General features: G+C 39.5%; 2 protein-coding genes across 5 annotated transcripts; one reads left to right on the top strand and one right to left on the bottom strand.

Moving 5' to 3' along the window:
- The first annotated feature begins 34,050 nt into the window (after positions 1–34,050).
- LOC131255483 (WAT1-related protein At5g40210) lies at positions 34,051–57,631 on the top strand. 4 transcript variants are annotated; one of them, XM_058256220.1, is made up of 7 exons: positions 34,051–34,307; positions 34,391–34,453; positions 37,872–37,988; positions 42,497–42,698; positions 42,848–43,006; positions 43,106–43,257; positions 57,197–57,631. In XM_058256220.1, the coding sequence occupies exons 1-7, from the start codon at positions 34,117–34,119 to the stop codon at positions 57,423–57,425; spliced, it is 1,113 nt and encodes a 370-aa protein (XP_058112203.1). In that variant the 5' UTR covers positions 34,051–34,116; the 3' UTR covers positions 57,426–57,631. The 4 variants fall into 4 exon arrangements, with proteins under 4 accessions (XP_058112203.1, XP_058112204.1, XP_058112202.1 ...); XM_058256221.1 differs by having other exon boundaries at positions 42,497–42,761; positions 57,272–57,631; XM_058256219.1 differs by having other exon boundaries at positions 42,497–42,761.
- Positions 57,632–63,576: 5,945 nt separating this feature from the next.
- On the bottom strand, positions 63,577–98,629 carry LOC131255482 (protease Do-like 9). The gene is made up of 9 exons (XM_058256218.1): positions 97,820–98,629; positions 94,062–94,261; positions 93,667–93,847; positions 93,205–93,396; positions 73,497–73,729; positions 64,649–64,750; positions 64,481–64,531; positions 64,279–64,383; positions 63,577–64,094 (listed from the first exon to the last, which is right to left on the bottom strand). The coding sequence occupies exons 1-9, from the start codon at positions 98,412–98,414 to the stop codon at positions 63,996–63,998; spliced, it is 1,758 nt and encodes a 585-aa protein (XP_058112201.1). The 5' UTR covers positions 98,415–98,629; the 3' UTR covers positions 63,577–63,995.
- Between the last annotated feature and the right edge of the window lie 45,550 nt (positions 98,630–144,179).

Genomic DNA, 144,179 nt, shown 5'->3' with positions numbered 1-144,179 from the left:
GTGGCCATTAACGTTAACTGTAATCTGAGTCTATACTCATACATTGGATTCAATTTGAGTATTAAGCAAAGTTCTCCATATAGAGAGGCGTTCTACAGCTGTTCTCCACGCTCGACTATAAGAATTTCCTTTTTGTTTTATGTGTATTAAAGAGAAAAAGTCATTTTATAAAGAAGACAAAGATGTGACATATTTTCAAAGGATGAACCCACCTTCTAAGTATGGCCTAATTATCTTAACCAATGTTGTGCAAGTGGTTGAATAGGAAATCGATCTTATTAGAACTCATACATGATCAATTTCCGATGTATGTGCCTATCTTGGTGCTTGGCACCAAATTTGAAATCAAACTACAATAGTCTCTAGCCACGGCTTAGCAGGTTTGGGCCTACTGCGATTATCTATTATCCACGCTCATCCAAGAAATAAGCAAATCCACGCAACAAATGACTCTCGCATTTAATGTTTTGTGCATTAATGCAAGACCAAAGCTTACCACCTAGTGTGGAGTAACACCCCGTACTTTCCAGTACTTAAGTGTTACCATGTAATCTAATACAAGCCTAGCTTAAGCAAATGTTCACGTACATTCCAGCCTAAATCCAACAGTTGAAAATGACCCTCACCCATACATCAAGCTGTCCATCTGTTATTCTTCAAAATGCACCTCCACATTGATATAGGAATCTATTTTCAAGATCTCCATCTCTTGGATAGATCAATCCAATCATTCACCGTGGATTTGAAAATCTAAGTCGCGGGATCCACCATTCAATCGCCCTAACACTTGATTCGCCTAATCCAACTACCGGGTTGTAAATTGAATTTTTAGGTTACAATTGGACAATCCTAGAAACTATTAAATCCAATTTATACCATACCTATTTGGAATTCACGTTAAGACAATTATTTGGTTTTAGATTAGGTAAATCAATTCCATCTAGACGCCTCTAAAAAAAATCCTAAGACCATGAGTTGGTTTCTTTGAAACAATCTAATCGTAGGTTACATGTACTGATTGTCGATCTGAGGACCTACCCATGTATTTATAAGTGTTATGTTTTCTAGCTCCTATTATTGTCAAATTTTGTAGTGCCAAAAGCTCTTGGAATATATGTCTTGTGTAGCTCATCTACAAATTCAAGACATTGCATCTCATGTACAAGATCAAATGTCTTTACATCAAGAACTTCAAATGCAAGATTAAGAGATATAGAAGTTCAAGTACACAGTTCACTCCTTCAAGCTTTAAAGTTCAAGGTTTCAAAGCTTCATCTAAAGTCAAGACAAAGTTCTTTACTTTGAACCTCAAGCTCAAGCTTCAATGTTAGTCATATTCAAGCTTCAAAAGTCTCAAGTTTAAGCTTCATCATCTCAAGCTTCGTGAATTTCAAAGAATGACTATCAACTGAAGCAAAAGAAGATTCAATGTTCATATATCACTTCCAAGGTATGAATGACCCTAGATTAACCATAGGATATGTAATTTTGAATACATAATTTAATTGGGTCATTTTTTAAGTGAATAGTCTATTTTTCGACTAGTTTTAGACTAAGTTCGACTAGTCCTAGTACTGGCTTGACTAGTCCAAGAAATCCTCGACCAGTCCTAAGGTTGTTACTTATTTTCAGAAAAAAAAAATTTGAAGCCTTGACCAATCCTGGAAACTATTCGACCAGTCCTGCAGGCTCGACTCAAAGTCCAACAACTAATTTGAGTTTCACACGACCAGTCGTGGACAGGACTCGACCAGTTGTGGAGGCCACTTGACCGGTCGAGCAGGTCCTTCGACCAGTCGTGGAACGGTCTGATCTTATCGCACCTAAATTTTCAAAAGTTTGTTGGTCCTTTGACCAGTCGAACCGACCTTAGGACCAGTCGAAGATACAATTTCTGCACTTATAAATATAGCACGATTTTCAGAGTTTGATATACAATTCAAGCAAAATCAATACGCCACTCTGAGAGATAAGTTAGTGATATTCTTAAGCTATTTAGTGCTCATTCTATATTCTCTTTAATTAGATTTCTTTGTATTTAATTTTGAGTTTCTACATTCCAATCTTATTTGAAAGAGGGATTGATGTATTCCCATTTCTTAGAATCAAAATCAAATCAAGCTAGCCCAAGATGATTTAATTTAAAATCAATTTAGAACTTAGAACCATTTCACAAGTGAGTATGAATATTAAACTTTTACGTTGAACTTCTACTCCGAATTGGTTCTTCCGAGTTGTATCAAAAGGAGAATATTCAGATAAGTATTTGACAATTTTGTGAATTCATTCTTTTGGTTTCATTGAGATTGTGCTAGAAAAATCTCTTTGTTTTGGTTTGTCTGAGGTGATCCAGAAAACTCAAAGTGTGGGGTTTTTGAATTGTGTAAGCCCACTTGCAAGACACAATTGTGAGGGTTTTAGGTGAACCTTGAAAAACCTATTTTTACAGTAAACGCTAATATACATTGTGTGAGGATATTAGGAGTGAAGTAGTTGTGTGGCGGTTTTTCTAAACAGTTGATGTACACACAAGCGAACCACTATAATTTCTAGTCTTGTGGTGATTGATTGAATATTTCATTTTGTGGATGTTGTAATTTTTCTTTATACATTTGTGGAGAATGTTGTAATTTCTTTTATGCAAGTGTGGGAATGTTGTAATAGCTTAGTTATTTCATTTGCTATTTATTTCTTTATTCCTCTGTATCGGTTTAAGATTTTGATACACAGACCGTTCTAGGTATAAGGTTATCCTTAGAACAACATCTGTATCAACCTCTCAATACTTATACACTTGAGGTTGTTTTACGTTTCTACATTGTGGATTATTTAAGTGCTATCTTTATTTATATTTGTTTAAATTTTACATCTAATTTTTAATTTGGCAAAGTCCTATTCACCCCCCTCTAGGACTCTTAGCTCAGCCTTTTCAAGTGGTATCAGAGCCTAATAACTCACTTTAATTATTATTTCTTTTGGATTAATTTCCTGAGCTAATCGATCTGAGCTTTGTAAGATGTCAAATTTTGATAGCCTTTCGGTCACTAGCCCTCCACCATTTGATGGCTGCAATTATGCCTATTTAAAAGCCAGGATGAGAATTTTCTTAAAATCCATAGATGAGAGCGTGTGGCAAGCTACAGTGACTAATTGGACTCCTCCTACCACTGAAGTGACTGGTACCGATGGATCTATAACTGTAAAAGTAATACCTTATTTCACTTATACCAATCTTCAGAAAAGTGAGAGTAGTGTCAATGCAAAGGCTCTAAATGCAATCACTTACGCACTATCACCGGATGAATTTAAGAGAATTATATCCTATGATACTGCAAAGTAAGCCTAGGATGTTTTAGAAATGACACACGAGGGAACAACAATTGTCAAGAAATCTAAAGTCTGAATCCTCACAACCAAATTTGAGAAAGTTCATATGGAAGAAAGTGAAACTTTTATGGACTTTTATACAAGATTAAATGACATTGTCAACTCTATGTGGGGTCTTGGTGATAGAATCCTAGAAAGTAAAGTCTGTACAAAGATAATATGCTCACTACCTGAACGGTTCAATACAAAGGTGACTGTGATCCAAGAACTTTGTGGTATGGATAATATGAGGGTAGAAGAATTAGTTGGCTCATTACAAACCTATCAGTTAAACTTTAAAACTCCTAAAGGTAAATTCATCGCTCTTAAATCTTCTAAAAGTATTTCTCAAGAAAATAGTAGTAATTCTGATTTGAAAAATTCTGAAGATGATATGACCCTTTTAGCTAAAAAGTTTTATAAGATTTTCAAAATTAAAAAAGAGGGTTGATTTTCAAAAACCTAATGAAAAGAAAATATCTAATTCTAAAACTCAAAAATCTTTAAAAGACAGTCAATATTACAACTACCATGAATATGGACATCTAACAAACAAATATCCTAAAAAGGACAAGCCTAAAAGAAGGAATGTTGGCTACTTGGGATGAATCTTCTTACTCTGAAGCCTCTTCTGAGTCAGAAGATTCTGAAACCGAGTCGGGTAATGAAGTTAAGCCCTTATGACTCTAGCCAAGTTCACTTTTTCAGATTATGATGATTCAACAAGTGAAGAAAATCTGAATAGTGATCATGAAAATGAAGAAGATCTTCAAGATGCTTATAATGCTCTACTCAAGGAAAGTTGTAAAATTACAGTAAAACTAAAACTTCAAAAAGAAAAATTTTCAAAACTTAAAGAAAATTTTGATAATCTTGTTTTAGAAAAATCTCACATTTTAGATTGTTTTGAAAAAACTAAGTGCGACTTAGATTTCAAAAACTCCCAAGTTGAAAACTTAAAATCTGAAAATGAAAAACTAAAACTTGAAGTTTCTTCACTTTTGAGTGTAAAAAAATATAGAGGTATGCCCAAGGTGATCCGAAGTTAGAAAAACTTTTATCCGGATCTAGAAAATGTGGCGATCGATCTGGATTGGATTACGATAAAAGTATTCCTCCCAAACATAAGAATACTTCACCTAAATTTGTGAAAGGGGAGTCTCCAAACTCAAAAGAAAAAAGTCTGAGTCAAAATTATTCTAAAAAGGCTAAGACTTTTCAAACCTTAAAACCTAAAAGCAACCATATCAAGTATAAAAATCAAAATCATAATCCTTTAGCTGAGAAAATTGTTGATTTACTTAAGGAGCTCTTAAAATCTAACTCAATGGGTCAGTCTTTTATCAACTACAAATATAAGAAGTCCAACTATACTCCTAAACCCAAGACTGTAATGAAATGGGTTCTTAAGGTTACTTGCTTAGTTGCCCACACTGCTTTCAAAGCTACAAGCCATTCAAAGTGGTACCTAAACAGTAGATGCTCCAGATACATGACTGGCGACAGAGGTTTGTTAACCAATCTTAAAGATATGACTGATGGTTCAGTCACATTCGGTGATGGTAACAATTACAAAATAGTTGGCCAAGGTACGGTTCAACTCTTTAACCTCTCTCTATTTGAAAATGTTTTATATGTAAAAGGGTTAAAACACAACTTATTAAGCATCTCTCAAATATGCGATAATAATCATAGTGTAAAATTTACTAACATAGGATGCGAAATTTTAAATAAAAATGGTTCTCTAATATTAACTGGTCGTAGAACTTCTGAAAACTGCTACATTGTAAGTGATTCAAGTTCATCTAATCTATCGTGCTACACGGTCCATACCGATGAAACTGAGTTATAGCATAAATGCCTTGATGGCATAAACGCCCTGGACATGTTCACTACCGCAACTTGTATAGATTGAGCAAAAGAGAATTGGTAAGAGGCTTATCCAAAATACAGAAAATAGACAAAATATGTGGTGAATGTCAAATCGGCAAACAAATCAGGAGTATTCACAAAAAGCTGAACTCCAATACCACATCTAAACCGCTGGAACTTCTCCACATGGATCTTATTAGACCAACCAGAACGGAAAGTCGAGGAGGCAAGAAGTACATACTGATAATTGTTGATGACTTTACCAGATATACGTGGGTAGTCTTCTTAAGGGACAAATCAGAAACTCTCGATGAAGTAAAAAGGATACTTAAACGTATCTAAACGAAAAAAGGATCTCTAGTCTATGGGATCCATAGTGATCATTGATCAGAATTTGAGAATAGCAATTTTAAGAAGTTTTGCAGTGATAAGGAAATATCATATGAATTTTCTGTGCCCAAAATACCACAAAAAAATGGTATAGTAGATAGAAAAAATAGAATGCTTCAAGAAATGGCTAATGTAATGTTAAATAGTATGAAGCTCCCTAAAAATCTTTGGGCTAAAGCCGTAAATACTGCTTGTTATATAATTAATCGCGTCTATACTAGAAAATCAAATGGTAAAATGGTATATAAAATATGGTTTGATAAAAAGTCTACTGTCAAATACTTTCGAATTTTTGGTAGCAAGTGCTACATTTTACGTGATCGAGAAAATCTGGGTAAGTTTGACACCAAAAGTGATGAAGAGATATTTTTAAGGTATATTCTGAATGCATATCGTGTTCTTAACAAGAGAACTGGTGTAATTCAAGAGTCCATAAATATGGTTATTAACGATCACTTGAATACACCTGTCTCAAGTTCAGAAAATGATGAAATTCTTCTAATTGATAAACCAGATACTTCATCAAATCAAAATAACTCTGAGCTAAGGACTGTTAAAGACCATCCAACTAATCAGATTCTTAGAAACTCTCTTACTGATGTGCGCACTCATAAATAATTGGAAGATATGTGTAATTACATGTGTTTTACATCTCAGATAGAACCGGCTAACGTAAAAGAAGCTCTTACTGACGAAAACTGGATAGTTGCGATACAAGAAGAGCTCAATCAATTTGTTTGATATGATGTTTGGTACTTAGTTCCTAGACCTAAAAATAAATACATTATCGAAATAAAATGGATTTTAAAAATAAGTTTGATGAACTTGGTAATATTATTAGAAACAAGGCTAGGCTGGTTGTACAAGGGTACACTCAAATTGAAGGCATCGATTATGATGAAACCTTTGCCCCAATAGCTCATCTTGAATTAATCAGACTATTTAAATCCATTGCATACTTTAGAAAGTTCAAAATATACCAAATTGATGTAAAGAGTGCTTTTTTAAATGGCGATTTGCATGAAAAAGTGTATGTTGAACAACCAACGGGTTTTGAAGACCCTAAGAATGTTGATCATGTATACCTACTAAAAAAGGCCCTTTACGGTTTAAAATAAGCTCGCAGGGCATGGTACGAAAAGTTGACTAAGTTTCTACTAAGTCATAACTTTATAATGGGAAGTGTTGATAAGACATTGTTTGTAAAGAAACATAATGATCACATTTTAATAGTGTAAATTTATGTTGATGATATTATTTATGGATCTACCTGTGTTAACATGACTGCAGAGTTTGCAGATCTTATTAAATCTAAGTTCGAAATGAGCATGGTTGGATAATTGAATTATTTTCTAAGGTTGTAAGTTAAACAGCAACCTGATGGTTTCTTTATTTCTCAAACTAAGTATGCTCTGAATTTAGTTAAAAAGTTCAGATTTGATAATTGAAAAAATTTTGATACTCCTATGAGTACTATTTTAAAACTCTCAAAAGACTCTACAGATAAGAGTGTGGATCCTAAGCTATATCACAGTATAATAGGAAATTTACTTTATTTAACTGCAAGCTAACCTGATATTGCATTTAGCATAGGAATTTGCGATAGATATCGATTTGACCCTAAAGAGTTACATCTAATTGCTGTTAAGCGCATTTTGCAATATGTCGCTAGTTCAGCTAATCTTGGTCTCTGGTATCCACATGATACTAGTGTGCAATTAGCTAGTTACACGAATGTTGATTGGCCGGGTAACATTGATGACTGAAATTCAACCAGAGGTGGTTATTTTTATGTAGGGACCTGTTTAGTTTCTTGGCAAAGTAAGAAACAAAGTTCTGTATCGCTTTCAACTGTTGAGACTGAATACATTACAGCAGGTAATGCATGTACTCAACTTGTGTGGATGAAAAGAATGTTAAGCGATTACGGAATTACGCAAGATACTATGGTTTTATATTGTGATAATTCAAGCACAATTAATATCTCAAAAAATTCAATCCAACATTCACGAACCAAGCACATTGACATTAGATATCACTATATTCGTGAATTAATGGAAGACAAGACAATTGCTTTGGAATATATTTCGACCGAGAATCAACTAGCTGACATATTCACAAAATCGCTCGACAAAAGCAAGTTTGCTAAATTGAAATTTGATCTTGGTATGTGCAATATGAATTGATTATTCAAGCATTTATGTATCATAATGTATATATTTGTTATTTTAAATGTTTAAAATTTCAAATTTTATGAAAATTGCATATTTTGAGCTGTGCACGACCAGTCAAGTACATACTCGACGAGTCGTGGCACGACCGGTCGAGAATGTACTCGACCGGCCGTGTAGCGCAGGTTTGGTGCTTTATTTGAGGGGAAAATCACTTTTTCCTCATTTTGGGTGTCTTCTCCAATGCTCTTAGGTCGACCGGTCGAACCCATCTCCTATTTCTTCAACGTTAGTTCATGGTCTTCATTTTCCTTGTAGAATCAAGTTCTTTGCACTCTCTTTTCATCATCTGTGAGGTTTATTCTTGATTTATAGTAGTTTTTGGAATTTTCTTCTAAAAAATCTGATCCAGTGAAAACCCTCTCTACTTCTTTTATAATCTCTTTGTTCCTTGATATCTTTGGTGCAAATGGAAGGTAGAACTAAGAAGAAATGATCTCGTGGTCCTTCTACTTCTCAATCAACTCCTATAACAGTGCGCCACCTTCAGTCACCCGAAGATGATCCCTCTTATGTACGGGATATTAGGTTGCGCAATGTTATAGTTGAACGACCTGTTAATGTTGATCATCTAGCTCCGTTTGATATCCTTCATTTCCTTCAATCTGTAGGATGGGATAACATACTGCATTGAGGTGGGCCGGCATACCACTCCATTGCATAAGTTATATATGCTTATATGACTGATTTTTCTACTGAAAATCTGACATTCACTATCTCAACCAGAGAAGGTCCAATTGATGTGGACCGTCACCTTATCTCTGGGTTAATGGATTTACCTGTCAATGATGAAGGTATTCCCATTAGCACTCTAGTGGCAAAACTATCTCAAACTGAGAAGTAAATGCTTATTAGAGATTTCGCAATATAGATGCGGAATGAAATACTGCTGGAAATACGCTTGTCTCAAAGTATTTGTTACCCAGATAAAGAGTCCTTTACAGGATATTCATTTCGAATGTCTATCCTCGTTCTGGTAACAAAACCGAACTCACTACATTCATTGTTCATATTCTTCATTCCATCATCTCTGGTACATCTATATGTCTTCCTTCTTTGATTTGTCATGGCATCATTCAATTCCGTCTCCATCCAGGACACAGTGATATTCCCTTTACATATCTTATGATTGTGTTGGGCACACATAGCTTAGTAGCTATGCATGTAGGAGAAGCTCTCATTTACCACCTACCATTCAACAACTCCAATATTAATAAGATGAATTTGAAGTTGGCCCCAGGCCAAGTCAATGTGGGTGCTGGTGGAGCTAATCCCGCAAATGAAGAAGAAGGTGATTTGCCTCTAGATGACATTAATATGGATGATATTTTTTAGGAGATCGAATCTGATTCAGCAGATGATCCTGATTATCAGCCATCTGACTTTGATGCGCATTTACACTCGCTTGAGGAGAAGGTAGAATACATGAATGTGTCCCATGATTTGCAATTCAAATATATGCGCAAATATCTTAGGTGCCTTAACAAGGGACTTCATCAACTTGATCCTACCATACATGCTCTTTCATCGGGTTCTGATTAGTCTTTGAATATCTGGTTTATATTAACTTTTATGATACTTGGATTTCTTTTGTATTATGGGGTTGAACATGGTTGTTTATGCTTGAACTATGCTTATTTATGGATTTATTTATCTACTTCCACTATTATTTATTGGTTCCTTCCTTTGTCATGTTGTGGTAAAAGGGGGGAGAATTTTATCATGCTTATGATATGTGTGAATTGTGGATTGTGGATAGGTAGCCATCCATTATTTTTTTTGTACGGGGGAGTAAGTAAGGGGGAGTAGATGTGAATTATTCTGACTTGTTAATAACTGGTGCATGATTCTTTAACCAGGTTGTAACTGGTATATATTGATAACTAGTGCATGATTCTTTATTGTGCGTATAATGCTTAAGTTATTTTAATAAAGTGTGTTTTGTCACAAATTTGACAAAGGGGGAGATTGTAAGTGCTATGTTTTCTAGCTCCTATTATTGTCAAGTTTTGTAGTGCCAAAACCTCTTAAAATCTATATCTTGTATAGCTCATCTACAAATTCAAGACATTGCATCTCATGTACAAGATCAAATGTCTTTACTTCAAGAACTTCAAATGCAAGATCAAGAGATATGGAAGTTCAAGTACATATTTCACTCCTTCAAACTTCAAAGTTCAAGGTTTCAAAGCTTCATCTAAAGTTAAGACAAAGTTCTTTACTTTGAACCTCAAGCTCAAGCTTCAATGTTAGTCATATTCAAGCTTCAAAAGTCTCAAGTTCAAGCTTCATCATCTCAAGCTTCGTGAACTTCAAAGAACGACTATCAACTGAAGCAAAAGAAGATTCAATGTTCATATATCGCGTACAAGGTATGAATGACCCTAGATTGACTATAGGATATGTCATTTTGAATACATAATTTAATTGGGTCATTTTATAAGTGCATAATCTATTTTTCGACTAGTCTTAGTATTGGCTTGACCAGTCCAAGAAATCCTCGACCAGTCGTAAGGTTGTTACTTATTTTCGAAATTTTTTTTGAAGCCTCAACCAGTCCTGGAGACTACACGACCGGTCATTTAAACAGTGCTCGACTAGTCCTGCAGGCTCGACTCAAAGTCCAACAACTAATTTGAGTTTCACACGACCAGTCGTGGATAGGACTCGACCAGTCGTGGAGGCCACTCGACCGGTCGAGTAGGTCCTTCGACCAGTCGTGAAACGGTCTGATCTTATCGCACCCAAATTTTCAAAAGTTTGTTGGTCCTTTGACCAGTCGAACCGACCTCAGGACCAGTGGAAGATGCGATTTTTGCACTTATAAATAGAGCACGATTTTCAAAGTTTGATATACAATTCAAGCAAAATCAATATGCCACTCTGAGAGATAAGTTAGTGATATTCTTAAGCTATTTAGTGCTTATTTTATATTCTCTTTAATTAGGTTACTTTGCATTTGATTTTGAGTTTCTACATTCCAATCTTATTTGAAAGAGGGATTGAAGTATTCCCATTTCTTGGAATCAAAATCAAATCAAGCTAGCCCAAGGTGATTTAATTTAAAATCAATTTAGAACTTAGAACAATTTCACCAGTGAGTGTGAACATTAAACTTCTACTCCGAATTAGTTCTTCTGATCTGCATCAAAAGGTAAATATCCAGATAAGTACTTTACAGTTTTGTAAATTCATTCTTTTAATTTCATTGAGATTGTACAAGAAAAATCTCTTTGTTTTGGTTTGTCTGAGGTGATCCAAAAAACTCAGAGTGTGGGGTTTTTGAATTGTGTAAGCCTACTTGAAAAACACAATTGTCAGGGTTTTAGGTGAACCTTGAAAAACCTATTTTCATAGTGAACGCTAATATCTACTGTGTGAGGATATTAGGAGTGGAGTAGTTGTGTAGCTGTTTTTTTAAACGGTTGATATACACACAAGCGAACCACTATAATTTCTGGTCGTGTGGTGATTGATTGAATATTTCATTTTGTGGATGTTGTAATTTCTCTTTATACATTTGTGGAGAATGTTGTAATTTCTTTTATGCAAGTGTGGGAATGTTGTAATAGCTTAGTTATTTCCTTTGCTATTTATTTCTTTATTCCTATGTATCGGTTTGAGATTTTGATACACAGACCGTTCTAAGAATCAGGTTGTCATACCATAAGCCAATTATTTTTGGTGTAAGGTTATCCTTAGAACAACATCTGTATCAACCTCTCAATACTTGTACACTTGAGGTTGTTTTACATTTTTGCATTGTGGATTGTTTAAGTGTTATCTTTATTCATATTTGTTTAAATTTTGCATTTAATTTTTAATTTGGCATAGTCCTAATATGACCCGTAGAATCATTTGAATGGAGCAGATTTGGAAAATACATCCTGGTGGTCCCCACATTAGTGCGCGTGTGCACGTGGAAGGCGTGCACCCACTGAGCCCCCAACCTCCAATGCGGTCAGACGAGCGCAGACCCGCGCTCGTCCGAAAATGGGAATTTTTCCCCTTGCAGCCGTTTAAAATGTTGTGTTTTCCTCCCTTCTTTGATCGAGACGTGGCCCACTGTCTGGCCCCATACCAATGATCCAAACCACCCATTTGATAGATCATCCATGACTAACCAAAACGATGGCTTTCCACCCAATGAAGTGAGCACGTGTGCTCACAAATACCATCACAAGAAGGCTGTTTGCGCTGTCATTTTTACAAAAACAGTAAGTTCTGTTTTTCTTCCAGCTCAGCGATCCATGTGAGGGAGATCTGTGTGATCTCCGCCCTCCCTGTTATGAGATCTCAGCCGTCCAATACTAGCAGATTTCCAGGTGGGTGGATTTTTTTAAAAAAAAAAACAAAGAAAGAAGGAAAGAAAGAAAACGCCGTTTCCTCCTACCAGCGAACCCACCATCCAAACCAGTTCAAGACTTCGAAAACAGTGGCTGGGAAGCATGATGGGATCAAGAAAAATCGATCCTACAACGCAGATCGGAGGAAGGTTCATCGATTTTGGGTTCGCCATTAACGGCCAGCCTGTCTTCTCCGCCAAGATGCGCTGACTCGATCTGAGTTGGGTGCGAGCCTGGGCAAGACCGGGCCTTGTGGAAGCCTAAGGAGAGGGAGGAGAAATAAGAAAAGAGATGAGAGGTAGGGCGAAGGAGAGGAAAAGAAATGGAAGAAGAAGCAGAGGAAGAAAGAAAATGAGAAGGAGAGTGTGGGTTTGAGCGTGGCTCGACTCACTATCAAGTCCGTCCCAACTCGCCCGCGTCCATTGATGGACCTCCAGCAGGAGAATGAATGAGGAGATAGGGAGAAAGAAAAGGAGAAGGAGAAGAAAGAAAAGAAGAGAAACTAGAAAGAGAGAGAGAACCGGGTCAACCCGGTTTCAAACCGAGTCAACTCACCGAGTTGACAAGGATCAGTCTATATTTTCTTTCCAAATTTAAATTACTTTAATTATCATTGTTAACATTATTTTAGAATTTTTAAGTTAGATGTGATTAACCATTAGTAATTGTCCACACTTATATTAATTAATATACGTACATATATATATTATTATTATCATTAAAATATTAGTATTTTATTCCTCATTCTTAAGACATTATTATTGACATGAGAGTATACTATTTTTATTCATCACAATGATTATCAAGGCCACGTTAACTAATATTAAGTACATTGTTAATGTTAATAATTGTTTTGAAAATTATAAGTATCATTATTCATCGTGGGCGTCGTTAGATAAATTGATATAATATTAGCCATTGTAATATTCCTAAAATTAATAACTAATTCATTTTATAAATTTTATTTATCAATGATTCTCATTAACAATATCATTAATGGCCATGCAAATTAGAGTTCAAACCTTAAATCTAGCCTAAACCTAAGTAATTTAAAGCATAAGCTATGATCCTAACCGTTAGTAGGTTGTCCATGCTAATAGTTGTTAGTACAAATAAAGATCACTATTACTAAATACTAGTAGTTTATTTATCAATCTTATGTACAATCATTAATAGTAGATCATACTACTTACTACATCATGAAGATTATTAACGTCGCATAGGTAATCTTAATCACATAATTAAGGATAATGGTGATGTTGTGATTATACTTGAATTAACATTCAAATCTTAGAATCTAAGCATTTAAACTAAACTCTAGGACGAAAATCCTAATTCTACATTAAAACCCTAAGACAAATAACTCAAACCCTATGCTGTGATCTTAAATCTAAGTAGTGCGTAGAACTTGGACCTAATTATACAAATTCATGATTTGTGGTAGGATATAAATTCTAAGGGTGCAAGCACTTAACAACACTAGAAGTCAATTCAAAGTATAAGGTGATGATTTCTTTCCCTTTAGTTTTCCATCTCCAAATTAGTTTAAGTTATAGTCTTTACGAAGAATCAAAATTATTAATTCATAGCATGCGATCTCTTACATGATTTATATTTGATTGCGGTTGATAATTGTGAAACATGATTGCATGCGTACATGATAGCTCTCATTTTAATTTATAGTTCACATCATGACCTGTTGTGATTATTATGCTTAACATATGCCTGTCATGCTATAGCAGTATATTTTCACATGAATTGTTGTAAGTCACTATGGACCTATATTTACTACACTTATTAGTGAGTAAGCTCTCTTGTGTATGTGAACCCATACTTAAGATGTAACATGATGGAGTGTGGAATGGAATGGACCCTCGATTGGAGATTATGTGAGACATGAAATATTAATGCGGGATTTACCATCCATAAGTCATACGGCTTGAGTGGCCTAGAAACGATCTCTTTAATCGTCCTGGTTTAATCTTATCTGACCCCTTTGCCGTTTCGATTTAATGTATTGAGCACCCTTTTTCCGTTGCAATTTAACATCTGTCCCACGTTTTAATGATTTCCTTACGTGGCCTATACCATGCAATGGAAATTCCTACTCAATTAATTTGATTGGTCACTGATCGATGGGCTTCATTAAGCATCCTAAGGTGGAAAAATCTCATAGTCGGAGATGGTGGTCATGGGACATTATGCTCGAGTTGTCGGCCTATGCTAGGTGACGAGCCCCCCATAGTGACCATTGAGTTACTTAAATTGGCTGATTGTAATTGGATTAATAATGATTGGCTAATCATACATTCATAGCATATTTGCGATGGCAGGTGGCTAATTCTGCATGCTGTAGCACGTGCCCTAAAGTTGTTGGGGTATCATTTCGCTAACTCCCAGACCACTAACTATCGACCCATTGTTCTGACTGGATGATCATTCCCAGGTCGATGATTGCATGCGTTACGAGCCCAAATCCGACTGGATGTGCATCCCCAGGTCGATGTGCATTCACGCATCCATGCATATAAAAAGTCTGCATTATGTTTTGCTTTGATTTTCTTATCGTTTTAACTATGCTCAGCTAAGGCGACAATGTGTAATCTTGATTGGAATTCACACTGAGTTGGCCACTTATCCATCAAATATATAACCATACAGGTAGTACAGGTGACTTAAGTGATATGCAGGTTCAAACAGACGAGGAGCCGTTGTGGTGGTCAAGGATGTGTGGTTGCACCTGTCAAGGAAGCTGTGCGACCTTACGGCTTTCGTTTATATGTTTTATATGCTTTAAATTTCTCACATATGTAATCTTGTAATTGACAGTGTAAAGATATTGGTTTGTATAAGTTATTATAGGCAAACTCTTGTATACTCTAAATGTAAATGAAAATTTTCCTTTTTGCTAACTTGTCCATTCGACACTCATTCAACACTCGAATTTTTGGAAAACGGGTCATATACTTGGGTCCTGAAAACACGGGGCGTTACATGTGGTCCACTAGACCTATCTTATTTTTGAACTCTTGCCTAAAATGATAGGAGAAAAGGGATGAGCCGCGTGGATAAACAGATAAATTTAAGTGGGCCCTACAGAAACGAGCGGGGTAGGGCTCAATCTGCGTCCAACTCTTTTCTAGCAAATTTTAATCCGTGAATGCAGTAATCATTGAAGCATTAAGTGGACGTAGGACTCAATCTAAGTCCAACTCTTTTCTAGCAAATTTTAATCCATAAATTTAGTATCCATTGAAGCATTAAGTAGATGCGGATGGCCTGCTGACGTTGCCAGTAACAAGGTAGCTATTATACATTGCACTATGGGCCCATGATATATGTGTTTTATCCTCGATGTTCATCTATTTTTTCAAGATCATTCGAGGGGAAGCGGATTGGCTACTCCCCCCGCCACTAGCCAATGGCAAGTGGTCAATGCCCACATAGACGGTGCCCCCTGGGCCCCCCATGGTGTATGTGTTTCATACATGCTATCCATCTATTTTTCCAGTTAATTTTATAGTATGAGACCAAAAATTAGGTATATCCCAATATCAAGTGGACTACATCATAGGAAATAGTGTTGAATGAGTGTCGATCATTAAAAACTTTCTGGGGGCCATAAAAGTTTTGGATCATGTTGATTTTTGTTTTTGACCTTCATATGGGCCTATATGATCTAATCAACATATTGGATGTCAAATAAATGGTACAGTGGGCCTTAGGAGTATTTTAATGGTGGATATCCAATCACTATTGTTTTCCTATGGTGTGGTCCACCTGAGATTTATATTTCTAATTTTTGGGATAAAGTTGTAAAATGATCTTTAAAAATGGATGAACACAATGGATGAAACATATACATATGTTGGGGCCACTGAGCACCAAGCACTGGCCACGGCCGGTGGCAGGGGACGAGGATTGCGTCCTACCCCCGCTTGGACGGTAATCCGTCCGAGCAGGGCTCTGTGGGGCCCAAAGTAATTAATTTAAGTGTTTTATCCATGCTGTTCATCACTTTTCAAAGAGAAATTTGCGACTGTACGACCTATTTATGGCCCATTTAGGAAAGTACGCCCACCTCATTTTCCTTTGCGAGAATACGCCCGAGCTGTACGGAAGGCTTGCCAAAGGTCGAAAATGCCCCTGCTTGTTCCTTCAAGCGGATATGTGGCGCTCGAAGACAAGCGCTGACACTCCTCGAATTCCGAGTTGTACAAACGGCTCAAAAGGGAAACGGATTGGCTACTCCCCGTGCAACCAGCCCCGTGGCTGGTGGTCGGTGCTCTGTGGGCCCTACGATGATGTATGTTTTTCATCCATTCCGTTCATCCTTTTTAAAAAATCATTTTACTGGTTGATCTAAAAAATTAGCGGTATATAAGTCTTATGTGATCCACACCATATGAAAACAATAGCAATTGGATATCTACCATTAAAATCCTCCTAAGGCCCACTGTACTTTTTATTTGATATCCAATCTATTGATTAGGTCATGCGGGCCCAGATGAAGGGAAAAAAACAAAAATCAGCTTGATCCAAAGCTTTTATGGCCCCCAAAATGTTTTTAATGGTCGAAAATCATTCAACACTGTTTCCTGTAATGTGGTCCAGTTGAGACTGGGATATACCTCATTTTTGGTCTCATGCTATAAAATGATCTGTAAAAATAGATGGACAGCATGGATGAAACACATACATCATGGTGGGGCCCACAAAGCACCGACCACCAGCCATTGGCTGGTGTCAGGGGGAGTAGCCAATCCGTTTCCCTCATTTAGGACGTGAGCACAAGTAGCAGGCAAATTTATATCCACAACGTTCATCCATAGTTCGAGATCATTTCGGAGCATTATCAAAAAAAAAAATCCTATCCAAAGATCAACTGGACCACACCACAAAGAGCAACGGGAAAATTGATTTTAACCGTTAAAAATTTTATAAGGCCCACCATAACATTTATTTTCCATCCAATATATTCATAATGTCACAAAGACCTGGATGAAGAGGAAAAACAAATTTTGTAATGGTCCAAAACTTCTGGGACCCCTAAAAGGGTTTCAATGGTAGACGTTCAATCTTCCACTGCCTTTTACAGTGTGGTCCACTTGATAGCTAAATCTGTCTTATTTTTCTTTCCAAGCGTTAGTACGAGTTCGCCAAATAGATGGACGGTTTGGATATAACACATACCTCATAAAAGGACCCACAAAGGCGGTGGGGATTACAATAGGGAAAAAAAAAGGCCTTCTATCTATGGCTACGGATTATAACCGTAGCGATAACCGCAGCCAATGCTTTTTCAATATGTCCTCTACTATACATCGAAGGTCTTTCGATATATACTTCGATATATCGAATGTCTTTCGATTAATCGGAAAAGGTCCAAAACTGTCCAGCAACTTTGCATTAAAAATCCTGCAATTTTCGATTAATCGAAGTGTATTCGATATGTATTGAAGATATAGCTACAGATTATAGCTGTAGCCATAACTGTAGTCCGTAAAAGTCTATGCAAATTTTTTTATTTTTTATTTTTTATTTTTTATTTTTTACATGGAGAACTTTATTCTACCTACAATTTTCTCTAATACATATTTATATAAATATGTATATATAAGCATATAAAAAAAAAATTCTCTCTTTTTTTCATTTATTTCTCTATTCATTCAACAAAAATATCTTATAAACCAAAATTAGTTACTTGATATACCCTATATGATTTTGGGGTAGGAGAAGATACTTTAGCCAACTAACCTAGTTATTTTCTAAGATTCCATCAGGTCGATGGTCGAAAATCCATTTCATTCACTTTGCGGTCAATTTCAATCAGTTCGTGGTCATTTCCATGCATTTCACCGTCAATTCCCTCCACTTCACGGACAATTCCATGCATTTCACGGTCATCCCAAACTATTTCGTGTTGATTCACGGTCGTTTCGAGGCAATTTTCCTTCACTTCACGATCATTTGCATGCATTTCGCGCTCAAAATTGCTTCAAACCATGATCATTCCCATGCACTTCACGGTCATCCCAAACAATTCCGTGTTGATTCACGGTCGTTTCGAAGCATTTCGAGGTCAATTCCCTTCACTTCACAGTCAGTTGCATGCAACTGACTGTTGATCATGAATTGATGCGATTTGAGCGCGAAATGCATGCAAATGACCGTGAAGTGAAGGGAATTGACCGCGAAATGACTCGAAACGACCGTGAATCAACACGAAATTATTTGGGACGACCGTGAAATGCATGGGAATGATCATGGTTTAAAGTGATTTGAGCGCGAAATGCATGCAACTGACCGTGAAGTGAAGGGAATTGACCGCGAAATGTCTCGAAACGACCGTGAATCAACACGGAATTGTTTGGGATGACTGCCAAATGCATAGAAATGATCATGGTTTGAAGCGATTTGACCGCGAAATGCATGCAAATGACCATGGAGTGAAGGGAATTGACTGCGAAATGCCTCGAAACGACCGTGAATCAACACGGAATTGTTTGGGACGACCGTGAAATGCATGGGAATGATCATGGTTTGAAGCGAATTGATCGCGAAATGCATGCAAATGACCGTGAAGTGAAGCGAATTGACTGCGAAATGCCTCGAAACGACCGTGAATCAACACGGAATTGTTTGGGACGACCGTGAAGTACATGGAAATGATCATGGTTTGAAGCGATTTGAGCGCGAAATGCATGCAACCGACCGTGCAGTGAAGGGAATTGACCGTGAAATGCCTCGAAACGACAGTGAATCAACACGGAATTGTTTGAGATGACAGGGAAATGCATGGGAATGATCATGGTTTGAAGCGAATTGACCGCGAAATGCATGCAACTGACCATGGAGTGAAGGGAATTGACCGCGAAATGCCTCGAAACGACCGTGAATCAACACGGAATTGTTTGGAATGACCACGAAATGCATGGGAATGATCATGGTTTGAAGCGAATTGACCGCGAAATGCATGTAAATGACCGTGGAGTGAAGCGAATTGACCGCGAAATGCCTCAAAACGACCGTGAATCAACACGGAATTGTTTGGGACGACCGTGAAGTGCATGGGAATGATCATGGTCTGAAGCGAATTGACCGCGAAATGCATGCAACTAACCGTGAAGTGAGGCAAATTGACCGCGAAATGCCTCGAAACGACCGTGAATCAACACGGAATTGTTTAGGAAGACAGTGAAATGCATGGGAATGATCATGGTTTGAAGCGAATTGGCCGCGAAATGCATGCAACTGACCGTGGAGTGAAGCAAATTGACCACGAAATGCCTCGAAACGACCGTGAATCAACAGGGAATTATTTGGGATAACAGGGAAATGCATGGGAATGATCATGGTTTGAAGCGAATTGACCGCGAAATGCATGCAACTGACCGTGGAGTGAAGGGAATTGACCGCAAAATGCCTCGAAATGACCGTGAATCAACACGAAATTGTTTGGAATGACCGCGAAATGCATGGGAATGATCATGGTTTGAAGCGAATTGACCGCGAAATGCATGTAAATGACCGTGGAGTGAAGCGAATTGACCGCGAAATGCCTCGAAACGACCGTGAATCAACACGGAATTGTTTGGGATGACCACGAAATGCATGGGAATGATCATGGTTTGAAGCGATTTGACCGTGAAATGCATGCAAATGACCGTGGAGTGAAGGGAATTGACCGCGAAATGCATCGAAACGACCGTGATTCAACACGGAATTGTTTGGGACGACCGTGAAGTGCATGGGAATGATCATGGTTTGAAGCAAAATGACCGCGAAATGCATGCAAATGACCGTGAAGTGAAGGGAATTAACCGCGAAATGCCTCGAAATGACCGTGAATCAACACGGAATTGTTTGGGATGACCGCGAAATGCATAGGAATGATCATGGTTTGAGCGATTTGACCGCGAAATGCATGCAAATGACCATGGAGTGAAAGGAATTGACCGCGAAATGCCTCGAAACGACCGTGAATCAACAAGGAATTGTTTGGAATGACCACGAAATGCATGGGAATGATCATGGTTTGAAGCGAATTGACCGCGAAATGCATGTAAATGACCGTGGAGTGAAGCGAATTGACCGCGAAATGCCTCGAAACGACCGTGAATCAACACGGAATTGTTTGGGATGACCGCGAAATGCATGAGAATGATCATGGTTTGAAGCGATTTGACCGCGAAATGCATGCAAATGACCGTGGAGTGAAGGGAATTGACCGCGAAATGCCTCGAAACGACCGTGAATCAACACGGAATTGTTTGGGACGACCGTGAAGTGCATGGGAATGATCATGGTTTGAAGCGAAATGACTGCGAAAAGCATGCAAATGACCATGAAGTGAAGGAAATTGACCGCGAAATGCCTCGAAACGACCGTGAATCAACACGGAATTGTTTGGGATGACCGCGAAATGCATAGGAATAATCATGGTTTTGAAGCGATTTGACCGCGAAATGCATGCAAATGACCATGGAGTGAAGGGAATTATCCGCGAAATGCCTCAAAACGACCGTGAATCAACACGAAATTGTTTGGAATGACCGCGAAATGCACGGGAATGATCATGGTTTGAAGCGAATTGACCGCAAAATGCATGTAAATGACCGTGGAGTGAAGCGAATTGACCACGAAATGCTTCGAAACGACCGTGAATCAACACGGAATTGTTTGGGACGACTGTGAAGTGCATGGGAATGATCATGGTTTGAAGCGAATTGATCGCGAAATGCATGCAACTGACCGTGGAGTGAAGGGAATTGACCGCGAAATGCATCGAAACGACCGTGAATCAACACGGAATTGTTTGGGATGACCGCGAAATGCATGGGAATGATCATCGTTTGAAGCGATTTGACCGCGAAATGCATGTAAATGACCGTGAAGTGAAGGGAATTGACCGCGAAATGCCTCGAAACGACTGTGAATCAACACGGAATTGTTTGGGATGACCACGAAATACATGAGAATGATCATGGTTTGAAGCGAATTGACCGTGAAATGCATGTAAATGACCGTGAAGTGAAGCGAATTGACCGCGAAATGCCTCGAAACGACCGTGAATCAACACGGAATTGTTTGGGACGACCGTGAAGTGCATGGGAATGATCATGGTTTGAAGCGAATTGACCGCAAAATGCATGCAACTTGTCACGCCCCAAACCCGGAAATCGGATTCACAGGAATCCGATTCACCGAATCCAGTGCCGACAGCCTCCGTAGTACCTCATTCTCGGCTCCTAACATTCATACGACAGATTCCGATCCTGGGATTCTACAAGGAGGATTTTTTTTTTCTTTGTGTACATTTAACTCGCAATAAGCATAACCACAAGATTACCTGAATCACAAAGGCAACATCATCATCACATGTCCACTAATATAATCATTGAGTACAATGCTGAAAAGGAAATACATATAAAAAAAATCAAGCTCCAAAAGACTGCTGCACGCTCCAAGCTCAACGTTGCTGCGACCAAATGCCACCTGCACGCATCTATCGTGCATAAGCTTATAGAAAGCTTAGTGGGTGGTGAAAGTGTGTGCATAAGGTAAGTGTCAAGTATTCAATACAATGCCATAATCATACAATACCGAAAATACTGGTAATCCATAATTCGTATAATATTGGAATAAGTAGAATACTGACTAGATCAGGAATTATCAGAGTAAACAGAAATATTAACAAGATCATGAATCATACGATATCAGAGTAAGCGGGAATATTAACAAGATTATGAATCATACGATATCAGAGTAAGCGGGAATATTAATAAGATTATGAATCATACGATATCAGAGTAATGCAAAAACATGCTGATAGGCCCATAAATACCATCGGCCTTATCTAGGCTATGCGATGCAAAAATATAATGAAAACAATATCATGTACTGATGAAGTAATGCAGATCAGCTGTGCAATGCGGAGACACTAAGCCGAATATCAGATGTCGATGAAGCAATGCAATATGCAAATCCTGATGAGTCCACGAATACCGTCAATCGTATCTAGGCCGTATAATGCAGAAGCATAGCAACCTAAAATGCTAAGTACTGTGGATGCAATGTGATATGCGATGCGAATGAGATGACCATGCTGGAGTGTGAAGTCGGGATGATAGTACGTAGTATCGCAGGCTACAGGGTCCAACACAAGGGACTTCTATCCAAACCAGTCCCATAACTAAATTTGGATAGTCAGACTCAATGTGGTAGACTCCTGATCTCAGGTTAGTCACGCGCTCCAACAGAAACTTGGCCATTGCGAAGGTATACAACAATTAGTTGCGCACCACCAGCCTGAGTGGATAGTGAATGAATGAATGAATGAATATGCAATTCCTGCTCAATAAGTCCACATATCAGTACGGTTACTCTCTGGGAAATCACCGGGGTCTATTACACTCCAAACTAGGTTGCCACCCCATCGCGCGCAACAAGGTGAGTGAAAGAGACCTCACTATCCGCCTGCCAATATCGGGCCCAGCTCGTCGATAGCGGACCCATTCCTCGAGCTGGTCAGACTCAGCCTAGCATCGCCCCCTCCTCTCGGGCAGGTAAGGCCGTACCCCCTTCCAACCGACCACGACACAGTGGGAGACGCGGCCTAACGGTATACGGCCCTCATGCGCTCGTGCATCCAATCGGTCTAGACGTTGGAACAACCTCTGGAACCAAGAGGGTTTAGGGACTTTCACCCAGGGATATCTATAGCACCCCATGTAGAACAGATTTCCGGTGTCCCATCTCGCCATCCACGAAATACCTGTGGAGGCTACGACCCTGATGTCGCTAGGGCGTGCAGTGATCACAATGCAAGATGCATGAGTCATACAATCCAATCATGCCTCACTCCTACGCATACCATGCGCTCAGGTGAGATAATCTCTGCCTATCAAGGAGTCTCATAACAACCTACCCAATGACATATGCAATGATCAACCACATCTCATAACAAACATACAGATGATGCGTATGAGCATGTATCATGATGCTATGCTGTCACATACTCATAATCAGTATCAATAACCGGCATCGACAATCGACCTCTACAGTGTGGGCATTTAACCAACATCGCCCCCAAGGAATGACCCACATAGGGCCTAAAATATAGTGGACCTATGACCTCTCACAGGGGTTAAATATACAACACCATGGGCCTCGCTCAAGAGCCACATATACACAACAGGTGGGCCCTGCTCATGGGCTTTAAATACATGACATGTGGGCCCTACACATGGGTCTCGAATACATTAAATGGGTCATGCATCATGAGCCTAATACATATCACAATGGGCCTTGCCCATATGCCACAAATACATCACAATGGACCTTGTCCTTGGGCCATGAATACATCACAATGGGCCTTATCCATGGGCCATGAATACATCACAATGGCCTTGCCCATGGGCCTCAAATTCATCACAATGGGCCTCAACTACGGGTCGCATATACATCATATAGGTCTCAACAATCGGCCTTGCCAATCGAAATCGGTCTCGATAATCGAAATCAGCCTCAACAATCGGAATCAGCTTCGATACTCGGCCTCGATAATCGGGATCGATCGATAATTAGAATCGGTAAATCGGTCACGATAATCAGCCTCGATCGCTAATCAGAATCGGCAAATCGGTCACGACATTCGAATCGATCAATAATTAGAATCGGTAAATTGGTCACGACAATCGGATCGATCGATAGTCAGAGTCGGTAAATTGGTCGCGACAATCGGATCGATCGATAATCAGAATCGGCAAATCGGTCACGACAATCGGATCGATCGATAATCAAAGTCGGTAAACTGGTCACGACAATCGGATCGATTGATAATCAGAGCCAGCAAATCGATCACAATAATCATCATATAAATAAGGCGGGGTCCATATGTGAACAACCGATCAACCATAACATAAAGATCGGCCCTCAGCCGTGGTTATACCAAATTCAATAACACGAAACCATCGGTTTATGGCGAATGGGGCCCACCTAATTGGGTTAACCTACTAAGAGAATGATGAGAATGGGCCTAACAAGGCCCACGGGAAGGTCACAATGAGGACATCTAACCATCATTGCCCATCAATGTGGACATCTAACCAACATTGTGCCCAAGGAGTAGCCCACATAAGGGATTCATACGCAACGTATCGGCCACACATACATCCCAATGGGCCCCATTATGCGCCCCTCATTTATCATGTTGGGCTTCATACAAGGGCCTCAAACGAATCACAATGGGCCACGCCCATTGGTCTCGAATACATCACAATGGGCTTCACCCATGAGCCTTGAATACATCACATTGGGCCTTATCACATAGGCTGGAAGTTTATCACAATAAGTCGTATTACATCAAGCGGGCCGCATCCACGGGCTGCACCAATGGGCCTCAATAGGCCTCGGCACATGGGCTATAAACACAACAAGTGGGCTGCATCAATGGACCGCACTAATGGGCCTCGTGGACGGGCACAAATACATCAAGGCGGGCCTCTTGGACGACCTTAAATACATAAAGTGGGCCTCATGGACGGCCACAAATATATATATCAAGGTGGGCCTCATGGACAGCCACAAATACATCAAAGTGGGCCTCATGGACAGCCACAAATATATATCAAGGCGGGCCTCATGGATGGTCACAAATACACCAAAGTGGGCCTCATGGACGGCCACAAATATATATCAAGGTGGGCCTCATGGATGGTCACAAATACACCAAAGTGGGCCTCATGGACGGCCACAAATATATATCAAGGTGGGCCTCATGGATGGTCACAAATACATCAAAGTGGGCCTCATGGACGGCCACAAATATATATCAAGGTGGGCCTCATGGATGGTCATAAATACACCAAAGTGGGCCTCATGGATGGCCACAAATACACCAAAGTGGGCCTCATGGACGGCCACAAATATATATCAAGGTGGGCCTCATGGATGGTCACAAATACATCAAAGTGGGGTGTAACATGTGTATCACTGCACACATGGCCCACGTATGATAATCAGCACTAACCAAACATTGTCTAAGTGAATCAATACCACCCAAACATTATCTATGTAAATTTGTACCATCAAACATACCCATGTAAATCGGCACCGTCCAAACGTTGTCTAGCAAAACAAACAAATGGCATGGATTTAAAACACATACATCTCGGTGGTCCCCTCATGTGTACACTGTGGATCTAAAACATACATCACTTGGGCCATGAACGGCCTGGATATAACACCCATATCATATCATGCTGGGGTCCACGTCCAGCACTGTCTGGATGGTGGACGGCCAGGATAAAACACATATATCATGGTGAGGTGCCACGTGGGTGGCTCACCAGCGTCCATCCCACGTCCAGCAGGTCTGAACGGTTAGGCAAGAACACATCTAGCATGGTGGGCCACGTAGATGGACAGGGTGGATACAACGCATACCTCTAGGTGGGCCCCACTCTAAAGAAAAACAGGTGTACGGCATGGTACGTAGACACATACATTCCGGGGGGGGTCCACTAATAGAGACGGATGGACGGCGTGGGAGAAAATTTATACATCAAGGGGTGGATTTCCACCGTCCAGAGGCTCTGGACGGTGTGAATAAAGTATATACATCTGGTGGGTCCACTGTTGTTGATGGTGTGGACCACCTGATTATGGTGAACGGTTGATTTTTGGGAAATCCCCATGCCTAAAGGGGACCCATCAATTGCACGATGTAGATGCCCCAAATGCATCAGGGTGAGGCCTGAGGTGGGGTCCACTCTCCCTGCCCGTTGCCAGCGCCAGGACGCTGCTCGCTGCTAGCATCAGCAGCAGCAGCAGCGTTGACGTATTTAGGTTTTTTTTTTTTTTTTTTAAAGAATCTCATAGGTGGGGTCCACATCAGGAGGATCTACTCCACTGGTTGGGTCCCTAGGTGCGTGACGGGTCTAACAAGCCCAATATTAGGTGTGTTTCGATGCACAGAACACCACAGCAGGTCCTAACAATTGAATTCACTCCAAACCATTGTTTTTCTTACAATATGGCCCACCAGGGATTCAGACTGACTTCATTTTCTGGCTCAACGCCTAAAATGATCTAGGGAATAGTATGGACGGTGTAGATTAGAGACATACATCAAGGTGGGGCCTGTATGAGTGGCCCACCCAAAAGTTTAAAATCCAACGACCTTTTGGCGGTGAGTACACCTCACAGTGGATCAATCTTCACACAACGTCCAGCGCGTCCAGGGACGCTGGACGTGAATATATTTATCATGGTGGGTCCCACGTGTGGGGACCACAACTGGTGGGTCCCACGTGAACGTGGCCCACTTGATTTGTATCAATATGATATTTATGTTTTTCCATCATCCAGAGGATAAGGCTCACATGGCTTTGATGGACAGTTGGACATCACGTACACTCATTCAGTGGGCCACAAAATCAAGGAAGGAGAGAGAGAGAGAGAGAGAGAGAGAGACCCACCTTTAGATCAACTCCTTCCGCCCATGCAATCTAGAGCTCGAAGGGAACAATTTTGACGGTTGAGATGATGATCCAAGGGTTGGATTGGGTGGTAGGAAGGTGGGCCACACCTAGTTTTTTTCATGGAGCCATGGACGTCCACCTCTCATGGGGGTTGCTTGGAATGAGAGAGAAAAGAGAGAGAGAGGTGTAAGAGAGAGAGAGAGGTGATGGATGGGGTGATAGGATGAGGGAGCATGGTACTTGTTGACTTTTGGGTGAAAAATGAATGGGTGCCATGCCTTGTTGGTGAAAAAGGGATGGTTAGGTAAGGTTATGTACTTAAACTTTGATTGATGGATTGATGTGACGTTTAGGGTAGAGATTCTCTTGAAAATTACAACGCGCGGTGTTATCATCGAACTGAACGCGGGCCCACATCTCCTTGTTAGGGTACCGCATCAGCGTGCAAGACGCGGCATCGAGACCGCGGCGACGGCGCGGTCGCACTGGTACAAGTCTCAGATCAATCCGACTCAGATAGACGGGACACATCTTAGGGTCGCACGCAAACACCGATAACCGATCGCGAGTCGCCAGAATTTGACCGGGATGACCACGGGAGCCTACAGAATCGTACGGGTTAAGATACGGGTCTTACACAACTAACCGTGAAGTGAGGCAAATTGACCGCGAAATGCCTGGAAACGACCGTGAATCAACACGGAATTGTTTGGGATGACAGTGAAATGCATGGGAATGATCATGGTTTGAAGCGAATTGACCGCGAAATGCATGCAACTGACCATGGAGTGAAGCAAATTGACCGCGAAATGCCTCGAAACGACCGTGAATCAACAGGGAATTATTTGGGATGACAGGGAAATGCATGGGAATGATCATGGTTTGAAGCGAATTGACCGCGAAATGCATGCAACTGACCATGGAGTGAAGGGAATTGACCGCGAAATGCCTCGAAATGACCGTGAATCAACACGGAATTGTTTGGAATGACCACGAAATGCATGGGAATGATCATGGTTTGAAGCGAATTGACCGCGAAATGCATGTAAGAGTGAAGCGAATTGACCGCGAAATGCCTCGAAACGACCGTGAATCAACACGGAATTGTTTGGGATGACCGCGAAATGCATGGGAATGATCATGGTTTGAAGCGATTTGACCGCGAAATGCATGCAAATGACCGTGGAGTGAAGGGAATTGACCGCGAAATGCATCGAAACGACCGTGATTCAACACGGAATTGTTTGGGACGACCGTGAAGTGCATGGGAATGATCATGGTTTGAAGCGAAATGACCGCGAAATGCATGCAAATGACCGTGAAGTGAAGGGAATTGACTGCGAAATGCCTCGAAATGACCGTGAATCAACACGGAATTGTTTGGGATGACCGCGAAATGCATGAGAATGATCATGGTTTGAAGCGATTTGACCGCGAAATGCATGCAAATGACCGTGGAGTGAAGGGAATTGACCGCGAAATGCCTCGAAACGACCGTGAATCAACACGAAATTGTTTGGGACGACCGTGAAGTGCATGGGAATGATCATGGTTTGAAGCGAAATGACTGCGAAATGCATGCAAATGACCATGAAGTGAAGGAAATTGACCGCGAAATGCCTCGAAACGACCGTGAATCAACACGGAATTGTTTGGGATGACCGCGAAATGCATAAGAATAATCATGGTTTTGAAGCGATTTGACCGCGAAATGCATGCAAATGACCGTGGAGTGAAGGGAATTGTCCGCGAAATGCCTCAAAACGACCGTGAATCAACACGGAATTGTTTGGAATGACCGCGAAATGCACGGGAATGATCATGGTTTGAAGCGAATTGACCGCAAAATGCATGTAAATGACCGTGGAGTGAAGCGAATTGACCGCGAAATGCCTCAAAACGACCGTGAATCAACACGGAATTGTTTGGGACGACTGTGAAGTGCATGGGAATGATCATGGTTTGAAGCGAATTGATCGCGAAATGCATGCAACTGACCGTGGAGTGAAGGGACTTGACCGCGAAATGCCTCGAAACGACCGTGAATCAACACGGAATTGTTTGGGATGACCGCAAAATGCATGGGAATGATCATCATTTGAAGCGATTTGACCGCGAAATGCATGCAAATGACCGTGAAGTGAAGGGAATTGACCGCGAAATGCCTCGAAACGACTGTGAATCAACACGGAATTGTTTGGGATGACCACGAAATGCATGAGAATGATCATGGTTTGAGCGAATTGACCGCAAAATGCATGCAAATGACCGTGAAGTGAAGGGTATTGACCGCGAAATGCCTCAAAACGACCATGAATCAACACGGAATTGTTTGAGATGACTGTGAAATGCATGGGAATGATGATGGTTTGAAGCGAATTGAACGAAAAATGCATGCAAATGACCATGCAAGTTAAGAGACTAGAAGAAGCACACTATGAACGCAACTTGGAAAACATGGAGTGTGTACCGACATGGGTGTGTACTAACAAGCTAACCTAAAAAAGTAAAACAAAAAATATATATAAAAAAAAACACTTTAGAAAAAAAACAGAAAAATTGAACTAAAAAAGCAGTTCGACGCTGGACATTTTCTGACAATTTTCGATATATCGAAATCTAGTCGATATATCGATACCTCGATATATCGACATCTACTCGATTATATCGATAATACAATTTAAAAATTATTTTGTCGCTGGACAGTGTGTGACTATTTTCGATCAATCGAATAGTAGTCGATATATCGGTCGGTTGTAAGGATGACTTACTAATATTATATCGACTAGATTTCGATATAATCGACAACTTACTCTACCATTAATCGATTAGGTTTCGATTATATCGAAGAGTTTCGATATATCGTGTTCTATTCGATATATCAAAGTGTAATTTTTCTATTTTTTTTCTAATGTGTTTTTTTTTATTTTTTTTATATATTTTTTTTGTTTTACTTTTTTAAGTTAGCTTGTTAGTACACACCCATGTTGGTACACAATCCATGTTTTCCAAGTTGTGTTCATAATGTGCTTCTTCTAGTCTCTTAAGTTGTATGGTCATTTACATGCATTTTGCGGTCAAATCGCTTCAAACCATCATCATTCCCATGCATTTAACAGTCATCCCAAACAATTCCGTGTTGATTCACGGTCGTTTCGAGGCATTTCGCGGTCAATTCCCTTCACTTCACGGTCATTTGCATGCATTTCGCGGTCAATTCGCTTCAAACCATGATCATTCCCATGCATTTCACAATCATCCCAAACAATTCCGTGTTGATTCACGGTCGTTTCGAGGCATTTCGCGGTCAATACCCTTCACTTCACGGTCATTTACATGCATTTCGCGGTCAATTCGCTTCAAACCATGATCATTCCCATGCATTTCGTGGTCATCCCAAACAATTCCGTGTTGATTCACAGTCGTTTCGAGGCATTTCGCGGTCAATTCCCTTCACTTCATGGTCATTTGCATGCATTTCGCGGTCAAATCGCTTCAAACCATGATCATTCCCATGCATTTCGCGGTCATCCCAAACAATTCCGTGTTAATTCACTATCATTTCCTGCATTTGCCATCAATTCCCTTCACTCCACTGTGCATGCATTTCGCGATCAATTCGCTTCAAACCATGATCATTCCCATGCACTTCACCCGTCCCAAACAATTCCGTGTTGATTCACTGTCATTTAGGATTTCGCGGTCAATTCGCTTCACTCCACGGTCATTTACATGCATTTCACGGTCAATTCGCTTCAAACCATGATCATTCCCATGCATTTCGCGGTCATTCCAAACAATTTCGTGTTGATTCACGGTCGTTTCGAGGCATTTCGCGGTCAATTCCCTTTACTCCACGGTCAGTTGCATGCATTTCGCGGTCAATTCGCTTTAAACCAAGATCATTCCCATGCATTTCCCTGTCATCCCAAACAATTCCGTGTTGATTCACGGTCGTTTCAAGGCATTTCGCGGTCAATTCGCTTCACTCCACGGTCAATTGCATGCATTTCGCGGTTAATTCGCTTCAAACCATGATCATTCCCATGCATTTCACTGTCATCCCAAACAATTGTGTTGATTCACGGTCGTTTCGAGGCATTTCACGGTCAATTCGCCTCACTTCACGGTTAGTTGCATGCATTTCGCGGTCAATTCGCTTCAAACCATGATCATTCCCATGCACTTCACGGTCGTCCCAAACAATTTCGTGTTGATTCACGGTCGTTTCGAGGCATTTCGTGGTCAATTCGCTTCACTCCACGGTCATTTACATGCATTTCGCGGTCAATTCGCTTCAAACTATGATCATTCCCATGCATTTCGCGGTCATTCCAAACAATTTCGTGTTGATTCACAGTCATTTCGAGGCATTTCGCGGTCAATTCCCTTCACTCCACGGTCAGTTGCATGCATTTCGCAGTCAATTCGCTTCAAACCATGATCTTCCCATGCATTTCCCTGTCATCCCAAACAATTCCGTGTTGATTCACGGTCGTTTCGAGGCATTTCACGGTCAATTCGCTTCACTCCACGATCAGTTGCATGCATTTCGCGGTGAATTCGCTTCAAACCATGATCATTCCCATGCATTTCACTGTCATCCCAAACAATTCCGTGTTGATTCACGGTCGTTTCGAGGCATTTCGCGGTCAATTCCCCTCACTTCACGGTCAGTTGCATGCATTTCGCGGTCAATTCGCTTCAAACCATGATCATTCCCATGCACTTCACGGTCGTCCCAAACAATTCCGTGTTGATTCACGGTCGTTTCGAGGCATTTCGCGGTCAATTCGCTTCACTCCACGGTCATTTCATGCATTTCGCGGTCAATTCGCTTCAAACCATGATCATTCCTATGCATTTCGCGGTCATTCCAAACAATTCCGTGTTGATTCACGGTCGTTTTGAGGCATTTCGCGGTCAATTCCCTTCACTCCACGGTCAGTTGCATGCATTTCGTGGTCAATTCGCTTCAAACCATGATCATTCCCATGCATTTCCCTGTCATCCCAAACAATTCCATGTTGATTCACGGTCGTTTCGAGGCATTTCACGGTCAATTCCCTTCACTGCACGGTCAGTTGCATGCATTTCGCGGTCAAATCGCTTCAAACCATGATCATTCCCATGCATTTCGCGGTCGTCCCAAACAATTCTGTGTTGATTCACCGTCATTTCGAGGCATTTCGCAGTCAATTCGCTTCACTTCACGGTCATTTGCATGCATTTCGCGATCAATTCGCTTCAAACCATGATCATTCCCATGCATTTCGCGATCAATTCGCTTCAAACCATGATCATTCCCATGCATTTCACGGTCGTCCCAAACAATTCCGTGTTGATTCACGGTCGTTTCGAGGCATTTTGCGGTTAATTCCCTTCACTTGACGATCATTTGCATGCATTTTACGGTCAAATCACTTCAAACCATGATCATTCCTATGCATTTCACGGTCGTCCCAAACAATTCCGTGTTGATTCACGGTCATTTCGAGGCATTTCACAGTCAATTCCCTTCACTTCACGGTCAGTTGCATGCATTTCGCGCTCAAATCGCTTCAAACCATGATCATTCGCATGCGTTTCACGGTCGTCCCAAACAATTTCGTGTTGATTCACGGTCGTTTCGAGGCATTTCGCGGTCAATTCCCTTCACTTCACGGTCATTTGCATGCATTTCGCGCTCAAATCGCATCAATTCATGATCAGCGGTCAGTTGCATGCAACTGACCGTGAAGTGAAGGGAATTGACCGCGAAATGCCTCGAAACAACCGTGAATCAACACGGAATTGTTTGGGATGACCGTGAAGTGCATGGGAATGATCATGGTTTGAAGCAATTTGAGCGCGAAATGCATGCAAATGATCGTGAAGTGAAGGGAATTGACCGCGAAATGCCTCGAAACGACCGTGAATCAACACGAAATAGTTTGGGATGACCGTGAAATGCATGGAATTGTCCGTGAAGTGGAGGGAATTGACGGTGAAATGCATGGAAATGACCATGAACTGATTGAAATTGACCGCAAAGTGAATGAAATGGAATTTCAACCATCGACCTGATGGAATCTTAGAAAATAACTAGGTTAGTTGGCTAAAATATCATCTCCTACCCCAAAATCATATAGGGTACATCAAGTAACTAATTTTGGTTTATAAGATATTCTTGTTGAATGAATAGAGAAATAAATGAAAAAAAGAGAGAATTCTTTTTTTATATGCTTATATATACATATTTATATAAATATGTATTAGAGAAAATTGTAGGTAGAATAAAGTTCTCCATGTAAAAAATAAAAACTAAAAACTAAAAAATAAAAAAATAAAAAAATTTGCATAGACTTTTACGGACTACAGTTATGGCTACAGCTATAATCTGTAGCTATATCTTCGATACATATCGAATACACTTCGATTAATCGAAAATTGTAAGATTTTTTATACAAAGTTGCTGGACAGTTTTGGACCTTTTCTGATTAATCGAAAGACATTCGATATATCGAAGTATATATCGAAAGACCTTCGATGTATAGTAGAGGACATATTGAAAAAGCATTGGCTGCGGTTATCGCTACGGTTATAATCCGTAGCCAAAGATCCCAGCTTTTTTTTCCCTTGTTGTAATCCCCACCGCCTTTGTGGGTCCTTTTATGAGGTATGTGTTATATCCAAACCGTCCATCTATTTGGCGAACTCGTACTAACGCTTGGGAAGAAAAATAAGACAGATTTAGCTATCAAGTGGACCACACTGTAAAAGGCAGTGGAAGATTGAACGTCTACCATTGAAACCCTTTTAGGGGTCCCAGAAGTTTTGGACCATTACAAAATTTGTTTTTCCTCTTCATCCATGTCTTTGTGACATTATGAATATATTGGATGGAAAATAAATGTTATGGTGGGCCATATAAAATTTTTAACGGTTAAAATCAATTTTCCCGTTGCTCTTTGTGGTGTGGTCCAGTTGATCTTTGGATAGGATTTTTTTTTTGATAATGCTCCGAAATGATCTCGAACTATGGATGAACGTTGTGGATATAATAAATACGTAACTGTGGGGCCCATGTAACTCTGATATCTTTTGAACCGTTCGTACAATTCGGAGTTCGAGGAGTGTCACCGCTTGTCTTCGAGCGCCGCATATCCGCTTGAAGGAACAAGCAGGGGTATTTTCGACCTTTGGCAAGCCTTCCGTACAGCTCGGGCGTATTCTCGCAAAGGAAAATGAGGTGGGTGTAGTTTCCTAAATGGGCCATAAATGGGTCGTACAGTCGCAAATTTCTCATAAAAAAATTAAAAATTAAAAATTTTAAAAAAAAAAAATTTTTAAAGGGAGATAACTTATGAGAGAGAGTGGTGCCCAAAGCGTGGTAGCCGGCTATCACAACTTTTCAGAGAGAGAGAGAGAGAGAGAGAGAGAGAGATGATGGTACATGACTGGTTTTGGGAAGTATTGCCATATTGCGCTATGGTTGTGGTGGAATTGCTGGACGTGGGCATGACTACTCTCAGCAAAGAAGCCATGTCAAGAGGAATGAGTCATTTCATCTTTGTCCTTTACTCAAATGCCTTTGCCTCTATCCTCCTCCTCCCTTCTTCCTTCTTCCTCCAAAGGTCTACTTCCCTCTCCTTCCCTATTGCCATTGAAGTACTCGCAAATTACATAAATGTCACTTAAATTATCATTTCTTTTGCAGGATGCAGCGTCCGCCCCTCACCTTCCGTCTCCTCTGCAGATTCTTCTTGCTTGCGTTAACTGGGTATGTTAGAATTCTGCCCCTCTTCATCCTCTATTTTACGCACTCTGCACGGTAGACGCCTCTTACCGTCATTTTGCAGGGCCTTTTTTGAATGGCTCTGATCATCTGATGAGGGTGATTTTGGGGCCGTATGCAATCCACAGTCTACACCTATCCAGAGACGCGGATTTATGTGGGGCCCACCGTGATGTTTGTGAGAAATCCACCCCGTCCATCCGTTTTGCCCTCTCATTTTAGGACATGAGACCGGATCAAAACTCAAGTGGGACACATGAGAGGAAACACTGGGCATTGAATAACCACAGTTGAAACATTTGTAGGGCGACAGAAGTAATTTTTTATCAGGCTAAGTTTTTTGTGTTTTCGGTTCAGTTGGAATGACTTTATCAGGCGTTGGATGGCATATAAACATCAAAGTATATTCCTGTAAGGTTTCAACGTTAAGCATTTCCTTCTTCACTTTCTTCTCGTATGGTGCACTTGAGTTTTTGGATCTGGCTTATCTTTTGTTCAACAAATGGACGGTTGGATTTCTCACAAACATAACGGTGGCCCCCACCTAGCTTCCCAAGAACAGCAATCATTGATTATTGCTGTACATGTCTTTAAACATCGGTACTGGTTAGGCATTGTCGGCCACTTCCTCTATTAAAATATAAGAAAGTTGAGTAATGCTCACATGCGCACCTTCTTAGGTGTGCATCTTACCACACATGTCATGTCATGGGCAGAAAATCTGAACGGTCTATGTGATGTAAGCATCCCATGAAACCCAAGGGCTCAACTTTCAACCTGATTCAAAAATCTTGTGGGCCATTGCAAAGAGAGGTAAATCAAGGGAGGAAACTGTTTCCTTTTGTCATGGCTCACCAAAGTTTTGGATTAGGGTAAAAGCTTAGCCTTCTAGGTTTTATGGCGTTCTGCATCATGTAGACCGTTTAGATTTTGTGCATATATCACGGGAGATGAGTTCTAAAAAAGTTCTCACCAGCCTTTTACTGCAAGTTTCCCTTTATGTCTTTGTTACTTACATAAATTGCCTCTACTCACCCGCTTATTAACATTTCCGTAATAAACTAGGGGTCTTTGCAGATTACCTCCTCGATAATAGAGTATTTGCAAATACTCAGACTTTAAAATATATAATTTGCAAATCATTACATTGTTAATTTGTAATTATTGCAAATACTAACATTCCGTTAGTTTCCATAACTTTTGTTCGCAGCCTTAAGAAAATGACAAAAATGCCTATATGGAACATGCCACAAAATTCTTATATATGAGAATATAAATTCTATAATTTTCTTCCTTGTGGAATATACTACAAAATAATTTTAATTTGGATTTTGTTTTTTAGTTGAAAAGAGAAAAAAAGATTTTACGGTAGAGATAGTTTCATCATTTTTTAAGAATATATCAAAATAATTAACAACCGTTAGAATAAACTAAAGGAGTGTCAGTATTTGCAATAACCACAAATTAATGATGTGGTTATCTGCATATATATTATTTTTATGTGGGTATTTGCAAATATATAATTATTTACATAAACCCTAATAAATTAATGAACAAGTTTTATTTTATTTTTATTTTTTTTTGGTTGAATAAATTACCCCTATTCGTCAACTTATTTCCAATTCTGCCATCACTACAACGCACCATGGCAAGGTTTTATCGCCCGCTGCCGCACTTGTTCCATGTTGGAAAGAGTATGGAAAATGCAAATTGCTTCAGGGTGTGTTTGGGCAGTGGGATTAGAAGGGATTAGGTGGGATGGGATTCATATGGTCGTGTGCCTATTCCACTTCATGTTTGGGAAGAATGGAAACGCTTGGAATTAGATTAGATGGAATTGCATTGGGTTCCGTGCCAATCTCACTTAAAGTTAGCAAGTTGTGTAGGTCCCACCATGATGTATGGGCTATATCCACACCGTCCATCCATTTTTTGAGATTATTTTAGAGCATGGGTCAAAAACTCAGGTAAATCTAAAGCTCAAGTGGACCCCACCATAGAAAGCAACGGGGATTGAATACTTACCGTGGAAAACTTCTTTGGGGCCACATAAGTTTTGGATCTACCTCATTTTTAGGCACATGCCATAAAATGAGGTTACAAAACAAATGAACAGTTTAGATATAACGCGTGTGTTATTCTCAGTAATTTCAAATGAGGGTGAGTATATCCATTTAATGTACCACCATATTACAAACAAAGCATGGAATTAATCTTATCTCATGGCAACACGAGGCAATCCCTGCCATAATCCCTGCCATGGATAATAATTATGTTTTTTGAATCCCATCTCACCTAATCCCTTCTAATCCCACCGCCCAAACACGCCCTTATGGCCTAAGCTCTGTGGGGCCTACCATGATGTATGTGGTCTATACATTCCATCCATCCGTTTCGCCGGCTGGGGGATAAAGACACAATTGAAACATTCCGAGCACCATTCACAAGGTAACTCCAACCTGGATGAAAGGAAAACACAAAATCAACTTAATCTATAACTTTTATGGCCCCCAAGAATATTTCAACAATGGCCGTTCAAAATTTACAACTGTGGTCAGTCAATCCCCACTATTTGGTGTGGTCCACTTGAGGTTTAGATCTGCCTCATGTTTGAGTTCATGCCCTAAGCTGGCAAAACAGATGAACAGATTGGATATAACACATACATTACAGTGGCTGCAGGAATCCCTTGCAGTCAGGCTGTTGGCAATCCACATCTACGTGTGGTCCTGTGATTAGGATGCCAGCATGCAAAAATCAGGTTAATCCATTTATTAGCCATCGGTGTACCAAAAAAATCAATGAGTTCAAGAACTTGTTGACAAGGCACATACAATGTACATCTGTGGTCTAGTTGCTGGGTGGATCGGCCTGATTTTTTGTGTATGAACATCTTCATCATGGTGGGGCACGTAGATGTCCCATACACTTGCTAGGTTGAGACATGTGCTATGCGTATGGATTGGAGATGGATGCTTTTTAGGCGCTACGAAACCTGGGTCCTTGCTCTTACTCCGGTGGTAGACTCACAGGAGTTTCAACACCTGGTTGAGGGTTCGAGTACCCATAGGTGGTGAAATCCCACTATGGCGTGAGTGTGTAGGGGTGTGTGTGCATGTGTTAAAAAAAAAAAAAAAAAAAAGACGGTACGAAACCTGCATTGCTATATTGGATCCTGCTCCTTGTTATGCTCCTTGTTATGTATTGTTTCTTCACCTCAATAAATTATTAAATGTGCATTGTATTTGTTTGCCAAAGGATTCTCAGTCTTGTACTTATTTAGCACAAAATCTCATTTTGGGTGCGGTGCATTTGTTTACACCAAATATCATGAAATTTCATGATATTTAGTGCAACCAAACACTCCCTTTATTATTTATTTAATTATTGGATTTTTTTACAGGATTACTATCATGCAGAATTGTGTATTCACTGGTGTTAGTTATAGCTCTCCCACTCTTGCTTCTGCAATGGGCAACTTGATCCCGGCTTTCACCTTCATTCTTGCTATTATTTTCAGGTTCTGCCCTCCCCTTTTCCCCTACCAAAAAGCAAACAATTGTGGGTTTTTTCCTGTTCTAGCAAATTTTGTACCTAGAAATTAATTTAGTATATTCTTGTGGGTCTAATGAATTTGAGGTTATTACTTATTTGAAGGGTGAGACTTTGACCAAACATATAAATTGTTCTTTTTAAATTATTTTTTTAAATGAATTTATAATACTTCTTGCCAACTAAAGAGAAAACAACTGGTGTTTTTTTAGTATTAGTATATATGGATGGAGAAAGGAAGTGGTTTGCAAGATGTGGGAAAGAGGGGAGTAGCTATTATATAGATGTAGGTCTCTTTGATGGAGAGCTTCCCTTGACAAACAGCTTCACCTCATAAATTACCTAAATACCCTTTACTTTGGTTTGAAGCATTTTCCAGGTCCTTTAATAATGCATGCTTTTAATAATTGGAAAACTAATTGCATGCAATTTTCTCCATTGGTTTATCTTGTTATGTCCATATGGTTTACCTCTAGCTTACTAATGAACAAAGAGAAATATTCACATATAGGCACCTGGATACTATCTTGTCAAGTAAACCCATTTTTTCCCATTAAGATACTGGTTGTTAGGGCATCTCTACCATTCAAATGGTTGGCTGCACAATGAAAACCTCTCTTTCCAAAAATCAGTCTAGTAGGCTCCACCTGTGGGCCACAATGTTGGAATTAAAGGAAAATCAATGGTCTGACTCAACATGCAGGTGGCCCTAATGAGCGGATTAGCTTGACTTCCAAGATGTGATCTCTTGTGGTGGGCATGTTCATAACAAAAATAGCCTCTTTTTCTTTAGCATTTAATGTTGAAATGCAAATTATTTCATTAGGGCTCGTTTGGGAGCTTGTAATTGGAGGTAAATGGAAAATAGAATTGGAGGTAAATGAATTGGAAGTAAATGGCTTACATAGTTGTGTTTAGATGCGAGTAAATGAAATGCATTTGAAATCCAAATATTCTGTTTGGATGGGAATAAATGAGAAGAATTAGAATGCATTTGAATTTTTCAATATATTTACAGGAATATATGTGACATTCCAAATTAGCTTTAATATCCCAACTTAGTGTATATATGTGATATTTAATTGTAATAAACCCATTGAAATATATACTTTAGCAAAAAATGAGGAAGTTCCAAGCCTCAGGTAAGCCACAAATGTAAGAATCACAAACAAGCAAGTTGTCGACTTTTTTAACCATCCATTTTTATGGCCATCCTTTAGATGGTTTGGATCATTCTTTTGGTGTGATTTTAGTGATGTAGTTGATCATTGGATTATTTCGAATTATCATTAACATGACACAAGTGTGGCAAACATGTGCATTGCGGCACCTTTGTTTACACGTGCAACTCTCCAAGGAGCTCAAAAAGGCATTTCACCCCATTTACTTCCAACTTCTCTCTCATAGGGAGGATTTCATTTACATGCACCTTTACTCCCATTTCATTCCATTTACATGCATTTACTCCCTTCCAAACACACCTCAATTACCATTTACCTTCATTTACTCCCAATTACACCTACTTACCTCCATTTACTCGTATCCAAACGGTCCCTTGCAGTAATGATGGTTATAAAGGCAATTGTTGTTACAAATACTAGCCATATTGACTTCTTCTTTTTTTGAAAATACCTATTTCAGCCCATAATGAACCATTACAAGCCATTATAAGCTGTTACTGGTCAATTTTTTTTTTGATGGCCGTTACAACCCCGTAACGCATGATGATTACAATCATTACCAGTACGTAACGGCTATAACCATTTTGGAATACCTTTTTAGAATAGCATTAAGGATTATGATTCCATTTACAAGTATCTGCAAGCTATGTAGCCAAAATAATGCTATGCCAATTGACTTCCGTTAGTATCTGGGAATAGGGCGTCAGGCTGCCAGGTTGGGAGAGAGTTTGGTCTCGAGTTGTTGCGCCCGTGGTCCTTAGACAAAGGGTTGAGGAAGTGCTCCGTACCTTAGCGTAGATGTTATAATAGGTCTGTGCCTAGGTGCAAAACCTTATCCTTTGGGAGCTTGGTGCATGCCACTATGGCTTTCCCTGGTAGGCTTAGCACATAGCACAAGATCCTCCTAGTAGAGAGTGGGACTGTTTAGGCAAGTGAGGCTCACCTTGATGAGCGTCTACACATAAATTCTTGAAGTTTGAGTGTTGTGAATTCAATAAGAATGAATCCGAATCACCTCTTCTCGAAATGAGTGGAGGGGGTTATTTATAAGCCTTTGGGGCTCAGATTTCTCACCCAAGAGGTAGTAGACATATGTTACCTAGTGATTGTTTGAGGAAGTAGGAAAGATGTTAGCCCTAGTGCCTACCCTGGCAGTTCGGTGCTAGGGGCTCTGTGCTTGGCGCAGAGGCTCTGTTGAGGAGCGTGCCCCTTAGTCGTAGAGACTCAAAGTAGGCTGTTTGGCACAAACAAATAGTGATGAATTAGATAGGTGAAATGGTGCCATCAGATGCATGAAGACTCATTTTATAGAGTGCAAAACTATATGACAACAAGGTCTGTTGTTTGCATGATATGATGGGCTTCACAAGTGAAAGGTTGGTGGGAAAGATAAACCTGCATGACAAGTCAGCTTATAGATGCTTGTATAGGTAATCACTTCTCATGAATAATGTGTGGGGTTTTCTAGTTTTTGAGTTTTATTTAGGAGTAATGATCCCATACATCATTGTATGTGAACCTTCAAGTACAACACTTTCTTTCCTTCCATTTTGCTTGCACATAACTTCTGACAAGTTCACATGCTTGTAGGTGATCACTTCTCATGAATAATGTGTGGGTTTTTCTAGTTTTTGAGATATATTTGGGAGATGATCCCATGCAAGATTGTATGTGAAGTTTCAAGTACAACACTTTCTTGATATTGTGTCACTCACATATCACATTTGAGCCATTAAAAAGGGGGCTGCATAATAAAAGAGTAACTAGGGTGAAAACTTCGATGGTTCATTCATCTTGCGTGCTACATTGCTGACATCAATGGATAACTGATGCTTTGACCATAGTCGCACAAAACATGAAATGAAGTTGCAATGAGTTCAGGTGTTGGCATGGTATTAAAAAAACGGTTAGTTATGGTCGTTATGTAACTGTAAAGTGGGAGCCGTTTCGCGATAAAAGGTATAATGCTTGTTTTGGGAAAAAAAAAATGGACCATAGCACCTGTTACGGACTAATAACAGTTTGATACAGGGTCAATATATTTTCTTTGTTTATTATTATTATTTAAACTTTTACAGGTCTGAAACAGCTGTTACATCTGGTATTGTAAGCCATAAGGCTGGTCGTTATGATCACTGTTACTGTTATTAAATACCTTGGGTGCTGGAGTGGGAGCGGGGAAGTGCCTTTCAAAAGGTTAGCAAGTGTAAATGGCTAGGAAGCAGGAGCGGGAGTAATGCAGGGGCGTTTTCACACCGGACTCGAGTGGGGTTGCTTGTGGGATGCAGGGGCACGCTCGGGGTGAGCGGCCCGTGTGAGGCGGGCCCCACCCCTGTGAGGCAGGCGGCTCGTGTGAGGTAGTACCCATGTGATTTAGGGCCAACAAGGGGGGTTTGGCTGAGGTCTTTACCCATGAGATGTGGGGCCTGGGCTATGAGATAAAGGGATTGATTCGTCATGCTCTAACAGTTACAGCTTTTAGAGCAAGTGGTTAATTGTCCTGCATCAGGGAGCACAAGTTCAAAGTGGGAGTAGCATCTAATTATAAGAATCATGGAACTAAAACTTGTTGTCAACGTACTTGTGCCCCACCTTATGAGTGGATCCTCCCACATTTAGCTCCATGTTTTCTTCATGGTACGGCTAGCCTTTTTCATGACTTGGTTTTTCTGCCAAAATGTCACATTTGCAGTAAATACAAAGGCTGCATGTGAAAGTTAAAATGGAGTGTTGTATGCGAATATTTCTCTTTAGCTATTCCCTTCCCTGCCAATAAGAAAAGAGATATAGGCTTTGCTTAGTTTCCAGTTCTGACAAATGGGGCCCATTGATTCTTTTAAAGTGTAGGATATCTATGTATGACTGGACATACCATACATAAGTATATAGAGGGATACAAATATATCTGTCAAGATCTGTTATAGATCTCTACAGATCTCCCACCTCTTTTATATATTCTTTTCATTCTACACTCTGCGCTCTACAAATATCCTATACTCTAACAGTTTGCATTTGGTGTTGCTCCCCACCACATATGGATCATGCCCAAAATTCTCCTCAGCAGGGAAGTTCTAACGTTTCAATTCAAATTAGATGGTTAAGAAAATAAATATAACTAATATGAAATATCCACATTCGACTGAAAAGAGTTTTAAGATTGATGACTATGATAGTAGGATATTAGAACATGGGCCCATTTTGGTGTACTATGATCCACCAAGTAGGATATCATGGCCCTTCGTAAATGGTCAACCTGTCAGTGACTAGTTTGTTTCTGTTGAATGAATGGTTTCAGGCTGGAAATGGTAGATATAAGAAGTGCAAGCAGCCAGGCCAAACTCATAGGCACTCTGGTCTCAATCTCAGGAGCATTAATAGTCACTCTCTACAAGGGCCCATCAATCAAGGCTTCATCACCTTCCACCCACGCCGGTCATGATCATTCTGTCCTTCTCTTTCACAAACCTCCTTCCAATTCCTTGGCAAAAGATAACTGGGTACTCGGTGGCCTTTTCCTTGGAACTGCTTCTTTATCTGCCTCAATATGGATTACTCTCCAAGTAAAAGTCCATAAAACCCACATAAAGCACTTATCATTCCATTCAACTCATGAGGACTTACCCATCTGCATTCATGTGTTTTTCAGGCAGCAACTGTTAAGAGATATCCATCAGAGATTACTATAGTAGCTTTTAATTGCTTCTTTGGGGCTATTCAATGTGCAATAGTCTCTCTTTTTGCAGAAAGAGACCCAAAAGCATGGATACTAAGACCTGATATTGAACTCATCTCCATTGTATATTCTGTAAGCAAATGACTAACTTCACTAATATTTATTGGCTTTGGCTAATATGCACCACTGGGGGACTAGAGCTTAATGTGCACTAGCATGGCTTCTCTGTAGGCAGTTTTTGGGAGTGTGCTTACGTACAATGTTCAAACATGGTGCATGCAAAAGAAGGGGCCTGTTTTTGTAGCTATGTTCAAGCCCTTGGGAATTGCAATTGCGGCCATCATGGGTGCTATGTTCCTTGGGGATACTCTTCATCTTGGAAGGTATAGTTTCTCTCACTCTCTCCTTTTGTTTTTGTTCCGACAATGGAGAAGGTTGGGCTCAGCATCAAGTGCTCTGTCCTACAAGTTGGGCTGGCACTACATGGAATATACACAATTTGGTGCTTTTCTTTGTAACTGTACATTTTCCTCATGTGTGTGGCCCACCTGATGAGTGGACTAGCCTTATTAATGGGTCAATGTGTGTTCAAGGTCAGTCTTTTGATTGGCCTGAATCTCGCACACATGTCATGTTGGCATGTATGCCATGATTCACCTCAATCGCTCGTATGTGGAATCCCCAATTCCATGTACCATTTCTCATCCTTGGAACATGGATAAAATTGTTGGCGACGAGTTCCCAACATTGCTTTGTCGCAGTTTTCATGAGTTTATATGGTGGCCAACACCATTGTTCATAAAGTGATTGTTGATTCAAGCAAACCCACAAACACCTTATATGCACAACTAAGAACCACAAACTCCACCAAGAATTGTGTGCAACAAAAAGAAGGAAAATAAATAGAAGAAAAATGCACCAACACACAATTACAAACGACAAGAGACAAGATATACATGGTTCAACATGATGAGGTACATCCACGGGAGAAATGGCAATCAAATTAATCATAATCATCCATTAAAAAAAAAAGAGGTATTACAATGATACCAACGGTTACCTCTTCTTCTCAATGACAAACCCTATGCAACTTTCGTACCGCACTTTTCAGCATTGAAAGGTGCCTTTGGAGATCACTTTGTGTCCCTCACACTCTCAAATGAGAACGTCTCAAATTTGTTTTCCTCCATTACAAATACATAGGCTTGGCAATGGGCCGAGCTTGGGCCCGGATTTTGACCTGGTCGTGCTGGGTTTTCGGATTGGGCATATTCAAAATTTTGATTTTGCTAGAACTACGTCCAGCCCATTGCAACCTTGTGCACACATAGATCTTTACTCTATGACTATATTTTAAGTGTAATAATGATTTTGTTGTCAAATACTAACAATCTTCACACTAGATAGCAAAATCATTTTTCATGCTTTGCCAAAACACCACGATCACATCATCCTAAAGCTTTAGAGAAGTTGGGCTTTGCTCCAACTTCTCTACATGAACCATTTTCATAAACACATTTTTATAAACATATCTGGCACGATCTTCTCAGTTCCTACCTTTATCAACTGAATCTTTCATTGCCGAATGGAGTGTATCAGACCAAAATATGCTTGGTTCTTTTGATATTTAATCATAGGATTCTTTGACAAATAAGTGGTACTCATGTTTGTCACAAAATAAATTCAAACGTTTACATTAAGAACCTACTCACCCATCAAGCTCTCGAGCAAAATTGTTTCCTTGCAAGTCTTTGTTGCCACCTTGTAGACAACCTCAGTCATTCCCAATGTTTTAAATATCAACAATATCAGTTTATATATCCCACGATATATCTTGTATCCCACCTGTGCAATATGAAATGCACATGTAGTACCGATATATCCCACATGTTCAATCCGATGAGCATTTTCAATTTTTGATCCCTATTTTTGTTGAAATTATATTAAATTAGTATCAAATGGTTATAAATCTATTGGCTTTTAATGTTTTGCATGAAAAATAATGAAATTGAAGTTTTGATTTCAATATCCATTGGTTCTTCACGTTTTCTATGTTTTTTTTTTTTCAAAATTTTCCTTCAACTAGCTGGCAATTAAGACTAATTTCAAAGTATTTAGGAGTATTTGATGAAATGATCATCATATAAACTCTAATTTTGAAACTTGAGTGTAGGTGGTTTGATTTTGGGAAAATTTAAAATTTCCACAATTTCTCCCAAATTGTTTGCAATTTTACACTTCAAACATTAAAGCAAGCATGTATGAGGACTGATCTACTGATTTGTTAAGTCTTTGTCAATTATCGGAAAATAAAATTCATTTTTAAATTAAAAACTAATATTAAAAATATTAAAATATTTTTTTTCAAAATTTCCCTTCAACTAACCACTAATTTTGAAGTATTTAGGAGTATTTGATGAAATGATCATCACATACACTCTAAATGTTATGCAATGAATTTGAATATTGTTACATTAGTTCAATTAGACAACGCATAGCTTAAGACCTTATACAAAAGGAAAACTTATGTATTAAGGTTTTTTTTAATAATCCCTAAAGTTTCATTGAAAAATTCAACCATTTTTCCATGTTTTCTCATGTTTCTCAAAAAGTACGATAAATTACTTGATACAAACAATATATCCCGTGCAATAACTAATACGCATCTATATCGCAAGGATGCAATACCTAACGTGATATGATACCAATATTTTAAACATTAATGTCAACTTTGCTTGTAGCTTTGACATTCAACTCACCTACCCACTGGGAAAAAGGAATACATATAGTGTAGTTTACCTTCCTTTATAGATATCTTGGGCACAATTTGCATCCACAAAATCATGCATACTTTTAGATCCTTTGTTGAGGTGGAGAAATTACTTCTGCCTCTCAAATATCCGAGCACCCATTTAGTGGTGTCTTATGTGTCCAGATCTGCCATAACCTGACTTAGCACTCTTACCAAATGTTCAATGTTGTTGATTGGTTTCTTGCACAACATAACAAACATCAAGCTTCCAACCATACTCATATAAGTTACTTGTGCCATCAACCTATCTTCTCCTTTTGGCTTTGATACTTGCTTTGAAGACAACTTGAACCAAGTGTTAGCATAATGGGCCACTCATGGCATCGGTTGATTGGGCATTGGATTCGATGGTTTGGATCACCCAAATTGATTTCAGTTGGGGCCCAAACTAGTGTGGTGTGTAAAATCTGCACGTACACCTAGAGTACCATATATATGTTGATAAAGAGGGGCCAAGGTTTCTCTCTCCCTTGTGTGGGAGAGAGGTGTGGACAAAAACATGTCGGCAGCAAATTCATTGATGGGAAGGATGGAACAGCCGACCAACACCCTATAAATCGACACATGGGTCCCCAAATCTTCCAGCACGAAGGAACCCTTCCCATTGGCATTATGCGGGGAAGAACTGAATGTGTACCTTCTTGTTACGCGATTTCTGTTGACTGGTGTTAATGGTGGGAGGCGCCAGCACGGGTTACAGGTATTCCTTGTTCGTGATTCAATATATGAGATTTGTGAGATCTGGAGTATTGGTGTAATATATGGTATCAGAGCTCACATACATCTGGTTCATGGAGCAAGAGCAACTTGACGGTTGGAGTTTCTGATTGATAATGCAAACCCATCACTCATCCCATCAGAACTCATCTATCATGAAAATCATTTATGATGGCTTCGGATTGCTCAAATCCCCCTTTTTTCTTTCTTGTTTCTCACTGATCCAATGATGGGATTTCCATGCATTTGGGTTAATGGCTGAGATCACATCTCCCTTATTTTCTCTATGGTTTTGATTGTGGTCAGTTGGGGAAACAATGTAGTAACATAAATTCCACTGCACTTATTGAGATAGTTTTCTTTTGTGCATGGTGGAGAATATGGCTGTCATCGTTTTATTTTCTTTTTATAATTGATCTAATAGCAGTGACTGTCATTCATCACTGTAATGGGCCTCTAGTGCAGATTCTGAAAGCACCACAGTGCAATCCTGCTGTATTGGACTGTAGCTCATAGCATTAACCAATTGTCATTGAGCTCAGGAAACAGAATTCGGTTAATCCAATGGTTGTAATTGATCGAACGATTGTAATCGATCCAAAGGATGTAATCTCCGTACTCTTGCCTCATGTTTTGTTGATTAATTACAGTCATAGTGCATCCTTCATACCTAATTTTGCGCATGTTTTAAGTACGGTGAATTGTCCCTGTTTGCATCAATGCACACTTGTAATTTTAAGATGACATCAAACTAGTGGATTGCCCAGATTTAAATTGCACAACTGTACAGGTGGTCCACCTAGATCTAATGTTTCTCCCAGGACACATCATGTTCTATAATGATATATGTGCCAGTCAAGGACCTCTTCTAGGACCATATAGTTTATGCACATGATGCTTAGTATTTTCACCATGCCCATTCACTAAAGATTCATTTTCCCACAACAAGATTATGTGTATCAAGATTGTCATGATGGTCACTAGGCTCAAACAAGCCATCCTAGTCTAGGGCCTTGAATATAATTCTTGGGCATCATGCCCATCCATATTCTAAGGGTCTAACCTAATAAAGTGGCTAGACAAGATTACAGATCAGTGGCCTACATAGCCCTGTTACTTGTCTCTTTGTTTATAGGCAATGAGAATCTCCATTAGGGGCAATGGATTGGGTGGATTCTAGTTTCTAGGGATTGATAGGTAGCACTAGTTGCATGCTCCACTAAAGTGGTAGTGGTTGATGGTGCCCATCAACTCTTAGAATCAAAGGGCATAATGACGTACGCGTCATGCAATAACAATCAATAAGATGGTATTTGTCTCCAAACGGAATAGTGTTCGACATAAATAAGTTACCTATTTGGTGAGACTCAAATGGGATGGGGTGGGCAAGGTGTTCTACAATGGTAACGGTGGCCGTAACGGTGACCACCGTTACCTTTACGATACGGGGCATAACGGCAATTATGGCCCCGTAACGGCCATTACGGTCTCTCTTTTTTATTTTTTATCTATTGAAAAAACCCCTGAAAAACTTGTATCTGCCCTATAATGTTGATTAAAAAGTATGAAAAACTTATATATGTCCTGTAATAGACCATTAAGGGACTATTGTGGCCTTTATAGGGGATGTAACGTGCCGTTAACGGCAATTACTGGTCATTTTTTTCCATAACGGTTGTTACGGCTGTTACGACCTCGTAACGTATAACGGTTGCCACCATTACCTTTACATAACGGCCTTTATGGCACACCATGGGGGTGGGTAATGTTAATGACATGAGATCAAATTTCCTATCTTGTCATAAAGACGTCAGACTATTTGGGATGGGGTGGGTGATGTTAGTGACATGAGATCAAATTGTCCATCTTGTCATAAAGGCGTTGGACTATATGGGCTTGCGTTATTGGCATTCAACCAGCTTCATGTTGTGATAACCATTCTCATGTTGTGATCTTGGCCCAAAGGGATCACAATGATGCACTAGTCAATTGGATAAGGTTTAGCAAAATTTTATGCTTAAAATGATGGGAATTTTCCAATGTGAATCTAAATCATTCTTGTAACAGTTATGCTTATCTCACTCATTATCTTCTAAAATTAATTAAGCACTGGTTCTTTATACCATTGAAAATGTGATGCATTCCACTTCTAAAGGTGTCTTTAGGGTCACATCCTTGAAAGAGAACTACTAGTGAAATAAGAAAAATTATTCTTGTATGCTTTGAATCAAGTTTAATTGATGCATCTGAAAATTCATGGTGGATTAATTTAGGAGCCACCATTCACGCTTCGAATTCCATGCAAGATTTAGAAGGAGCCATCTGATCAGCTTAATGATGCAGAGCACTACATTGTCATGGACAATAGCGCTCAGGCGGTAGTTTAGGCTATAGGGGTCCATAAGTTAAAGTTATAGTTAGGATATTATGGACCTTGATAGCACCTTTTATATGCCTTCTATTAGGCACAATTTGATTTCTTTATTGCGTCTAGACGCTAAAGGATATACTTTTTTTATATATATATGGAAAGTTTGTATTGTCGTGTGGTCTAGATATGATTAATCTTGTCTCATTAGTGGATAACCTATATCAGTTAGACCTTGATAACTTGTACCTCCAATTAGTAAAATAAACGCATGTGAATGAGAATATGAATGTTGGGGTAAAGAGAAACTTGATTAAGGAGAACTCCATCCAGTCTATTTAACCATCCAACCTTCCATCTACACATCCATTGATATTACAAAATATCAACAACACATTATATTTCACCAAGAAATCATCGACAATTGGAAAGGAAACAAAAGATAGTGGTCTCAATATCGCGCATGTTGCGATATCAATAAGATCGAGATATTATCAATATTATCAATGACAAATTGAACACTACATATAACCATGTGCCCATGAAAAAAATAAAAAATAAAAAATTTTCTAATAAACAAAAACTTGACGATATCAATACATTGGTGATATTATTGAAATATCGTCAATGCACTTATGATACAAGCATTACTTAGAATTTACATAGTAAAAAATATTGGTGATACATTGGCAGTATTGATGCATTGGCAATACAAGCAACACCTAGAATTTACATAGTTGAATATATTGGCGATTATATTAGCAATATTGATACGTTGGCAATACTTAGTGATACATTGCTAATACCTTAAATTTCTGATACTACCAGCATTATTAGTATTGTTGAGCTAGAGATAAGGATGATATCGGAGATAACTCGAACACTGATGTTGATGATATGCTACTAGCTAGCAATGATAAAGGGTTGATGTGTGATGTCAAAATGTTTTTATCAAAGAACTTCAAGATGATGGATCTTAGCAACACCATTTGTCATTGGTATATAAATATATTGTGACAGTTTAATAGGTATTTTGGGATTGTCTTAGAAACCTACGTTGAAAGGATTTTTAGTAGATACAGCTTGTAGAATTGTGCAATAGGCAAGGCTTTTGTCATCAAAGGCAACAAGTTTAGTCCCCTACAAAGTCCGAAGAATGATTTTGGAAAGAAAAGGATGTTGGATATCCTTATGCATCTATAGTGGCGAGCATTATGTATGCACTAGTTTGCACTTGACTTGACATAGCCTTTGTAGTTTGAATGTTTGGGAGATACTTGATGAATATAGAGACGGACTGTTAGAGAGCGGCAAAGAAAGTAATGCAGTATTCGCAATGGATAGAAGACTTTGTGCCCACATATAGACAAACTAATCGGTTGGATTTGATTTTGTATATAGATTCAGACCATGCTAGGTGCCTCGATAATAAGAAGTCTACATCTGGATATGATTTCATAATGGTTGGTGGAGCTATTTCGTAGAAGCGTTGAAAGCAGAAGCTTATAGCTTCATCCATCATGGAAGTGGAATTTATCACCTGCTATAAAGCCACGTGTTAGGCGATATGGCTACATAACTTTATCTCAGGGCTTCAAATTGTGAATTCAATTGTAAAGCCGTTGAGAATATGTTGTAATAATTCTACAACGATGTTCTTCTCTAACAATAATAAAAGTTTGTCAAAGTCAAAACACAGGCATAAAGTTTTTTGTTGTAAAGGAAATGATTTAGGATCGTCTAGTGTTTATGGAACACATTAGCATGGAGCTGATGGTTGCAGGCCCACTAACTAAAAGTTTACTTACTAAGTCATTCAAGGGATTGGTGATGGTGAGCAATATGGGAATTGTTAGCATTGAGCAATATGGGAATTGTTAGCATTAAAGATGTGTTTCATCGGTGGGAGTATACAGATATTCTAGCTATATGCACATTTCAGTTTATCTAGTTCAATTAACAACTTCGTTTATGGCATTAAGGATTTTGTTCTTCTTATCGTTTGATGTGCAGTGTTGAAGTAATTGAATGAAATAATTTGGTTTTTTCATTTGAGGCATAAGGCATCTCTTGATAGAGATTGCAGGACCGCTTGAAAATATGCATGCCTGATACATTTAACATGAGATTTTCATATCATGCACCTACGCATGAGGATCCATTATCGCTGAGAGTGCTCATATTTTTAATAATACTTGGTCCCCAATTTGATAAATGTGGTGACGATTGCCTTGGTCCCATATCGTTGGCTTCAATAAACCAATTATTTTGGGTACCATCCATGATCCATTATAAGATATCTGAAGGTTTCGAGCTTTTAAAGTACGTACTAGATATATAAAATCTATTTAATATAAAACAATACCATGAGTAGTCCAAGTGGGAGAATGTTGGCATTATAGGCCCACTTATGGCATCAAGTAATGGGGCATTGGATTGGATGGTTAGGTTCATCCAAATGGGCTTCAAGTGGGGCCCACAGTAGTGTGGCATATACAATCTGCATATACACCCTAGAGCACCTGTTTACACCTGGCCGATCACAGCCAGATTGAACGATCTAGAAGATGCCACATGGCAACCATGCTACACTTGGTGGAGGTGAACTTTAAAAGAATGAGTTAGAGACGTGTACATGTGAGAATATTAAATGTTACAGTTCTATTAAAAGCAACTCTTTATAAAGCAAATCCCATCATAACAAATCTTTATCTAGCATTTAATGCTAGAGTCCTATCAAAAGCAACTCTCTCAGATGCTAAAGCCAAGTGACGTGAAGACTCCAACAAGTTTATTATGCGGGAGTCCAAACTTTGGTGAACTCTCCTATTCACGACCGAAATACCAAGAGACGTGATCTCTTGTATACTTGATATGATACGATTGGCTACGCTTATGATATTTGCGTGGCTAACCGACCAAATTTTTCACGATGCTAAAGATTGCGCACGACCACTGCCTCTCTAAGCTTATAAAAGCAGTATTCGACATGGAGATTTAAGCCTTCACCATACAACAGATCAATCTCTACATCGCAATCCTGCCTATCATAGTTTTAGCTTCTTAGCTTAGATATTCCACTTATGTCCAACCATATTGCAACAAATCTGGAATCCTTAGTTTTAGTTTGGATCCACTTTGATGTTTAATTCAAATGTGTGGCCACACGTGTGTGATTAGGAATACTGTCAAGCATGTTAGGGTCTCAAATCGATTGAACGCATGTGACCCCAGACGTCAAACTAGCCGGATAAGGATCAGACATGTGAAGGTTGATTTGATGCATGGCCACACATGTTACGAACGGCTCAAATTTAGTCAATGTGTGCAATTATAAATGGTGTCGGGTGTGCTAGAGTTGTACTCGACTCGAATCAATTGAATGCTTATGACCCTAGGCACCAAACTGGCCGGATTAGGATCAGACCTGTGAAGGTTGATCTGATTGTTCAGCCATCAATGTTATAGCGATCAGGTGACTTAGAAGGGGAAGGTTAGTCCTTCAAAATGGGATTTATTTGCCTTGCGCTAAGGACTTTTCTTTCAACAGTGATAGCGTATCGTGTTTCTTAATGAATTGATAATGGATGGAAAAGATTTAAAATAAGGTTGATCACCAATTTTATTGATTTGCAAGTAAGAATAGTACAATCAGCGAAAGAAAACTAAAATAATCAGAGAAATAAAAATAATTACCTACAACTACCTGTGTGGACAGAACAACCAAGGTGTGCAGTTTGCAAGACATGACTGGTGTGATCTACCTAGTAAGAACTCGGTGATCGGTGGGATCCAACGAAGGAGTCGTGGATATTTAATGTACTCCTAAAGCATACTGCAACGATAGTGCTAGATAATAGTGGATATAAGCTAAACTAAGGATTCTAGACTTGTTGCAACATGGCTAGACAAAAGTTGAATATCTAAGCTAAGAAGCTAAAACTAGGAGAGACAACATTATGTTGTACAGATTTATTGGTTGTGTGCGGCAAAGGCTTAGAGCTCTTCGTCGAATGCTAGTTTTATAGGCTTGGAGAGGCGTTAGTCGTGCATAATCTTCGGCATTGTGAAAGATTTTGTCGGTCGAACATGCAAATCTCATTGATTCTCCACATAAGCATAATCAATTGTATGATGCCACGTGTATAAGAGATGATGTACGCCTCTTATTATTCCGGTCGTGCATAAGAGAGTTTATTGGAGTCTTTATGTCATTGGATTCCTACATAGGAAACTTGTTGGAGTCCTCACGTCACTTAGCTTTGGCATATGAATGAGTTGCTTTTAGTATGACTCTAGCATTAAATGTTGGATAGAGATTTTCTTTGTAGAGAGTTGCTTTTGATAGAACTCTAACATTTAGTACCCCCACATGTACACGTTTCTAAGTCGTTGTGAAGTTCACCTCCACGTGTGGCATGACAACCACATGGCATCTTCTGGACTGTTCGATCTGACCATGATCGGCCAAGTGTAAACAATGCCCCCACATCTCTCTGCATTCGAAGAATGTGAAGAGACGTTGAATGGGTGTTTGACAATTCTTCGTCTAATTGCCCATTAGGTAGAGCTGTACACGAATCGAGTTAGCTCGGTTAGCTCGCTCGACTCGACTCGAAAAAGCTCAATTCGACTCGATTCGAAACTTAGCTCGAGCCGAGTCGAGCTGATTTTTTTAGCTCGAAAAAATTTCGAACCGAGTTCGAGCTTGACTCGACTCAACTCAAATCGAACTTGGATCGAACTAGTTCGGTGACTCAGTTATTTTTATATTGATGTTGCTCAGCAAGTATTTGATGAAATGACTCAACGAAGTGTCGATTGGTGGCGAGGAAGGTATGGATATAAAACAAATACCCTTGTATGTTGTTTTTTATGTTGCCTACTGAGTGTTTGATGAAATACTTGTAAACTGAAGCTACTGTTTTACAATCCGTGAGAAATTGAAGGTGCACTCCATGTGTTTGAGAAAATGTCGCAAAGGCTCGATCTTGGCTCGAACTCAACTCGAACTAGCCGGAGCTGCTTACTAAATCGAGCCAAGCTGGCCAATTAGGCTCAAGGACCGAGCCGAGCCGAGTTCAAGCTGGGTTCAACTAGTGGCCGAGTTGAGCCGAGCTATGCCAAGGTCGACTCAGTTCGACTCGTGTACACCTCTACCGTTGGGAGGACCATTTTAGTTGTTAAATCTTCTCGTCGGCTATTAATTTGGCTGTTTTGGTTGAATCGGCCGTGAAATCGGACATTCTGCCTGTTAATTTGACAATTCTAGTCGAAGTGGCCATTAGGTTTGTCATTTTGGCCATTAATTTAACAATAATGGTCGAATCAGCCATTAGGTTGGTCGCTTAGACCGTCATTTGGAAAAACATCACGGCCGTTAATTTGGCAATTCTGGTCGAATTGGCTGTTAGGTTGGTCATTTCGGTTGTCATTGGCTGTTTGAATTTTCTTTTCAGTCACTGTGATCGTGATGTGATGTTTTTCCATGCAGCCGTTGTAGTCTTGGGAACTTTCTTGTGTTTGGCCATGGTGGCCTTGATGATTCTTCATGCGGCCGTTATAGTTTGCTTAGGCCGTTGCGTCGGTCTATTGCATAAATCTTGTGACAACATCGTTCATATAGCACATGCTTTGGTGGTATATCTTTTGGCGGATTGTCTTCGGAGGAATTGGCTTTTGATGCGGACAATGTGGCCAAGGCGGTTCATCATTGGGCTTATCTGGAGCACTATGCCAGTCAGTCGCATAGACTTTTTAGCAGCATTATTCACATAATACATGTCTTTTTTTTTTTCTTTTTCTTTTTTTTCCTTTACTTTTTTTGGCAGCAAGTTCCGAAGTAAGGGAAAGAACCATTGTTCCATCTTACATATTTCTTTTGACTTCTATTCCAATAATTTGACGTGCTAAACCAAAATCCTTTATCTCAAAAGCTTCATGTAAACAACTTTGCAATTACCTAATCTTGTTCATGTCCTTGCAAACCTTGCATATCATCAACATATAATACCAAGATTAGAAATTTATCATCATGAAAGAACTTGATGTAAACATTCATGATCATAATTGTTTCTTTGATACCCATGGTGTCTAACATGATTGAGTTAAACTTCTTGTACCATTGCTTCGATGCTTGTTTAAGCCCTTAACAAAATGTTTTTAACTTAAAAACATGGCGTTCTTCTTATTTGGCTAGAAGTTCCACCTGTTGCATACACACCTCTTTCTTCAAGCAATACAAAGAAAAAATTTATTAAAAGAAAAGGCCAAGCCAGAAAATAAGGAGAAAGCCATTTTCATATCCATATAAGAAAGCTGTCTTCTCATCCATTTGCTAAATTCTAGATCAAACACAACAAGATACACATGCACTAACTGAATTGAAATCAACTTCACCATCAGAGAAAAAAATTCAATGAAGCCAATACCTTTTGTACAAATACCATGCTATTAGCCTATCCAATGTTTCAAGCTTGCCATTGCCACTCTTCTTGATTTTGTATATACTATACCCATTTGCATCCAACTACCTTCACCCCTTCTGTAACTTCACTAAATCCAAGTATGGTTTCTTTAAAGACAAAATATTTCCTCTTCCATAGCCATCTCTAATTTCAGCATCATTTCCTTTGATAGATTCGTGGAATAAACTTGGTTCTTCACCTTTGGTTATCAAATTTCTTCATTTCAAATCAATTACTAGCCATCTTTCCCCAATTTATCATGCAAAAACCTTGGAGCATTGATACACTTGATATCACACACTAACAATATACTTTTTGAAAGGCAGAATGCAAGACCTGATGATGTAACACTTCGTATGTTTGCAACAACCAAACCCAACACTTACTTCCTCAGGAGAGTTGATTGATATCTGATTCTACTGGACAAAATTGGATTAGAGAGAGAACAAGGTAAAGTCTCAATGAAGATACACAACAATTGAAAATTATGGGTGTGTTTGGATGAACTATCTAATTATAATAAATTGTCTATACATTGTGGTGGAGGGTTCTCCAACTGCTTAAAATGTGCAGTCCCTCAATGCGAATGCCGATGGAAGGAAATTACAATAAGGTTACTCACATCACCATCATCATCTTGTTTCACCTATTTGGCATCAGCTACATCCCCTACTGGTAGTGGTGGTGCAACCATATTATAATTCCTTGTCATTCATATTAATGAGGATCTAGCCTTGCAGTCAAGTTACTGTCTTTTTGGGAGTTAGCTTTTCACTATTAATGCTTGAAAAGATTATTAACTCTGATCAATTCCTCTTGATAAAACTGATCACTTGCAATTTGCAAGAATATATAGGCGATGTGAGAGATCTATAGCAATCTATAAGAGATATATATATATATATATATATATTTTAAATGGATCCATCCATATATCTATCTATAATATGTACAGTTGTACATAGATATCCTATACTCAGTTCAATTCACTTTTACATCTAAAGACAGACAAAAAGTTTGTTTCACTCCATTGTTAATTAACAATAACAATTGACACTGAAACAAGCTTTTTAGGATCGCTTTGAAGGACGAGAGGGACCCGAGATCAATGTCCCTAAGATTGCTACACTCTCACACCTTTCATGTCTATAGCCTCTGTTTTCATGGTTCCATATACTGTTTTTCCTGCTCCATCCTACTCATTGTCCATATCAGTGCCTCAACAAATGTACAGTTCCTTGAGTCTCCCAATTCCCAAATGTTTGGCCCACCATTAATCTGATGGCCCCCACTGTGCATGGGAGAGGCCCCAAAATTTTCACATGCTAGAACAAACTAAGGGTGGATTGGTTTCTACAATTATCAACCTAACATTGGAATTTTGGCCCTTCTTCCATTGATTTTGGAACATATTTGCATTTTTTAATTCTCTACCACCCCTTACTAGGCCATCCACTGGAGGGTCAGGATCATGTCTGGGCAACCCAAATCCATGGTGGGGCCTATCAGATTCAAATTGACATTCTGGATCATGAACCATCATTGCAGGCTTGCAGCGTAACTGTATGATTTGTTATAGGGTCCTACATTCAATTTCAGTTTCCCTCTCTAAAATTGCGTCCTTGTATATGTTCATGTACAAATGGAAATGCACAGATGGATATATTATGAAATCTCCAATTAGAAATACCTGCAGCTGTATTCTTATTGTATGTTAGGCAATCTTCATATTTTCCTTGTTGCATTTTCTTTTTCTGTCATTGAGATTAGGTATTTGATTCCCTCTCTCCTCTATTTGTTCCAATCATTGTAAAGGATGAATACATAGAAAAAAAAAAAAAAAAAAAACTTTCTCCAAAATTGGTTTATTGGTTTTATCATGGTATCAGAGTAACTGATCTGAGGCCTTTGATTTTTATTTTTATTTTTTCAATCACGCCATTTTTTCATCGTCTCAGGCATCATCTCTTACCGTCGCTGATTGGAGGTTTCCTGATAGGATATAAATCTTTCTTCTTCTTCTTTTTTACCAGTGTGATTGGTGCTGTGATAATAGCCATTGGATTTTATGCTGTAATGTGGGGACAAAGAAAAGAAGAAAAAAAGGACGACGACAAGAGAGTTGGTGGATTGGAAACATCATCGACACAGAAGGTCCCCCTCTTGCCAAATTACTTTGAAAATTAGATTTTTATTTTTTTTATTTTTGTATAAAAAAGGGAAGAAAATATCTACACAGATCAGCATGAGCCCGTTTCAACACCGAGGTCTTGGTATCGATTCCCTAATGGGGGTGGCTAACAGTGAAGTGTGAACTGACAGTGGGTGTACTAACAAGCTAACCAAAAAAAAAAAAAGAAAAAAAGATCAGCAGGAGCCTGGTAATTGTATGAAATAAGCATTGATTTAGACAGATTTTAACATTAATGAATAGTCATTGACCACGATGCTTGAGAAAAAAGTGGCTACCAGACTGACTATTTATTCCTCATGATTTCAAAAGGGTAGGAACTGAGGAGAGGAATACATTGAAATCTAGCCATGATATAAGAATCCAGCCACAACCCAACCAACGTACTAAACAATACAGCTCAGTGTGGTGGGCCTGCTAGTGAAATACTTAGGGGTTTAATAGCAATTATTGGCCTCGAAAATTCCACCCTACTGTAACACAACCATTAATTGTTGGATACTGCTGAGTCTCTACTTGTCAGTGCTATGTGGACCCTACGGTAATGTATATGTTTTATCCACTCCATCCATCTATCATTTTATCACATGAGCCCAAAATTGTGGCAGATTCAAATCTCAGGTGGACCATACTACAGGAAACGGTAGTGATTGAATGCCAACCATTAAAAATTCTTGGGGGCCACAAGTTTTGGATCAAGCTTATATTTGTGTTTTCCCTTCATCCAGGTCTATGCGACCTTATCAACAGGTTTGGATTGCAAATAAACATTAGAGTGGACCTTAGATTTTAATGGTGAGCGTTCAGTCACCACTATTTTCTTGTGGTGTGGTCCACGTGAGATTTGGATCTGTTTCATCTATGGGTTCATGCCCTATTCAGACCTGACCTGGTTCTTTGAGGGAGTGGATTAGGTGAGACCCCGGCCTCACTCAAGATGGTCCATTCCTTACGCTGGAGCCCACCTTGATCTGTGTATTATGTATCCACTACATCCGTTTTGCCACATCACTTCAGGGTGTTGTCTAAAAAATGAAGTAGATCGAATCATCAAGTGGACCATACCATAGGAAACAGTGGTGATTGACTATTAATGGGCTGCAAAAGTTTCCGATCTAGCTGATATTTGTTGTTTCCATTCATCAATGCTTATGTGATCTTATCAATAGATTGGATGGCAAATAAACACCACTTAAACATTAAAGTGCGCCCTATGATGTTTTCAATGGTAGGGTATTCAATCATCATTGTTTTCTAGAGTATGATCCACCTGATAATTTGGATCTTCTTCATTTTTGAGATCATGCCCTAAAATGACGGAAAAGCGGATGGACGGGGTGGATACAGAATACATACACCAAGGGGTGCCTAATCCCCTTCCTTCTGCAGCCCAGGTGCACCCTTGTAATAATGAATTGCTGACAAGGGTAGATGATACCGTTCTAGAATTTCATAGGTTCGGAGCTGCGCCCAGCGCCTTTTCAACTGACGCCTATTTCCTGCCAAAGCCTTTCGTGAGAAGTTCTTATCCAAGAATGATAGGTAGGATCCAATGACATGTTTGTGAGAAATCTACCCTGTTCATCTGTTTCGCGTGTTAATTTTAAGACTTTCGGAGAAAAATGAGGTGTTAATTTTAGGACATTCGACCAAATAATGTGGTGGATTCAAAACTAAGTGGGTCACACAAGAGGAAACAATAGAGATTCAATGAGCACCCTTGAAACATTCTTTTCATAAAAGTTTTGTATGGGGCCATTTGTTTTTTCAGTTTTCACTTCATCCCAATGGGAAATTGGGAATGACCTTACAAACGATTTGGATGGCATATAAACATCAAGGTGGAGCCTAAGGAAGGTTTCAATGGTATCCATTTCTTTCCCCAATTTTTTCCTCTGTATGACCCACTTGAGTTTTGAATCCACCTCACATTTTTTATGACAGAATCTAAAATGAGCCAGCAAAATAGATAGACGGAGTGGATTTCTCACAAACATCATAGTGGGCCCCACTCAACATCCTTTTTCAGGAACTTCCGATCCAAAGTGGCAGGAAATCCGCGTCCCTTTTCAACATGTTTACAAGTAGTTCCTGTGCTGGGACGCTTGGTCGAGAGCCCATCATGAATAATCATGACTTTTTCTGAAAATTCCTTCTTTTTTTTTTTTCCAGATTATTTTAAGATATGAGACGAAAAAATCAGTTGAATCCAAAACAAGTTTCCTACCGATAAACCTTCTCGGCTCCACCTTGATGTTTATATGCCATGTAAACCGTTTACAAGGTCATTCCCACTGAATGTCCTGTTTCTTCTCGTGCAGCGCACTTGAGTCTTGGATCCACTTGTTTTATTGTTTCATGTCCTAAAATGATATGGGAAAACAGATGGATGGGGTGGATTTTTCAGAAACATCATGATGGTCCCCACCTAGCATCTCAGCGCAGGAACTTCCTGCGAAAATCCACGCAGTCCAATAGACAATCTGGACCACGCACTAGGTACTAACAACTCTTCATTGGCCACCATGGAAAAATTACATGGATCAGAGGATCTCAACCATCTAACGCTTGCCTTCTTTCTCAGAACTGTCAGAGTCCAATCCATCAAGTGGGATGGTTATGAGCGTAAAACCGAAATAATACGTTGAACATGGTATCCATGGTGTTCCCGCCAAAATCGACGGTTCATATTAGTGATTAGACCTTCTGTTGTGAGTTATCCAAATCATCTATTGTTAGGGCATGGATCAGATGCAATAGATGATCCAATTGGTGTGATTTTTTTATTTTTAAGACACATGTACAACGGACTCGGATTGTAGTGCAGAACACAGCACGGACGTTGGTACTGTGTATATGTGGTGAAACTCTGTGGGCTCCACAATTATGTATGTGTTTTATCCATGCCATCCATTCATTTTTCCACATCATTCTAAGGTCATGAGCCCAAAACTAAGACAGATTCATAGCTCAAAGTGGACCACACCACAGGAAACAGGGGATTGAACTCTTACCATTGAAAACTTCTTGTGGGCCACAGAAGTTTTGGATCAAGCTGGTATTTGTGTTTTCCTTTGGTCCATCTCTGCATGACCTCATGAACATGTTGGATGGCAAATAAACATCATGGTGGGCCCTAGGAAAGTTTCAACGGTGGGCATTGGTATGTCACCAAATACTAGGATGCATTTAAAGCCAGATAAGCATGGCTGCACCCAAGCATTCCTGAATTTCATAATACATTGGAATTTTAGACCATCGCAGAGGACTCACATGGCCCACAGCTTCCTTCTGACTGCGCCTTGATCTCACAAACACATGAAATACACATTTAGAGAATGAAAATGGATTAAAAGGTAAGAAAGTTAAAGGTATGTTGGCTACCCAAATTGTCTTGTGTGAGCCCCAATACACAAGACAACCATCTATGATTGACCAACTGTTTATCTCAGCCTCACTTTAGATGGGCCATGATGCATGCACCGCGTTAATCTAAGACTGCTAACCATCCAGTAGCTAAACCTGCCAAGCAGCAGGTGGAAATGGCTACAGATTTTTTTTTTTGAAATTTTATTTATTATTTTTTTAATGAAATATGAATAAATAAATCTAGATTGCTAGATATATAAATAATCTCCATTCACAATTTTCCATGTAGCTTCATAAGTATGAGATCTCAGGAAATTATAACCACCCATGAGGAAGAACCTCTTACCCTGCCAGCACCCAAGTCACCTAATCTAAGCCTTTACTGGCAAAGCTGGCAGAACTCGTACCCACCCCATCCATGCAAGAATTAACACAAAGCGTGAAGGTAATGCAAGAAATGATGCACCGTCTCTTGTAAGACAAAGTTGTGTAGAGCACACATGCTCTTATGCCTAATGCTTAAGTCAGTTCTTCTGTGCCTTGGCACCTTCCAATTTTCACTCTTCCCCTAACATCCAATCCCATTCTTCCTCTACAATCAGGATCCGTACAAAACTCCTTACATACCCACAAGGTGGGAGCTTTCTCCCTGCCCAACTTCCCACAGCTAGTAGCTCTTTCGAGCAAGCAGGAGTCATTTCTAGCAGCAGTTTCTCACAACCAGGAATCCCTGACAAAATTCAATATATTATACTCCTTTCACCTCACCTAGGAACTGGCTTCGACGAGAAACAAATTCCCTAATTGGGAAGCTCCGGGACCAAGGACCTCCCATGAGAATGGCATGGCACGCCAGAAGGTTCCTGCTATTGTCTCTTTCTTCTTCTCGATTATGGTCCCTCAGAGGACCATGAGCTGAATCTGTAGCTACTCTGGAGTTGTCTCCAGGAGGCTCTCTCAAATAACTTCTCCTAGAAGCCCACGAGAGCTAAATCCATAGCTACTCTAGAGTTGTCTCAAGGAGGCTCTCTTGAACTTCTGCTACAAACCCTTGAGACATTCCTCCTTTACTCTTGCAAATCAGTATGGGACAAGTCTCTCCCCTTTTCATCTTTATAAACTTCTAATTCCTCTCATAAAGAATCACCTCGCAAAACTACTCTCGCCAACAATTTTTGCCTGAGCCATCACAACTCATGAAACCCCTCTCGCATGGCTTGTTTACATTTTTATTTTATTTATTTTTACATAGAATTTCAATATTGTTAATATTTTTCAAATCAGCTTGATGTTTGCATGGTAGCCCATGAATGTGTTGGACCTAATACACGACTAATCTATCTTTGCTTTATTATTTAACAATAACTAAATATATAGAAAAACCTAAGATTTGGATATCTAAAATCTAGGATATATCCAAAAGACAACAATTAACACAAAATATCATCCACTCTAATCTAATCCCTCCCACTGATCTTATCTATCTGGCAATTTATCTCTGTTTTAATTTGTTTTATTTTCAAACCCTGCAAGCTTTTTTTTAAAAAGTAAAAATAAATAAATCAAATACTACACACAGGTATGTTATGGAGAGAAGAGAACAATATGCAACTCATTCACATTATTTCCCTTGTTATGGTCCATTCGAGCCCCCCAGTCAAGCTAAGTCATTCACATCGACGTAATAGGTGTTACCTGGTCATTAAGGTTGGCCTCAAAGATATAATAAATGTGTATTATATGCTCTGCCATCAGATAATCTCCAATGCACCTTATCTATACACCAGTATATATAGCCAGCAAAGTATTTTGTCTACTATATATACATATAACGCACATTTTTTGCCCATGCAATTAATTTTAAGTTCGTTGTGACCTTTGAAATTCTACAAGGGGGCCCAAGGATACCACCAAATAAGTTACTTTTTTCTACTTATGGCAGTAGATAAGTTAACTAATTTGGGATAAGTTTGGTTTATGTCAATGATAAGTAGCTTTTTTTAAAATTTAAAATTACTTAATCACTTCAGTTTGATAAGTAGAAATCAGGGTAAGCTACTTGAGGCATAAGTAGCTTATCTTAAGTAACTTACTATCCAAATGGCCCCTAAATGAGATTTTTTTCTCTTTCTTTTCAATATAGATCAATGGCATTTGCAAATCATCGTGTTTATTAACAAACAGATGGCTTGGATTTAGTGAAATTCTACAGGACATTAAATATAGATTTTATTTTTTATTTTTTCTTTTCAATATAGATCAATGGTAATCGCAAATCAGCGTGCTTATTAACAGATGGCTTGGATTTCACCTGCTCCCACCAGTCTTTGCGTTTGCTTGTGTAGGCCCATTTTATCCATTCCTATACTGCTCCCACCTGTCTTTGGGTTTGCTTGTGCAGGCTGCTGCTTCCTCCAACTCTCCCTACCCCATGCTTAAGTTTCCTAAGTAAAGCTGGTCCCTATGGAGCAGCAATCCGAACAATGATATGGGCCCCCACTGCAATGGTCCATGCCATGCCATCTTGGACATCATTTGCATTCATGGATTGAGATCCCTTGCTCACATTACTGGGTTGCAATTTCTGTGAAGTTCATCTTTATCCTAAGAAGCACGCTGCAAAAATCTCTACCCCAAGTTACCACCAAACCAAGTGGACCTCGTGCATCTCCAACAAGAAACAATCAAATAATAAAGCAATAGACTGCATGAGGTTTAATGTCTAATTGATCATTTTCCACAACAACAACAACAACAACAACAACAACAAAAAAAAAAAAAACCAGATCCAATGGATCTCTTCATTACAGTATGCTCACCTAAAAACTGTGGCTTTGCATAATTCGATCACATTCATCAAAAAAAAGAACTTTATGCCAAAAATTCCTAACAAAAATCATAGCCAAACTTCAATTTAGCGTGAGCATTCCATACCTATGCTAAATGTCAGATGTAGGTTTGCATGATTGAACCAGCAGTTCTCTTAGAGGTTCAGAAAATATATTAAAAAATGCCAATGCAACCTCTGAATGGCTTCTTTTCTCATTGGGGCCCATATTAATGGGATTGAGAAACAACTTACCCCCCTGCGCAGCTCCAACCAACCAATTTCCAAGTTACCAAAAGACCTGCAAAAAGAAACCTAAGTAGTTTGGCTGCTTAGATATATGCATATGCATCCACAGAGCAGCTGAACTTCAAGTCCTTAGATCTTCGGACATAGCTGAAGGTATGCAATGTGTTGTAAGGATATCTAGCGTCGCAGCCTTCGCAGTTTCTGTCTGGAGGACAACTATCTGCGGATGAGCAAAGGGAACTCTACCAGTTAGCTTACAAGTGTCCTGTGTTACGTAGAAACTTCAAACTGGTTACTGTCTTCACATTCCTCACTCATCTTTAAGATGGTGTACACACACACACACACACACACACACAGAGACAGTAAGAGAGAGAGAGAGAGAGAGAGAGAGAGAGAGAGACCTGTTGATACTCCAGATCAAACTGTAAAAACTCATCGCTACAGCTCTCTACCATGCTTGCCAATCCCTTCAAATTCTTGACAGGTTTGCTGTTGAAAGCAAGAACCTACACACAAGAATGAGACGGTTCTCAGGAACTGAAATGCTATGAATGTCAAAGTAAGAAGTTTATCACCATACAGCTTCAAAGGGCTGCTCCTGACCTGAGTGTTGACAATGTCTTCATAACCAATATTAATATCTGCAACGAGAACCTACAAAGCGACAAAGAAAAGACTTCTAAGTTCCGAGGATCCACTGGATGCTTACTACCATACCAAGCCACATCTAAATGAAGACTACGTCGTCAGTAATGTCATGGAAAAAGGAACCTGAGAAACCACCACAAGTTGCTCATCAACGGATTGTGCCATGGAGTGCAAATGCTTGTCCAACAGCTTCACAGGTGCCTCATATTCATATTCCTTTCCGTACTGTGTTTGAAATGAAAGGTAAGAAACTCAGGTCACACCAAGCAACAACAACACATGAATTTTACACATCTGACAATTATAATACATTTTGGTAAGCAAAAACAATGACGAAAAGGCAAACAATTTGCAAGGACACATGTGACAGCCATGACTGCCTAATACGATTGACATTCAGCTCATGCCTGGTATGATAACCATGCTCATCAATATATGAGTCACAATTTGTTTCCCTCAAATTTTATTCATCGCCTTTTTTAGGAAATCAGTGTCAACTGTATAGAAAGTTCAATTATGAAACCACAGAACTGCATTTAAAAAAGATTTTTTTAATTTAAAATAAAAAAGAAGAGGAAGAGGTTGATTTATCAGACAAGCAAACACCAAAATCAACAGTACTAGGTTTTTTTTTTTGTTTTATTTTTTTAAAAAGCAATTTACACAAGGAAAAGCATGAATGCAATCACACCCACAAGTGCAACTGCGTTGCCTACATATACTGAAGGTGGAAAGGTGGCAGCTAACGGGCTCAGAATTTGTTATCAATTTAACTTATTGCAATGATACTGTTTTAACCCAGCACACCCCAAATTGTTCATGTGCCATTTAGGGACATCCCGACATTTTTTCTTTTCTTGTGTACACAACACATGGAACCCTAAGACCCGATTGGCTGAACCACAGGCCCACCGGTGATTTGCGTGGCCCCAATTGTTTTGTCCCTTGAGGCTTGGAAGATCACACACCAACAGATCAGTTTCTAGTGCCCCATGGTCATCATCATCCATAGTGTTGTCCTCCTTATTTGGGGTCAGCTTTACAAAACCTACTCCACTCATTTCCATGTAAGGCCTCACACTAGGTAACTGGGCAAGCCTTCATATCCCTTCTCACTGCCTCGATCCAAATCCTTTTAGGTCTTCCTCTTATTCAATTTTGAAGCCAACCCTAATCAATGTTCCTCTCCTCACCGGTGCCATTTTGGTCCTTGCCGCACATGAATGAACCATAACAGTTTGCTTGCCATCATTTTTAGGCTGCTCCAATGACCTCACATGACCATACCAACATCCAAATTTCTAAAACACTCAAGCTCTACTGATGTTGACTTCTAAAAGTCCAAGACCACCATACATAACATAACCAGTTTGATGAAGGTTTATAAAATTGTCCCCTAAGTTTCATAAGGATATGCAGCTATCACACAACACCGCAAAGGTGCATATATACTTCATTGACCCAGCTCCAATTCTATTCAAAACATCCTCATCAACCTTCCCATTCTTAGCGAGAAAGCGACTGAAGATAACGAAATAAATCGCTTTGAAAAATCTCTTGACCATCATTTTTAACTGAAAAGCTCTCCCCAGAAACCATAAATAATTACTTTCACGTATAGCAATGGATATGTTTAAATCCGCCTCATAGAAACACAAGCCAGTCCCAAACACAGGTAAAGGATGGGTTTGTTGCCAGGAGGGTAACCAGTAATCAATACTCCCAAGAGATCATGGAAATTCATATTCCAAATCTCTTGGCAAAATGAGACAGAACCAAACCCAAAAAGCTGGGACAAAGTTATGATTATGACGAGGATGATTATCAAAAGACCAATGAATCATTTATGAAATAAAAGGCTCAGGTGAAATCATGAATGCTTGAAAATATTCTATCATAAAGTGAAATGGAGTGTCCAGTTCCTGGTTAGCTCTAAGAACCATGAATTGTCAGGTTTCAGCTAATCACCTGTGAATGGCATGTTGGCAAGGGTACTTATGGTCGGAAATGGTTGATTTAACCATTTTAAAGTTTTTTATGTTGTATGTCTCTTGCCAGATTGTGGCGCTGACAAGAGCATGGACCACAATCAACCTTCTACTTGACATGAACAACATTGCACAAACACATTGCATTTTTGCACTGACTTGTTAGCTTGTCTCTGCATTATCTCAGGGTATCTTGTGACTAGCCCTTCTAGTGTACCCCAAAGGTTATTTTAATCTTTTAACTATAGATAAAACTCAATAGGAAGTTAACTTTCCAATATCTAAATCTAAGATTCATTAAAGCTACTATGAGGACCCAAGTTTTTGTTCCGCTTTGTTACATATAAAATTGATGGAAGGCAATTTTCACTGTGTCCATGTTTTAACATTACATTAGAATTACAGTAAGGACTGAAGCTTCTTTTCTTTCCCGAGTTCGCCACAGACGTAAGATTATTGATGGGTAGTGATTTCTCTGTTCTCTAAATCTAGGAATACAACACAATATTAGGACAGCTACAATAACACTTCATTCTGCAGCAGCACCCTAAGACTTGTCCCCTGGGTACTTCGACTCTGGATACTTTAAGAGATCATCCAATGTATCAAAGACCTTCAGTTACCACTCATGTGTATTTCATATATCCCACACTAGGCATGAAAGTAAGTGTAACACCCCATACTTTTCAGTACTCTGGTATTACCATTTAAATCAAGTTTATCATGAGCATGTGCGAGAAGAGAACACATATAACCTATAACTTACACATTGCTTGATTAATCACGATTCACCATCTTAACAACCTAATGTTGACCACACAACTACCTATCTGATTTGATATCAATAAGCCCTTGATTGATCATTGACTTCTCAATGTAGGATTACATCATCAATGATTATTCAACCCATGATCTAAATTTACCCTGTCGAGACTTGTAAGATCACACCTAAACACTTCAAAGCGATCAAATCCCAAAGACGAGCCAATCCCTCAACTTTGCCCTAAATTGGTGTGTACAATCATTCAACGTAATCATGAAGTTAGACCAATTGTATAATCGATTCCATATCAATTCATATACTCAATCATATATTGATCCAACTGTAAAAAGAGACTCCTTGTAGACATTTAAAGGTGATCTAACCATTAACTTTCATCTGAACATCCTTGAGGAACCCTAGGTCTTTTATTCATGAACTTAAGCTAATTCAACCATTGAATTAGGAGAGCAACTATCAAAAATTGAGATCAGTCATGCACTTTCTATTAAGAATACCTTCACAATCCGACTGTTTGTCAGAAGATTTGATCATACATATATGCAAGGACAACCTCAAAGAACCCTACAAATCCTTAATTTAAGATTTCAATATCAATCAACCATTGATCTCGAAACCCAGCTCCTTGTGACCATTCGATCAAGATAACTAGTTCGAATTCAATGCTAGTTAATCCGAACTGCACACCGAGATGGTGGCTAGATAGTGAGACTACCGGATAAGCCACAACTCAACCCTAGATGGCCACCCACTGAGCCAAACCGCTCATCAGATCAAACTACAAGGAGGTTTCAACTGTATGCAATTTCAAACGCATCTAATGATTTTGCAAACCACCTAAGTTTTAGATCAACCTCATTCTCATACCCATGGGCCAAATCAGGCAGGAAAAACAGATGGACAGAAGGGATTTCATTAAACATCAATGTCGGCCCCACACCACTGTGTATACACCAGAGGCGGTGCACCAGCATTACACTGAACCACACAACCGGGTCAACTAGATGTTGACCCGATGAATTCCGAAAGAGGAAGGAATTCTTCCTCCTTTTGTTTTACTGTCGTGGTAATGTTTTAAACAGACAGCATCCGCTTGGGATTTTTGTGGCCCACCATCATGGACAAACTCGGATGATCAGAACCATCCATCATTTAGTCCATGAAATTTCGTCAAAACCCAAAACTTCTGCACGTTGTTGCACACGTATGAGCGCACAATGTTGAGAGCAAGTGGCTGGCACGTGAGCGAGGATGCGAACAGGAAGCGTGCATTCGATCTAGATTTGGCCCACCATTTCAGCTTGTATCAGTGATCTGAACCGTCCATCATTCAGAGAAGTTGATTTTGACCTACACCCAATAGATCACGCACATTGGAACTCACATGCATGCGAACTATCTTAGGTGCAATTGCAAATGGAGTAGCGCATAGTTGAAAATTTTCGAAAACGGAATTTTCCGCTTCTCCTTGCCACTCTGGCAATCTGTGTGAGTCTAGCTCTCAAAACCTCGGCCCTCCGTTTTGAAAGATCCTAGCCACTCATTCCATTCTCTCAGATTAGGGTTTCTTGTGGAAAACTGATGCAAAGAGCTCCTTGCTACTGACTGTTTTTAGAAACAACACACAAATATCAAATCCCGGCCATTATCCATCCACCAGTTCTAAGAGGTTAGGGTACAATATAGAAGACAAGAGAATTAGATGGCAGCAAATTTCTTCTCTTGTTATTGCGGCAGCTCAAGAAAACCGGCTGAAACCTTCAAGCTTCAAACCCACTAAGGAAATGCATCTAGAGCTTCGAAATCAACGATCTGGAAGCACCGTGGGATCAATCAGAGTCGTCCACATGAAGCAGAACAAGGAAACATTCGTCGGGTTTTGATCTGCCATTGAAGCTCGGTCGTCTTCCCCAACGAACTGCACCTCAGCCACTGATCTTTTGTTGGTCATGTTCTTGGTGTAGCTGGGATGAAAGGAATGGAAGGGAAAAGAAGAGGAAGGTGAGGAGGAGAGTCTTCTTGGCGAGTCTATTTAATCAGGACATGGCTGGGTTGAGTTCCGACTCAACTTGGGTCTTTCCAGAGAGAGAGAGAGGAGGAGGAGGAGGAAGAAGAAGAGAAAGAAGATCGGGACCTGTTGGCGAGTTCGGGTTTGATACCCACCGAGTATAACCCAATTGAGTCAAGCGTTCGAGGGTAGCAAACTAGCTAAGTTGGCCGACATTCTGACCTGGTGTAGGTTTAGTTCTTATACTATCTTGTAGGAGGAAGAAAGAAGAGAAAGGGAAGGAAGAGATCTATTGACCGGGTTCTTCTTCATCCAACTGAGTTAACTCGGTTAGCTGCTAACCTTGTCGAGTTGATCCGAGTCTAGGTCAAGTCCAGACCCTGTTTGGTCGTGAGAAAGAGAAAGAAGGAAAGAAAGCATAAGGGAAGAGAGGGCACTATTCGGCGAATACCACATTGCAACCAAGTTGTTGCCGAGTTGACTCAGTTGGCGGTCCAACACACCAATTTATGAGGGTGAGTTGGGGCGCTGCTAACCAGGTCAGTAGATGAATAGGCGCGGTTATGCATTGCAGCTGCTGCAGGCTACGAGGGCGCTTGGTTTTGGACGAGTTGAGTAAAGATGAGGCAAGATGTTTGAGGTGAGTTGACTCAGTGAGTTTTATTGAGTTTGCACTTGATTTGAAATCTAATTTTGAGAATTTTATTTCAGTAAGTGGGTGCTAGTCCGGAATGTCGAATTTTCTCACCAGATTGCATTCGAGTTGAGGCTAAATAGGGGTTGCTACGGTCAAGTTGCCGCTGAGTTAACTCGGTGAGTTTCATTGAGTGCAGCCCAATTCGAACCTAGTTTGGTTCAGTTCAGTTTTAACGATTTCAGGGGAACTTAAGTGGGTAATTCGCTGAGTTTGGTTTGAGTGGAGAGCCAAGTTTCAACACCAAGTGAAGTTAACTTAGTCTGGACAAGGTTAGTTAGTCTTGAGAATTTTAGGGTTTCACTTATAATTATATATGTCATTTGATTCCTAATGAATATACATAAATTCCATGTGTAGGAATCTTTCGTTTGAACTGAGTTGAAGTTAAGTTCGGGTGGAGTCGGTTCAGTTAATAGGGGTGAGTTATCTCTAATTTGTGTAATGTGTATTAGATTCACCTTGTCTATAGATTTTGATGTTAAAACCTAAATGTATACCCTAGGTTAAAAACCCTAGATCTACACCATTAAACCATATTTTTTACCTAACCATACAAATGATGTATTGTGGCGATCTAACCACACCATATGTGCTAACTTTGTTAAAGGTTGGATCTTAAAGTGTGTATGCGAGTATCTAACAACATTGGAAGCCAATTCGACTCTTGAAAGGTGAGGATCACCTCTCAGGCTTTTCTACATCATGATAGTTAGCTTAGTTCATTTATCTTATTGATTGCTTAATATAGTATTCAGTAGAAATGATGATAAATGTAGTTTCTATTTGAGTAATTGTTCATAAATGATAGATGATTGGATTTAAAATTCAAGTATTTGTACATGTTATAGATCTCAAATATCTCAAATATCCCAGCCATACCTAGCACGATAGACCATAAGGGTTGCAACGTGTCACTCGATCGGGCAATCGTCTGAGATAGGCGACCTAGACTCTCTCCCTCTCTCTCCGACATTAAGGATAGAGACATCTTGTCTCGATTCGATATATGTGGGATCATTATCCCTCTAACGGTCATAACAAACCATTACAGTCCAAAACTTTTGACACGGGCCGTACAACCCCGTATTGCATAATGACCCATGCCATTACCATTACAGCCATTATGTAACCATTTTTTAATGACTTGCACTATAGCCAAGGTGGGGGTTTCCCGTGATTCTTTGATGGTTGGAGGTATGAGGCAATAACTTCTTTAAGTGTGCATATTGGTGTAGTTCATTTCTTGGGCCCCTTTTTCAGTGCTCAGGCTCTATATTTTGCTCTTCTTTTTATACAATTTTTATATTCATGAAATGAAAACTGTGTGCAGACTAAAGATTTGGATCTAGGTTTCTGCCACATGAAGCTTCTGTGAATACAGTTTCCATATTCAATTTTGCAGTTCTTGTGGCATCACCTGTCCTTCCCATTTATTATCTTGTTAGGGACATAGGACGTGTGTTGTACACTTTCAGGACATACAGATCCCAAAGACTGGGGAAAGGAAGGGGAACAAACAGTCCTTGATGATGTTCTTATTGCAGTCATATTGAAATCAACACAAAAATAACTGAACATTCCATTGATCAAAAAATAATGCTATCAATCAATTATCATTACCATAGAGCCTATTGAAAACAAGATCCCTAATCTGAGATTTCACAATACATATATAGGCAAAGAAATTCAGGTAGTTCTGTATGCTTAGTTACTTGAAACCGCCAGACATGTCTGATTTTTGAAACATTCCATGCCAATGTCTCTTGCTTTGGAGACTAAGCTTTTTATTCAAGATTGACAGTTAGGTTTCTTTCAAAGATGGAGACTGGATTAATTAATGATCCAGATTGAATAGGAACTTTCATTAGGATTGAAGAGTGTGGAACAAGGATAATCGAAACAGGATTCTCGAAGCCAATCAAATAACTAGGGCATGAAAGCATGTTTATTTACCAACAACAGGGACAGGCAGGATTTTTTATTTTTTATTTTTTGCAGGCAGGAAATTGGAGAAACAGGATTCACAAAGCCAATCAAATAACTAGGGCAAGGTAACGATGACTACTACAAGGATGATGGTGGTAACTTATTACTGAAAGCTACAGCAAGGACATTAGCATTAGGGTTGAACATGAAAGTTGTAGATAATTATTTCAATTCAAAATTGTGAAGAAAATCAAGTCACTGAAGCACAACAAATTTTGAATAAGTCAAGGATGCATTTAACTATTCAATGACCAAACCAAATCCCTATGAATTTGAATGCAAATGCCCTCTACTAATATTTTACAAGAAGAACAAGCAGATCTAAAATTTACTTTCAACAGATTCAAAATGTGTGCATGCATGAGAAAACATCCCATGGTGTTGACCATCCAGTACACACGTGTGGGGGTGCACTATGATGTGTGGGGAGCATCTAAACCATGCATCAGATCCAGCTCACAATGAAAACTGGACACCCAGAAAATCAGCCCAATCCAAAACTCAGGTGGACCACACCACAGGTAACACTGCAAAAATCATGCCTAAAACATATGGCCTAGCTGATCTGGAATGGCCAGATATTTGGTTTGTCCCTTCATCCAGGTGGGGCAAACATGACAAATGGGTTGGATGTTATATAAAAATCATGATGGGCCCCACACACAAACCTATAGTGGGCATCCCCTTTTTGTCAAGATGTGGGCCTAAGATTAAGGTATGTAACAGGTGGACAAGTTGGATGTCTGACACGTCATGATGGGGCCCATTTTGCTTGACAACTATGGGATCTTTCCACTATATATTATGCATAATGTGTGTGTGTGTGTGTGTGTGTGGAAATTTTCAGGCAAGGCCATTCAAATGGGTGTAGGAATCCATTTTTTTTTTAAGTGTGGGGCCCACTGTGATGTATTCAAACCTCCAAACCATGTATTAGGTGGGCCAAAATCAGCCAGATCCAGAACTCAGGTGGACCATACCATCTGGAACCATAGTTGCACAAAGCATGAAATGAAGCGCCAACAAATTCAGGCAGGAGCAGGGAAGCATCTCTTTCAGAATGTAAACAAGTATAGGTAGGAAGCCAGAGCAAGAGCGAGAGAACCTAGTCAGAAGGATCCTGCAACTAAATCTGGATCAGTGGGAAACATGCCCAAAACCTCTAAAAGAAGTTAGTCAGACCACTGGAGTTTCAGAATGGCCCGAATATTGAGCAGTCCATCCAAGGGGGGCACACAAAGAACAAGTTGTGTCTGAACCACATCATCGTGGGCCCAACACAGACCCCTATGGTAGGCATCCAATCCCAAATTTTTCTTGTGTAGTGGACTATTTAAGTCATGGATCAAGCTGATTTTACAGCTTTGGGCCTAAAAGCAAGAGGTGCAACCGACAGTTGAATTAGATGTCTGAAACACGTCACAGTGGGCCCCACTTTGCTCAACCCTATGTGTGCGTGTGTGTCAGCAACAGAAGAAAGAGTAACAATGACATCAAAGTTAATTGCCCACCTCAGAACGAAGGTATGGAACAGATATGGCTGTAAAGACAAATCCAGCAATAATGTAATATGAAGGAGGCTTTCCCTTAATGTGTGCTGGAATAAGCCGCTTGTGGGTTGTAAGTTTTATATTGAATTCAAGAATTTGTGACTTTCGGAGAACCTTAACAACAGCATTTTCACCAGTATACTTCTGAGAAACAAGGTAACTAAAACCAATGCGTTCTCCATGCCTGAAAGGAACTAAAGGATCAACAAGAAATCAAGTGAGTATTTGTTTACCTAAACAGCTATAAATAAAAGTAATGAGAAGAATAGAACATATTGGTAGAAATGCAAGGCTTGAACATATCACTCTCCTTTAATTGGAAAAATAAAAATAAAAAATCATATTCCCAAATTCTAGAGGACTTTATAGCTAATAGCTACCAAGAAGTTTCAGTTAATATATCCAGATCTTTCAATCTGCTTGTAAAAACATAAAATTTCTCTCAATCCCTATGTTAGTGCAATTGGTATCAAACTTATAGACCAGTAGTACCAACTAAAAAACAATCATTGGAAGGTAGCAGACTTGCAGGTATCAAATTTGAAATTATTCTGAATCTGCCAGTCTCCATTTAAAGGATAAGATAACTACCGACTATAACCATGACTGCATGAAGAGACATGGACAATTTAACAAAAGAAACTATATTCACACAAAAAAACAAAAAAAAAAAATGGTCTCTACCTAGGTTTCCTGTGCAAGTAGTATTCCATACAACATACAACCATAATAGCATTTTGAGAATGCATAAAATCTACTAGGGGCTCCCCAAGGGAAATTTCAGTTGTTACAAAAATTGTTTAAGAACTTGGTAATATTGTGAGCTTAAAAGGGCAGAAGAAGAGGCAGGAGGCCTGACGGAGCAGCAGCTAGAAGAGAGGAGTATGGAGCAGCCATAGTGGAACTGCTCAGAAGAGGAGACCTATTGGAAGCAGAGATCTAGAGAGAAATGATTAAGAGAAGGGGACGACAACACCGCATTCTTTCATAAGGCAGCAAGCTCTCGTGGGCACAGTAATCGTACAGTAAGCATTAAAGTTGGTGATGCTGTGCTCTGCTCCGAAGGGAAGTTTGCTGCAGCTTTATAGATCACTTGCAGACAGCATTTGCTGAAAGCTCTCCATCCCGTTCCAGGCTAAGCAGGCTAGTCTTCAATCAGATCTTACCAGCTCAATTTGAGGAGCTTGAAGCCAGGTTTGGAGTCAAGTCAGGGATACAACTTTCCAAGCCTCTGGTGACCATGCTCCAGGCCCTGATGGGCTCACTTCCCAATGCCTTCTTCCAAAGGTGCTGGGACATTATTGTTGAGGATCTTATTAAGTTATTCGACGAATTCCACGAATGTGCAATTATATGTTGAGTCGCCTGGGGCTTCTTTTATTGCTTTAGTTCCTAAAAAAGAAGGGGCAGAATGCATATCTAATTATCGACCTATCAGCCTAATCAGCAGTGCTTACAAGATTTGCCAAGGTAGCTAATAGTCTGAAGATAGTGGTCAGGATCATATCCTCCTTTCAAAGTGCTTTTGTCCCAGAAAGATCTATCCTTGATGGGCCTTTCATACCTAACAGCTCTTGGACCACTATCACTGAAGCAGGAAACCGGGATTCCTCAATTTACATATTGAAAGAGCACTTGACAGTAATAACTGGGCATTTCTCCTGTTCCTTCTTAAAAGAATGGAATTCAAAGATAGATGACAAAAATGGGTCAGATCATGCATCTCCTCTGCTTGGTTTTCAATTCTGATTAATGAATCTCTAAAGGTTTTTTCATGGGAGAGAGGGCTGCAGCAGGGGGACCCTCTCTCTCCACTGTTATTTGCAATTGCTGGGGAAGGCTTTCTAGAATGATCTCCAAAGCAGAGAGAGAGAGAGAGAGAGAGAGAGAGAAGGGCCGGGGGGGAAAGGGAGAGAGATCTCCAAAACAGTCTTTGGGCATCAAAAAGGGAATGTGCTCAGATAACACAGTCGTAGCTATCTTGCACTGTTTGCAAGCAGACGGCAATATCCTATTTGGCAATGGTATGCTCAAGGAAGCTCTTACATTCCAGGACATTCTTACTTGTTTCGAGATCATTTCAGGCCTTCATATCAACCTGGCAAAGCACTGCATCTCCAGGATAAATCTAGACATTGAGTACTTGCAACAGATTGATCAGGAGTTTGGGTGTTCAGACTCAGTTCTCCCTCCCTATCAGTGTGGACAGACCGGGTGGGAATGCCTGGGACTCCTCGATTGAAAAGATCAGCAGAAGAATGGCTTCATGGAAAAGGCGCCTGCTGTCATCAGTAGAATAATTGTTTTGTTCAAAGTAGCTTTGGTGAGTATTCCAGTGTATATGCTATCCTTATTGCAGTGTCCAATGGAGGTTGCTAAAAAGATTGAATCTCTACAGAAGAATTTTCTTTGGAAGGCTGAGGCTGAAGCCCATAAAGTTCACCCGGTGTCCTGGGACATTATCTGCAAGCCTGTTGAGGCAAGTGGTCGGGGATGAAATATTGCAAGTGGTGGTGGTGCATAGGAATAGGGAAGCTCCAAGCATTAGGTATCTTCTAACAGCTAAATACAGGGAAGCCAGCAATAGGTGGGATGTCGAGATTGCTTCTTGCAGATCAGAATCATATATCTGGAGGGGCATATCCTGGGCGCAACACTTTTGCAATGGTTACCTTCATTTCCCTGGGGTAAGGGAATCAGGTGAGATTCTGGAAAGACCTTTGGGTTGGGGATATCCCTCTATGTGAGAATTTTGCAGATTTGTTTCTCATTGCAGTGGAGCAGGAAATATCAGCAGTTCGCATGTTTTGCAGAAGGGGCAGAGGGGTGGCGTGGTGTCCCACGGTTAGAAGGAATCTAAAAGACTTGTAAATCTGTAGCTTAGCAAACATATTGGAGATTCTGCTGGCTGTGTACATCCCTTGCAATGGCAAGAGGAGGCGGATCTAAAGCCCAGATGCCAACGGGCGATTCTCAGTGAAATCCTGCTCCAATGTCTTAGTCAATTCCTCCTCGAGCTCCCCACCCTCTTCATCAGACTCTGTTTTAAAAGTGCTGCTGAAAATTAGAGCCTTTTTTGTGGCTGGCCTGTTTGGGGAAAATCCTAATGGTGGACCAACTCCAAAGAAGGTGGCGCCTGCCTAATAGGTGTGTGATATGCTGCAATGCGGAGGAGGACGTTAATCACAAATTTATCCACTGCGCCATTGTCAGGGAAATCTGGTATGGGGTGCTAAGAAAGGTTGATATGTTCTGGGTTTTCATGCATTCATTGACACAGCTGTTTAGCAGCTTGATTTATATAGCGTGGGGGAAATGTGGGGAAAAGGATCTGGTTTGGCGCATTTTATGCGGCAATTGGGGAAATCTGGTGGGAATGGAACAACATCTGTTAAGCCCAACATCTGGTTGGTTCGAAATTAATGTAGATGGCTGCTCTCAGGGAGACTGGGTCTGCCAGTATTGGTGGTGCCATTCACGATGGCGGCGGCACCCTTCCAGATTTCTCTGGTCCTATCGGTATCTTAGATTCGAAATGTGGCAGAAGTGGCTGTTAACCCTGGTCCTTGGAGGATGGCCAGACTAACTGGGGAAATTTCCAACCTCGCTGGTGCTCATGAGGCAGTGTTGTCTAGAGTTAACAGCGAGGCAAATACCATGGCTGATTCTTTCACAAAAGCAAGAGCAAATTGATCATCTATCCATCATTGACAGAAGATAGCTTGCGTATTCTCTTTGTAGCTCTGTTTCATTTTTGTCCTATTGTATTCTCTCTTTTTTCTAATAATTTTTTTTTCAAGTTAACGATTTTATTGAGAAGGCACCAAAAAACGGAAAAGAATACAAAAGGATTTTCTAATAAATTTATTTTAACCATTCAAAAAAATATATAATGGTACTATAGTTGCACAGAATGTTAAGGTATGTGAAAGCAAATTTGGGTGTGGGTGTGGGGAATTGTCTGATTGAAAATGTTAAAAAGTATGCAAAATAGGACACGGGAGCAGAGCTGTGTGTTCTAAGCGTGATTTGAAGTAGGAGCTCAGGTCTTAAGCTTGACACTTGGCCACTTTAAACAGTTCTTCTAGGAACCAAGTACAAAATCCTGAAAGTTCTATGGTTTCAAGTGTTCTTGAGAAACTTATGGCAAGGATGACAACTTGGTGACTATTAGAAGACTTGGAATGTTCTGATTGTTTCCATGGTAGTCTATTTCCAGGTCTCCACATGATTTATTTTATTCCTTTCGTTGTGAGGGTGCTATGGAAGTTTCCACCAACCCATAGGAAACCCACCATCTTCCAGAAAATAAATCTTATCTATCCAAAAATACATGTATGCTCAGCCCTTCTGTAATGTATTGATACTATTGTTTTTTTTTGAAAGGTAACTGCAATTTTATTAAAGAAAGGAAAAAACAAAACAAAGATGGGGAACTGCGTATGTCTGCTGAGAGGGCAAACACACTAGGCCATAAGAAAACAAAAATCATAATCCTTTAACATAGGAACACTGACTGCCCAATCGATGATAAAACCCTCAGCCCTAGCTGATATAGACTCCGCTGAGTTTGAGGAGTTCACAAAACACCTCTCATTTCTTTCCCCCCAAACAGACCACCAGATAGCAAGGATGGACATTCTCCATAAACACTTTCTCCTTTTTTCCAAGCTGACCCCATGCCACACTGAAAGAAGACTTTCCACCAAGCCAGCAAAACACCAAGAGATACTGAAACACAGACAGAAATCTGCCCAGATTCTGGAAATGAATGGGCAGTGAACCAGTAGTGATCAATCGATTCTTCTTCTTTCATACAACACAAGCAGATGTTCACGATCTGCATTCCCCTTTTTTTTCAGATTATCAACAGTGAGAATTCTCTTTTTACCAACCAACCAGCCAAAACAAGCTATCCTGGGGGGAGCCACATATTTCCAAAGGAATTTGGTCACCTGGGCTTCCTCTGGGACTGAAATGGATTGAGAATGGTTATACAAAGATTTGACTGAAAATCGACTAGAATTGTCCAGTCTCCAAACCAGAGAATCTGCTACCAAATGGTTGGGAGAAGCTCCGTAAATGCATTCGAGAAGGCCCACGTATTCAGATATTTCCCAATCTTGGAGACTTCTTCTACAGGCCGCGTTCCAAACAATCTTGCCAAAAGATGACGAGAAACAGTTTGAGACAGAAGCAGATTTGTTAGGGGCCAGCCTGAAAATATTCGGGAATCAATATCTAAAAGGAACGTCTCCCTCCCAAGGATCTTCCCAAAATCTGATAATGGCGCCATTACCTACTTCGAAATTGATGCCTCTTAGAACCTCATTTTTTGTACTTAAGATGCCCCTCCAAATATGAGAAGCCCTGTAAAGAGACGAATCTCTGGTCCACCAACCGCCCTCCAATGCCCCATATTTACTTTTAATAATAATGTTCTAGAGATTGGCACTCTCTGTCCCCAGTCTCCATATCCATTTACCTAGGAGAGCATGATTCATCAACTTGAGATCTTTTACACGTGCGCCACCTCCATGGAAGGGCTTGCAAACCTCTTTCCGCTCCATGAGGTGGAATTTCTTTTTGTCTTCTTTACCGCTCCAGAGGAAATTGCGTCTGAGCTTGTCAATGGAGGACAAGACTGTCGATGGGCATCTGAAAATGGACATGAAGAAAAGAGGCAAGTTAGAGAGGGCCGCCTTGATAAGGGTCAGACGACCTCCCAAGGAGAGATAGTGACACTTCCACCTAGCCAGATAATGCTCGAACCTGGCAATGATCTTGTCCCATGGGAACTTGGGAGGTTTGCCAATACATAGGGGGAGACCAACAAAAGAGAGCAGGAGAGAAGCTGGAGTAGAGTGGAGGGATTCCGCATATGTGTCGATCTCACCATCTTCCAAGTTAACCCCAATCATCTTGGATTTTTCCAGGTTCACCCTCAGCCCTGACACAACCTCGAAGCATCTGATAGTACTACGCAAATTTTCAATCTTATCAAAGGCAGCTTCTGAAAAGATGAGGGTGTCATTGGCAAACTGAATGTGAGAAATCGGGCCAGACATACCTGGAATGCTGATACCACGAAAGATACCTTCGGCCTGACCTTTATGGAGCATTCTAGATAGAGCCACTCCCACAATTAGGAAAAGAAATGGAGAAAGTAGGTCACCTTGCCAGAGACATCTGGAGCTTTTGAAGAAACCTTTAGGAGACCCGTTGAGAAGAATTGAGAAGTGGGTCAATCCTATACATTTGTCAATCCATCCTCTCCACTTCGGCCTAATCCCAACCTCCTAAGCATGTACTGGAGGAAACCCTAATCCACATGGTCGTAGGCCTTCTCAATGTCTAGATTGCAGAATATACTCTTCGAGCTCAATCGATGATAAGAGTCCAGGAACTCATTGGCAATAAGCGCGCAATCAATGATCTGCCTGCCCGGGATGAAGGCGTTCTGGTTAGTTGAAATGATTTTTCCAATCACTTACTTAAAACGGGAGGCTAGAACTTTGGCTAGAATTTTATATGGAGCCCCAATCAGGCTGATGGGTCTGAATTCTTTGAAGGAGGCCGCGCCCTTTACTTTGGGGATAAGCGCGATGAAAGAGGCACCCAGGCTAGCAGACAGTCTACCTCTTTCGAAAAATTTGTGGAAAAACTGCATGATATCTGGATGAATAATGTCCCACAGGCTATGAAAGAACGACACAGGAAAACCATCTAGACCAGGGGACTTATCTTCACCCAGCGCCTTCAACTGCTTTCCTCACTTCTTCAACAGAGAAAGGAGCTTCAAAAGATCTGGAGTCAGCTTCTGTGATGTTATCCATTTGAAGGATCCATTTGAAGGAGGTCCAATTGCAGTCTGACCCAATCTTCGGCCAATAAGAGAGATCTGAAATAGTGGATCGCATGCTCTGCAATTTTACTTTTGTCTTCTAGGCGAACCCCATCGACTATAATACTGCTGATCTTGTTGCATCTGGCCCTCATACTAGCGATACTGTGGAAATAACTCGTATTTTTGTCGTCCTCCCTAATCCATTTCTCCCTGGATTTTTGTTTCCAGGAGATCTCCTTTTCAAGGACCCTAGCTGAGATGGATTGGATTAGCTCAATTCTGCTAATCTGTGCAGCGGAAGGCATGGGAGCATTTTCTGCAGAAGCATCTATCTTTTGAAGATCTGCAATCATGCCTTCCAATTCTGAATCTCTTTTATGAAACTCAGCTGATTTCCATTGCTTTAGCTTACCTTTGAGGAGTCTAAGTTTAGATAGAAGTCTGAAGCCAGCAAAGCCTTCCACCTGAAAGTTAGACCACCAGTCAGAGATCAGCCTTTTAAACCCATCAATCTTCAACCAAGAAGAGTCAAACCAGAAGGGTTTAGGACCCCAATTTTCCTCTTCTAATGATAGAAGAATCGGGCAATGGTCTGAAGTTGTCCTCGGAAGAGCAGATTGATGAACCGAGGGGAAATTTTCCATCCAATCCGAGGAGACTAAGAATCTATCCAGCCTGGATAGGATTGGGCTAGCTCTTCCATTCGTCCACGTGAAGTTGGCCCCTAAGAGAGGCAAGTCCACAAGCTCTTGATCTTCGATCCAGTCTGAGAATACTTTCATAGCTAGGCTGACCTTTCTGGTTCTTGAGTGTTCGCCAGCGTATCTGCATATGTTAAAATCTCCCACTATACAGCACGGGCCTGAGAAAGAACGTTTAGAAGTGGCTAGTTCCTCCCAAAAGTCAGCTCTACAGGAGTCAAGGATGAGACCATACGCAGAGATGATGAGATACTGATTGCCATTTGATGTCCTATAGCATAACCGACACTGAAAATCTGCCTAACCAAGAGCTCTTGAGATCCCATAGAGATGATCTCCAGGCCACCAGAATACCTCCAACATTGCCGTGCGAATCGAGGGAAATCCATTTTGCGTCAGACGCCTTCCATAGAGTGGTCATCAGCCCATCTTTAAACTGGGAGATCTTAGTTTCCTGAAGACACATGACGTCTGGATTCTTTCTGGAAATGGAATCTTTAATGAGCCTTCTTTTTTGCTTAAGACCCCGCACCTCTGATATTCCAGGATATGATCTTCATTGGGGAACCGAACTACCTCGAGTATCTTGCATGTCTAGGATTTCAATGCTACCATACATTAAGCAAGGAGAGGACGCCAACCTACGTAACTCCCTATTGTTGATCGATCTAGGCATTCGCTTTGAAGGGGATCTGGATGCTGAAAGAGGTCTTCCTCTATTCTCGATACATTGGAAGAGCACAGTTTAGTCCTCCGAGCGATCACCAAACGACAGCCCTAATGATCTCCCAACATGACCAACTGCATCTCTGATCCTTCCTCTAGATGGTTTGAATGAGGTTGGCTCTGATAGGATCTTCCTCACGATTCTTAAGAGGGGCTTCACCGTGGGACTGGGGGATGTCAGCTCGCATCTGCAAGGGAGCTGCCTCTATGATTTCTTCCTCCAGACCTTCTTGAAAGAGAGTAATAGGACCTATTTGGGTCCAATCGCGAGGGTGGAGGCGTGTGAAGAACTGGGGGAGTCAGGGAGCGATTGACGGTCCACCGAGGAGGAGACGTACTCAAATTCATCTATCACAGAATCCCGATCAGCGAGGTTTAAATCTATATCGCTCCTCGCCACTAAATATAGCGAAGGTGGTTCTCGCTGCTACTTTGGAAAGAAAGATGATGGGATCCGCCAAACCCTCATGGGAGATTTTGGGTAATGGGGAGGTTCAGGAATGGTGGGGTTTGATTTGGTTACCATGATTAGATTTCGTTCGGTTTGGATCTTGAGATCTGAGGGGTTGGTATGGTTTAGGTCGATTGAGGTTGACAGACCCAGGTCCGGGTCCGAATATAGTGCTGGGATAGAACCGAGGGGTGGTTGCGATAGAAGGGATGGGGCCACGTGTATACCCGCGGCACTACCTCTGTTCTCCTTAAATGCAAGAAGAGACTGCTTGGGAGACGGAGTCACAAGCTGATGACGTGGCTCAATCTGCGACCCTCCAGGAGTGATTCCAGCGTCTCGAGGTAAGCAGCTATCAAGGCGCTGCATTTGGGGTTCAACAGGAACGACGCGTGTCCCACAGAATGACTGAAGCGACAAGGAAACTACTGGACTAAGAGGAATCAGGCTCTGTGATCCTCAAGCTATCAACTATTTGCAAGTTCCCCTTTGTGGGTAGCACCAACGAGTTGTGCTAAGGTGTACTGGAGCCTGTTGAACCATGTTGGCATATAAGTCATGTTGATGTAGGCCACCCCACAATAGGTTAGCCCCAGATCAATGATTAAAATCAAATTAATGAAACATGGAGAACTTCGATGAGTTGTGGTGGTGTATGGTCCCCAAAGATCCTCTGGGTGGCCCCCCTTATGATTGTTTGATGGACACACCTAGTGGGCAATTTGGTCTAGACAACCTGCTACAGATATGTTCGAGTGCAAAGCCCCTGTCCAGTGATCCAAAAATTGCCTCGCCCAAACCGCTTGACCTAGAATCCTATACAGGAGAGGCGATTAGCATTTTGGAAGAATCCACCCTGTGAATTTGTGATCTTTGAGGTTCAATTTTTCCATCAGTTTGAAACCGATTTTGATGATTCTAGGGTCCGTTGTTTTTTACTTTGAAAGGTCTACACATGGAGTGAGATCTTTGGAATCAGATCTATGGATTTTGAATGTTTGCTCTACAATTGAAAGGTGTCACAAATTCAACCTGACTTTTACCCTGATCCTGGTTTTGGGGCCTGATTTCTCTGTGATTTGTTCATGTTTGGTTTGATCTCTAGTACCGTTTGTATGCTTTGAATAAGCTTGCTAATTGTCTTACAATCATTTGATTTGGATCTATGTGTGATGAATCATGTGGTCCACAAGATGGATGGCTTGAAACAGTTCAGCAGGCACTTTTTTAGCAAAATGCCATTCCAAATTTTAAATTAATTAAATCTGATTCCCCTCCATTTTGTTGACCCCATTTCCATCAAAGTGAGATCATTAATGCAGGTTAAGACATTATTTTTATCAGAGATCTACTAAATTGCAATTATTAGAGATGAACTTACCAAATTAACCCCATTTGTTTCTGAACCGGAAATTTTGAAAAGATTCTCCTATAATTTATAACTAAATTCCCTCCAAAATTTATGCAATTACAATCGTCTCCTGGCAATCAAGGATGAGGATGTAGCCATCTCAATTTGATATGCTTACTAATGCCCATTTTATTCACTGATTTTTGTAGATCTACCCCTGGAGAGTCTATACATAGCCCTCTCTTATATGAGAGAGGCCTTTTTATCTCCAATCATTGGTTCTTTGCCTTGAGAAAGAGAGAAAAGATAAAGAGTTATTGAGACAAAGAGAAGGAAATTTGAAGAAAAAAAGAAGAAGATGGAAGGAGAATTTAACAGAGAGTAGGGGAAAAAAGGTGGCTTGGCTTTTGGCCTGAGATTCTGCTTTGATTTGGAAATCACGCAGCTGAGAAGATCAAACTAAGCTTCATGAAGATCAAGGTCAATTCAGCAAATTCGGTTACTAACAAGAAGAATAAAACGGAGACAGACTAAAGATTTTTTGGGTTGCAAAGGGGAAAAAAGAGGGGAGAGGACTTAGAAGGGCTACATTTGATTCTCTTTGGGAAAGGGGAGTTTCTTCGTCATTTTAAAAAATGAATTAACACAGGCACTAAGCAACATTAGCAAAAAAATTCAGAACAGTCCCTTTTTGCAATAACAGAGAATTAATGATGTGGGTATTTGTAAACTTCAATTTTTTTCATGTGGGCATTTGCAAATACCCTATTATTAATGTGGTATTGTGCCAAAAATAAATTTAGAAAACAAAAAGAACCTTTTCTAGAACGACTAAGATGATGATGATGATGATGATGATGATCTATTCAAAATACCAAAATATGACTTTTTCAGAGATAACAAAGTTTTTCTGAGATAAGACAAGAAATGGATGCAGTCCAAAGGTGGGCCATGATCAATAGTGAATCATCAGGTCCATCTGATGGGAACTGCTTAAATTGCCTTTATTTTAATGGTCTTAACTTGTTTATGTATCTAGATCCAATCATGTTTAGAGTTTTGAGGGTTTTAGTGTCATTGTTAATGATCATGTGTTACATCTATGCATAAAGACATTGCATGTGGGAGTAGAGGGTTACATGTTATGCTTTATTTTGGGGGATCATCGAGTTACTTTTTTGAGGGATCATAGAAAGTTCATTGCAAATATGACTTCTGCATTAGTAACTTGCCCTTGCAATATGGGAGGTTATGCTTTTGTGCATGCTTTATAGGGATCTACAACAAGTAGTGCTAAAGGCCCTTCTTGTGTTCACATTGGTTATGTGGCATCGAGTTACTTTTTTGAGGAATCACATAAAGTTCATTGCAAATGTGACTTCTGCATCAACAATTTGCCCTTGCAATATGGGAGGTTATGCTTGTGTGCATAATTTATAGGGATCTACAACAAGTAGTGCTAAATGCCCTTCTTGTGTTCTCATTGGTTAAGTGGGGTCCATAATATATTGCATCTAGGTCTCAGTTATTGGTTACCCTAGAAACATAGGTTGGATGAGAAAGAAGAAGAGGAGACGAACAAATCTCTTTATGGTTTGGCTAAGGAAAAAGGCAATACTAGGCAATACCACTTTGGAACATAACGCAAAGTTGGGCGGTTGTGTGCTCAGAGATAAAGAGGAGATTAATAATGCAATTGTTAACTTCTTCAAAAGTCTATATATTGTGGAATTTCCTTAGCAGACCTATCCTCGACATTAGATTTTGATTGTCTTCCTGTCAAAATGGTTTCGCATCGCAAGCACAATTCAGCATTGTATTTGGCCTTAAAGGGGAATAGGCCTTTGGTCCTAACAGTTTGCTGGGATTTTCTTAAAGTTGAACCATGGAAGTGCTTGAGTCCTTTGAGAGAGACATCATTCCTTCAATGCCTCGATCCCTAGAAGATGGACACTAAAGGAAGTTTGATACTTTAGACCTATTAGCCTTAGAGCTGTACACGAGGTGAGTTAGCTCGGTCAGCTCGCTCGACTCACCTCGGCTTGAAATTGGATTCGGACTAAGTCGAGCTGGTTTTTGGATCTCGAAAAAAATTCAAGCCGAGTTTGAGCTTGCTCGAGCTTGACTCGACTCGAATCGAACCTCAACTCGAATCGGCTCGGATCGAATCGGCTCGGTGACTCAATTATTTTGATATTGATGCTAGTAGCTGAGTGTTTGATGAAATGACTCAACGAAGTGTTGTTTTGGGTGCATACATTCTCTGCGGGATCTGCTGGTGGCGAGGAAGGAATGGATACAAAACAAATCACTGCAAAAAAAAAAACATTATAAAATTGCCCTCATATCTTTGATTTTGATGCTGCCCGCCGGGTGTTTGATGAAATACCTATAAACTGCTGTTATTGTTTTGTATTCTGTGAGAAATTGAAGATGCACTTTATATGTTTGAGAAAATGTCGCATAGGATTGAACTCGGCTCGAATTGGCCCGAGATGTTGACCAAACGAGTCGAGCTGGCTAGTAAGGCTTAAGGACCGAGCCGAGACGAGTTCGAGCTGGGGTTAGCTACTGGCCGAGCCAAGCCGAGTTGTGCCAAGCTCAACTCGGTTCGACTCGTATACAACACTAATTAGCCTTGTGGGTAGTCTAGAAAAAAATTATCACCAAGGAACTTGCCGGGAGAATCAGACGAATTTTAAGCCTCATTATATCCCCATCCCAAATGGTGCTTGTAGAGGGGAGAATCATTGGAGATGGTCCATTTGTTTTGCACGAGATGTTGGACAAGTACCAGAAATAACATAAAAGGGGCTTTATTCTTGAAGTCAAGATGAAGAGAGCATATGATAGACAGGAACTTCTCTTATACCTATTTGGTACAATGGGCTTCAGGAAGAGATGGTTTCACTGAGTGAGGACAGGCATTTCATCCACTTGGTTTTCAATGATCAACAACAGCTGCTTGGTTTTGTTTTTTTTTTTTAAATCCAAAGGGGATTTTAAATCCCACAACAGCCTCTTCGAAGAGGTCTCTGGTTTAAAAATCGACACACTTAAGAGTGAAATGTTGGGGATAGGGCTATCCAAAGAAGAGGTAACAACCCTCGCAACTATTTTCGGATGTGGTTCGGGCTCCTTTCCATCCTCGTGCCTGGACCTTCCACTTTGTTTGGGAAAACCTCCAAAATAGTTGCAGAGCAAAGTGATAAAGAGATTTGAATGGAAATTGCCTAGATGGAAAGGAAAGAATTTATCTTTAGCCGGGCGCATCATTCTTATCAAAGCGGCCCTATCCAACCTCCCGCTTTAGTTCATGTCACTCTATAAGTGCATGAAATCAGTGCTAGCTAAACTCGAAAAACTGAGAAGAGACTTCTGGATTGACCCCCAAATTTAGACTTAGCTCTAGAATTATACACGAGTCGAACCGAGTCAAGCTTGGCTCAGGTCGGCTCGGCCAATACTTAACCCTAGCTCGAACTCAGCTCAACTCGGTCCCCGAGCCTGGCTAGCCAGCTCAGCTCGATTCGGTCAGCATCTCAAGCTAGTTTGAGCCGAGTTCGAGCATGTGCGACACTTTCTCAAACACTTAGAGTGCATCTTCAATTTCTCACAAAATGCAAAACAGCAGCAGCAGTTTACAGGTATTTCATCAAACACTTGATGGGCAGCATCAAAATCAACATATTAGCGTAGTTTTATAATATAAAGTTATTTTTGTAGTGATTTGTTTCGTATCCATTCCTTCCTCACCACCAGCCGATCCCGCAGAGAATATATGCACCCGAAACAACACTTCGTTGAGTCATTTCATCAAACACTTGGCGAGCAATGTCGATATCAAAATAAACGAGTCACTGAGTTGATTCGATCCGAGTCGATTCGAGTAGAGGTTCAATTCGAGTCGAGTCGAGCTCGAGCAAGCTCGAACCCAGCTCGAAATTTTTTTGAGCCCTAAAATCCAGCTCGACTTAGTCCGAATCCAATTTCAAGCAAAGGCGAGTCAAGTTTTTCCGAGTCGAGTCGAGCGAGCTGATCGAGCTAACTCTACTCGTGTACAGCTCTACTTAGCTCCCTGAGGAGAAGTCTTAACATTGGAATCTCGAGAGTTAAATCGCCTCCCAAATTGCGGCTTGAGGTACTGCTCAATGTCTGGCACCACTTGGTGCATGTGTTCTAGGGTGTTGACATCGCGAGTGAGAAGTTCTCGTTAAATGTCAACCCGGAGGCCCATTTTAAATCTAGAAAGAGTGATCATCGAGTCCTCCTTAATATTACATTGCATCATGTATTCTTCAAACTTAGCAATGTAATCTGACACAAGCATGGTCCCCTGGCGAAAGGATTGCCACTAATCCATAAGCTTTTGACGGTAGGAGAAGGGAAGATATTTTTCTTTCAACATTTTTTTTCATCTCTTCCAAGTGCACTACTTGGGCACCTTCAGACCTCGCAATCTTTCGCTCAATGTTGGTCCAAAACAATTTGGCCTAGCCCACCAATTTCATCTTGGCGAACCTCACACGACAGGCATCAGACATGTCATACCACTCAAAATAGTGGCCGTTTATGTCCGCCATCTAGACAAGGAATGCTTTGAGATCCAGGTGACCATCAAAATTCAACATATCTACCTTCACGCTCTTCATGACTCGCTCATCTGGATCATAGCGGTCATAGAACTCTCTCTAGGGTTCTTGAAAACGAGCACCACCACGGCCGCCAACTCAGCCACAGCCTCGTCCATGTCCTCCAGCAAGACCTCCTACATCAATATGCACTGGGCCTCCCACTTGGGATTGGCCATCCTCCTCGGTGTTGGGGTTGGCTTGTAAAGAGGTCTCTATCTGCTCTAAATGTTTATTTTGGGCTGCCAGTTGATTACTGTTGGCTCTACATTGCACCTTTATGGTTATCAGACGGATGCTCATAGTTTGAATGAGCTTGGTGAGTTGTTCTAGATTCATCGTGGGGTGAAGACCAAATCCACGTCCAGATCGCATGGGCATGGACAGGGAAAACCTAATGTGAAGACTCTATACAACCCTATATGATCCTAGACAACTCTAGATGACCCTATATGACTCTATATGACCAAAGAAACAATTTTCCCTAAAATTCCAACAATGAAACTAATGAAATATCCTAGTACCAAAATTCAACAATGTGGTAAGAAGAATTAATGTGTTAGGAAAATTCAGCAAAGGGAAAAGGGAATTAATAGTGCTAAATTTCCAGCAATAGGTCAAAAGAAACACTAGCACTAAAATTCAGCATTGTACCTCGAGATATGAGTAACACTCAAAAATTGCAGGAATGCAGTATGTGAATTCACTAGTACCAAAAATTTCAGCAGTGTACTAGGAATAACTACTTCTAGATTACCACAAAATGATGAATGACATTACGTATGATGAAGGACTCAATCTGATGTGATAACAATTAATTTCATATGACGCCAACTTTAAAGGTGTGCTGAAAATCAGCCCACTGAAATTCAGCCTGCTGAAAATCAGATTTTCTGATTACTGACTATCAAACTGCTGACAATCAGTTTCACAGAAACTGTTATGAAGAAAATCAGATTTTCAGTGACTGTTTGTGCAGAAATGCAGATATATGTGGTGATGTAGTCATGGAGAAATTTGATCAAACACCTACAATGCAGGAATTTCTACAAACATGTAAGATGCAAAATCAAACCTATGCTAAAAGTTATGATGAACACCCTAAGCTAAGCCTAAGATGAACCTACCCTATGTTAACCTCCCTCTGATACCAAAATTTGATGCAGGACAGTACTTTTCTACCCTAGGATGATAATAAAAATCAGATTCTAGTTGATGTGAGCAAGAACAATTAAACTTTAGCCACTACATGCAAATCCAAATAATAACAAATAGAAATTATGCTAAATCCTAGGCTACATGCACGCCGTTAGGAACTAATAAGAGATTGGAGAATTAGGTCCCAATGGATTTGAGAAACTCCACATTAACATAGGGTTATGTCATAAATCAAGGCACTCACTAGTTCCCTAAAGGAATTAGGTGTAGATTAAAAGTATAGGTTGAAGTAGGTTTAGGGATTTGAAGGAAAAGAGGGGAAACTGAAATTAGGGTTAGGGATTTTGGGTTTAAAGGGGAATTTCAGGTTTTAGGATTAATGTTTTCGATTTGGGGTGAAAAATAGGGTTCTGGGGTTAGGGATTTTGGGGGGTTTGGCCTAAGAGGGATGGGGAAACAAAGGGGAACAAGGGGGATTCAATGGGGCAGCCACACATGGCTGGTTGTGCATGTGCACATGCGCACGTGTGCATGGGAATGGGTGAAGGAGATGGGTGCATGGGTTAGTGGGGAATGAGAGAGAGAGATGGGTTAAGGTAGATGGATTGAAAAAGAAAGAAAGATAGAAGAAGAAAATATTAGGGATTATGGAGAATACCTTGTAATGAATGAAGAGAGAGAGAGAGAGAGAGAGAGAGAGAGAGAGAGAGAGAAGATTGTGGATTCAAACCACGTAGTGGCCTTGGATTCACCAATGAAAGCTTCACACCTATAGCAATCTAATAGAGAATTCAAAGAGAACTATTGTTTTTTTTATCCAACATGCTTCATAGAAAAAATAGAAAAAAGAGGGGGGAAGGGGGGGGGGCAGCATGTGAGGCTTTATAGCCTTTTTGGGCCACAATGACTAAAATGCCCTCTCAACTTTTTTTGTTTCCAACCACATCTCATCTCTCAAATAATGTAATAAAACCCAAAATAAAAGAAAATAACCACAATATATGTAATCCAAACTACTAAAATAACAAAATAATGCAAAATCCTAAAATCTATGATGGCCCACAATCAACGGTCTGATCAAGTCATCCACGCCATCCGATGGTCCAATCGCCGTGTCCATCAAATCCAATGGTCCAAAATGTCCTCCTCTAGCAGCCCACATGCATCTTCCCATTGTGGTGACTTCTAGATGCGCGTACATGCCATGTGGGGTCTTCAAAACGGGTACTCACCAAGCCATAGAGAGACTGGGGCCTGCCTCCTCCTTTGATACGTGCGTAGAGGCGCACGTGATGTGGTGTCCCCCATTGAGAAATTATAAAGAGAATTCATAGCTAACAAGTACGGGGGGGAAGAAAGAGGATGGGAGCAAGATTTCATCGTTGTATCGGCCTTCGACCATTTGGAAAGCCATCCATTTCGTGTCTCCTTCAGTCATCACCACATCATCCTTCTCTCTTGGGAATGGCACTCGCATTAGATTTTGGGAGGATTTGTGGTGTGGCCCTAGACCTTTTGACGGGGACTTCTCATCACTTGCGTCTCTCTCTCTCTCTCTCTCTCTCTCTCTAGAGAAGAATATCAAGGTCGATCATTGTTTTTCTTGAGAAGGGATGGATGTTTGGTGCCCTCCTCGTAGAAGGGGTCTATTGGACATGAAGTGTGAAGATCACGTCAGATTATTACTCCATCTTCAGCATTTCTATACCAGTCCAAATCTGAGAGATTCGTTGGTATGGTCGACATCGCCCTCTAGTTCTTTTTCGGTAAGATTTTTTTATAACATAATCTGGCCTCATGGTGCCTCCTCCAAAATCTCCACTCCTTTTGCATTTTGGTCCTATGGGGGATTTTATTTTTTTATCCAAAGGGGAATTTGACAAGGAGATCTAAAGGTATCCATTCCTATTCTCCCTTGTTGGCAAAGCCCTTGATAAGTTACTGGAGAGAATTGTGAAAGTGGGTGCAGTCTAGAGGATGGAAATCAGTAGCATGTCATCCTCAATGACTCACATCTAGTATGATGACAACATAGCATTCTTCGAGCTTGCAGAAGTGTCAGCTACCAAGGGGTTTAGAGACACCCTTCACCCTTCGGTATTAAGAGGTGGTGGTGTCTACTTCGAAGATTAATGTGGAAAAGTAGCATCTCCAACATAAATCCCCTTCGATGTAAAGAGGTGGTGTCTAGTTTGAAGATTAATATGTTGAAAAGTAGCATCTCCAACATAAATCTAGAGTGTTCCAAAGTGAACTGCGAGGGCTTGGGACTGGGTGGTAGAACAGCCTCTCGAAGCCTCTATGTGTGTGTGTGCGGCCGTGCGCGCTGAGGATGTCGTCTAGAAGCCATTGAAGGTGGAAAATACAACCCTACTAAAAGGTGGTGACGTATCAGTAAAGAGGAATCTCCTTTACAACCAATACACTAGCTACGAAGCATGGTGTTTCAGCTAATGGGTGGGATGTTAATGTCTCGACTGGGAGAAAGGCTCCGAGACCTAGAGGGTCATCTTTCCAGTGTTCCTGATCTTTTTACGCTTCTCCCCATCTAAAGTTGTGTGTGGGGTCAGAGTTCAATTCCGGGAGGATAGGCTGTGTTTGGTTGCATCAAATATCATGAATTTCACTAAATTTCATTATTAATCATTAATTCGGTGCAAAATATCATGAAATTTCATGATAATTGGTGCAAGTTCAACCAAGGTCAACCTTAATTAAAGATCTAGAAGTAGCAATGTAGCTATGTAGCTTTCACCTCACGCTTTAGAGGCTGGATGTATCACATATGTTGAACGCTGTTTGCTAATTAAAACACTGGGCACAGCAAGACAAACAGTGAGCTGAAGACCAGTATCATTTTCTTATTCCATTCAAAGGGATAAGGTGATTCAGGGTGGCAGTTTCCCCTCCTAAAGTAGTGGAAAAATGGCACCTCCCCCTTCAGGTCATTTTAAGCTTAACTTTAACAGTTGCCTCCTGGTAACCAAGGGCCTGCAGGAATTAGGGGTTCCTTTTGCAATGACAAGGGGTGCGCCGGTAATGGAATACTTGGGCCCACTGGGAGTTAGGGACTACAACTTTGCTGAGGCTGCCTCCTTGCTTCAAGGCCAAAGGTTAGCAGTTCTCCATAATTTTATTTTTTAACCGATGGACGTTAGAGGTGACTCCAAAAATTCGATCAAATCAAAGTATAAAGTATCATCTGAAACCTCTGTACATATCGCCTGATACGTACTGGTGTTGTCCATGGATGATACAACTGTATTGGCCCAATACAGGGCAATACAACACCATATTGTGGTGAATAGTAAGATACCCAACACTGATATTAAACATTGGACCAAATGGATCAAATCTGGCCACTCCTTGGAAATTAGCAAGTGTATTACATGAATCTGCCTAGCTGTGTACCAATCTCTCGGCTTCCTTTTCTCACATCCTTCAACTGGGAAATTTGAGGCAGATGCAATTGGGAAGGAGTGAATCAGGGTGCTATTTTGGTCTCAATAAGAGGCAATTATTGTCTTCTGTTTTTCTTTGTTGTTGACTTGTTGTATCCTTTTCCATTTTTTTCTCAATAAAATCCCTTGCTATTCATAAAAAGAAAAAAGAGGAAACAAAAAACAAAACAAAAAAAAAAAGGATCCCAGAGATCAAGGAGATAAAGGCTTGATATTCAAATCATTCTGACGATGATGTCAAAGAACCAAACTATGAACAAAAGGTGCAACAGAGAATTTTTATTTATTATTTTTTTTTTTTAATACGTTGGATAAAGTAGATTACAAATTAAAAATTGCTTACCTGTTCCATCATTAGCAATATTAATACCATCAAAACTAAGGATAATATCAGATGGCTTCAGGAACTTGAATTCTGGAGAAGTAGGCTCTATCCTTCTAATGCGTACACCCTTCTGATCAGACGCCATTCCCATTGCCTTGCGCAAATCAGGATTTTCCATCTTCTGCCACTCAATTCCGAGAGACGGGAATCCTAGCAAGAGGAAAATGGTTACATAAGGAGTCCTTTGGTGCAAAAGCATAAGAATCTGATTAAACCTTAATGAAAAACAGATAGAAAGGCTTCAACTACCACTCATAAACTACAAAATGATTGCATTCATGTTTTAGGTATAAAAAAATAAGGATTTTGTAATAGGGAGACCAAAAATAATAGAGAGTATCATGATAATTAGTGGAAATGAAAAAGATTAGCCATCAGATTCAAATAAAGCAAATGACCAAACTCTATACTGGAGCATACCTGTATATTCTCCCGACTTTTCATAGTCTTGAATGAAGTGAGTAATGACAGGCGTTGGTATGACATACCCTATATTTTCTACATCTTCATGTTTGAGAGACTGAAATGCTATTCCCACACATTTTCCTTTATCATTAAAAGCAGGCCCACCAGAATTTCCTGAGTTTATAGCTGCATCTATCTGTAAAAGAAACTCGGAAACAAGAGAAATCAGGCCTTTTTGCTAAATTAAATAGAAAAAGAAAAAGATGAGATCTAGGAGAAAATCTTCAAAATCAAACCTAAATCAACTCTATAAAGGAATACACTTGAAGATATGTAAAATAAAAATACATAAGAGCAGTTGACTGGCAGGCAAAACCAAATAGGAAATAAAGAAATTCCAAATCCAAAACCTGCAGTCCCAAAAGCTCTGTGGACCCATGAACATAGGATAAGATTTCCATGCGAGACACAACACCACTTGTTACAGAGATTGTATCTCCTCCAATTGGGTAGCCAACAACAGTAACAGCATCTTGGAGAGCAGGCAAAGATCCAAACTCCAAAGGTGAAATTCCTTCCCAGAACTCGTCATCATTAACTGTCAGCATGGCTGCAAATAATAGCAGGCAGTCAATTAACACTCACACTAGTGCAACTCGAGCAATAAAGTCACTTGTAACCAGCAATGCACGAAGCACATGCTCTGTAAATTCATCATCAAACATATAACAAAAGATGCAAACATAAAAAAACAGATAGCAACAATCAGTAATCTTGAAATGCAAATTGCAGAAAGAAAAAATTATTAGTACCCATTGAATATAACACGGACCATCATACACACACCAAGATACTCTCTTGAGAAGAAAAAACATCATATTACTAGTCAATTCTTAAGGAGTATATTTTGTTAAAAAGAAAAGAGCAAACCAGCAATCTTCACGAACGTATATCATGTGAAGAGTATAAGTTGTTATCTAATGTTGTTGTTCTCTTTAGTTGTGCTATTTTACCTGTACCCTCATTGTGTAAAATTGCTGCATAACCATGTCATGGTGTGGAAAGTTTGATGGGTGATGGAAAAGCCACATTTGATATTTTTCACTTAGTTGAATAATCAAATCATGGTGTGAAAGGTTGATTGGTGGTAAGAAGCCAAGTTAGATACATTTTCACTGATCTTTGACATGAACGAAAATATGATTAGGTATGGACCGTATGGTATACTTTGGGATCTGAAGCAAAATGTGTTGATTTGCCAACAAAGGCATGCGCATTGCATGCCTTGCAAAAATAGGAAATGGATGTTTGCAATCACAATGCCAAGTTAAAAAGGGAATTAGCCAACCCCCAGTATACTGTACACAGAAGCGGCCTGATTTGCATGTGCAGCTCTGTCCAATATATTTTGAGGTTGGCTTCACAAGCCTTGTTTCGCCATCATTGCTTTCTAAAGCCTTTTGCCTTGAGTCCTTTCGGGTCTTCCTGTCATCCTCCTTTCAGACTATTCAACCCCAAATTTACAGTCCCTCCAATTTCCATTGCACTTAACTGGCCCATCTCCTACTAGAGTTATGACTAGGATACTTCAAAAGACCACGTTCTTAGTTATATATTTCCAAGTTGTCCCACACATCTATTCAATTAAGGTAATCAATAACGGTAACGGTGGCCATAATGGTCACCGCCATTACCATTACAATATAGGCCATAACGGCTGGCTATGGCCTTTTTATACCAAAAAAAAAAAACCGCATTAGCCCCGTAATGTCCGTTACAGTGCATTTTTTACATAATGGTCATTACCATTATGTTACAAGCCGTTTTTCAATACCTTAATCTCAATATCCTTATCTATGCAACACTCTTCTCTACTCAACCATGGTGCATCATTATGGGGCCATGTAAAGGTAATGGTGGCAATCGTTACACGTTACAATGTCGTAAACGCCATTACGGAAAAAATGACCCGTAACGGCCATTAATGGCCCCCATAAAGGACATAACAGTCCATTACAAGGCTGATAAAGGTTTTTTGGATATTTCTAATTTTAAAGAAAAAAAACCCAGAGAACATAACAACCATTACAACCCGTATTGTAAAGGTAACGGTGGTGACCATTACGGCCACTATTACCATTACGGATACCTTGCTACTCATGTTCCTTTCTAACATTGTACCTAGTGTTTTAAATAGCGAATAGCATGTAGTGTAGTGTTCAACCCTCTGAAGCATGAGGCGTAAGCTTCATGGCGTGTAGCATAAGCTATATGCTACTTCTAGATTTTTAATCAAGGTTGTGCTTGATTGCACTATTTCCATGATATTCACCAAATTAGACTGATTAATAATGAAATTTAACAAATTTTCATGATATTTAATGCAACCAAATAAAACTTAAAGTAATGGAAAATGGTAATTATTAAGTATAAAGGAAAAGAAAGAGCAACAAAACTGATTTAATACTATTACTTACATTTTTTTACTAAAAGCATTAAATATTAAAAATAGAAAAATGTAACAAATCATTGAAAATATTATTTGATTTTAATGTTTTAATGAAAAATAACTTATAATGTGAGGCACGTAGCATTTAGCATAGTCTATGTAGCATGTAGCATATACAAATTATCATGTAGCGTAGGCTACACATAACTTAAGCTATTTTCGTGAGCTACGTAGCGTTAAGGCTAAGCTACGCTACATAGCGCAAGATACACACTACATAGCATTACAATCTAAAACACTGATCGTACCATATAGCATACCCGGTGGTATAGTAGCTTTTAAAATCACACCTTGAGTTCCATTAGCACTGTGGTGATCACACCACACTCCAAGAGCACATCTCCATTTCATGCACTCAACTCCAACTCTAGTGGAAACATCCTCATCAAGCTCTCCATCTTTTTGAATCATAGCAAATAAGAAAATGCATCACTTTGGGAAATCTCAAGGCCATCGATTTTAACTAAAGCCTCACCATGATAACTATTCTTAGTTCTATCTAAGTCACACTCCAAACACTCAATCTTAGTTCTGCTAATTTTTTAAACTTTTGAATTCTTGAATCTTCCTCCAAATCCAATCTTCCCTTGATTTGGCATTTCTTGCTATTTGGATTGCAAAGAAAACTATTGATTCTACAAACTAGTCATTACAGTTATCCACAGTGGTAGTTTTCTAGCACAAGAAACGAGCTGACCGTTGTCATATGAATCAAGGATTTCCTCTTGCTATCCAAACAACACCCCTTTTACTGGGATGCACAGGCTATACAGTGCTGAAAAAAGTAATCATTACAGCCATCCATGCACACACCATGGATTCCTTGTATCCAAGCATGGCCTAAGAATAATATTATGTAATAGTAGGGAATCGATATCTGTATCTACCTTGAAAAACAGCACCCTTTAACTCGTTAATCATATGGTTATACAATAGCACAACTCCGTTGCTTACCTAGCCCCAAAAAATACAACACAGTATTGTATTACCACAGTTGAAAGAAAGAGCATTGCTGTCAATAACTGTGCGCATAGATATTGGAATGAAAATGTGAATATCTCTAGCGTGGTTAATCAAGAACGTGAATAACCTTGCCCGTGCGATGCTACATAGGTAACACAATTCAAGAACTTCACATAAACTCAGGTAGAATAATAAGGGTGGGAATGTCTTAACTTCCTATTTAGTTCTTCAACAAGTTCTTGGCAAAAATGATATCACTTCTAAAAAAAAAACTCTCAGAACCCATTAAGCAATATCTAACCAATACCAAGAAGAGGAACAGAGACAGAAGAAGAGAGTGTGTTGTTTCATTTTGGAGAAAATATAATTACTTGACCCAAATTACTAGCATGCTAATTCTACCAGCATCCATTCATCTGAAACCCACTTTCTAGTGATCAAGATCGTTCATCTGGCGACCCCACACAGACGATGCCCATCGGACAACCCTAACCAATTGAAAAATCGGCCTGCAAATGGAAGGTTAGAAAGGGAAAAGGAAAACAAAGATTCTCAGTCCTTCGCCCACACACAGTGAAGTGGGGCTCATCAAAATGAGCAATCAAGATCACTAAAGATGGATCCCATCTACATCGATCAAGAAAAAACTAGCCATCTGAGCCACCGCATGCTTCGTTCAACACCTCCTTGCCTTACCAATATCACACTCGGTCCCAATTGCGAGCACCGTCGCCAGGTACTTGGTGTCGGATCCACGCTTCTTCAGCTTGACCTGAGTGTAATGCTCCACAGAGTGCGCATTAGTCAGCACCCTCCGCCCGCCGCCGATGATGAAACCGCTGCTGCTCGAGCTGTACTGCCGCTTCCGCTGCCACGGCAGCGAGAAATTGGGCTCGGTGTGGACGCAGAACACCTTCACCACAGCATCCATTGACGGCACGACCCTGACCGCATTTTCCCACCGTTGCTGCAGCGGTGGCTCGGAATTGAGCCGCGCGGAATCGCCCGCAACGACAATGGTCGTGGTAGCAGGGTTCCTCCTCGGAGGGGGGCTTAGGGATCCGTTCTCGGGTTTCCCCGTTTCCTTCCGGGGCCGGCCGCGGCGTCGGTTGGCCACCTTTGACGGAGGGCTGGCGTCGGCCGAAGCTTCGGCGTTGTGGGCGATGGAGGCGATGGTGACATCATCGGATGGAGAGGATGATATGGTGGGGTTGGTGGTTAGCTGGAAATCCATGGTCTCGGCGAGGGTATTTTTGGGTTTTCGGCCTCTTTTCCTTTTGGGTCCGGACATTGTTAGGATTTGAGGTTTTTCCTCTCTTTCCTGGATTTGTTGAAATGATAGTATGAAGAAGAGGGAATAAATGAGCGGAGGAAGATTAAATGATGGAACTTAGGAAAGCTTTGGATTCAGGACTATATATGCATGGAGTGGAATGGAAAGAGGTAAAAAGAGAAGCATTTGCGGAGGTGAAGAGGATTTTGGACACGGATTGTCCGAAACAGGAAACTAGGTGGGGCCCACCGTGAAGTCTACGAGAAATCCACCCCGTCCATCCGTTTTTTCATATCACGTTACGGTATGGGCTATAAAATGACGCAGATCCAAAACTCAAGTGGACCGCACGACAAGGTTTTTTTTTTTTTTTGTTTTTTTAAGTAGGGAATGCCTACCGTTGAAGCACCCCTTAAGTCCCATGTTGTTATGTCATCCACACCGTTCATAAAATCATTTCTACAGGTGAACTGAAAACTTCTGTGGTCCCACGAATGTTTCAAAGGTAGACGTTTAATCATCGTTATTTCATGTCGCGCGGGTCACTTGAATTTTAGATCCACCTCCTTTTTTGGGGCCATGTCTTAATGCGATCCAGTAAAATGGATGGCCGGGTGGATTTTACGGTAGCCCCCGCCTAACAGGCTGTTGCAGGCAATCCGCGTCGTGCATTTGACATCTACATGTGGGCCACTGTTTCGGTGATCATCACACAGTTGATCGGATGGGCCTTCTTGACATGATCTTTATGATGTGGGAAATTTTCTGGGGCATTTTCGCAGCAGGACTACCATATCTACGGCCATGATCAGTGGAAAATTATTCGTAGAACGTAGCATTTTCCATTTGAGGGGCGCGGTATGATGGTTCACACACGTGCATTGTAGTCTTGCTGGGATTCTTTCAATTGGTTGATGATACGTAGGTCAAGCATTCCACAATTCCTCTCTTGAAAGAATTGGTTGAAAAGTAAGACATTGGAAAATCTATGGAAAATTCCATCAAGAATGGGCTACTACCACATGGTGCATAGTGCTTTCTAGGATATGAAATTATGAGAGTACCCTCGGAGTTTTTTCATTAAAAAAGTTGTGAAAGTTGAGAGTTGTGGGACCACGCAATATGTGTATAACATCCAAACCTTCCGTACATATGCAACCCACCATGGTGATCACACAAACAAAACATTGAGCTAATCAAATCATCTGTTGGGCCACACTTGAATTTGGAATATCTTGAAAGGTGTATATTACTTCGTGGAATGGCCCACCTTATGATTGGATCTGTCATATTTTTGGTCCATCTAATAATTATGTTGATTTGCATTTGTTGGACAAATTAGATGTGAGACACATATTTGTAGGAGATTTGAGCTGCAGAATCACACAGATCTAGATCTAGGATAGCAAGTTAATAGTAACAAGCAATCACAGAAGAACACAAAGTTTTTAACGTGAAAAACTCATGCAGGAAAAAAACCATGGCACAAAGCGACAGAAATTCACTATAAAAAGAAATTACAAGAGAGAGGACTTATCCGATTCGAACAACCTCGAATCTCACCCTTGCTACACCCTTTGATAACCCTAGAACCCCTTTAAAAAGCTTTAAAATTATTTCACATACCCTAGAAAAGCCCTACGGACACCTACTTATAGTTTAGGCAAATTTCCTTTCGCACCCTGGCAAAAACATACTCAAATTTCTACAGTCTGCATCAAATCTGGAAACGAATCTACGTAACCTCAACCGGTCGAGGGACCCCTACGACCGGTCGAGCTATCCCCACGACCACTCGAGCGTCCCGGACACCAAAAGGTGAGCTCACTGGACTTTGAGTCGAGCGGGCCACGACCGGTCGAGACAGTCCCTCGACCGGTCGTGCACGGTAAAATAAAACTAGATTTAAGACATCTGGCAACAATCTCCACCATGTCTTCAATCTTCAACCGTGTAGCTTCTCTTATTTCTGTATTGCATCATAATTTCAATCAACGTTTCTCGTGCACAATCCGTCCTTCTTTTACGCCATCGCCAAGCCCAGAGAAGTTGCACAGAACTTGAACTTCTCTGTAGGAACGACCTTGGTGAGCATGTCTGCTGGATTCACGCTGGTATGAATCTTTTCTAGTGTGACGCTTCCTTCCTCAAGCACCTGTCGGATAAAGTGGTGACAAACATCAATGTGTTTAGTACGTGAGTGATAAACAGAATTTTTAGCTAAATTGATAGCGTTCTCACTATCACAGTTAACCGGCACGACCTCTTGTTGAAGTCTCAACAGATTTATCATGCCTCTGAGCCAAACACCTTCTTTAAACACTTCCGTCACTTCCATATATTCTGCTTCGGTCGTGGAAAGAGCAACCACGGACTGAAACTTCGACATCCAACTAATTGCTCCCCCCGTTAGTACATACGAGTATCCTGAAGTAGACTTCTTAGGGCCTGTTTGTTTTTCAAAGAAATGAGAAATACCCGGGAAATAGTAATTATTATAATTTCACTGCGTTTGAAAATTCATGGGAGTTTGTGCCTGTGAAATTGGTTCAAAAGATGTAATTTTAATTTTTGAACGGCAAGGTTATGTGAATGATATATCCATTCCGTTAGTATGTTTTATTACAATATTTTCGAGCTTGAGACAAAAAATGAAGCAGATTCAACACTCAAGTGGCCCCCGCCAAAAGAAACAATGGCCCTACAAAGTTTTTAATGGTAAGTATTTGATTCCCTTTTTTGTATGACGTGATCCAATTGAGTATTGGATATGCCTCAATTTTTTACTCATGCTATGAATTCAACTGGAATAATAGATGAACGGTGTAGATAAGTGAAATGCATCACAGTGGGACCCACAGATATTTTGTAATATTCTTGGTTTCCGTGTCAAAAAGTAAGTAGTCCAATCAGGTAAGTTGTAAATGTAGGGGGGAGTAATTATTACTTTTTAACGCTGCATTTACCATTTCACTCGAAAATCAAACAGGCCCTTAGAATCTATACTGCCTGCATAGTTAGAATCCACATACCCTACCAATTTTGTCCCTATCTTTTCAAAAGTTAAGACATAGTCTTTCATACCTCGAATGTATCGAAGTAGCCATTTCACCGCTTCTCAATATTGCTTACCGGGGTTTGACATATATCTACTCACAACACCGACTGCCTGTGAAAATCCAGTCTTGTATAGACCATGGCATACATTAAACTGCCAACCGCATTCGAATAGGGCACATGAGACATAATCTGTTTTTTCTCATTGGAATTAGGACATTTTTATGAGGAGAGCTTGAAGTGAGCCGCGTGGGGAACACTCACTAGCTTTGCCTGATCCATCCCATACTTGATCAATACCTTTTCAAGGTATTTTGCATGTGATAACCAAAGTCGACTCCTCTTCCTGTCTCTATAAATATCTATACCGAAAACATTCTTTGCAGCCCGCAAATCTTTCATCTCGAATGTCCTTGATAACTGAGTTTTCAGTACATTGATTTCAGACATATCATGACTGGCGATCAACATATTATCAACATACAATACTAGGATGATAAATTTTTCATCACTCAGTGTCTTGTAATAGACACAATGATTGTATTCACTCCGAGTAAATTTCTGACTCACCATGAAAGAATCAAATTTTTTATACCACTACCTAGGCGACTGTTTCAGGCGGTATAACGACCTCATTAACCTGCAAACATTTTTCTTTGCCCATTTAACTTCGTAGCCCTCTACTTGCTTCATGTAGATCTGCTCTTCCAATTCCCCATATAGGAATGTAGTCTTCACACCCATCTGTTCCAGCTCGAGATCGTATTGGGCAACCAGCGCCAATACGAATCTGATAGATACCTGCTTAACCACCAGCGCGAATATTTCTGTGAAGTCGATCCCTTCTCTCTAAGCATAACCCTTCGCTACCAACCTTGCTTTGTATCTATCCTGTTTCCTTTTGAATAACCACTTGCATCCGATCACTTTTTAGTCCATAGGAGGCTCCACCAGCTCCCATGTATGATTTTTGTGCAACGAGTCCATCTCATCGTCCATAGCCACCTTCCACTTTTCTGCATCAGGCTCATCAAGAGCCTCCTGAATAGTAGAGAGGTCCCCCTCATCTGTAATGGGGGCATATGCAATATTGGAGTTGTCCTTGTATCTTGCCGGTAACCTATGATCACGCGGTGGGTTCCTTCTCATAGGTGGCTGCTCTACCTAATCATGTACCTCTGTATTCGCATTTGTCTCTGTCTGAGTATCATTTGTGTCAATCTGGAAGTCTACGATCACACTTTCTGATTCCTCTTGCTCCTTTTGATCATTCTTGCGAAATAGGGAGCTTTCATCGAATCTGATATCCCGGCTAGTGATGATTTTACATGTGACCTTGTCGAATAACCTATAACCTTTCACACCAATGTCATAGCCAACAAAGATATACTTTTTGGATCTATAGTCTAACTTATCTCTCTCAACTGATGGTATATGAGAGTAAGCCTCACAACCAAATATGCGTAGAACTAAGTAGTTGATTTTCTGACCACTCTATATTTTCTCTGGAATTTTACATTCAATTACTGTTGAAGGAGATCGGTTCACCAAATAACAAGCCGTGTTAACGGCCTTTGTCCATAGATCCTTGCCGAACGCAGCATTACTTAACATGCATCTGGCCCTCTCCAGGAGAGTCCGATTCATTCGCTCAGCCACACCGTTTTGCTCGGGCATGTGGCGCACAGTGTAGTGCCTGATGATCCTTTTATCCTTCCAATACTCATTAAACTTAGTGGAAGTAAATTCTCCACCATTGTCAATCCTTAAAACCTTTACTTTCCGCCCTGACTATTTTTCCACCATTACCTTCCATTGTTTGAATATGGTGAAAACTTCGGATTTACATTTCATGAAGTAAACTCAAACTTTCCTTGAGTAGTCGTCAATGAATGAAACAAACCATGACGACCCCCCAATGGAAACTTCTGGTGATGACCCCCATACGTTAGAGTGCACATACTAAAGCACTCCCTTACAAATATGTTTTCCAGATTTAAAAGACAGTCTGGATTGTTTACCATATATATAATGCTCGTATATATCTAATTCAAAATTTTTAAAACCTGGAATCAAACATCGATCAGAAAGTACATTCATGCCTCGCTCGCTCATGTGGCCCAGACGAGCATGCCACATACGAAGAGACGTGGAGCCTGCAATAGCTGTTGCTGTTCCACCTGCTGAAGTGCTCTCAATCAACTTGTAAAGGTTTTCGTGCCTCTGCGCTCTCATAACCACGAGTACCCCTTTTAAAACTTTAAAGACACCATTAATACCGGTGAACTTGCACCCTATAACCTCGAGTGCACCGAGAGAAATCAGACCTTTCTTCATATTAGGAACGTGCCTGACGTCAGTCAAGGTACGCTCTATCCCATCAAACATTTGATGCTTACCGTGCCAATAGCTACATCATTATAGGCATTATCATTGTCCATAAAAACTTGTCCACCATCACATTCCTTATAACTGGCGAACCAACTCCGATGAGGAGTCATGTGAAAAGATGCTCTCGTGTCAAGTATCCACTCGTCTTTATGATTATCGTGTAAGTGACCAATCATGAAAACAGACAGAACATCACCACCACTTGATTCTTCAACAGATGTAACCACATTGGCCTCGTTGGAAGAAGCCGCTGAATTTTCTTTCTTCGTTTTAGGATTTCTACAATCCTTCTTTGAAATGGCCTAGCTATACGTCCTAGAGGGGGGGTGAATATGACGATGCCAAAATAAAACTTTAACAGCGGAATAAAGTAATATAGATAACCAAATAGACTAAATAAAATCACAATGCAGAAATAAAAGCAACCTCACTAAACAAGTATTAAGAGGTTGATACGAATTCAGTTCTAAGGACAACCTTACACCATAAAAACCAAAGGTTTATGGCAGGACAACCTTATTTCTAGAACATCCTTTATATCAAAAACTCAAACCGGAGAGGAATAAATAAATAGCAAGGAATTGAAATAAATTGCAAAAATTTAAAACTAAATTATTACAACATTCTCACTGTGCTTGAAATGTAAATTTTACAACATTCACATCCATACATACATTCCACAAATCTAAATGAAAAGAGATATAAAACTTAAGCAATCATTCAAACCACAAGACAAAGAGTTATAGTGGTTCACATGTGTGTACACCAACTGTTCAACAACAGTCATACAGCGCTACTCCACTCCTAATATCCTCACACAGGGGATATCGGCGTTCCCTATCAAAGATAGGTTTTCCAGGTTCACCCAAAACCTTCACAATTGTGTTTTTCTCTGTGGGCTTACACAATTAAAAAACCCACTCTTCTGAATTTTCCTAGCTCTCCTCAGATAACCAATACAATGAGATTTTTCTGGCAAATCCAAAAAAAAAACCAAATGAAAGTAAATTACACAAACGTAAAATACCTAACTTTCTCCTTCGTTGTAGCAGCCTAGAAGAACTAAGTCGGAGTAGAAATTTGAATGTCAAAGTTCAATGTCCAATACTCTCTTTGTAATGGTTCTAAGTTCTAACAGATTTTAAATTAAACCAAATTGGGCGTAGCTCTATTTGATTTTGATTCCAAGAACAAAGAATATAGCAATTCCTCTTTTCAAATAAGATTGAAATATAGAAACAAAATAAAATAAGAAAAGCTAAAAAAAGAGAATATTAAATATACACACTTAGCTTAAAATGGAGCATAGACTTATCTCTTAAAAGGCCGAATTAAATTAGCTTCAATTTCATTATTTAATTCTGAGATTCGTGCTCTATTTATAGGTGAACAAATCACGTATTCGACTGGTCTAAAGACTTCTACGACTGGTCGTAGAACCAACATATATTTGAAAATTCGGGCGCTATAAGATCTGACAGTTTTACAACTAGTGTAGGTGGTCTACGACTGGTTGTAGGTCCCCTTCGACTGGTCGTAGGTTGCTCACGACTAGTCGAAGCTAACTGAATTTCAACGCTGTATTTTGAGTCGTAAGTTTACGACTGGTCGAAGCAACAGTCGACATTGTTCATACAACTAGTCGAACAGACCCTAAGACTAGTCGAAGCCAAACAGAAAATATCTGAATTTTGCAACAAACTTACGACTGATCTAGAAAATTCTTAGACACGTCGAAGTAGTGCTAGGACTAGTCGAATAAAGTCCAGGACTAGTCTTAGAACAACCTAAACTCACTTATATAAAACATATGAATTATGTATCCAGAATGACCTACTCTAAAGGTCAACCTAAGGTCAGTCATACCTCAATAGTGAAGTAAGGACATTGAACATAGGAGACAAGAGACCTTTGAAAGTAGCAAGGCTTGAAGTCTTGATGGAGCTCAAACTTGAAAGCTTCTTGAGATCTTGAGGTTGAACTTGAAAGCTTCTTGAGATTCTTGACTTGTGAATAGTGCTTGTCAAACAAAGTTGATCTTGAGTAGAGCATTGTTCTTCACAGATGCAAGCTTCATAACAGTGTCTTTGGCACCACAAATTTGACAACAAAAAGGGTTATAAACTATAGCACTTACAATCTCCTCCTTTGTCAAATTAGTGACAAAACACATTCCCAAGATATGTTACATAACACAGAATATTTGATTAGAGAATCATGCACCAGTTGTCATGCACCAGTTGTTATCAACCGGCATACATGATCTTGAAAACCTATAAATTAATATTCAACATAACGTACAGTCCACTTCTGCACATACTCCCCCTGAGTAACATATAATGTCACTCCCTCCTCATAACATAATCATTCATTAGACACACATCACATCCATATCCATTCTCCCCCTTTTTGTCACAATAGGACAAAGGAAGCATAGAACAAATGGCTGAGGAGAAATAAGGAAAGAATTATATGAGTGGAAACAAGACAAGATATGATTAAACAGTATAAACAGCCCACATAATTCATATACAAAGCTAAGTCAAAAATAGCTACAGTCTCAAAACCAGTTAAGCTAACACAAGAGTCATAAAGTTATAACAAACCAGCTAACTTAAAATAACTAATCTGAACCAGATGAAGGAGTAGGGATGGAATGATCAAGTTGATGAAAACCCTTGTTCAAGCGCCTAAGATATTTGCGCATATACTTGAATTGTAAATCATGGGCAACAGACATGTTTTCCATCTTAACATTCATATTCTCAACTTTATCTTCCAATGCACGTAGACATGTATCAAACTTAGAAGGCTCATAATTTAGATCATTTCCAGAATCAGATTCAAGTTCTTCAAATATATCATCCATGTTAATATCATCAGGAGGAAGATCACTAGCTTCTTCCTCATGTTCAGCTTCAGCATTGCCACCACCAACACCTTGACCAGGAAGGAAGTCAAGCTTCATCTTATTGATATTAGAATTGTTAAATATCAGATGATGGATAGGGGCCTCTCCAACCGGCATATCGACTAACATATGCGTAGCCAACACAGTCATCAAATAACCAAAAAGAATGTCACTGTGACCTGGATGGAGTCGAAACTAAATAATGGAGTGACAAATCAAGAATGGTAGACAAACATAAGCACCACTAACAACAGCATGAAGAACACGGACCATGAAAGAAGTCAATTCAGATTTATTACCTGAACGAGGATACAAGTTAGACACAAAGATTTTGTGAAGAACTCTGTATTTGGGTAGCAGATATTTTGAAAGAAGCGTATTCCCTTTATGAGTCCATTGAACATCCAAATTGTATAAATCTTTTGTGAGCATACGTTTTTCAGATACTGAGGGTTTTTCAGATAAGTTATGGATAGGAATGCCCTCATCATTCACAGGAATTTTCATAAGAGCTGAAATCAAATGACGACCAACGTCAAATGGTCCTTCTCTTGTAGCTATCTTAAAAGATAAATTTTTCAATGAAAAATCACATATGCATGTAAACATGGACTGGGCAATAGACCGGTATGCTGGCCCACCCCAATGTAATAAGTTATCCCAACCTACAACTTGGAGCATAAGAAGGATATCAAAAGGAGCAACATGATTAATGTCAACAGGATGTTCAACAATAACATTACGTAATCTGATGTTCCGAACATAGGATGGATCGTTCTCGGGAGCCCAAAGATGACGCTTAGTAATAGGGGCTGATCTAGAGGAAGAAGAAAGACCACGGGATGTTGTTTTTCTACCTCTAGATGCCATTTGCAACAAGGATTTCAAGAAAATAGAGAGTTACAAAGGATTGAGAAGTGGGTTTTCTCAAATCAAATTTTACCCAAGAAAAACCCCAAATCTCAACGAAATTTGAAAATAGAAAACTTCAAGAGTCAAAAGAAGAAATCTAGACTCAAATCTACAAGAAAAATGTAAAAGGAGCACTAACCTTAAAGATTTTGAAGGATGGGTTCGACTGGTCGTGCGTCGGCCCGTTGGAGAGTGAAGAAGAAACATTTTTTCCAAATTATAAGTGATTCACGCGATTCACGACTGGTCGTGGATATACACGACCGGTCGTAGAACGACTGGTTGTGTAGATTCACGACTGGTCGAGTACCGGCCAGAAAAATTGACTTCCAGCATTATATTCAAAATTTTGAAAACAAATCAAGCAATTATATACACTATGATACAAATAGACATAAATAATCACTTTAAAATGCACATGCTAAGATCAAATTTTATTTTGTTAAACCTGTTTTTGTCGAGCGGTTTAATGAAAATGTCAGCACGTTGATTCTCGGTAGGGATATATTCCAAAGATATAAGCTTTTCTTCTACTAATTTTTTAATATAATGAAATCTAATGTCAATATGCTTAGTACGAGAATGCTGAATTGGATTTTTTGAAATATTTATGGCACTGGAATTATCACAATATAATAACATAGAATCCTGTTTAATTTTGTAATCACTTAGCATACGTTTCATCCAAACTAGCTGTGTACACGCATTACCAGCTGGATTATTCAGCTTCAGCTGTTGAAAGTGATATAGAACTTTATTTTTTGCTAAACCAAGAAACTAAATAGTTTCCAATATAGAAGCAACTGCCACTGGTTGATTTTCTATCTTTAAGATTACCAGCCCAGTTAGCATCCGAGTACCCAGCTAATTGAACACTAGTCTCATGAGGATACCAAAGACCGAGATTAACAGTACTTGTGACATATCGTGTAATCCGCTTGACAGCGGCCAAATGCTACTCTTTAGGATCAGACTGATATCTAGTGCAAATACCAACACTTAGAGCGATATCAGGTCTACTAGCAGTTAAATACAGTAAACTACCAATCATACTCCGATATAATTTCAGATCCACATTTTTACTTGTAGAATCTTTTGAGAGTTTCAAAGTTGTACTCATAGGAGTATTAAATTTCTTATCATTCCCAAATTCAAATCTCTTAATCAAATTCATAGCATATTTAGATTGAGAAATAAACATTCCATCAGGTTTTTGCTTTACTTGCAACCCAAGGAAATAATTCAATTCCCAACCATGCTCATTTCAAACTGAGATTTCATCAAATCTGCAAACTCAATAGTCATGTCAGTACAGGTAGATCCATAAATGATATCATCAACATAAATTTGTACTATTAAAATGTGATCATTATATTTTTTGATAAACAGAGTCTTATTAACACATCCCATTTAAAAATTATGGCTTAATAGAAACTTTGTTAGTTTCTCGTACCATGTCCTAGGAGCTTGTTTTAAACCGTAAAGTATCTTTTTAAGGCGATACACATGATCAGTATTTTTGGGATCTTTAAAACCCATCGGTTGTTCAACATAGACTTCCTCATGCAGATCACCATTTAAGAAAGCACTTTGCACATTCATTTGGTAAATCTTAAACTTTCTAACACACGCAATGGATATAAAGAGTCTAATTGATTCAAGATGTGCTACTGGTGTGAAGGTTTCATCAAAATCAATGCCTTCAATTTGAGTGTAACCTTATATCACTAGCCTAGCCTTGTTTCTAATAATATTGTCAAGCTCATCAAACTTATTTTTGAAAATCCATTTGGTTCCAATGATGTGTTTATCTTTAGGTCTAGGTACGAGATACCAAACATCATTTCTCACAAATTGGTTAAGTTCTTCTTGCATCGTAACAATCCAATTTTTATCAGCAAGTGCTTCTTTTACGTTAGATGGTTCTATCTGAGATATAAAACATACGTAATTACATATATCCTCAAGTTGTCTACGGGTACGAACACCAGTGAGAGGGTTTCCAAGAATCTGTGTGGTTGGATGATCTTTAACAATCCTTAGTTCAGAATCAGTCTAATTAGATGAAGTATCGGATTTATCAATTACTAGTACTTCATCATTATCTGAACTTGAGACTGGTGTGTTTAAGTGATCATCAATTACTACATTGATAGACTCTTGAATCACACCGATCCTTTTGTTCAGAACCCTATAAGCTCGACTGTTTAAAGAGTATCCTAAAAAGATACATTCATCACTCTTTGTATCAAACTTTCCCAGATACTCATAATCTCGTAAAATATAGCACTTGCTGCCAAAAACTCGAGAGTATTTGACAGTAGGCTTTTTATCGAACCACAATTCGTAAGCCATTTTATTATTACCTTTACTAGTGTAAACCCGGTTAATGATATAGCAAGCTGTATTGACTGCTTCAGCCCAAAGATTCTTAGAGAGCTTCATACTGTTCAACATGAAATTAGTCGTTTCTTAAAGCACTCTATTTTTTCTTTCAACTATTCCATTTTGTTGTGAAGTTTTGGGCGCTAAGAATTCATGTAATATTCCCTGGTCGCTACAGAACTTCTCAAAACCGTTATTCTCAAATTCAGAACCACGATCACTACGAATCTTACTAACTTGAGAACCTTTTTCAGTTTGAATCCTTTTAAGAACCTTTTTCACTTCTTCAAAGGTTTCTAATTTGTCCCTTAAGAAGATAACTCATGTATATCTGGTACAGTCATCTACTATTACCAAGATATATCTTTTACCACCTCGACTTTCCGTCTTAGTAGGTCCTATAAGATCCATATAGAGAAGCTCGAGTAGTCTTGATGTGGTATTGGATTTCACCTTTTTGTGTGAGTTCCTCAATTGTTTGCCAATCTGGCATTCACCACATATTTTATCTAACTTTTGTAGTTTGGGTAGATCTCTTATAAGTTCTCGTTTGCTCAATCTTATAGATTTCGGTAGTGTACATGTCCAAGACGGTTGTGCCACAAATCAGTCTCGTCTGTATGGACCATGTAACACGATTGATTAGATGAGTTGGATTCACTAATAATAAGCAGTTTTCAGACGTTCTACGTCCAGTTAGTATTATTGAACCCTTGTTGTTTAGAATCTCACAGCTTTGATTAGAAAACCGAACACTATGGTTATTATCACAAATTTGTGATATGCTTAGAAGATTACATTTCAGACCTTCAACATACAAAACATTTTTAAACAAATGAAGGTTATAGAGTTGAATCGTACCTTGGCCCATAATCTTGTAATTGCTTCCATCACCAAAAGTAACTGACCCATCAGTCATATCTTTAAGATCGGTGAATAAGGCCTTGTCGCCTGTCATATGCCTGGAGTAGCCACTATCTAGGTACCACTTTGAATGACTTGTTGCTTTGAAAGCGGTGTAGGCAACCAAGCAGGCAACTTTAGGAACCCATTTCAGAACTGTTGTGGGTTTAGGAGTATAGTTGGTCTTCTTCTGACTGTTGTTATAAGAATGACCTACTGAGTTAGATTTTAAGAGCTCATTGAGTAAATCCACTATCTTTTTAGCTAGTAGATTTCTATTCTGATTTTTGAAGTTGACATAGCTGCCTCTAGGTTTTTAAAAAGCTTTTGTATTTTTAGAAAAACCTTGACTAGTATTTTTCCCTTTTGAGTTAGAGGACTCTCCTTTCACAAACTTAGGAGAAGTATACTTTTGTTTAAGAGGAACATTTTTATCATAGCCCAACCCGGATCTGTTGCCACATTTTCTAGATCTAGATAAAAGTTTTTCTAACTTTGGATCTCCTTGGGCATACCTCCATGTATCATTTAAACTCAGAAGAGAAGATACTTCATTTTTAAGTCTCTCATTTTCAGATTTCAGATTTTCAATCAGGGAGGTTTTGAATTCTAAATCACATTTTGATTTTTCAAAACAATCTGAAATTTGAGATTTTTCTAAAACAAGAGATTCAAAACATTCTTTGAGTTTAAAAAACTTTTCTTTTTGAAGTTTAAGTTTGACAGCAATTTTACAACTTTCCTTGTATAGGGCATTGTAAGCATCTTGAAGATCATCTTCATTTTCATAATCACTATTCAGATTTTCTTCGCTAGTTGAATCATCATGATCTAAAAAAGTGAATTTGGCTAGAGTCATAAGGGCTTTAACTTCACCGCCGACTCGGTTTGAGAATCTTCTAATTCAGAAAAATTTCGATGATTCATCCCAAGTAGCCAACATACCCTTCTTTTTGGGTTTGTCCTTTTTAGGACACTTGTTTGCTAAATGCCCATATTCTTGGCAGTTGTAACATTGACTATCTTTCAAAGACTTCTAAGTTTTAGATTTGGGTTTTGATCTTTTCTTATCATTTGATTTTTGAAAATCAACCCTCTTTTTACTCTTAAAAATCTTGTAAAACTTTTTCGCTAAAAGAGCCATATCATCTTCAAAATTAGAATTTTCTTTAGAAAATTTAAGAGCGATAGATTTACTTTTAGGAGCTTTAAAGTTTAACTCATAGGTTTGTAAAGAACCAACTAGTTCTTCTACCCTCATATTGTCCGTATCACGAAGTTCTTGGATCGCGGTTACCTTAGAGTTAAATCGTTCAGGAAGTGAGCGTAGTATCTTTACACACATTTTACTTTTTGGAATTTTATTGCCAAGATCCCACATTGAGTTTACAATGTCATTTAATCTAGTGTAAAAGTTCATAAACATTTCATTTTCCTCCATATGAATTTCTTCAAATTTGGTTGTGAGGAGTTGGACTTTAGATTTTTTGACAATTGTAGTACCCTCGTGTGTCATTTCTAATATATCCCATGCTTGCTTTGCAGTATCACAGGATATGATTCTTTTGAACTCATCCAGTGATAGTGTGCAAGTGATTGTATTTAATGCTTTTGCATTGGCACTACTCTCATTTTTCTGAAGGGTGGTCCATGAGAAATATGGTGTTACTCTCATTGATTTTGAACCATCAATACCAGTCACTTCAGTGGTAGGTGGGTTCCATTCAGTCACTGTGGCTTGCCACACACTCTCATCCATTGATTTGAAGAAGATCCTCATCCTGGCTTTCCAATAGGCATAGTTGGAGCCATCAAAAGGTGGAGGCCTAGTGACTGATAGGTTATCAAAATTTGACATCTTATATATAGCTTAGATCGTTAGCTCAGGAATTAAATCCAAATAAAAAGTAATAAGAGCGAGCTATTAGGCTCTGATACCACTTGAAATGGCCTAGCTATACGTATTAGAGGGGGGGTGAATAGGACGATGCCAAAAAAAAAACTTTAACAGTAGAATAAAGTAAGATAGATAGCCAAATAAACTAAATTAAATCACAATGCTGAAATAAAAGCAACCTCACTAAACAAGTATTGAGAGGTTGATACGAATTCAGTTCTAAGGACAACCTTACACCATAAAAACCAAAGGTTTATGGCAGGACAACCTTATTTCTAGAATTCCTTTGTATCAAAAACTCAAATCGGAGAGGAATAAATAAATAGCAAGAAATTGAAATAAATTGCAGGAATTTAAAACTAAATTATTACAACATTCCCACTGTGCTTGAAATGTAAATTTTACAACATTCACATCCACACATACATTCCACAAATCTGAATGAAAAGAGATATAAAACTTAAGCAAGCATTCAAACCACAAGACAAACAGTTATACTGGTTCGCCTGTGTGTACACCAACTGTTCAATAACAGCCACACAGCGCTACTCCACTCCTAATATCCTCACACAGGGGATATCAGCGTTCATTATCAAAGATAGGTTTTCTAAGTTCACCCAAAACCTTCATAATTGTGTTTTTATCTATGGGCTTACACAATTAAAAAAATCCCTCTTCTGAGTTTTCCTGGCTCTCCTTAGATAACCAATAGAATGAGATTTTTCTAGAAAATTCCAAAAGAAAACCAAATGAAAGTAAATTACACAAATGTAAAATACCTGACTTTCTCCTTCGTTGTAGCAGCCTAGAAGAACCAAGTTAGAGTAGAGATTTGAATGTCAAAGTTCAATGTCCAATACTCTCTTTGTAATAGTTCTAAGTTCTAACAGATTTTAAATTAAACCAAATTAGGCATAGCTCTATTTGATTTTGATTCCAAGAAGACGGAATACAGCAATTCCTCTTTTCAAATAAGATTGGAATATAGAAACAAAATCAAATAAGAAAATCTAAAGAAAGAGAATATTAAATATGCACACTTAGCTTAAAATGGAGCACAGACTTATCTCTCAGAAGGCTGAATTAAATTAGCTTCAATTTCGTTATTTAATTATGAGATTCGTGCTCTATTTATAGGTGAACAAATCACGTATTCGACTGGTCTAAAGACCTCTACGACTGGTCGTAGAACCAACAGATATTTGAAAATTCGGGCGCGATAAGATCTGGCAGCTTTACGATTGGTCGTAGGTGGTCTACGACTCGTCGTAGGTCCCCTTCGACTGATCATAGGTTGCTTATGACTAGTCGAAACTAGCCGAATTTCAACGTTGTATTTTGAGTCGTGGGTCTACGACTGGTCGAAGCAACAGTCGACACTATTCATACGACTAGTCGAACAGACCCTACGAGTAGTCAAAGCCAAATAGAAAATATCTGAATTTTGCAACAAACTTACGACTGATCTAGGAGATTCTTAGACAGGTCGAAGCAGTGCTAGGATTAGTCGAACAAAGTCTAGGACTAGTCTTAGAACAACCTAAACTCACTTATATAAAATATATGAATTATGTATCCAGAATGACCTACTCTAAAGGTCAATCTAAGGTCAGTCATACCTCAATAGTGAAGTAAGGACATTGAACATAGGAGACAAGAGACCTTTGAAAGTAGCAAGGCTTAAAGTCTTGATGAAGCTCAAACTTGAAAGCTTCTTGAGATTTTGAGGTTGAACTTGAAAGCTTCTTGAGATTCTTGACTTGTGAATAGTGCTTGTCAAACAAAGTTGATCTTGAGTAGAGCACTGTTCTTCACAGATGTAAGCTTCATAACAGTGTCTTTGGCACCACAAATTTGACAACAAAAAGGGCTATAAACTATAACACTTACATTCTTCATGTGTCTAGACAACCCACAATTCCAACACTTTAATTTTCCTTTATCCTCGCCCTTGGGTTTGGATCTAGGCCTTGAGGATCTTGTACCTCGCTCAGAATTTCTGCCCCTCGTAATCAATGCATCGGAAGATGCCCCTATGTCGCTGTTTAACTTTCTCATAGCCTTCCCTTGAAGGGCTGAGATAATGGTATCAACACTTAGGGTTTTATTTGCGGTGCACATCGTATCCCTGAAAGACTCATATGATACAGGAAGAGAATTCAACAATATACATGCCTGTTCCTCATCTTTGACCACTTCCTCCATATCTAGCAATTTGCACATCAATTTATTTAAGTTATTGATATGGGCTTCTAGATCTCCACCCTCTATCATCTTGAAGGTATAACATTGTAACTTCAAGTGTAGGCGATTTTCAGAGGACTTCTTTGCATAGATGTTCTCTAACTTCGCCCACAAATTAGCCATAGTTTTCTCCCTCAAAACATTATAAAGAACCTTATCCGTGAGACATAAATGGATAGAGGCTAAAGCATTACTATCAAGGTTTTCCCATTCATCATCTTTCATGGTAGATTTGCGCTCATCAAGAGCCTTAATCTCGCCTTGCTTAGTTAACAGGCTAAGTATCTTAACCTTTCATAATTCAAAATTATTTTTGCCCGAGTACTTCTCAATATGAAACTTGCCGTTTTCCATTATTACTAATCCTTCAGATTCAGATCTGTGCCCCAACGATTGCTCTGATACCACTTGTTGGGGATTTGAGCTGCGGAATCACACAGATCTAGATCTAGGATAGCAAGTCAATAATAACAAGCAATCACAGAAGAACACAAAGTTTTTAACATGGAAAACCCTTGCGGAAAAAAAACCATGGCACAAAGCGACAGAAATCCACTATGAAAAGAAATTACAAGAGAGAGGACCTACCCGATTCGAACAACCTCGAATCTCACCCTTGCTACACCCTTTGATAACCCTAGAACCCCTTTAGAAAGCTTTAGAATTATTTCTCATATCCTAGAAAAGCCTTAAGGACACCTACTTATAGTTTAAGCAACTTCCCTTTCGCACCCTGGCGAAAACCGACTCAAATTTCCGCAGTCCGCATCAAATCCGGAAACGAATCTGCGTAACCTTGACTGGTCGAGCAGACTGCTCGATCGGTCGAGGGACCCCTACGACCGGTCGAGCTATCCCCTCGGTCGAGGGACCCCTACGACCGGTCGAGCTATCCCCACGACCAGTCAAGCGTCCTAGATACCAAAAGGTGAGCTCGCTAGACTTTGAGTCGAGCGGGCCAAAACCGGTCGTACAACTCCCACGACTGGTCAAGACAGTCCCTTGACCAATCGTGCACGGTAAAATAAAACCAAATTTAAGACATCTGGCAACAATATTATGTGGGCCCCACAATTCTCCATTCTCCACTTTGTTATTGAAAAAACATAAAACAGAGCAGTAATGTAATTTCTCATCTAAAAGAGCCTTATCCTGAATATAGGCTCATGGAGACACTAGTTGCTAAAATCCTATTCTCATAAGAATTATGCTCCATGGGTTTTTTAGTTTTTATTTAATTTGTTATCTTCTAGTTTAGTAATTCCTTGATTTTACATAACCACTTTTGATCACAATTTATATTTTCTTTTTAAAAAGTTTTAAAAAAATATATATGTATTTAGATTTTGATACTTTTTTTTTAAACCCAAAAGCTACCTCATTGATTAGTATATTTATCATTCTACTTCCTTCTGCCACATCCCCATGTGAGCAAATTGATTGGTGGTTCCAGTGGACACCAACGTGATGTTTATGTGAAATCCACTTGACCACCGACTGTGTCACCCCATGTTAGGCCCAGGACCCAAAAATCAGCTATCTACTGTTCAGGTGGACCACATGATGAGAAATAATGTACATGGCAATGATTATCTTCCAAACTATTTTTATTAGCATGGCTCACATGAATCATAGATGGGTATAAATTTTAGGCCACATGCCTAAATTTTTTTTCATGGAATTTTATGGTTGTAGTGGATTTTATAGTGGCACTTGTAAAAACCAAGGGTGAACGTCTCTCTCCCAACTATTTTCCTTGATGTAGCCCACCAGAATCATAAGTTAGCCTTTTTTTTTTTTCTTTTTGTCTCTAGACCTAATAAGGGACTAAATATATAATGGTTAGAGTGGATCTTATGTAAACATCATGGTTGGGCCTGTCAAAATAAAAAGGGCATCCCTCTTTTTCTTAATATTTTCGTGTAGTTGGAGAGAGACGCTCACACTTATTTTTGGCAGGGCCCACCATGATGTGTATGCAAAATCCACTCCAACCATTAGATTTTTGTCCTAGTTTAGACTTAGAGCCAAAAAATCAAGGTTGACTTATGATTTAGGTGGGCCACACCGAAGAAAATTGTTGGGAGAGAGACACGTAACCTTGATTTTTACAATGCCCACTATGCTTATATGAAATCCCCTCCAACCATTAAATGCCACACTAAAATTTAGGCCTGGGGCTTAAAATTCTAGCACATTAATGATTTAGGTGGGTCATACCAAGGGAAATCGTTTGGAGGGCAATTGTTGCCATGTATACTATGTAAGGCCCATATCCTAGTCCGTACCATTCCTTAGACTCCCACGATTCTCCCTGTCGAATTCCGACAACCTGCGGTCTGTAGATAGCCTTTGCGCACGACCCTAAGTTACACCCTTTCAACCCGAGATTTATACCCTTGTGACCGCGCCATCGCCACGGTTCCAACGCCGCGACTTGCGCACCAATGCGATACCCGGGCTAGGAGTTCTGAGCCCGCGTTTATTTCAAGAAAAACGTCACGCATTGCGAATCTCGAGAAAATCTCTACCCAATCTATCATATCAATAAATCAATCAATTACGAGTCAAGTATAACCCATCCCTCTCTTACCAACAAAGCATGACACCCATCTCTCTCCCATTCCCAAAGTTAGTCAAGCTCATCCCTTACACACAGCCATTCCTCCCATCCCATCTCCCTTACAAATCCTATTCTCTCTCTCACTCTTTACCCATTTTAAGAGAGAAGATCGTTCAAGCTCTATGGAGAGCAAGGAGCCAAGTGTGGCCCAGTTCCTACCCTAAGATCTCACCATCCAACCCTTCAAATCTCATCATCCTCCATTAAAGAGGAAGCTTAGGAGCTCGGGAGATCAATGATCTTAAAAGAAGTGAAATTGGTAGGTGTTCATAGCACTAGATCGTGATTTTGATTTAGGGCACACATGATATGGGACCCACTTATTGTATGTATTGTATATGGCCCACCTAGGGGAGCTCATAGTAGTGGAGCTCCCCCGCCTCACTGTTCTCTCTTTCTCTTTTTTTTTTTGGCGATGATGTGTGATGGCTCACTCAATAATGATGTATCATATCCATGCTGCCCATGTGTTGGGCCCACCTTACTGGACCGTCCAGTGGCAAGCCCGCTAGCCTGTCCGTCTGGATAGGCCCAGATGAACATAAATATCAGCTTATTCAAAGTTGAGGTGGGCCACACGTGTGGACCCACCTCATGCATGTATCTATATCTGGGTCGCCCATCTGCTGGACGGCCAGCAGCTTGCTGCTGCAGTTGATGTTAGCAAGTTCTGTGGGCTGATCACGAGATATGTGTTATGTCCATACCGTCCATCCATTGGCAGATGTGTGGGGCCCACCCCACACGTGCTGCACGTGTGGGATGGGACCCACCTTGATGTACGTATTCCATATCTGCACCGTCCATTTGATTGGGACGGTGCTGTGGGACGCCACCGTGATGCATGTGCTTTACAGCCACACCATCCGTCCATTTTTTTTGTGTGGGACCCACCCCACATGTGCTGCATGTGTGGGGGTGGGGCCCACCTTAATGTATGTATTGTATATCAGCACCGTTCATCTGGACAAGTTGTGTGGGGCCTACCTTGATGTATGGGTCTTATCTAGCACTGTCCAACAACTGTTGGACGGTGGGGCCCACCTTGATATATGTATTGTTTATCCAGTCATCCGTTCTGGATGTGGGATAGTGGGACCCCCCCACATGATGTATCTGTTTCATCCAGTCGTCCATCTGTTTTGGACGTGGGACCCACCCCACACGTACTCCACATGTGGGGGTGGGGCCACCTAGATGTATGTATTTTGTATCCACACCGTCTATCCTTGGGGCTCGCTATGATATATGTGTTTTATCAGCGCCATGCAGCCGTGGACCCCACATTGTGGTGTATTTATGGCCCATTTGGCGAGGCCCATTGTGGTGTATTTGTGGCTCATGTGAAAGGCCTATTATAATGTATATGTGGCCCATGCGTGAGGCCCGATGTGTTGTGTATGAGAGCCATATGATGAGGCCTGATGTGTTGTATATGAAGCCCATGTGATGAGGCCCAGTGTGATGTATGTGAGGCCTATGTGATGAGGCCCTTTGTGATGTATATGAGCCCTATGTAGTAAGGCCCACTGTGATGTATATGAGGCCCATCGTGATGTATGAAACCCTTGTGTAAGGCTCATTGTGATTGTATAAGGCCCATTATGATTGTATGAGGCCCATTGAGATTGTATGTGGCCCGTTGTGATTGTATGAGGCCCATTATGATTATATAAGGCCCATTGAGATTGTATGTGACCCATTGTGATTGTATAAGGCCCATTGTGAATGTATGAGGCCCTTTCCCCATTGTAAGTTAGATTCTATGGCGGGCCGTACTTTAGGTGTAATGGTGGTTAAATATCTACGTTGCAAACCTCCCTAGAGCCCATTATCAAGCCCATTCCCATCTTCTCTTATCGGGCTATCCCAAACCGTTGGGCCCACCTTGATGTTAGTGATACCCATTGGGCTACCCAAACCATTGGGCCCCCATTGATGATGGTGCCTTACACCATGCCTTGTAGAATTACCCACACCTTGGAGCCCACCTTGTATATATATTGGGCCCCATAGGGAAGTCTAATTTATTGCGCGATAGAGAGGGTAAGGAAGCCCACTTATTGTACTTAGACTAGGCTCTACCCTCAGTGGGGGATATTGTGACGCTCCATCACTGTTGCACACGTGGGCGGACACTGATGTAGGCTGGGCCTAAAGGCCTGGGCGAGCTACCAGTGGCTGGCAAGCTACTGTGCACATAGTGAAGGCAGAATTTTGTCCCTCAGTGGAGGATATTGTAACCCTTACACATTTCCTTTACTTTATCATGGTGATTGGTGAAATAAATAAGACATGAAAAGCCCAATATATAAAATGAACAAAATTTAAACATTCTAAAAAAAAAAAAAAAACAATTCTAACATTTAAAAAAACCATAAAACTTGGGAATGAATTGCCCAACAACCAAACATGTACATGATTACATGATCCACAACAATGATGTTACCCCACCACCATGAGAAGAAAAATTAATTTTCACTCATTAGATCCAGCGGCCACCAAGAAGGGGATCAACCTTATATCTATGATTTTTCTCTCTTTTCATTCATTTATTTCTCCGTCTCTACGCATCTTAGACCAAAGATATCTTAATTATTTTCCCCACGATTGGTTCTAAGAGATCCCTTAGCTTTATACCATGGTAGAGTGAGAGAGTGAGAGATTTAATGAATTAAGACTCTTTCCAAGGAGGAAAGTTCCGGTAAAAGAAATGAAGAGAGGAAAGGAGTCACTTTCCAAAACAGACTCTTAGGAGAGGAGGTGTCACATTAGGCATGTGAGTCCATCACTAATGTAACGCCCTGAAATTCGGGGGTCAAGCATAACCCAGCTCCCGAGTTCCAAAACATCACTTATGCAACATATTTAATGATGAATGTATGTTGACTGTATTAGTGCATAAAACATAGAATAGATTAAGCCAAAACACAGATATGATTCAGGGACAAGTGAATAAAGCAAGCGGAAGACTTTAGTAAAAAGTGTACAAGTGTAAATCCCTGAATTACATATACAACCAGATCGTGTAAAAGTGTTATTTAGCAAAATTATAAGTATCGAATTACATCATTTTAGTCCCCAAAAATATCCCAGAAATCCCGCGCATCAGACCGAGGCTCGCTAGAACCCGTCTGAAAACTGCATATAGGAGAAGGCAGCCTCGTCGTCATCCAGCTCCCGCTCTGCCTCAGACGTCGCATCCACATCTGCAACATCAAGGCCTAAGACAGAGTCTGGTGGGTGTGTAACACCGCCCCAGAAACGTGGGAGTGAGTGATCAACTCAGTGAAATAATAAGACACTGGTTAACATGTTATCAGTTCAATCAAACAGTAATGATAAAGCAGAACAATTAAATAAATCCTAAGTACTCTTGTTAATACAAGGATGAATGCAATATGATGCGTGCCCTCACGCGTACACCCTCAGCGTCTTCATCTTACGTTACGCATGACATCGCCTCAAAGTGCGCCACATCTACAAAGCACATGCAAATGCGGTGCATGGATATGATTACCAAGTTGTTATTAGTCCAATTCATACAGCAGGATTGAGAAGCTAAGATACCTTCCTCATATCACCATCCAAACAGTGATCCATACTAGGGTCGTCAATCCTAGATATCTCATACGATCATATAGTTGAGGTCGTAGCAAAGGGCTCGTCACCAATCAATGCACGCCTTTCATGCCCTTACTACCACAGATCGGCTCGTCACCTCCTTGCGGTATCCAGGTATGCTCGAGGTCACTACAAAGGGCTCGTCACCAATCAATGTAGGCCGACAGCACGAATATAGTGTCCCATACCACCATAATCGGCTCACGAGTTTAGTTACTCACTGGTCACTACGGGGAGGCTCGTCACCCCAGCGTAGGCCGACAGCTCGACCACGGTGTCCCATACCACCATGTCCGGCTCATGAGTCTTAGCGGATCAGGTACCATGGTTATTAGGATTTCACTGGTAAGTTCGGTACCCTAGATTCAAACAGTAGCGTCCATACATGGTTAACATACATCGGACAATCGGGTTATTTGACGAACTCGACTAGCACGAGCGCACGTTGAATTGAACGACATAGAGTGCGCAAACACTCCGCGTGGCCAAACCACTGCCGCCAACTCTAATACGGCTCTGGTTCGTCTAATACGTCCTACGTGGCGAAAGCAATCTCAACCACGAATATAGGGTGAATTACCGATCTCCTGGACTAAGGCATAGTCCCAAACAGCCTACACTATTACAGATATTCATATGGAATGTAAAACAGTAATGGAACAACCACTCAAATCATGGTACATACTCAATCTGAAGAATATCAACTTAACATAAATGTAAGCATAGGAGATGCTTGAATTTAAATAACTTGGAATGTAACTGCATAAAGGAAATCATGCGCAACAATAGGAGTATTGAGAATCACTTCTCAACGCCCACAATAAGTGTAATTAGTTACACTTAGATCATTCATGCATTTCTACCAACACTTAACATACATGGAACAACATACATGGCGTATGTTGGAATACATGCACTTAGACAATTCCTTTTACCAAGGAGTCGTCATACATGCATCTAGCATACATACATGACAAATAATCATGGCAAACATAAGTGCATAATATATACGTATACGGTACTTTATAAATACACCTAGAATACAGAAATCTTAAGATAGCACATGCATATCAGGAAAGCAATGTAAACACAACATTTGGCATGTAAAATGTCATCCATAACAAGAATAAATCACTAACTGGGATTGAAAGCCTTGAAAACCATAACCTATACACTTAAAGTCCGCACCTTAAGCGAGGAAAGAACCGCCGAGCTGATTTAGACGAGTTGTCTTCGTCAACGGCGCTAGAATACCCTAAAATAAGGATAGAAATGAGATACTACAACACCAAGTTTAGTCTAAGCTCTAACACAGGTTAGGGTTAGGTTAACTTACCCCAAAGGAACTCAGAATCGTCAGAAGAACGATTCAAAGTGAAGGTTCAAAGGTGAAGAAGAACAAGGAAGAATCAAGATGAATCACCAACAAATCTCTCTCACTAACTCTCTCTTTCCAAGCTAGGGTTAGAGAAAATTCGTATGGAAATGAGAGCTAGGGTTTAAGGACTATATATAGGCCTTAAAATGGTGAGAATAACCCCAGGGTCAAGGTATACTTAGGTTATAACCAAAGCACGCCTTTCTCGATCCAACGAAGCACTTCTGGTGGGCCTATAACCACGAAAGGTCGGACTTAAGCTCATTGACCATGGATCTAGGTCAGGCTGAGTTTTCGTACCGACCGGCTCTTCAGATCAGCCGTGGCGGACCACACTCAATTCAACGGTCACGGAATCTCAATCAGGTCCACAAGCACTAGGATATGCCTGGGCCAACTATCCTGATCAGAGGGTGAAATTGGGTCAGAATCCAACGGTCAGAATGCTTAAAATCGTCGCGCAAGCGACACGACTCAGATTTCAATAAAAGCTTAATAAATTCTAACCGTTCTCACACTCTTCACTCCGAGCTCAATCAAATCGACCCAGGACATCAGATCGACTTGATTTTCGAGGTGAAGATCAAGCCCAACTCGGTGACCGTAACAGCCTAAGATCATCGCTATCGGACTTTCGACGCGCGGTCCAGATCTGATCCAGATCTTCCAAAAATTCCCCAGAACAACTTGATTTAGCGATGGATCCCAGATTTCAGAGTAACGTAGCGCTCACTAATCTACACGTTTAGAGCCATGCAGATACAATTTAAAGTGATTGATGCGAATTTCACAAGCAATCGAGTAAAGCACTAATTACCCCAAAACAACTACTTAAGGAAAGATTAGCACAAAAAATTCCAAGGTCGTTACAACTAAGGGTCCCCAAGAGTCAAGAAAATCAAAACTTCCTTACATATATCATAATTACTTAATTCATAATTAGCCTTGTTAAGGAGATCCGCCAACATCACTCTAGCTAGTATAAGCTTAAAAGAATGTGCTCATGTTTCCCCTTATCTCTAAAAAATGGCACTCCCTCTCAATGCACTTCAATTCATTCAAGAATTTAACAATCCTCATGAGGTCAATATCAAAATGTTGTCCATTTTATGAAGAGGAAAAGAGAAGATGATGACTATGCATCTAGGAACCTTTAAATTCAAATTTCTTTTAATTGTTACACAATAAGCAATATCACAGGCCTCCATAGATGGAATAAAAGTATAAGATTGCTAATTACTCAACTAGGAGAAATCTTCTTGATTTGGAAAGAACATGAAACCTATCTAAGATTTCCTCTCACTCAGGTAATCTCTTCAAGTGACATTTTATGTGCCAATGCCCTTGGCTCGATACTATGAAAACAAGTCTTTCATCCCTAATATGATAATTAAAAAAATTTATTTGACAACTGGACAATTACTTAGGTTGTGAATATTCTAAAAACAACTTATTGTAGTATAATAGCACGAGTTGTGTACAACATGGCATTCAACAAATTATGTATAACAATTACAAGCCAAAAAGAGGATAATATTCCTCACTCAATATCAATCTAGAAATACAATTTACTTACTCAACAAAGAACTCTCGCTAACAAGATTTTTTTATTAGCTTGGAGTTTTGTAACTCAAACTATTGTAAGAACACTCATATTTCCACCACTTCCAAAAGGCTAAAAAATTACTAATAATAGTTGGTTAAGGGCCTGTTGGATTTTCCAAAATCCCTGTAAATGCGTATTCTTCTGTAATTACTGCGTTATACTTGATTTGACACCTACTTTTTTAATGCTAAAATCGGGACACTGCGGAATATATGTGGGGCCCACCATGATGTATGTGGCTTATCCACACTTTCCATTCGCTATGCTAGCTGAATTTTAGGTAACGAGCAAAAAAAATGAGGAAAATCCAAATCTTAAGTGGACCACACCACAGGGAAAAGGGAATCAAACACCTACCATTAAAAACTTCCTAGGGCAACTATTTCCTTTGGTGTGGGCCACTTGAGTGTTGGATCTGCCTCATTTTTTGGCTCATGCCTCCAAATGTTCTGCTAAAACGGATGGACTGAGCAGATATATCATATATATATCACAGTGGGGCCCACGAATTTAAACAAGTCCTTTTGGACCAATTTTCCAAACGGAAATACATGCTCTTTTCAAACAAGATGAGGATGTAATAATTGCTCATTTACGTGGTATTCACAGAGGATTTGGAAAATCAAACAACCCCTAAGTGAAAAGTTCGTAAGTAATGATTTAAAACATTATTCCCTAAAGAAAGCAAAATGACCTCATGCAGTCATTTTATGCATAGTCCACCCAAGTGCAAACCGGGGTCCAACTATGGAGTGCTCTATGGGATAAATTAAAGTAATTTATTTATTTCTCTTTGCATAATAATAGGCAATTTCAAGAGACCTTAAATATCAATAATATGTCAATGCCCAAGATTTCTTATCAATGATCTAAGCCTTTAAAAGTTTTTAGATCACTCCAAATTTGATATGTTGTCTATCTTTTATAGCACCCAATGTTAATCCAAAGGTTCAATAATGCAACAATGATGTCCACATGGTAAGTACAATAATTGAAAAAAGAAAAATAAAGTTAAAACCAAGTTCTCAAATCAATTATTGTGACAAAACAAAGTCCCAACATATACCAAGTTGCATACAATGTGTTTGTTGGCAACATGCAGGCCCTAATATGTTGGAGTTGTGCACTGAAGAACTAATGTGAATCTTGTCCATGGACAACATGGATGTTATATTAGTAATCTTGTCCATGGATCATGATATCATTGTCATGCCCCGAGTCCGACACTCGGGTATATTTGACCCGATGCCGCACATGAGAGCGCAAGTCAGTAGTTAAACCATTCTCACTAACATTCTCATAATAAAGTCATCATAAACATCCATTTCAAAGGGAATTTGACTACATTCATTCCATAACAAGTTTGAGATAAAATCCGATTACATCCCACACCTATAATTTATTATATAACCATTCAACTTGTAAGAAATAAAAATAAATAAGAATGATTCCATCTTCTAATGCACTAATATGATCCTTGACCTGAAATTTAAAGTCCCAACAGGGTGAGCTATTAGCCCAGTAACTAATCTTACATAAGTTTTGTAAAACATGTGTTATTCGAGGAATTTCATATAACCCAATATATTTAAGAAAACCATATGTAATAGAATATTCAAAGTATTCAAAAGAAATGAATGATGAAATGCAACGATAGTACCCTCAATATTTAGCATTTTCGGTTTTCCTTAAACACCAGGGCCATCTTTTGGCTAAAACTCTTCGAAAGCACATCGGGCACCTATCAGTGGGAACCTATTGCAATCGTGCTCACCTGCCCTGCCCAGATAATAGGAATCAATTTGTATGTCATAGGATGGTTAAACCTAACTTATTTATCTATCGTAGGCTGGTCAAACATATACTCCATTTGACACCTATCGATGGAAACCTGTTGCACTCTCAACGTAGACAATGGAGTTTCCAAATGGTACAAATTTGGGCTTTGGGGACTTTCAACATAAGGGTTTCAATCGTTCCACTTATTTCTCGCTTTAGAAACTTTTAATCAAGGAGACTTGATCACCCAATATATTTTTTAGTGTTCACAATCCCCATGAATAAATGTATGATTCTATTAAATCATAAATTTTCAAACACTTTAGATCCAACTAATTTTTTTAGCTCTAAAACCAAAATCATTAGCATGATCTTCAAATTGATAATTCTGAACACATTTCGCACCCAATCGATGATTGAAATTGTACAATTTGTTAGTTGATTTGTACCCATTTTGTACACGATCCAACAACTTGAATTTATATCTGAAATGCATACTAAACCACGAGCAAAAATGTACAATATTGTATCTAAACAATACACAATTGGTATAAAATTTTATACTAAAGAAATTATACAAAATCATATATGTAAAAATTGTACAAATTTGTAAATAATGGGAAGGTTTGCGCATGCATTCGTTCCATAGCTAGATTTTGGACAATATTTGTATATAATCAACGGCCAAATTTGAGCTGGTCTTGAATACATAATCCAGTAAACAGATTTACATGATTCATCGCATCAGATTGGTGGACAGATTTGCTCCGATATGTACATAATCACCAATGGACATATATGATATGATTTATATGTGTGATATATGGACAGATTCATTTAGGATTTGTTCACATGACTAATGGACAGATTCGATCAGATTAGAATGTTCGTCACGAATCATTTTAGGTAGATTGGGTGACAAATCAATGGCCAGATTTGGGTAGAATTGGACGCCCAATCAGGGGCGATTTGGTCATCCAATCCTGTTTAGCATTCGCTCATAATGTTATCTGCAATCCAAACCAATCAGATCACATTAGTTTGTCCAATTTTGCCTAGATCCGATGGTTGTAATTTGTCCAGATTTTAGACAAATCCAAAGGATACAAACTGTAGAGATTTTACATGAATCAAGCCATTTAAGTTTGTCCAAATTTTACATTTGGAAGATGGTTCCAACAGTTCGGATTGTGGAGTATGCAAACGACCAAAGTTTTTCATCCTTTGGGTACAAAAAGGCAGCCCAATCTGAATTGATTTTAACAAAAAAAATATTAAAACCAAAAAAGCATGTATAGAGGTTGTGAACGCTAGAAATCGCCTCCCATGCTTTCTTTGTTTTTAAGGTGTATGGACTGATTGGGATTGATGATGTAGTAGACTTGGAGTCGCCACTAGCCAATTAACTCAAAATCCCGCAGTCGGATAGAACAGACAGAATTTGTAAAAGCCAGAAAATCCGAAGACTCTATTGCTTTAAGTTGACTCCTGATCTATGACTTTGGATTCCAAGTATGGGACCTTAGTTACAGATAGAGAGGGTGTTAGGCACCCTCTTTACCTATACTGGTGTACAGTCTTTACGTCATGTGATAAGTTGATCTCACAGGGATAAAATAATAGGATGTAGAGTATTAAAATGAAATTAGGTAGACTCAGACTTCTGAAGTGACAGTGTTTGAAATTTCGGCAAGCCACAGAGTATACGTCTAGAGAATGTCTAGATATGGGATTTATGAAGAAATGTGATGATATTAGAATTTTATGTAAGTGGACCAAGCAGCCATGAGTTTCTGATGTAACAAGATCTGGATTTTCGGCAAGTCACAGAGCATACATTCAATGGAAACCTAGAGGAGTATGAGTTTAAGAAGGGAAGTAATAATGCAATTGATGAAGTGTGAATGCCAGTGATGATGATACGATCTTTGGCTTTCACTTGAAATGGATTGGAGGTTTGGTGGACCATGGTTGGAAAGGTTGACCTAAGTGAGATTAGGAGGCCAAGAGAGGGTTGGAGGAGGCTAGAGGGGGGTTGAAAAAGATGAGAGCTTGAGAACTCAAGCACTCCCTCTCACTTTCATTCACTTGCTCTCTCTCTCTAACTCTCGGTGAGAATTGCTTGGTTGTTAGTTGGTTTGAAATGAAGAGAGGAGGGGGGTATTTATAGCCCCTTGAATGGTCTTTAGGTAATTTTAGGGATTATGAAGGGTAAATGATGATATGACAGCTTAGAATTGGTGGAGGGAAGTGAGATGCTACGTAGCACTTTCTTATAGGTTAAAGGGCTTGGTAAAATGGTAAATAATAAGAATTCCAGGGTTAAGTAGGTCCTGGCAGAGTTGACTTTCAGGGGAGCAACAGTTATAACTCGAGGCATATTTTTCGAAAAGAGGCGGTAATAGGATTGCCAGCACTTACTATTTACTTCCACGATTTAGTTAGCTGGCTTGTTCGTGCTTGGAGAGTGGTTAAAGGCTTGGGTTTGAGGATTTTGTTTGAAAATGGCTCGGGTATGGCTCGGCTTAGGTAATGACTTGGCTTAGATAATGGCTTGGGTTCAACTTGGGTTTGGCTTAGGCTTGGGCTTGGAAATGATTGAGGTTTTAGATAAGGTGTAGGGGTTTATGTTTAGTTCATAAGGATCATCCATGCTTCATTAAGTTGTTAGCCTAGGTGGGGTGTCTACGGATGCCTCTCTTTGGTAGAGGTTGCATGCAATCGAATGCCAAAGCGAATGGATACCCCACCCCTCTGGTAAAAAAAGATTATGGTATAGACCTGTTGCCTACTATAGTATCATTGTCAGCTTATTGTTTAGAAAAGAGATAAATTGCACATAGCAAGAGGGTTTAAGGAAAACTTTTTGATTGTCCTTACGCTTTCTACGGCATTATAGGCCACAAATCAAAACCCTTTCGTATCGGATCGGTAATAGCGTCGGAGGGTAAATCTGAAAAGTAGTGCCCTAGTATTTCGCGACCTTACGGGGATCCCCCTACTGTCTTAATATGTGGTGTTTCTTTGCTAGATGATCACCCTAGGAGTACTTGTTCCATTTGATCGTCAAAGTGGTTAGCTGCCCTATGCTTTCTGCGGCCTTATGACGAATTTACTACGCCGACTTGGACTCGATCATACTTTTCAAGCATCCCAGACTAAGTATGTGCGGGTGACCCTTTTTCCATGCAGTTTTCTAATTTTGATACATTAGTTACAACTTACCTTTCCCAGTATTTTAAAACGGTTACTCTTATCAGGGTTGGATCGAGTTCACCGTCACTTGCATTGAACTTCATTGTTGCATAACCGTCTTGACATTGAAATCTAGAGCAACCGTGCTTGTATCGTATATGGATTTGACAACTCATAGGGAAACCAAAAAAAGGTCGAATCTTATTTTACTATTGCATTGGATGCCACTGAGAGGTATGAAAGACCTCTCAGTGCCTTGGATACTGAGCGCTATTTTTGAAAATTTTGTTTTGAAAACTATCTCACATGAGGGGCTACACTCCCTATGGATTTTATTGCAATAGTTTTTTTTTAAAAATTTTCCTAGGCCCTTGAAATGATCCGTCTGATCTCGCGAGAGGGCGTTGTTGTCTGGTTTTTATTTTGACATTCAATATTTTTTTTGAAATTTTGAATGAGTCTGGTTCTTCTCCACTAGGGATAGTGGGGTTGATTAAGGCCAATTTTTATTGGGAATGGTTTTTTGAGATTTTCTTAAAAGGTCCATACTTGTATATCAATGATCTGTAGGGTTTTTATTGCAAAGTTTTTTAAAAATATGTTCAGACAGTTTTGTTGCCTTCAATGGGGGTCCCATGGGACTTCAACTAATCTGATTTTTATTGGAGTTGTATAAAAGATATATATTTTTGTGATTTTTCGAAAAGGATCCATCAATCGTTTTACACTCTAATGGTTGCGATCGAGATTGGCTCCATTGGGGATACTTTTATTTTATTTTTCCAAGATGATAAGATCTATCATTTCACAATCCAATGGTTTTTATTGAAATATTTTTTGCATTTTTTCTCTATTTTACTTGAATTTTCTCTTTTCTTTTTCTTGAATTTTCTCCGTTTTATTTTTATCATTTTTTTTAAAGTTTTTCCTTTTTCTTAAAATTTTTCTCATTTCCTCATTAAAAAAACAAAAAAAAATCTTTTTCCCATTTTCTCTTCTTCAATTTCTTGCAAATTCCCAATTTCTCACAAGATTCTTCCATCTTATGAAAATTTCACCTTTCTTCTCCTCTTTTTTTTTTTTCCATTATCTGCTCGTCATTCCTTTTCTATCCGACCACCAAGAGTGGTCGAAGAATTTAGACGAGTACATACCATATTAGGGGTAGTCTTGCTCTCTTCTGTCATTTTTTTTTGTGACATACTATGTACTGAACTCTTTTCATGAAATTTTTCTTTACTTATATTACTCTTATGTTTAGTTTTCACTTTGTTTTTGCTAATGGGCCTTTGGTGGGCCCGTGATGATCGCACCGCTCAATATATCCTTTTTTCTCATACAAATAGTTCTTTTCATCTTTTAATGGACAGGGGAGGATCATTAACAAATTTCAGCTTGATTGGTGTTGGAGTGGTAATTAGATTACTGCTTGCCATGTCATTTGATTGTCCGTTGACTTTCGAATAGAGTTTTCGTGTGCAGAGAGAGGGAGCACACCTTTCAAGAGGAGGCAGTAATCGGATTACCAATACTTGCCTTTGATCGGCTTTCGTTCCAGGTACTTGGGTTTTCTTCCTCAGAACCCAAAATTGCTCGATGTCTCGTCCGTGCATCATTGTCTCCTTCAAAACATTTCTTTTTGCACTCCTTCCTCATCGTCCTTCCTTTCTACTTGTCCCCTCCCTCTCTCATCTTCTTCTTTTTTGTCTTTTTTATGACTGATGATGACAGTAGCTCTCAAGGCCCCCAAAATGTGGATTCTTTGAGATCCACCATTGGAAGTGATGGAGCATCTTATAGCCTTTTTTTTTATGGAGAGCTTATGGGAAGAGAAGCACCATTGTAAGTTCTTTTTATGAGGCCATTAATGGAGGTTTGGTGGAGCCTTTTAGTGAGGTGAATATCATTAATGGGGAGCTCCGACCACCGTTAATGGAGGGGAGATGGGTATTGAAGAGGCATTGGGTGATGGATTTTGGGAGGATTGGGTGGTTGATGGTTTGGATTAGTCCATGTATGATGGGCCACTTAATAGAGAGGTTGAGAGCTTTACAGGGCCTATTTTGCGGGATTTTGGCATGAATTAGATGATTAGGTGGTATAATGGCCCTTTTCTTGGGTTGGATAGGGGAATGATGTCGTTAGATGGCATGGTTTTTATGGTAGATGGTGGGGCCATGATAGAGGGTGTGGGTATGGATGATGGGATGGCCATAATGGGTGGCATGGATTTGGGTGATGGGATGGCCATGATGGGTGGCATGGATTTGGATGATGGGATGCCCACAATGGGTGATATGGATAGTGTGATCTCCTTAGATGGTCCACATATGGCGGTTCATTAGGCAGGTGGAGCTTTAGTAAATCTGGATGTTGAGATGATGTCGATCAATGGTCTAGATCATTTTAGAGATGGTGGGATGGCCATGATAGGTGGCGCCGCCCACTTGTCCTTCTTGAAGGTCAAATCCATCATATCATTAGAAATGTTAGACCTTTTTTCGCTTTGTGGTTTGTGATTTTTGGAAAGAACTCTTGTACTTGTGATAACAAATGAGAGAATTAGTTGAAAATCGGAGAGTTAGAGTGTTAGGAGAGATATTTACTTTTTTAGTGACAATGATTGGGAGACTATCACTTATGAAAAGCCACCTGGAGGGGATCAAGGAATTTAGGATTTTTATTTACAAGGAACCATATGTACCTTTACCTTTATACATGAATGGGCAAAAAGGGAAAACTTTTTTATTTTTTTCCTTAAAAGGGATGAGATTATATACGAAAAATGGAAATTAAATGAATTTTTTTGCGCCATGTCTGTCTATGTGTGCTTATGTCTAGACTTGTGTCTGGATGGTGGAATCAAGACATTGAACTCAGCCCACGTCAAATCCAGTATTCTGAGTTTTTTCCTAGGGATTTCGATTCCCTAAGAGTAGGCATATACTAGAATCATGCCCCTTGGATTTGGGTAGAGCCTGACAGAATTCTGATATAAGACTTATCTTTTCCTTGTGCTTATTCATTTTCTTGTTACCTTGATGTTGAGGGTCAAATATTGCATATTAGACCCTAGTTATTACCTGATTTTTCGAACATGATACTGTTTAACGGCCCATTTTAATCATGTTTGTGATGCAAGGTGTATTTAGGAGCCTGGATTGAAAAAGGGCACTAAAAGTATGGATTTAATGCTCATAAATCACCAAGGCAAGGGACGGACCCTATGGGACCGAGATCGAAGAAATTACACACCAGAGATCCAAGAAAATCAGGCCACTCACGTAACCCAAAAATCATCCAGAATGTAAGATCACAGGGTTCCCACCATTCGTTTGGTTTGAAACTTTATATATGGCTTGAGGTCCATAAATTAACCGTACACGTCAAATTTCAGCCATTGGATCCTTGTGAAAGCGGCCCAACGGATAGATCAACCACTAAATAATTTATTTGAGGCCCACCCGATATTTGGATATGCTTTAATTTTGTTCTCAACCCCTTAAATTGGATGGGGAAGCATATGAACGGAGTAGATTTTTCACGAACATCTCAGTGGACCCCACGCCTGAAGTGCGTGTACATAATGCACCTGCGCTGGACGCGCACCGAACCCGGATTCGGTCAACCAGAAGGTTGACCCGTCTCTCTCATGCAGAGGAGTCAGCGGATGGACTGGCATCCATCGGTTCTTGATTGTGGACCCCATCCATCATCCCTTTGGATGATCTGGACTGTCCCTTTATACTAGTCTATGAGATTTTAGAGTAGTCACCTCTCTCGTCCTCTATGCAATCTTCTTCAAAAAGATGTACCATACGAGTGGACCGAGCAATGCTAGGAAGCTTTCACTAAGCTCAAGGGCATATTGACTACTGCACCTATCATGTGGCCACTCGAATAGAGCATTTCTTTTGAGATTATGTGTGATGCGTCCAACTATGCTATTGGGGCGGTGTTAAGCCAGAGACAAGAAAAGAAGCCTTGTGTTATTCACTATGCAAGTAGAAATTTAAATCCTGCCCAAGTGAATTACTCGACTACGGAGAAGGAATTCTCGGTTGTAGAATTCGCGTTGGACAAATTTAGGTCTTACTTGATCGAATCCAAGATCATTATTTACATTGATCATGCGGCATTGAAGTACCTTCTTTCTAAGAATGATGTCAAACCTTGCTTGATAAGATGGATCATTTTACTCCAATAATTTGATTTAGAAATAAAAGATAAAAATGGAGTAGAGAACGTAGTGACTGACCATCTTTCACGACTTGATCTTCCTGATTCCCTTGAGATGACACCTATAAACGACATGTTCTCTGATGAACAACTGTTTAAACTCTCCAAATTACCTTGGTTTGTTGATATTGCTAATTATCTTGCCACAGGTTTCATGCCAACACATTGGATTACGCAAGATAAGAAAAAACTCTTCACTGAGGTTCGTAAGTTCTTCTTGGATGACCCGTATTTATTCAAATATTGTCCAGACCAAATTCTAAGGCGATGTGTGCCAAACAATGAACACTAAAGTGTCATCTCCTTCTGTCACTCTTAGGCCTGTGGTGGTCACTTTTTTGCTAAAAAGACCATGGCTAAAATTTTGTAGTGTAGCTTTTACTAGCCCATTATGTTCAAGGACACTCATGAGTTCTGCAAAGCTTGTGAGCGTTGTCAGAAATTGGGAGCGTTGTCCCATCGAAATATGATGCCTCTGAATCTTATTCTGATCATTGAAGCATTTGACTGATGGAGCATCGATTTCATGGGACCATTCCCCCAATCGTTTGGGAATTTATACATTTTACTAACAGTGGACTATGTTACTAAATGGGTCGAAGCAATCCCATGCCGGAACAATGACCATTGAACAGTCATTAGATTCTTAAAAGAAAATATCTTTTCCCGGTTCGGAACGCCTCGGGCCATCATTAGTGATGGAGGTTCACACTTTTATAATAGGCCATTTGAGAACTTAATAAAGAAATATGACATCTCCCATAAGGTGAGCACTCCATACCACCCGCAGACAAGTCGGCAAGTTGAGATTTTCAACAGAGAAATTAAATACATTCTAGAGAAAACGGTTCATCCTGACCGTAATGATTGGTCAATCTGTTTGACTGGTGCTTTATGGGCTTACGGTACGGCTTTTAAGACCCTCATTAGTATGTCTCCCTTTAGACTAGTCTATGGGAAAGGATGTCACTTGCCTGTGGAGTTGGAACATAAAGCCTACTGGGCTATTAAAAATCTGAACTTTAACTTGGATAACGTTGGCTCGTTGCACAAACTTCAACTGAACGAACTCGAGGAAATTCGAAATGACGCATACGAAAACTCGAGAATTTAAAAGGACAGAATGAATGTGTTCCATGACAAGAACATCCTTCGGAAAACATTCTTAACTGATCAAAAAGTCCTCCTGTACAATTCTTGATTACACCTTTTTCTGGGTAAACTCAGATCTCATTAGACTGGCCCTTTCATTGTTACTAATGTCTATCCTCATGGGGCCGTCGAGATAAAGAATCAAACAAATGACAATGTTTTCAAAGTAAATAAACATCGTCTAAAGTCATTTGTTGAGAAGTTTGACTCAAAGAACATGTCTATACCTCTAACTGATCCTGTATATTAGGATTAACCTCCTAGTCTGATGGAGGTGTAGTTAGGTTTATTGCTTTCATAAGATTTAGGACTAGGATAGTTTGCTTTCAATTGTTTAGTCGTTGTGCTAGCTCGTCTTCACATTGAGAACTTTGGAAGAGCTGCAATTCGTCTTCTTCAGGTACTACATTTCCATCACTTATCCATTATTTTCATTATTTCATGTGTATTGCATGTTTATCATTTTTTTTACGCTGAGGACAATGTAGATTTTAGGTTGAGGGTGTGGATTAGGTAAACTAATCAGTGCTTTCTTGTTTTCTTAGTTCTAAGAATTTTTTTTTGAAATTTTCGATGTTTTAAGTTGAAATCTATTTGGAAAATGATAATTTATGCATGTAAAGAATGTTTTGAGTATAATGATAAGATGGAAATTGAATTTTGAATTGTTGGAGTTTGATCAACTAAGTAGCCTATCACTTACGGTTCTTGCACTCAATTGATTAAGAGGAAGTTTGAATATTATGTTAATTTGAGTCATGAGACACATTCGAATTGTTTTCTGTGAGTTATGCTAGAATTTCTTATTGTTGGCATGTGAATCACTGATAGATGTTGAGAATTGAGTCTGGAGAATTTTATACACCTTAAAAGATGGAAAGAACTAGTTAAAAAACAGTGAGATCGACAAAAAGGTCATGAAAAGACTGAAAAAGAATGAAAAATCTTAAAAGAATAAAGATGAGAAGACTGAATGAATAAAAAGAGACCATCGATATAAAATAAAAAATTGAAAAAAGAATAAGAAGGACATAAGTTCAGAATCAGTACTTGGTTATTAAATTAATTTGAGGTGATGAGCATGATTAATGAAATAATAGTACTTTTATGGAAAGTAAGTTGATTTTCACTGAGCACGTTGAAAAACTTAATATATGAACTTATGCTCTGATTTAATCGACAAAGAACCTATTTGATGGATTGCTTATATGATTCGGCTCTAGGTTTTCAAAATCTCACTTTCTCGTCTTAATGCTACTCATCTATACTTGATTGCACAAAGGATTGATTTCTAAAAAAGGGGAACATTGAGAATTGAGAATTGCTTCACGCATATTTTTGCTTGGGACTAGCAAAATGCTGGTTGGAGAGTGTGTTGAGTGTCAAATAATGCATATTTTTCTCCTATTTATATCTTGGTTTTATGAACATAATAAGACTTAATGGTATATTTTATACATGTTTGTGTTGCAAGGTGAATCTGAGAGCTTAGATTGAAATGAACGCTAAAAGCATGGATTTAATGCTCAAGAATCACCAAGGCAAAAGATGGATCTTAGGATACCAAGAATGAAGAATTCACATGCCAATGATCCAAAAAAACCAAGTACAAAGGATAAAGAAAGGACTTTAAAAAATGCAAAATCCGCAGCAGAAAATAGGACAGTTCGGTCCAACCTGAGCCAACTTCGGTCCGACCGAAATCGCAGAAAACTGTCCAGTAAGAAATCAAAATTTTCAGGCTTAATTCGGTCCGACCTGAGCCAACTTCGGTCCGACTGAAGCTTCAGTTGGAGTCGATTCGACCTAAATTTGATAGATTTTCTGCATAAGATTTTCCGCATCAACTTTGGTCCGATTGAAAATCGGGCAGAATTGTCCAGCGAGAAAGTGTGATTTCAACCTTAATTTGGTCTGACCAAACCCAACTTTAGTCTGACCGAAGCGTAACGCAGGACTTATGCAGAGTGCGTAAATTCAAGATAGTTTTCGAAAATTCGGAGTTGCGTAAGATGTGGCTTCACAACTATAAATAGGAGTCTCTAAGACGTTCTTAGGTATCTTCTAGGGTTTAAGGAGTGGAGAAAAAGGGTGGAGAGCCACCGCCAAGAGTTTTTCTTCTTCTTCCTTAGTTGTTTTTATGCTTTCTTTAAGAGATTTTGGTTTATTCATGTCTATGGTTAACTAAACCTTTTAACTAGGGCTAAGAGGTGAAGCTTGTAGAGTGATTGGGATGTTTACTTTGCTTTAATTCTTGTTTTGATTGAACTTCATTGATTTATAGTTGATTTTAAGGAATATTTTTAGTTTTCTATAGTTTGTTGTGACTCAAATTACAATAGACACTGTGATAGCTTTTAATATCTTTTTTTCCTATTTGAGATTGTGAGATTGGTAAATCTTATTGTTCACTATCGTCTCTTAGGCATAGTAGGGTGATGGAATCCCTTTCAAATCTTCACAATCCTCATCCATTGAGGCTAGTTCAATGAAAAGTTTAGAGATCTGATCATCTCGTCTTCCAATTGGATAAGATAGGACTCTGATTCTCATTGTATCTCTTGAATCAAGTAAGGTAGTTTCTTGATAGCTACAAGTGGATCCTTGGCACCCTAGTTTCCACCTTTAAATTCACAAGTTTCAATTACATTATTCACAATTACACTTTCAACTATTCAAGAATTCAGATTTTGATCTTTTTCTTCTTCTTCTAGTTCTAATTACTTTTAGAAACATACAAGATTAGTCCCTATGGATTCGACCTCGGTCTTACTGAGATTATTACTACATCGCGACCCTACAATTAGGGTTGTGAACAATATACTAAAAATAAAAAAATTCTAATTTAATCATACAGGATTATTCATAGCATAATCAGAAGCAATTCTTAAGACGACCCCGAATGCAAAAACTCTAAAATGAAAAAGATATGCAAGACACAACGACAACGTGTAGTTACAGAAAATTTCCAGATTCAATAGGTCTATTACTTGTAATGTTTTTTGTACTTTTAGTAACTAAATTATTTTTAAAATTTTTATAGTATTTTATCATCAATTCTACTTTATCCCCACCAAAATTTACTCCATTTCAAGTTATATAAAAATTATAAAATTTCGGAAGTACCAACTGCCTAAAACCAATTATTTTGGTACAATTTCCAAAAATCCTAAATTTAACATTATTTCAGTTTTGTTTTTATTTTTTATTTATTTTTCTATGAAACTAGACTCGTCAACTTCAATCTGGCTTTTGAATCACCTTAATCGGAGTTGTAAAACAAAATATATGAATTTTTTAAGACAGTGCATTGGAACTGTCAAAATCTAATCATGTAGGAAATTATTGGACACGGGGGTGGCCTCGACAACGCCGATTTGGGGTTGTCAACACCGCTTGTTGTCCAATTTTGGCGGTGGAAACACCGATTCGGGGTTGGTAACACTGGGGTCTATCCCAAAACTTTTTTTTTGGCGGTGGCAACGCCGATTCGGGGTTGGCACTGCTGGGGTTGGCCCATGTTCCGAAAAATTTAAACTTTCAATCCTTTGAACGGTTTTGGTAGACCCCATATCACTCCTTTTGGTCCTAAACACATGTAAATGTATGCACGAACATGCACTCAAATATTAAAAAATCAAAGGTATATTACCCAAGGACGTCTAATTCCCCCTTGGCAAAAATCTGGAGCATTACAAATTGTAGGCACTTACTTCTAATCAATCAAGTAAAGCAATTTGAACAAGAAGAATTGCACAAACTAAAATAAAACAGTGATACACATCATTCATGCATTATAACAAAAAAAAAAATTGTGCATAAATTGAATAGAGCATGGAGAACAATCAATCACCACAAAACATGAATCAAAATATTCAAAATGATACACAACGATGTATAATGGTTCGGCTACGTGCCTATTCCACTCTCGGCTGACCCAATCTCTCTTAAATTGTACCAGATTTCACTATCTAATGGTTTTAAATGAGGTTAACCATAAAGTTCACAACCTACACAAGATTACAGATTGCTTACACAAGGCCTTACCAAGTTTTACACAAGAACTTGAAAAGTCCTACACAAGGACACAATATGTATTCTTCCGTCAGAGGCCTATGCAAGGACTTAACGAGTTTGGAAAAATAAACTCTGAATTCTAATCCTACACAAGGAGAGGTTTGTCAAACTCAAGGTAGACTCTTGTACTTACCTATAAGTGAGCAAGCCCCATTAAGTGCATTTGATGAAGATCTTCCAGGTTGTTGAAGAGTCTTCAATTCCCTTGTACTGTAACCATGTGATGATGCTCAAATGTTGATGCTGAGGTTGATAGGTCAAGAGGTTCAAGCAAATCCTATCTAAGTAATGATGGGTCTTTAAGAACTAGAAGGTTTGCCCATGGCTAAGCATTCAATGCTTACCAACATATAGATTTGCTAATAAAGATGGTTGTTGGAGCATCAATGAATGTCGGAGTTCATTGTTCAATCCAAGCTTTGAATATGCCAATGATTGTCTTTAAGACAATAATTGAATGATGAAATCCATGAGGAAAGATGGCCTAAGAATATGGGTATTAACTCCTGCTATTAACTCTCTCAAAGCTCTCTTCAATACTCACCAAATTGCCAAGAAATAACTCATATTGATTTATAAAATGAAATCACAATGGTAAAAAACCGGGCAGAATGAAATCCCAAGTTACCTTCGATGCCATCGAATCTTATTCGATTCCACCGAATCACGACAACAGGATTTTTAAATAGTTGTTAGACAATTTCTGTTGATGCCATCGAGAGACCTTCGATGCCATCGAGAATTTTTGAATATATGACCTGAGGTTGTTGGACAATTTGAGTCGATTTACGATGTCATTGAACTGACCTTCGATGTCATCGAGAATGTCCTTCAATGCCATTGAAGGGTGGTTCGATGCCATCGCTATAATTTTGATTTTCTAAGATAACTATCTAGATTGTTTGAGCACTTCTTCAATGTCATTAAAAATGAATTCGATGTTATCGAAGTTTGAATTTTGATGTCATCGAAGTTTAAATAGGCTTCGATGATATCAAGAAAATCCATATTTTCCTTGTTAACTTGCTGGATAAAATGTGTTGTTTCTCGATGTCATCAAACCGAGTTTGATAGCATCAAAGAATTTCTGATTTTCCTTGAAAGCTTACTAGAGTGTTTGAGCATATTTTTGATGTCATCGAATAGGGTTCGATGTCATCGAGAATGTCCAGATTTTCTATCTGGTTGCCTAACTATTTTAGCTCAAGCTCGATGTCATCGAGCTACCTTTGATGACATAGAAGGTAGTTTGATGTCACCTCGATGCCATCGAACATTGCTATTTTTCAGATTTATCTTTTAACTCTAACATCCAACTACCTAACCATTTAGCATACTTAACAAAGGTTTTTCCTATATGCTTTTGGTCAAGTATGGGATATGTTTTCGGGGGGGTGTTAGGTGTAGGGTTTGGATAGGTTTGTAAGGTTAGCTTACCTTAACTTGCATTTGACGCTTCTAACTATTTGAGTCTTCAGTCTTGGGTCTTCTTTGAGGCTCAATTGACTCTAAGACTCAGACTACACGCTAACTGACAAGCTAAGGCATTTTTAGGATGCACTTACACTAATGAGGACGCCTTTGAATTTCCTCAAAACCCTAACTTTTCCTCTCTAATGATAGTAAGTGCAGAAGTGTGAGCCCTCAAGATCTGACAGTCTACACGATATGGAACATTCGCAAAGCCAAAGATGAACGGTCTAGATCAAGCAGCCTGCGTATTCACTATTAGAGCAGATGGGTCAATCACCCCTCTGATTCTACGATATAGATGGCCCCGGATCACGATCTATGGTTTGGATCATCCAAGGACAAGCTAAATGGACAATTATCTATGTACCACTATTCCCCATTTTTTACTCTCGTTATTTTTCATATCTTTATATGAGAGAGCCTTATCCTATTTATAGGAAAGGGTGGGAGTTTGGATGAGACCAGAAGTTATCTAGTCTTATTCTTATCTCCCCATCTAAAACTAAATTCAAATTTGAATTTGAAATGCAACTGAAAGGAAGAGGCTGGAAGAGGCTTAAACACATGGGACCCACCCACTAGTGATTACCCACCAGTGGGCCCCATTGGCATATGTCCAACATCTCTCACTCAATCACATTTTGGGACAGGCACCAAACTTCGTCCATCTAACTCGTCTAATAATAATAATAAACCAAATATCACAATCAAAAGAATCAGAGGCGTAGGACCAGCTGGATCACCGTAATTTTCTCACTGGTGTTTAAGTATAAGTGACCACCTAATTAGTACTCAACAACCCAAGCTTTGCAATGCTTATCCTAGTCAGCATAACCACACCGGATGGAGCTAACTCCCGATCTGGAGTACTTAGCCTATATACGCACTTACCCAACTTATTGAGTTATTCTGAAAACTCTATTTTTCACAAACTTCAACAAAAATCAATTTAAAATAATATTTATATATATACTTTTAAGAAAGAATATTTGTTTGCAAAAGTCTAATAAAAATAACTCGATACTACCGGCGGATAAGTCTTCAAGTGCATATTTATAGTTCTAGAAATTTGGTATAGCTGTCACGAGATCTTCTCTCACGCAAATGTGTAATTTAGAATCAATCAAGCTGCTTTCCTAGCATAACCGAGTCTGGACAATCAAAGACCTTTTGTAATAGTACACTAAAGTAGTGACACTTAATCTCATCCTCCTATATACAAGAGGATGGTAGCTAAGGACACAAAGAGTCACCTACGGGACTGACTACTCGCACATTACAATGATTATATTAAATTAAAGCAATCTGTAGGTAAAAGGTCCCTGCACGTGGCTACAATCTATGTTGTAAAGTAGACAATATTAGGTATATGTCAGGTCTACAATACGCATGTTATTCTACATGAGGTACGACTCATCTCATAACCATATAACCTGCCTATTTATTCAAGCCATAACATTGATAGCATGAAAAGGAATGATGTGATTATGTTATTCGACTTGATCAGTCTCATCTTAAATCTTAAAAGATTGTAGGCGGATACGACTCACTTATATCTTTATCTTTTATTGTTTATAATAAAGAGAAGTCCATACCTCAGTGTATGAACATTACCCCAAATGTACCTCTCTTGTACATTTAAGGTTGGTCAACCCGTGCAAGTGGGTGACCGCCTGCCGATAAAAAATAGAAATCCTACATGATCTTATGGAAAATGTTGATGATCTACTTACCTAGTTTATATTAGTACTCAATACTGAATAAATGGAATGTATTATTCATTAGTGAAAGATCAAAGGTACTAAATACAAGCATATCACTCAAGCTTTCCTTAATTTCATTTGCCTGACGTGAACCTGAAATAGATCTCTGGCTATAGGTTTCATCATGAGATCAACTATCATCTCCTTATTAAAAATGTAGTTGAGAGCGACCTTCTTATCTCTCACTTGATCACGAACATAATGATACTTAATCTCAATGTGCCTTGACTTCTGGTGGTGTTTAAAGTTATTTGCCAAGTTAATGGCAGAAGTATTGTCTATCTTCAACGATATAGGCTGATGAACGCTCGGTACAACACCCAGACCTAGTAGAAATTTGCGAACCCATACACACTCCTGAACTGCAGCACAACATGCAATGTACTCAGCCTCCATAGATGAAAGAGCTATGGATGTTCATTTCTTACTCGACCATGAGATAGCTCCTCCTCCGAGTAAGAATACATATCCTAAAGTAGACTTTCCCTTATCGGCGTCATTATTAAAAGCAACTTTAGAATATCCTTTGAGCTCGAGGCTTGTACCTTCATAACACAATATTAGGTCTTTTGTTTCTCTGAGATATTGAAATATACGTTTAACGACTTGCCAATGATACTGTCCCGGGTTACTCTGATAACAACTGACTATGCTAACTATATAACTAATATCCAATCTGGTGCAAAGCATAACATACATTAAGCTCCCTATTGCGCTTGCATAAGGTACTGAGGACATAGTCAATTTCTCGGCTTCAGTCTAGAGACACAATTTTCTGTTTAACTTGGTAGTTTAATCCATAGGGGTTTCAACAGCTTTTGAATTTTCCATCCTGAACTGCTCTAAGATCTTATATAGGTGGCTTGAGATAAGCCTAAAAATTTCTTTGGGTGATCTCTGATGATTTTTACCCCAAGAATAAAGTTGGCTTCACCGAGGTCTTTCATCTCAAAGTTCGAGAATAGTCAATATCAACAATTGCATGTCATTACAAGCTAGCAGGATATCGTCTACATATAGAGATAGTATCAGAAAAGATCTTCTAGATCGTTTTATATATACACAATAATCTTCTTCACTCATCGTGAATCCAAAAGTAATGATGGCTAAGTGGAACCTCATGTACCACTGTCTTGAAGATTGCTTCAGCTCATTGATAGTTTCAACAACTCGCAGAATTTCTTTGGATGCTTTTTGTCCACATAACCTATGGGATGTTACATGTATATCTCTTCATCCAAGTCACTATTTAAGAATGCAGTCTTTACATCCATCTAATATAACTCTAAGTTTAAACTTACGATAATGGACAAGATCATGCGCATTAATGAGAACTTTGCAACAGGTGAAAAGTCTCATCGTAATCAATGCCTTCTTTTTGTTTAAAACCTTTAGCAACTAATTATACTTTATACTTGTCTAATGTACCATTTGCCTTTCTTTTGATCTTTAATACCCACTTATTACCTATAGCTTTGCGATTGGAAGGCAGATCAACAAGTTTCCAGACTTTATTCTTCTTCATGGAAGCGATTTCTTCGTCCATAGCAGTCACCCAATTGGCCAAGTTAGAAGATAATAATGCATCCTGATACAAATCAGGTCCATCATCATCAACTGCAATGCAAGAGAATGTCTGCCCCTCGATATCGAAGTATCTTCGGGGAATCGATCCTCTTTCACTTTGACGTAACTCAGAAGCCTGCTGAGATGTTCTCCCATTGTCCTAACGAATTATAGGAGCATCATCATTTTAAGAAGCAGAACTCCCACTCTCCTGAGATACATCGGGTATTTCAAAGAGTTCTATTGGAACCTTTTGCTTCATTCGGTTAGGGTATCTATCTCCGACAAAGGTCACGTCCCGAGATTCTATCTCAATCCAACGTCGATAGTCCTCATAAACTAGAACGTATCCCTTTGAATGCATGTGGTACCTTATAAACACGCATTCAATGGTTTTACTATCAAGTTTACCTCTATGCGGAGTAGGTAGCAAAACATATACCAAAGATCCCCATGGGTGTAGGTTGGATAGAGAAGAAATCCTCCCAGACCACATCTCATATAGAGTCTTAGGAATGGATTTTGATGAGATTCTATAAGGATGTAAACGGCTATTAACAGTGCGTCTCCCCATAATGTGGTAGAGAGATTGGCTTATGCCATCATCG

Source organism: Magnolia sinica, chromosome 9 (assembly GCF_029962835.1).
Source record: "Magnolia sinica isolate HGM2019 chromosome 9, MsV1, whole genome shotgun sequence".
Taxonomy (NCBI): domain Eukaryota; kingdom Viridiplantae; phylum Streptophyta; class Magnoliopsida; order Magnoliales; family Magnoliaceae; genus Magnolia; species Magnolia sinica.
The sequence above is the reverse complement of the archived record's forward strand: the minus strand, read 5'-3'. Positions and strand labels throughout refer to the sequence as shown.

Coding starts and splice junctions, on each gene's coding strand:
- LOC131255483 (XM_058256219.1), top strand. CDS start 34,117: ATGATGGTACATGACTGGTTTTGGGAAGTATTGCCATATTGCGCTATG. Junction 34,454..37,871: donor TTCTTGCTTGCGTTAACTGG/GTATGTTAGAAT, acceptor ATTTTTTTACAG/GATTACTATCATGCAGAATT. Junction 37,989..42,496: donor ATTCTTGCTATTATTTTCAG/GTTCTGCCCTCC, acceptor GAATGGTTTCAG/GCTGGAAATGGTAGATATAA.
- LOC131255482 (XM_058256218.1), bottom strand. CDS start 98,414: ATGTCCGGACCCAAAAGGAAAAGAGGCCGAAAACCCAAAAATACCCTC. Junction 73,730..93,204: donor TATTGCTAATGATGGAACAG/GTAAGCAATTTT, acceptor TTGATCCTTTAG/TTCCTTTCAGGCATGGAGAA. Junction 64,095..64,278: donor TTGATCTGGAGTATCAACAG/GTCTCTCTCTCT, acceptor GCTCATCCGCAG/ATAGTTGTCCTCCAGACAGA.